The 144,179-nt window shown below is 44.2% G+C and overlaps 1 protein-coding gene and 1 pseudogene across 1 annotated transcript; one reads left to right on the forward strand and one right to left on the reverse strand.

Annotated features, from left to right (window-relative positions):
* Window positions 1–54,484: 54,484 nt before the first annotated feature.
* On the forward strand, window positions 54,485–113,337 carry LOC126456226 (prostaglandin reductase 1-like). The gene is made up of 3 exons (XM_050091982.1): window positions 54,485–54,688; window positions 79,645–79,998; window positions 110,508–113,337. Exons 1-3 carry the CDS (start codon window positions 54,485–54,487, stop codon window positions 110,958–110,960), a joined length of 1,011 nt encoding a protein of 336 aa, XP_049947939.1. The 3' UTR covers window positions 110,961–113,337.
* LOC126428041 (5S ribosomal RNA) lies at window positions 111,701–111,818 on the reverse strand (annotated as a pseudogene).
* Window positions 113,338–144,179: the final 30,842 nt, after the last annotated feature.

The raw sequence follows: 144,179 nt of genomic DNA on the forward strand, positions 1-144,179 counted from the left end.
TCTTTCCTTAAATAACGTAACTATCCGGTGAACGGTCCGGACTCTTGGATGATGTCGTCCAGGATATCGAGCAGCATACATAGCACACGCCCGTTGGGCATTTTGATCACAACAGCCATACATCAACACGATATCGACCTTTTCCGCAATTGGTAAACGGTCCATTTTAACACGGGTGATGTATCACGAAGCAAATACCGTCCGCACTGACGGAATGTTACGTAACATCACGTACTTATACGTTTGCGATTATTACAGCACCATCCATCACAAAGCGAAAAAAGTGGTCCAACTAAAACATTCATATTTCATTACGTACTACACGAATATATAATAAAAAATGGGGGTTCCTATTTAAAAAACGAAGTTGATATCCGTTGACCTATGGCAGCGCCATCTAGCGGCCCAACCATAGCGCTATCTGGTTTCGCCCTTCAAGCTAGAGGAGTTTCGTTTTTTGTAGTCTTTTCGTTTGATGCTTATTTCGTGATATATTTGGCCTGGTCACTATAAATGGACAACCCTGTGTATACCGGGTGATCAAAAAGTCAGTATAAATTTGAAACTGAATAAATCACGGAATAATGTAGATAGAGAGGTAGAAATTGACACACATGCTTGGAGTGACATGGGGTTTTTTTAGAACCAAAAAAATACAAACGTTCAAAAAATATCCGACAGATGGCGCTTATCTGATCAGAATAGCAATAATTAGCATAACAAAGTAGGACAAAGCAAAGATGATGTTCTTTACAGGAAATGCTCAATATGTCCACCATCATTCCTCAACAATAGCTGTAGTCGAGGAATAATATTGTGAACAGCACTGTAAAGCATGTCCAGAGTTACGGTGAGGCAATGGCGTAGGATGTTGTCTTTCAACGTTCCTAGAAATGTCGGTCGATCACGATACACTTGCGACTTCAGGAAACCCCAAAGCCAATAATCGCACGGACTGAGGTCTGGGGACCTGGCAGGCCAAGCATGACGAAAGTGGCGTCTGAGCACACGATCGTCACCAAACGACGCGTGCAAGAGATGTTTCACGCGTCTAGCAAATACTTTTTTTTGGATCTAATAAAACCCCATGTCATTCGAAGCATGTGTGTCAATTTTTACCTCTCTATCTGCATTATTCCGTGTTTTATTACGTCTTCAAATTTATACTGACTTTTTGATCACCCGGTATATTAGTGTTTGTGACATGTTAATTAGAAGCCTTCCCATGTCCAACTTTAGTTCTGTACTTCCTGCAGTAACGTCTCAGTACTGAGTCAAGTATTGATCTTGATTGTAGTTGTTATTGGTATGAGTTTGGTACATTTTTGCTTTCTATGATTACTGGTTTGTGCATTATTGGTAACTACTGCTACCCATAGCTCAGAGTGCCCTGTGTCCGTTTGCATCCTGTGTGCTATTCAAAGGGAATACTAATGAAAGTAACTTCAACAACTGCTATTCAATTTTCTTAAACTTATATTTCCACTTTAATGTGCCTAATTAGGCTGGCGACCGTCCGTTTGTTTCATTCACATATGAATTTTACTACTTTCACTAACCTCCAAAGTTAAAGTCAGTTTAGTCTTTCTGTAAATTGCACCATATTCAAAATTATAGACCGATACATTCATCCATTAGACACGCGCACGGTCAAAATTCAAAATTACAGATCCTCTCAGAGGGTAACATTAGCTTGTATGACGGCAAATTAGTGTTATACAGGGTGATTCAAAAAGAATACCACAACTTTAAAAATGTGTATTTAATGAAAGAAACATAATATAACCTTCTGTTATACATCATTACAAAGAGTATTTAAAAAGGTTTTTTTTCACTCAAAAACAAGTTCAGAGATGTTCAATATGGCCCCCTCCAGACACACGAGCAATATCAACCCGATACTCCAACTCGTTCCACACTCTCTGTAGCATATCAGGCGTAACAGTTTGGATAGCTGCTGTTATTTCTCGTTTCAAATCATCAATGGTGGCTGGGAGAGGTGGCCGAAACACCATATCGTTAACATTCCCCCATAAGAAAAAATCGCAGGGGGTAAGATCAGGGCTTCTTGGAGGCCAGTGATGAAGTGCTCTGTCACGGGCTGCCTGGCGGCCGCTCCATCGCCTCGGGTAGTTGACGTTCAGGTTTCATAACTAACCTTTTTCGTAGGACTCTCCATACAGTTGATTGTGGAATTTGCAGCTCTCTGCTAGCTCTGCGAGTCGATTTTCCTGGGCTGCGAACAAATGCTTGCTGGATGCGTGCTACATTTTCATCACTCGTTCTCGGCCGTCCAGAACTTTTCCCTTTGCACAAACACCCATTCTCTGTAAACTGTTTATACCAACGTTTAATACACCACCTATCAGGAGGTTTAACACCATACTTCGTTCGAAACGCACGCTGAACAACTGTCGTCGATTCACTTCTGCCGTACTCAATAACACAAAAAGCTTTCTGTTGAGCGGTCGCCATCTTAGCATCAACTGACGCTGACGCCTAGTCAACAGCGCCTCAAGCGAACAAATGTACAACTAAATGAAACTTTATAGCTCCCGTAATTCGCCTACAGATAGTGCTTAGCTCTGCCTTTTGTCGTTGCAGAGTTTTAAATTCCTAAAGTTGTGGTATTCTTTTTGAATCACCCTGTAGATTCCCTAGGTATCCCTTTCATAGGTTATCGCGAAGACAAAATTAGAATAACTGCAGCACGCACAGATCCGTTTAGAAAATCGTTCATCCCATGCTCCACACGCGAATGCAACGGGAAAAACCCTAATAACTGGCACAATGAAAAGTACCCTCTGCCACGTACTTCAAAGGGTTTTACAGAGATCGAAGTAGATGTACTGATGACGACGGAGCGTATTTCGAGGTGAAAAGATTCCTGAACAGCCAGCTTCTACAACCGAGATCTGCTCCATGTCATCTGACCTGGGAAAAATGAGTCTCAGTGAAGGGTGGATACGTAGAGGGGTACTGAATCCAAGTTTGACACTCACAGTACTAATTTTTTTGGTGTCGCGATTTGTTCACTTAATGGCAGTCTTTCGTGCCGTGGGACAGTTTTTCTAAAACAGCTGTCAATGTTCAATACATCCTTCAACGGCTTCCACAACACTTCCAGCAGGAGTTACCTCGACAGATCCTGCTGCGCGAGACTGCAGTGAGGGTGGGGGAGCTTTTTCTGCTGGCCAGTATCGAGCAGGGTAGGTCGGCCGGCGGTAGCACGTGCACATTATCTTTTACGGGACCCCATAAAAGGCGCCCCATAGACTACAATGTCCGGCGACACGGCGGCCTATAGCGCCGGGTGGCACTTCGACAAGCCCATCCTTCCCTGTGTTACGGCCGCACTGTATTCATCTAAGGCCAGACTCGCCAGGGAGGTGGCTCTGTTCCGAAACGCTACCCGATACATAAAGTAATCGACGTTCGGCATGCAATAAAATGCTAGTGGAACGCTTACTCACATGGCATTACCAACACGTGACAGTTTACGTGACTGCAGCTGTCCTGCTCCCCAAAAGCAAGAAACCCAGTGCGGCGGCGCGGTTCTTTCCGTCCCTTTACGACGGACCTGCACCTACCTGTGAACATTGTCTCAGCAGATCAGTAGGAAAGCCGAGTGAAACCTACTGTACTTCGACGTGAACCAGGCTGCAATTTAAGTCACTAATCTACGTTTCGGGAGAAAGTTTTCACACAAATGAAAGTTTGGAAATTTTGTCCTCAATTAATATATTCTGAAACTTAGGTGAACAAGTATCACTGCCAAGCCCGTGCTAGTCTTAGCACAGTCACTCATAATCCCTTTCACCCACGTTAGCAAGTTTATGGTGTCGCATTTCCCGAAAACGTAATAACTACAAAAATACTGATTGTTTTTTATTGATAATGCTCGCCAAATATTAAGTCTGTCGATACCAAACGCAGTCACAGTTTTTAGCCACCGACTTGCTCAATACGCCACGCGGAATATATGTCTTTCCTCGTCACAAAATTCACTTAAAAATTCCGAAATTTCCACACGCCAATCGGATGCCGTCACTTTACCGCACTCTTGAAGTATGAGACACTGCTAGATCCGGCAACTTATCGTTTCCATCGGAACTACTACCACACACGTCCGACTGTTTCATGGATAGGCTTCGACCCTTCTCTAGAATACTCTCAGTCTTCTCTACCAGCAGAGAAAGGCGCGGGTGCTTCACCATTGGTCAGTTTACTCAACAGCCAACAGCAAAACAACACTTTCCCGCGTCAATCCGCGCTTTTCATCAATAACCAATCGCAAAACAGTAAACCTATATGTATGTTCATGTGTGTGTGAAATCTTATGGGACGTAACTGCTAAGGTCATCAGTCCCTAATCTTACACACTACTTAACCTAAATTTATCCTAAGGACAAACATACACACCCATGCCCGAGGGAGGTCTCGAACCTCCGCCGGGACCAGCCTCACAGTCCATGACTGCAGCGCCTGAGACCGCTCGGCTAATCCCGCGCGGCACAGTAAACCTAACGACTGCATTTTTTACCGACGTAATTATCTAATATGCTGAAGTTTTGCTTATGCATAAAGTTATTTACTATTGTTATTTATACCAGAATTAACTTTCCCTTACCATAAAATTACTTTACAAATCTATTCTACAAAAATCCCCTTTGTCCATATCCATACTTCTTCGAAATGTTCCCACGCTAAAACCTACTACATAACTCGTTAAACAATTATCTTCATATTAACCTTAAACCACACTCACGCATCATTTATACTGCTAAAATACATTTATAACATTTTACATACACAAAAAGACATAATAACACTGTATGAAAATACTAGAACAGTTTATGAAAAACATTCTATTACTTTAGGGCACTCTAGAAGGCACAATCGAAACTAAAATCACAGTTCCCCTATCCAACATTGTCCTCTATCGGCTGATACATAAACTATGTGCGCGTCCAGTCTCGCGTCACCATCTGTCACTATCCAGCTCTGACAAGGGAACCTCCCCATCGCACCCCCCTCAGATTTAGTTATAAGTTGGCACAGTGGATAGGCCTTGAAAAACTGAACACAGATCAATTGAGAAAACAGGAAGGAGTTGTGTGGAACCGTGAAAAAATAAGCAAAATATACAAACTGAGTAGTTTATGGGAAGATAGGCAACATCAAGGACTATAACAACTCTAGAGTGCCGTGGTCTTGTGGTAACGTGAGCAGCTGCGGAACGAGAGGTCCAGGGTTCAAATCTTCCATCGAGTGAAACGTTCAATTTTTTTATTTTCAGTTTATGTGACAAACTCTTGTGTTTTCATCACTTTTTTGGGAGTGATTATCACATCCACAAGAAAACCTAAATCGGGCAAGGTAGAAGAATCTTTTTACCCATTCGCCAAGTGTACAAGTTAGGTGGATCGACAACATATTCCTATCATGTGACGCACATGCCGTCACCAGTGTCGTATAGAATATATCAGATGTGTTTTCCTGTGGAGGAATCGGTTGACCTATGACCTTGCGATCAAATGTTTTCGGTTCCCATTGGAGAGGCACGTCCTTTCGTCTACTAATCGCACGGTTTTGCGATGCGGTCGCAAAACTCAGACACTAAACTTATTACAGTGAACAGGGACGTCAATGAACGAACGGACAGATAACTATGCAAAAATAAAGAAAGTAAAATTGTCACTAGAGGGAAGACTTGAACCAAGGACCTCTCGTTCTGCAGCTGCTCACGCTACCACGAGACCACGGCGCTCTTGAGCTCACATTGTCCATGATGTTGCCTATGTGGCCCATGGACTACTCAGTTCGTATATTTTGCTTATTTTTTCACAGTTCCACACAACTTCTTCCTGTTTTCTCGATTGATGTGTGTTCCGTTTTTCAAGGCCTATCCAGTGTGCCAACTTATAACTAAATCTGAGGGGGTTGCGATGGGGAGGTTCCCTTGTGAGACACATCTCCCACTTAACCGCCTCCAAGGTAGGATCGCCACGCCTCACCAGGTTAAAGTTCCGGTCTTTGCACAAAGTTTCACTTGTCATTTCACATACGATATGGAGGGTGTCCGCAAAGTAGGGACGAATATTAACGTAGCACAGAACATACAAAATTTAATAAAAATGTTATTTTTTTTACAAACACATTCAGTAATTTCTCCCAATTATGTATGAACAATTACATCCTCCACGGGGCTGCGCGGCAGTGAGCAATGCGTTCACTGAAGTTCTCGAAGACGCGTTCACAAACATCTGGTGGGGCGCCGTTAATAACCCTTCTAATTTCGTCCTTCAATTGGTGTACTGTTTCAGGTTTGTTCACGTACACTTCTGATTTTACAAATCCCCGCAAAAAAGGTCACAAGGCGTCAGATCGCATGACTGCCAGTCCATTACTGGTTGCTAAGCAAAGAGATTTTTTGCGGAAACTTTTTATTCAGCAGAGCAATCGCTTCGCGGGACGTGAAACATGTCGCATCATCTTGTTGAAATCAAAAATCGTCATTTTCATCAATAAGAGGGAGAAACCAATCAGAAAGCGTGTTTCGAATACGGTCGCAATTCACTGTGAAGGCAGCTCCCTCACCATTTTCGAAAACGTACGGGCCGATCCCTCCTCCTCTTGCCCACAATCCACAGTCGTGCCTTTGTGCTTCTCATCTTCCACAGTCAAAAATGGTTCAAATGGCTCAGAGCACTATGGGACTTAACATCTGAGGTCATCAGTCCCCTAGACTTAGAGCTACTTAAACCTAAATAACCTAAGGACAGCACACACATCCATGCCCGGGGCAAGATTCGAACCTGCGACCATAGCAGCAGCGCCGTTCCGGACTGAAGCGCCTAGTACCACAACGGCCGGCTTTCCGCAGTCACTCGCGGATTATCGTTACCCCAAATTCTGCAGTTCTGCTTAATGACGTACTCACTGAGGTGGAAGTGCGCTTCATATGTGACAACTATTCTTTTTGTGAAATTCTCGTTCTCCGCTTGTCGAACCAAGACCTTCGCTTGTCGAGCCAAGACCCGTCGAGCAAATAGATGTCTTTTTCATGATCTACAGGCTTCAACTTTTGTGTAAGTTGAATCTTGTACGCATACTTTTCAGATATTTTGAAAGGATTTCATGCGCTGAACTTAGTGGTATATACAATTGTTGAGCTCGTCAGCGAATCGATTTTCTGGGGCTTACGGGCACACTGTCACGTACGACAGCAATGTTTTCTTGTGTTCGAACAGAACGCGGTCGTCCTCTTTTCTTAACGTTTGAAACAGAGCCCGTGGTCTCAAATTTCCGGATCATCTTCCGAACTGATGATCCGGTTGGAGCAGCATTACATCCGAGTGCCACATGCAATTCACGAACGGTTGCCGTGGGACTGTCATTGTTTTTGTAATAACTTTTTATCACTTGGATACGTTGCTCAGTTGTTACCTGCTCCATGACAAAAATAAACATCAAACAATAATGCTCACCACACAAAGCGATTAGGCTAATAATGGGAAGGATCGCAGATAAACATAAAAAAGCACGGCTGCAACAGTCACATGACTAAATGGTACGAAATTCAAATTCGTCCCTACTTCCCGGGCACGCGTTATGACAGAGCGCAATTAAATCTTTGATATGGTGTACAATATACAGGGTCTTCTAAATAATGTGACTAAACTACGTAATTTGAACCAATCTCAGCCACTCATATTTAAATTAAGTAATTAAGTAAATGATATGAGAGATCACAGGGTGAAAGGAGCGAGATTAATATAATAAAACATATGATACATTTTTATTTCTCTCTGGTTCGTCTTATGGTTGAATCGGTATTCGGTCCTTTTATTACGGCAAATTTAAGACCTTGCAATTTCGAGAGAGTTTTCAAAGATTAAATTTTACTAAGGGACGAACCTACTCAGTGAATGGGGTAGAGATGTCTTCGGATTGGTGCCACCACTTTATGCCAGATACGGAAAATAATTTAAATCAGTTCCGAAAGAAAGGATATATTCATATCAGCGCCCATTCCGCTGCACAGTGAAAATCTCATTCTGGAAACATCCCCCAGGCTTTGGCTAAGCCATGTCTCCGCAGTATCCTTTCTTTCAGGAGTGCTAGTTCTGCAAGGTTCGCAGGAGAGCTTCTGTAAAGTTTGAAAGGTAGGAGACGAGGTACTGGCAGAAGTAAGACTGTGAGGACGGGGCGTGAGTCGTGCTTGGGTAGCTCAGATGGTACAGCAAAAAAATGGCTCTGATCACTATGCGACTTAACTTATGAGGTCATCAGTCGCCTAGAACTTAGAACTACTTAAACCTAACTAACCTATGGACATCACACACATCCATGCCCGAGGCAGGATTCGAACCTGCGACCGTAACGGACGCTCGGTTCCAGACTGTAGCGCCCAGAACCGCACGGCCACTCTGGCCGGCCGATGGTACAGCACTTGCCCGCAAAGGGCAAATGTCCCGAGTTCGAGTCGCGGTCCGCCACACAGTTTTAATTTGCCAGGAAGTTTCAGCAAAATTATGAATTTCAAAGTTGGCTTTGTTTACTCTATGACAACATCGAATATGGTGTTGAATTTGCTTACGCCAAATTTTTTCTGTATGTACCAGCCTTAAGTGTGTTGTATTAAGTACCACGAATGCAAATCTGCAATTCCGTTTCATTAACCAAACGTTCAGCTTTTAAAGTACACTTTAATCTGCTAACTGAATACTGAATCTGTGGGGTGAACAGAAAAAGTAATCGTTAGTGTTTCTCCAGATGAGGGAATGAAGGACCACCTGGCACTGTTCTCAATTAACAATTGAGGAGATCATGCTGTGATTAAAGTGTATGCAAACTTAAGCATCCAAGTAGACAATATTCATCTAAAATTAGTTGTTTCGAAGACTAACGTTATGTTGGTGCTTTTCTTAAAAAAATCGAGGCGGATTAAACACGTTTATTTTAACAGATCAAGAGTCACTTTTTAGTCAAGCTCTCCGTTACTTCTAGCGGTACCTACAACTAGTAGATTCGAAGCCAAGGTTATTTTTAAGATACTGTCAGTGACTTACAGTTTTAACAAAGAAACTAAATTTATTAATTTAATTTTGCAATAATGTAATTAGAGGTATAACAATATGTAATTCGAAAACAAAATAGAAAAAATCGCAATTTATTCAATATTCTTAGTTCTGTACTGAATAAAACTTGTTTTGATCCCGATAACGTTTGTTTCTTACTCTCCCAAGACCGAAACAGATTCCAACATGTCCCTCTTCACCCAAAGAACCCCTATCAACGGGGTGAACAGAAACAGCAAGTTTTTATTTTTTACGCTATAAAATTATGAGATAGCTCCCAAAACTAATTATAAGAATAAACTTCGGCACAAGACCCACAATCCCATATAATTTTCTTTTTAAAATTATCATTTTTTTCTTTTAAAATTGAAAACTGTTTCTATTCACCCATTTTGCAGTAGATATAATCTAGTGTTTCGGTACCAAAAAGGACGAAATTGAAGTAACTGCCAGTGTTTTCTGCGTGGTAAATGGATTCTTCTGAAAGACTGTCTTTCAAGTGGTAAAATGACAAATATGGCACAGGCCCTCACGTCCAGGTCCATGGATAAAGACGTGAGAGAAAGAAGATTATACAAATTCTGTAAGCGTCGCTCTTACGAAACGCGATTCGAGTTTTGCCACAAGTGAACCCAGAAAGCCATGGATCAAGGCAATCAGGTGGATACAGTTTCTCTTGACTTAGTAAGCTCCACCCATGGACTAGATAACCGCCTGTATTAGTTAGGAAGTGAGTCCACAAGGTTGTGCACGTACACCGCATCCTGGTTACGCCACTTGCTGGGAATTTGCACGCAATTCCACCAAATTTCAGGGATGCTGATTAAGGCGTTTTACCGGCCTTTCGCAAGAAGTCCCACAGATTTTCTAAGGGGCTCAAGCCAACTTATTCTGCAGGTCAGTCGAGATGAAACAGGGCGGGGGAGTGTTTGGAAAACCAGCCATATGTTTTTCCAGACCGATGAATTTTGCTGTTGGCGTCTTTATGGCCTCTTGCGAGGTGACAAGACTCCAAATGTTCATTACATGTAAGTACCGTCGCAATTTACGCTCACTGATAGGATAGGATGGACTCCATTCACAGCTTGCACCGATTCATGTCGGTTGTGGAAGCGATTTTTATTAACAAGCCAAGAAAAGCGCGACTCCAGTCCCCCTGTCAGGATTTTTCTTCCTACCATAGTTCTGACGTCGTGTTTCGTGCCACGTGTGTTACACGACTGCTTGCACCACATTTACCTATGTTTATGCACCATGTCCGTTTCAAACACTAGTGTGTCACATAGTTGCTGCCTTACGCTCACGAAGAGGCAGTGCGCGCGAGGTTGACCTCGTGACTCGATCGCTGCGCCATCTGTAAACACAACGATTCGTCAGTGCTTGCGGACTGGGGTCACGAATTTTTTGTGCGGTGAGCTTATTACATCAATGTTTATCAACGAAACTACGATCTCAAGGGTTATCAAACGACATTTGCTGCTGAATTGAACTGAGGATTTCTTATTAGGAAGGACACAGTATCTTGGATGGAGACTCGTCGACATATTGAAATCAATTTCAGATACGCTCCATAAAAGTGTGTTGGACTGTTGCTGTTCGTGTTGTGTATCGCTGGTAGACAATATTAATGACACGAGTGGACTTCCGAAAGAACGTTAAACTTTACACTGAGTTGACAAAGTCTTGGGATAGCGATATGCACATAGAGACTGCGGTAATTTCGCGTACTCGAGGTATACAAGCACAGTGGCTTGGAGGAGCTGTTCTTTGTACCCAGGCGATTAATGTGGAAAGGTTTCCGACGTGATTATGGCCGCACGACGGGAACTGACAAACTTTGAACACGGAATGGTAGTTGCAGCCAGACGCATGGGACATTCCATTTCGGAAATCGTTATGGAATCCAGTATTCCGATATCCACAGTGTCAAGAGATTGCCGAGAATTCCGAATTTCAGGCATTAACTCTCACCACGGACAACACAGTGGCTGACGATCTTAATGAACGAGAGGAGCGGCGTTTGAGTGGAGTTGTCAGTGCTAACAGACAAGCAACACTGCGTGAAAAAAAACACAGAAATCAATGTGGGACGTGAAACTAACGTATCTGTTAGGACAATGTGGCGAAATTTGGCGTTAATGGACTATGGCAGCAGACGAGTGGCGCAAGTACCCTTGCTAACAGCACGTCTTCGGCTGCAGCACCTCGCCTGGGCTCGTGAGCATATCGGTTGGACCCTAGACTGGAAAATCTTCGCCTGGTCAGATGAGTACCGACTTCAGTTTGTAAGAGCTGATGGCATGGTTGGAGTTTAGCCTCAGCTTCATCTTTCTGGTTCAAAATGGTTCAAATGGCTCTGAGCACTACGGGACTTAACTTCTGAGGTCATCAGTCCCCAGAACTGAGAACTACTTAAACCTAACTCTCCTAAGGACATCACACACATCCATGCCGGAGACAGGATCCGAACCTGCGACTGTAGCGGTCGCGCGGTTCCAGACTGTAGCGCCTAGAACCGCTCGGCCACCCCAGCAGGCCATATTTCTGGGAATGAGTATTGAAAGAAGCAATTCAGATTCGGTTGGTGACTAATTTAACTAACAGAGATAACGGCTTCTGCTTGGACAAGTCTTGGGATCCGGCATTTTCTGCAATAAACTCACAAAGACGTCGCAACGGTGCAGCTCGCAGCGATACATCGATATCACTATGTAAGTTGACGAAGCAGCCATATATGTAATTTAGTGCATGTGGTACCTCTTTGCTGCCGATCAACGTGTCTCGTGCCTAGTGTATATATGGTCGCATGCACAGTGATGTGGTCCATGGGTTTAAACGTATGGAGCAAGTGGTGGAGTGGCCAGGCAATCATTATAGGATGTTCCACTCCCTACTTCCGGCTCCATGATTTGTCCCTCACCGTCTATGACCTCCCTACCCAACTTACCCCCACCTTCAACTACCTTCGTCTCACCCTTGACCATCACCTCACCTGGACTCCCCATCTCCTTACCATCCAACGCAAAGCCCACAGTAGACTCTGCCTCCTGAAACTTCTGTGCGGCTGGACATGGGAACTGCACGCTTCCACAATCTGTCATAGCTACAAGTGCTTCATCCATCCCATCCTTTGTTATGGCAACGTTGCCTGGATCTCTGCCCCTCCCAAACTCTACAAAGCCCCCCAAATCCTTGAACACCATGCACTCCATCTCGCTTTCCTTATCCATCTCCCGTACCCCACGAGGATCCACAATGATCCTATCCTCTTCCTGCATCTCCTCCTTTTCCTTGAACACATCTGTACCCTCTACACCAACCGCCACCTCGATCCCCCTCACCCCCAGGTGTCTCCACTCCCTGCCTGCTGCCACGCCTTTACCAATGTGTCCCTCCCTCTCTCCATCCCCACAGCATCAACCTCCTCTCCCAAAGGAACTTCCACTGTCTCCCCATCCCAGATGATGTGCTTTGCTCTGATATTTATCCTTCCTTCCAACTCTGACCCTCCTCTTCCCCTCTCTTCCTCCCTTGGGATTCCTCTCCTTCTCCTCCCCCCTCTGTTTCCTCCCTCCTTCCCCCCTGTCCTTCTCACTTCTCCTTTCCAAGTCTCTGTGCTCCCTCCACATCTCCTGACCCTTGGTGTGCTGCCGACTCCACCCCTTCCCCCCCCCCCTTCCTCTGTCAACCTCCATCTCTCTTTCCTCTCCCCCTCCTGTCTCCCTCCTCTCGTTCCTCCCCTCCTCTGGCAGGCCCTCCAAATTTTCATGTAGTTACTTTGTTTGTTTTTGTGCTCGCCATGTAGATAACATCAGTGCAATGTGTGTTCAGTGTCGTCGTCCCATACTGTGAACGCCGTTTTTTAATTGTGCTATTCGTGCCACCAGTGTCTATGTGCTATGTCTTCATCGAGTGCCATTTTAACTGAATATGGCTTTTATATAAACGATCCTCGCCAAACTACCCCTTTTTTGTGTATATTAACTCCAATTATTTCCCCTCCCCATCTCTAAATTTCATCTTTTATCCCCGTATTTTATATATGTACTGTTCTCCTGTGATATCTTGCGCAACCCCTTGGCTGAAGAGCGGCGAATTGTGCCACTGCCAGCCCACCCCTGGCCCCATGGGGCAATGCAATGAAATGACAATAAAGGGAAAAAACTGGAGAGTCGGTCACCCGGCTCACTCTGAAAATGGCTGGACGGTATACAGCCGAAATATGAGAAGAAGAAGTGAAATTTATGCAGCTGCGCGTCCGAAATTTTATGGAACTGTTTTAAGCGAGGGAAAAATCTAGCAGCCCGCGTTTCTCAGGCGCTCGGAGCTAATTCTATCCCGTCTGGAGAGTTCAGAAGTGTAAGTAACTGACAGTTATGAAGACCTGTTAAATGTAACTGGTATTATCAGAAAATCAGTGAACCGTGTGGCCCCGCCATCGCCGTGCTGTACGGTACAGCGCACGCAGCCTTGCACCCTGCGGGCGAGCCCCAGCTTAATTTTGTGAGCACCGGGAGGGCGGCCCAGCGACCCCTCCCTCCCCCATCCCCTCACCCTCCACCCTCCCCCCCTCCCTGGGTGATAGTGGCTGGTCCGTGTCGCGAGCCGCCGGTCGCCGTGGGACCCTGCGTCAATCCCGCGCAGGAAATTGCGCGGAAGGCGTCATTTCCGGAGGCCGGTACACAAGAAGGCCCGCGGAACGTGCCCCACCTGGATCCACGCCCCGCTGCAGCGCTTCCACAGCGGATCTCTTTACTAAAGGCCTCGGAACACAGCGGTGTTACTTACAGCAATCTATCCGTACTCTACTGTGCAACTCAAACACCCACTCGGACCACGCTGCACGTTCCTCTGGCTAACTGCTTATAGAAGCAGCAAAAATTGAAGACGTGCGCGGAAAAATGGGCCAACCCTCAAATGTAAAAGCTTAGAGAGAAGTGTTGTGATCTGTCGCTGTTTACGGGAACTATCAATATTGGAATATTCAGGGGTGAGACCTTCGACCATAGATACTAGTAGACTGGCCTTGCTGTGCAGAAGCTATACGGCTGGTGTGGCTCCAACATAAACCACGTGACTGTTGGCAAAACGTGGCGGGATTTTAAATCAGCGGTCTGCCATCCTATGTTTGTATCGTACTTTCTCCACGTTTCTCAACTGACTGCCAAACGCTTCCAACAAAAATTACTTTTTTATTTGTGAAAAATTAAGCCAGAACTACATTTGACCTGGATTTGTTCACAGTACCATTTACAAAATCTAACAAATACATCGAACGCCACTCTGGTGGGCAGCGGGACGAAATTACTATAAACTATCAATTAAAGTAAAATGTCGTTAAAATTCTTTTAACAGTAAGAGTGGGCTCGTGTCAAAACTTTAAACATTGGATTCGCCGCGTTTTGAGCTCTAGTGGCTTATAAAAGAAAATGGGATATGGGAATTATGTCAACTATAGGTGCCAAAAATGTCGACTTCAGGAGCAGGTCCATTTTAGAGTGTCAATTTTAGGTGCACCTCAAAGGTTCAGTTCCCACTATTTTTACAAAAGTTTAAACTATCAGTTTAAAAAAAAAATGATATTTTAGATGAAAGGTGAGACTTTGAAGTTTTTCCGTTTCAGGGCCTGTATCCAAAGCTGCCTTCGGTTTTTTTCATCCTTAGGGAACCTATGAGTAGGAACGAGAAACAGTTATACTTACTTCTGTAACCGAATTATCACAGATACTTTCCAAAATGTAATATGAGTCTGACTTTACAGGCATCACTTTCAACACTTTAATTTACGTGATATTCTATTTCAAGTGTAAAAAAACACATAAAAGTAACTTCAGCAGATTTCAATAAACACATCTGCACTATCATAGAAACTCTTACACCTGAAATGTAATGCCATTTCCCCCGACAAAACGCTGAGTACAGCCATAAGCGCAACACGAAACAACCATGCTTTGCCAACATTCACATGACTTCAGCCCAGAGATGTTGGAGCCACGAAAATGACGTCAAGACCAGTCTATTATATTTATGGTCGAAGGGTGAGACCAATGTCAATTTTGATAGTTCCCGTACCCAGCAACAGATGGCAACACTTGTCTAAGTTTTTACATTTGAGGGTTGGCCCCTTTTCTCGCACGCGTCTTCAATTTGATCTTCAGTATTTCGTATAATTATTGATCCAATTTAAAAATTGGAAATTCCGTCTTAATCTTCTGGTTAAGAGCTATAATATTGTGTCAAAGCCTTTAACACAATAGGACAAATATTACATTTCGAAGCTGTGTATACAGTGTGATTCCAGCACCTTTTCCTTAACTCCTCCATCAAGAAGTTGGCCACCAAGGGCTGCAAAGGACTATGCATGACGACAGCGTCAGTCAGTTCATAAAATTCATTATTGAGTAAAAAATATATCGAAGTCAAGACATGTTTAAACAAAGCTCAAATCTCTGTATCAAAGGTTTTGCCGATGAGACATAATGATTCTGAAAGACGAACATTTGTGAACAATGACTCTACATCGACACTGACTAATATACCAGAAATGTTCAGTTTGAGTGATTTTAGTTTGTCAATGAAGTCTGCAGAGTTTCCGTACGTGATGAGCGCATTTTTCCACAAGAAACCTTAATAACTACGCTAAATGTATGGCACAGTGATAGGTTGGAGAGCCAAAAAAAAATGGTTCAAATGCCTCTGAGCACTATGGGACTTAACTTCTGAGGTGATCAGTCCCCTACAACATAGAACACCTTAAACTAACCTAAGGACATCACACACATCCATGCCCGAGGCAGGATTCGAACCTGCGACCGGAGCAGCAGCGCGGTTCCGGACTGAAGCGCCTAGAACCGCTCGGCCACAGCGGCCGGCTACAGTTAGTTAGAATACACATAACCGGCATAACATCACGTATGTGAAGTGTCGAAATTCAGGGGAGTCTTACGACCACAATGAATTCTGAATCGTCATCTGATGATGAGCGGAATGTTTGAAACGCCCAGAATCGTTATAAAGAGCACTGAAATGGACATAGTGTGCATTAACTTGTTTTTCAGTTGAGGCAGAAACTTTAAAAACGTAATTATCTAATACAGGACGCCCGCACTGAGGTTTGACCCTCACTCATCCCGAATACTCGTCCTGAGTACTCTCAAAGATTTTCCCACGATGTTGGATTGTTTGTAACAGAAGCGGTCGCGCGGTTCCAGACTGAAGCGCCTAGAACCGCTCCGCCACACCGGCCGGCGGTTGGAGAGCCAATTTTACTCACTATCGGACGCAGAGGAACATCTTTCTTATGGATTTGTGAAGTACGTAGAGCCTCGGAGGATCCGCACCACTTGGCTTCAATCTTCGCACTACTTCTAACGGAAAGGGGGAGGCGTTCAGAAGCGAACCAGTCTTCCTGCTTGGTGGGGTCTTTGCTGATCTTCCGGTACGTACTGTCGCTGAGTAAACCATTTTATCATGATACTCGTGACGAGACATTAAAACAGTGACAATACCTTTGTCATATTCTCGGTACCCTGGCGAAGCTTGCTTAGTGCAGCCCGCTTCGCCACAGAAATGTTACTCCTTTGTGGGCGAGCCTTCATAACTGCTCGACAAATTTCGTGTCTTATTTCCTCCGCTGAATCGGTGAAAAGAGGTCAAACAGCTTCTTCTATGGCACTGATGATCGCAGGCATTGGTAGGACCTTCGGCGCCGCCTACTAATGCCTCTGGCGCCTTCTGTACGTTAGCAGGTTTAAAAAACGACGGAGAAAGTGCTGGAGCGTCAGTCAACCGGCTCACTCTGAAGATGGCTGGACAGTATACAGCCGAAACATAAGAAGAAGAAGTGAAATTCATGCAGCTGCACGCTCGAAATTTTATGTTAAAATCACTGCGCCGCGAAAACATGAAGACGAACTTGATTTCTTTCCAGTGTATTTCTTACGGTCGAGACGTTGACTTTTCTCGCTTAATCTCTAGACAGAGTTGAATCCGGGCTCATGATTTCCAGACGGTAGTTCCTTGTCCTGCGCCAGCCTAGTTGTATGTAGGCATTGCGGCTATTGTTGAAACAACCTGTTTTTTCGGTTACGCTGACCTTTGTCATTTCCAGTTTAACCTGCCTGTTAAAACCGCCAAATAATCGGTTTCTGAAATAAACAATTTTCGGTTTTTTATTTCTGTTATTTCCAACAACAAATGAAGACATCGTACAAAGGTTGAAAAATTCTACGACTCCCTCAGACTTTTGCATTATACGTTTCAACATACATAGAGTCAAAATATGACATACAACAGATAAACAAAAGATAACTTAGTGTGGTCACCGTTCGCTGTTTTTCTCGAAAACTAATAAATGGCTGAATGCCAAAAAAAAAAAAAAAAAAAAAAAAAAAAAAAAAAAAAAAAAAAAAAATTCGCCAGTATTCTCTTACTGTTTCTAATTTTTAAATCTCTTCTAAAAATCTTCTTAATGGGTGTCCATCCTCTGGACGCTATTATCAGTTGACCTAAGGAAGGGAAGTCAAGTGTGCCGTCTGTCTGCAAATTGCGTGAACTTTGTTCTGCGTGTTATCGTAAAAAAACTATTCAAATGTCTGATTACGTTACAAATGAGTTGATGTATTAAACATGTGATGTTAAGCATGTAAAACATGTACGCTACAGATGCAAAACACTTATGTTGGTTCTATTAGTTCCGGATTATTCACCCTAAGATTAATCAAAAAGCTACAATAAACAATGACTGTCTTCTATACTACGTTTAACGTAAGGTTATACCTGTTAATGAGCAGACGATGACAGCATTGTAATCCTTTTTATACGGTCAACAATGATACACTGATGTGCAAAACGTATGGGCGGAAGTAACTTTCGCATGATGTGTCGCCGCTAAGCAACATACATCGATGAAACCTGGACCTTACATAGCAAGAGCTGCTACACTATAGTACAGAAGGTAACTAAAAGAAATAAGCTATGAGACGAACAGGAATGATACTTGTTCTGAGTCATCAGTCTTGCGATTCGTTTGGTAACAGACGTTCTATCATCGTGTCCCTTCTTGTCAGTATTTTCCACATATTCCCTTTCTCTCCGATTCTGCGCACAATCCCCTCATTCCTTAGCTTACCAGTCCAACTAATTTTCAACATTCGTCTGTAACACCACATCTCACATCCTTCCATTCTCTTCTGTTCCGGTTTTCCCACAGTCCTAGTTTCACTAACATACAGTGCTGTAGTTCAGACGCACATTCTCAGAAATTTCTTCCTCAAATTAAGGCCAATGTTTGATACTAGTACTCTGGTCCAGGAATTCCCTTTTTGCCAGTGCTAGTCTGCTTCTTATGTCCTCCTTCCTCCGTCCGTTCAAAAATGGTTCAAATGGCTCTGAGCACTATGGGACTTAACTACTGAGGTCATCAGTCCCCCAGAACTTAGAACTACTTAAACCTAACTAACCTAAAGACATCACACACATCCATGCCCGAGGCAGGATTCGAACCTGCGACCGTAGCGGTCACGCGGTTCCAAACTGACGCGCTTCGAACCGCACGGCCACACCGGCCGGCCCTCCGTCCGTCAATGGATATTTTGCTGCCTAGGTAGCGGTATTCCTTAACCTCATCTACTTCGTGACCATCAATCCTGGTGTTAAGCTCTCATTTCTGCTACTTCTCATTACTTACGTCTTTATTCTATTTACACTCAATCCATTTTCCGAACTCATTAGACTGTTCATTGTATTCAACATATCCTGTAATTCTTCTTCACTTTCCTCAGGACAACGATATCATCAGCGAATGTTATCACTTATACTCTTCCACCTTGAATTTTAATATCACTCTTGAACCTTTCTTTTATTTCCATCATTGCTTCTTCCATGTATTGATTGAATAGTAGGGACAGAAGCCTGCATCCCTGTCTTACACCCTGTTTAATTAGTGCACCTCGTTCTTGGTCTTCCACTCATATTTCCTCTTGGCTCTTGTACAAGTTATATATTACCCGTTTCCTTGCATAACGAGATGACTGGAAGCTGCTTTGAATGCCAACAGGTTACCTACGCCGTATTAGGCATGATAATGTGTCGTGTTTTTGATGGTTGCCTATTTTTATCCACCCTGTGTACTTGTTCATATGGTATAAAACAAAAACAAAACAAAAAAAAACACTGGTGTGACTGTTTGAAGACAGTACAGAAGCTTAGTACGATGCCGTGTTCGTTGATTTCCAGAAAGCATTCAGTTGAGTTTTAGACGGAAGCCTAAAAAAGAAAAATCGTGTTTCCAGCATATCACAGCAGGTGTGCGACTCGGCAGAAGACTTACTAGAAATCAGTATGCCCACCTTAATTAGTGCACTCACACTGCGCGCCGCGCCGAGCCGGGTCGGCGAAATGGGGGAAAATCCACTTTTCCGATTTTCATGTTCTAAAAATTCTTAGCGGTATATAAGACTGCGCCACATCGTTTTATGAACTCATTTTTTCCTTAAAAGCGTTATTTATGTCGTGAAAAAAGAAAAAGTCTACTTTTCGTTTCGCGTGATTTCTTAGTTTCGCAACGCTTCCCAACCGATTTTGAAGAAAGTATGCAGCTAAAGAATCTGATTTTTGTACACGTGGTAGTGCAACATCTTAGCTTCGTATTGAATCATTTATCTTTTCATATTTCTTAACAGTCATTGTGAAATGATGCTATTTGTCAACGTTGTGCACTTTATTTACAAATCTTGTAGTGAAAAAGTTATGTAGCGGGTAGCTTACTGTTAGATCCGTTTTAGACCATACATTGTTGCGAATGAAATGTAGCTAAAAGTACCAAAAAGTTTTTGAAATGATAATGACACTGATACTGTCTCTGGTCACAAGTAATGCGAGATATTCAGTGGCGTCAGTGCCGCGTCCGCAAGCCACGGAGTTCGAGCGGTTACAGCTTGGTTTAATGTAGTCATATAATGCAGGACAGAAAAAAACTAATTACAAGTGATCAGTGGTGTAAAACTAATCACAAAAACAAACTGGAGATTTGTGATACGTTTACTGCAGAAACTGAAGCGCAATTCTGTAGTCTCGTTGTCTACTTTGACAGAAAAAATAATGGAGAGTTAATGAAACTACTGTACATCGACACAGATGTGCGTTTCATTGTTCTTCATTGTTTTTTTTATTTTCTTCCTTGGCGGGCTGCGCTGCACTGTCAAGGTAATCCCCACTCTTTGGCTAAATGGATGTCAGCTGCCGGAGGCCAAATAAATAAATTTTAAAAAATCCCCACCCTTCGACAGCTAACAAGCAAGTCTGTAGAAAACGCAGCTGCAGTCAACAGTTGCTCGCCTTTAGCTAGTCTGTGCTGTCGTGTAGAACAATGTCTTCACTCTTTTATTCGTATTGTTTTGAATCTGCTGTAACTCGTCGAGTTTTGAAGTACAGAAGAACTAGGAGGTTATGGATTCATCCCATAAATAGCGACAGACATTTAGGAGGTTTTTTTTCTTTACATGAAGAACTTAAAAACCATCCTGAAAAATTTTATTCATATTACAGAATGAATCATAATACATTTTAGTATGTGCTGCAGAACATTCAAGACAAAATTTCGAAACAGAACACAAATTTAATTCTAAATACGGTAGATTAAATAAATGAAATAAAAGTAATTTCTCATGTATCATTATAATAAACGTAATTTTTCCTCTCTGATTGTGAAATGTGAGGTAACATCTTAAAATAAAAGACGTGTGCAGTCACACTTGTGATGAAAGCAGAAGGGAGACGTGTGATGCGTATTCTGCAGAAGCAGTAGTGCTGCTCCACAGGCTCGCGCCTGCGGTCGGCTCGCGCCGGCAATATTAAACATTCGAGATGTCGCCGGCTCGGCTCCGGGAGGCTTACGCCGTGTCGGCGCGGCCCGGCCGCCAGTCTGAACACCGCAATTCAAAACCATGTGTTTGATATCAAAGCGGACGGCGGCCCGGCCAGGCTCGGCTCCGCCCGGCCGGCAGTGTGAACGCAGCCTAACGGGAATGCAGCGTCAGAAGCGATGGTAGCATATGGCGTACCTCAGGGTAGTGGCGTTTGAATAGGGCTGCTGCTGTTTACGACATGCGCTGCTGTTCGTGGAAATTGCAGCTGGCAGAAAGAATGGCGTGAATCACCCCAAAATCGGTGCGTGTGTAGAACAACGCAACCGTAAGAAGTGATTAATATTGCAGAGAGGTGGTGTGCACGTACGTAGAGCCTTCTTCCGTGTGACGCGATAGTCCAGTGTTACATCACGCTCAGTCGGTGCAGGGCAGTGAAACAAAGCACAAACGTGCAAGCGACTGTCGGTGTGTCTCGCCGATATGTCAAACACCGCCCTGTTAGCATGTAATTCAGTTTTAACGGGGCAGAATGATTGGTTTCCGGGACACGGGTTTGTCGTACCTTCACAAAGCAGCTCGTACGGGGCACGCTGCTACGATAGCGATGCGAGAGTGGAACCAGTGGACAGAACGAGGGTCGTACCCACGAATGGCGGGTCCTAGACCACGGACTGTCATGACAGCCTTGCATAGCCGCCGTCTTGTGCACTCAGCCGTAACCGACAGAACAGCTTCGTCCACAGCGTTGGTTCGCCGTTTGAGCACTGGAACGGTTGTAGACATTTCTGCGTCGACGATTCGACGACGTCTGCTGAGTGCTGGACTGGTTGCACGCCTGCCTTTTCGCCGGCTTCGACGGATCAGAAACACTGCAGTGAATGTGCACGTGAACGTGCCCACCAGCGTGCTGAGTGGCAAAATGTAGTGTTTTAGGACGAGTCCCCCTTCAGCTTGTCCTACAGTGATAGCCGCATGCGTGTTACACGCTACTGTGTTGAAGGCATTCGGCAGACTGTCCTGTTGAGTGACACAGTGGTTTAAAAACTAAGGATGCTACATTCTCTTTTCACTGTGAGATACTGGATGGATTAAACAAAAGGTTTCTAACGCCAGACATCTTTTCTGATTTAACTAAGGCGTTTGATTATGTTGATCACAAAATATTGCTCCAGAAGAGGGACAATTATTGAATAGATTAGAATTATATTAATACCTTCAGCTGCTGACGGGCGCTGATATACATCATTGGGGACAGGTGAAAATGTGTGCCCCGACCGGGACTCGAACCCGGGATCTCCTGCTTACATGGCAGACGCTCTATCCATCTGAGAACTATATACTTATATCGATATGGTTCTTACAGGACTTGGTAAGAATGTCTTCCACAAGTAATGAATGTGTTGGGGTGGGGCACTACGAATGTAGTGTGTGGACATACGAGGTGAGAATGTGAGTCTCGCGGGAGGCGTGCGCGAGAAAGTCCCTGCAGTCGCACTATCCTCTGTGTCCTCGGTGGCTCAGATGGATAGAGCGTCTGCCATTTAAGCAGGAGATCCCGGGTTCGAGTCCCTGTCGGGGCACACATTTTCACCTGTCCCCGTCGATGTATATCAACGCCCGTCAGCAGCTGAATGTATTAATATAATTCTAATTTCGTTCTAGACAGCTGCAGGTCATCAAATTATTGAATATGTGGAGCTCACAATTCGTTCACCTCTTTCTGTAAGGAAAGACATCAAAAGATCATCCCCCACAATATTGAGAATCGCTACGATGTGGAGTCTGAGTGGGGTACAGTCGAACTGGAGGTGCCTCAGGGATCAGTGCTGTGGCCACTCCTTTTCCTTATTTATATAAATGATATGGCTTCTAGTATTACAGATGATTCTAAAATACACTCCTGGAAATTGAAATAAGAACACCGTGAATTCATTGTCCCAGGAAGGGGAAACTTTATTGACACATTCCTGGGGTCAGATACATCACATGATCACACTGACAGACCCACAGGCACATAGACACAGGCAACAGAGCATGCACAATGTCGGCACTAGTACAGTGTATATCCACCTTTCGCAGCAATGCAGGCTGCTATTCTCACATGGAGACGATCGTAGAGACGCTGGATGTAGTCCTGTGGAACGGCTTGCCATGCCATTTCCACCTGGCGCCTCAGTTGGACCAGCGTTCGTGCTGGACGTGCAGACCGCGTGAGACGATGCTTCATCCAGTCCCAAACATGCTCAATGGGGGACAGATCCGGAGATCTTGCTGGCCAGGGTAGTTGACTTACACCTTCTAGAGCACGTTGGGTGGCACGGGATACATGCGGACGTGCATTGTCCTGTTGGAACAGCAAGTTCCCTTGCCGGTCTAGGAATGGTAGAACGATGGATTCGATGACGGTTTGGATGTACCGTGCACTATTCAGTGTCCCCTCGACGATCATCAGTGGTGTACGGCCAGTGTAGGAGATCGCTCCCCACACCATGATGCCGGGTGTTGGCCCTGTGTGCCTCGGTCGTATGCAGTCCTGATTGTGGCGCTCACCTGCACGGCGCCAAACACGCATACGACCATCATTGGCACCAAGGCAGAAGCGACTCTCATCGCTGAAGACGACACGTCTCCATTCGTCCCTCCATTCACGCCTGTCGCGACACCACTGGAGGCGGGCTGCACGATGTTGGGGCGTGAGCGGAAGACGGCCTAGCGGTGTGCGGGACCGTAGCCCAGCTTCATGGAGACGGTTGCGAATGGTCCTCGCCGATACCCCAGGAGCAACAGTGTCCCTAATTTGCTGGGAAGTGGCGGTGCGGTCCCCTACGGCACTGCGTAGGATCCTATGGTCTTGGCGTGCATCCGTGCGTCGCTGCGGTCCGGTCCCAGGTCGACGGGCACGTGCACCTTCCGCCGACCACTGGCGACAACATCGATGTACTGTGGAGACCTCACGCCCCACGTGTTGAGCAATTCGGCGGTACGTCCACCCGGCCTCCCGCATGCCCACTATACGCCCTCGCTCAAAGTCCGTCAACTGCACATACGGTTCACGTCCACGCTGTCGCGGCATGCTACCAGTGTTAAAGACTGCGATGGAGCTCCGTATGTCACAGCAAACTGGCTGACACTGACGGCGGCGGTGCACAAATGCTGCGCAGCTAGCGCCATTCGACGGCCAACACCGCGGTTCCTGGTGTGTCCGCTGTGCCGTGCGTGTGATCATTGCTTGTACAGCCCTCTCGCAGTGTCCGGAACAAGTATGGTGGGTCTGACACACCGGTGTCAATGTGTTCTTTTTTCCATTTCCAGGAGTGTATTTCTGTTTGCTGATGACACTAGCTTGGTAGTAAAGGATGTTGTCTGCAACGTTAGCACTGTTTCAAATAGTGCAGTTCAAGACATAAGTTTATGACGTGTAGAAAATAAAATAACACTAAATCATAATACGACTCGGTTTTTAAACTTTCTAGCTGGCCGAAGTGGCCGTGCGGTTAAAGGCGCTGCAGCCTGGAACCGCAGGACCGCTACGGTCGCAGGTTCGAATCCTGCCTCGGACATGGATGTTTGTGATGTCCTTAGGTTAGTTAGGTTTAACTAGTTCTAAGTTCTAGGGGACTAATGACCACAGCAGTTGAGTCCCATAGTGCTCAGAGCCAAACTTTCTAACAACACACTTCAACAAAACCTGACGTAATAATTACACAGGATGGGTGTAAGATTAGTGAGAGTGAGAGTGAACCGTTCAAATTTCTGCGTGTTCAGGTAGATAGGAAACTATTGTGGAAAGCCGATGTTTAGGATCTTGTTCAAAGACTTAATGCTGCCTTGTTTGCTATTAGAACTGTGTCTGAAGTAAATGATAGTTGGACACGAAAAGTTTTCTACGTTGCTTATTTTCATTCGGTTATGACGTATGGTATTATACTTTGGGGTAACTCTTCCCATTCTCAAACGGTGTTTTTGGCTCAGAAATGGGCGGTTCAGGCAATAAGTGGTGTAAGTTCGCAAACCTTTTTTTTTTAGTCTGGCTATTCTGACGTTGGCCTCTCTCTCTTTTCTCTCTCTCTCTCTCTCCTGTCGTTTCTTGGTTTCTTGTTAGCAACATCAGCTTATTCCCAAGAATTAACAGCTTTCACTCAGTTGATACTAGACAGAAATCCAATCTGCATTGGGATCGCACTCTCTAGAGGCTTGTGCAGAAAGGCGTACAGTATTCTGTTACATCCATTTTCATTAAGCTACCACAAGAATTCAAACATCGTAGCAGTAATCCAAGCGCTTTCAAATATAAACTGAAGACTTTCCTCACGAGTCGCTACTCCTATTCTGTCGAGGATTTCCTTGAAAAATTAAATCGATTTCTGTCTTATATTGTTGATTGCGTTTACATAAACTTATAGCTTGACTTCTTTTTAGGATTCAGAAACATTTTATTTTATCTGTTATTACTTTTCTGTTGTAATTTGATGTACTGACACGTTCCATGAGATTCGCTCTTCAATTTGATCATACGGAAGTAGGAGTGCAAAATAAAAGCAAGACAGACGGCAAGGGCGATGTTTTGGGGGCGCCGTAGGTTGCAATATGCGATCTTGCTTCCTGCACGTTGAGGGCCATCTGAACAGCAATCGGTACATCAGAGATGTTATAGATGGTTCAAATGGCTCTGAGCACTATGGGACTCAACTTCTGAGGTCATTAGTCCCCTAGAACTTAGAACTACTTAAACCTAACTAACCTAAGGACATCACACACATCCATGCCCGAGGCAGGATTCGAACCTGCGACCGTAGCGGTCTCGCGGTTCCAGACTGCAGCGCCCAGAACCGCGCGGCCACTTCGGCCGGCAGATGTTATAGACTCAAAGGAACATCCCCCTATGTAGGCAGCCCCACGTGCCATATTTCAGCAGGACAATGCGTGGTCACATATGGCCAGGAATGTGCAAATCTGCTTCGAAAAACGACGAGTGCCACTCCTTTCATGCCTAGGACGTCCTTCTAAATGTCGCCCAACAAACATGTGGATATGGTCGGTCGTCAGCTAGTTCGTTCTGGCAGGTCGTCCTTGATTCCAAACCACGATGTCCAGAGGCGCTGAGTGTACCACGTGGCGGCCTCCCACAGTGCTTTATACTCACGGTCAGAGTGTAAGTACAGTTCTGTAATTCTAATCATGTATACATTGTCGTGTGGCTAATATGTGGAATAAATTCCATAGTAATCATATACCTCCACCTTGTTGTTGAAATTTTCACAAATATTACTGATACAACTACATTTTAGTTGCGTTACAAGAATTAAACACAATGTATGTATCTTCGAAGGAAGAATTAAGCATGTCTTGCACATTTTGCGCACTACGCATTGTAGAAATTGTAAATATCTCGTATTACTAATTACCGTAGTTATTTGACTAAATCGCATACGCTAAAAGGCTTTACATGTAAGGCAAGTCACATTACAGTGATATGAAAAATCGCAGAGACGTGAAATAGTACTGTATTATACGAGGGCGTGTTAAAAAGTAATGACTCGGAATTTCTGATGTGAAAACTCTCAAAACTTTTAAATAAAACCAACTCATGCTGAAACATGCTTCACGCGTGGACGAACTCCTCAATCTCGTGCTTTCAGAAGCTCGATTACAGCAAGTCACGGCTCTCGAGATCTTGATATTCCTTGACTATTTCGTAGTGGTTAGTCTTCCTTAATGTTGTATTCTTTCTGATCTCAGGGAGTGGTATTGTTAATTTTCTTTGCGAAAAGACGCCACAAATTAATGTCTTTAAAATATGTGGTAAAACAGGACTCGTAGTAGAAATGGATATTTCGTAGTATCTTTTCTCTTTTACTTTGATGGATTAACCAATGAACAAAGACAATAATCTTTAAGCAAGCGCTGTCCAAATTAATTTTAGACTCTTGCAAGTAAGTTAAATTCGCGTGGAAAATCATTATTGCGATTTAGTATAAATTCATTGACCATTAATGCTGGCAGTCAAAGATCCTATACCTTTTTTAATTTTTCCTTCGATTTTATTGAAAAATAGACGATCGCTGCGCTGGGCTGCGTAATGTAGCGATCAAAAATAATTAAAGTTTTCACAGTTTAAACTTTGAATTAATTTCTGTCCATTGAAACATCTCAATTCGCTGAATTCTTTTAAAAATTGATTATCATTTCTTTTTAATAATAAAACTTTGCCCATTCTCGATGATAATTACTTTTAGAGAAGGTGGAAGTTACTTCCAAAATTAAAGTTTTGAATGCTTTCACAGTACATATTTTCGTAATTAACAGTCACGAACTAACACAATATATACAACGCGACACAATATGAGCTAAAATGTAAACTTTCACGGCCGGAAATATCATGTCCATTATAATTATCCGGGCTGTTATGCCGTGGTCGGTTGATGAATTCTGTGGTGATTCCCAACGTTTCGTCTCCGACTGCGGGAGACATCTTCAAGGGGGTCCGTAGCATGATGGAAGGTCCAACACACACACTGTCAGTAGCGAGCCAGTGTGTGTGTTGGAACTTCCATCAAGCCACGGACCCCCTTGAAGATGTCTCCCGCAGTCGAAGACGAAACGTTGGAAATCACCACAGAATTCATCAACCGACCACGGCATAACAGCCCGGATAATTATAATGGACACAATATGAGCTGAGATCATTGAGCTGAAACTTGCACTGAGCATCTGGAAGGGAAGAAAACACCGGTCCATACAAGAAATACAGCACAACGTTGCCAGACCGACTTCAGTACTGTCAGTCTCGTTACTTCTCGCATACAACTTATATGGCATAATACTGCCCCCACAGGCCTGCATCACTGGCGCAGTTCATATTTCTGGAAGTCGTTCGCCAGGATGACAGCACGATCAAACACAAAGAAGAAAATGTCGGATTCATCCCACCATGCGATACGTTTCAGTTGAACCACAGTCCAATCTTGAAAATCCCATGCCCACGGTAGTAGTAACTGACGACATCGTTGGGTCAACATAGAATCACGCAGGTCGTCTGAGCAGACGCTCATGTTCAACAACGTGCTCTGAATGGTGTGTTCCATAACACGTGTGCCTACAAAAGCAATGTATGCTGTTGTCAAATCTGCGACAGATCCTCATTTCCTTTGCCAAAGTCGCTTATGTCAGGTGAATTTCTCCATTTGTGGCTCATATTCCCACTGGAATAATTACCCATTCGTCTCTGCTCCTCTTACACATTTTCCATATCACGTCAAGTGCTTGCAAGGCACTGAGGTGGCATTTAGCCCATGTTGGGCAGTAGTCATCACGCTGTTGGCCATTTGTATATGTTTAGAGGACTTTGCTGTCTAGTTTTTACCAATACTACCTCCTGTTAGAATTTAGGACACCTGCTGAAGAAGTCTTGTGCAGCGGTCGATACTGAAGCCTTGCTCAGTGATCGATATTGTAACAGCCCAATGATTCAAGATAGCGAAATATAGTGTATAGTGTTGAAGGCCAGTTGGCGCTCTGTGCGCTCATGAAACAGCATTAGGAAGACAGATTTATTCAAGTTCAGCGATACAACAAAATCATTATCTCTGCCCCAAACACCATCAATTCACCTCTCAGCAGGCCAGAAGTAAAGTCCTGAAAACTTCACATCACTGTATGGCATTGTACAGTGACCACATCTGGTAATCAGGAATGCAGAATTCTCAAAATAGAAGCCATCTGGCGAATGGACGCTAGTATATCACAGGGTCAGCACTGTAGCTGCTAACTGAATGAGATGGGCTTGGAAGCCTGTGTATTTATTGGGGCAAGTGTTAGGCAGTGAGGATGACTGCACGTGCCCTGAATCCTTGATTTTGAGGTTGGTCATTGTTCTTTGCCACACTTCGGAGTCTCAACGGTGGTTTGCCGTGCTGAGCTTGGTGCTTTTCCTCCATGTCAGTGTTCTTGTGGATCATGTACTCGATCTTGCGGCATCATACTCCGCTGTCAGAACGACCTTATAATTCTCCCTCTGTCAGGTCTTGTTGCAGAATTAACGATTCAGACTTCTCGCTCGATCAAGGTACAGCAATAGCTTCCGCACTGTGCCATATTATTTGCAGCCTCTGTCCTCTGCCTGTTTGTCATTCTGATACACAGCGCCTTGTCTTGCCTCAGTGCTGGCTGGAGAAAACGGTGGCTGGAAAAAGCTTTAAGAAGAATTTGACTTCGCCTATGATATCTTTCTGCAGCGCCACAATGTCCAGGCATATGTACACTACTGGCCATTAAAATTGCTGCACCACGAAGATGACATGCTACAGACGCGAAATTTAACCGACAGGAAGAGGTTGCTGTGATACGCAAATGATTAGCTTTTCAGAGCATTCACACAAGGATGGCGCCGGTGGCGACACCTACAACGTGCTGACATGGGAAAAGTTTCCAACTCATTACTCATACACAAACAGCAGTTGACCGGCGTTGCCTTGTGAAACGTTGTTGTGATGCCTCGTGTAAGGAGGAGAAATGCGTACCATCACGTTTCCGACTTTGATAAAGGTCGGATTGTAGCCAATCGCGATTGCGGTTTATCGTATCGCGACATTGCTTCTCGCGTTGGTCGAGATCCAATGATTGTAAGCAGAAATGGAATCGGTGGGTTCAGGAGGGTAATACGGAACGCCGTGCTGGATCCCAACGGCCTCGTATCACTAGCAGTCGAGATGACAGGCATCTTATCCGCATGGCTGTAACGGATCGTGCAGCCACGTCTCGGTCCCGGAGTCAACAGATGGGGACGTTTGCAAGACAACAACCATCTGCACGAACAGTTCGACGACGTTTGCAGCAGAACAGACCGCACATTGGAAGCGTGTATTCGTCATCGCCATACTGGATTATCACCTGGTGTGATGGTTTAGGGTGCCATTGGTTACACGTCTCTGTCACCTCTTGTTCGCATTGACGGCACTTTGAACAGTAGACGTTACATTTCAGATGTGTTACGACCCGTGGCTCTACCCTTAATTCGATCCTTGCGAAACCCTACATTTCAGCAGGATAATGCACGACCGCATGTTGCAGGTCTTGTACGAGCCTTTCTGGATACAGAAAATGTCCGACTGCTGCCCTGGCCAGCACATTCTCCAGATCTCTCACCAAATGAAAACGTCTGGTCAATGGAGGCCGATCAACTGGCTCGTCACAATACGCCAGTCACTACTCTTGATGAACTGTGGTATCGTGGTGAAGCTGCATGGACAGCTCTACCTGTACACGCCATCCAAGCTCTGTTTGACTCAATGCCCAGGCGTATCAAGGACGTTATGACGTGCAGAGGTGGTTGCTGTGGGTACTGACTTCTCAGGATCTATGCACCCAAATTGCGTGAAAATGTAATCACATGTCATTTGTAGTATAATATATTTGTCCAATGAATGCCCGTTTATCATCTGCATTTCTTCTTGGTGTAGCAATTTTAATGGCCAGTAGTGTAACATACTTAAAGCAAGATAACCGGACAGGAATATGAGAACCGATCCACACTTACACAAAGCCAGCGTTTTATGGCTGTACCAGTTCATTCGTTTCCTTCTCTGATTGCGCAATTATTGTGCAAGATGAATGCCACAACTTGACTACAGGGCACTGATATTTGTTCAACAATAAAAGCGCCGTTCACCTCTAACAAGCATTAAATGCTCTAAGAGGTAGTTCAGTAGTCTAAGTGACAACTCACTCTTTCTCTGTGGAAGTGTCGGGTACGCTGAGCCTTTGCAGATTTTCTTGTTATGTCTCTTCACAGCTTAAAATAAAGCGTATATTAAAATTTGGTGCGGTGTTTGTTTTTCCGAGAAAGAAAAAGGCCTGCGGCCCTTTGTAAGGAGCTAAACTTGTTTCGAGTTTGCGCGGCAGAGATTATTAACAATGTTACTGGCGAGTGCGGCCGACTTGTTAAAGTAATTCCGCGGCTGCGGGATTAAATTTCCTAGCGGAGACACGGCAGGGACGGGCCGGATCCCAGCGGCACTCAGGGACGCCGCAACTCCTCAGCGTTCCGGGTCAGGGCGGCGGGGAGCCGAGCTAAGCCGCGCCCAGGCCAGGCAGGCGAAGCCGGAGAGGAGTAAAAGGTTCCGCCACAGCTCCCGGCGGCGCTGACCCGGCAAAGCGCTGGTGCTCGTACAGAGGGCAACTCGAAAGATGCGAAACACACACAGTGGCTCTAAAATCTCATGACATCGCGAAGTGAACACTAGAACTGGGGATGAGAGCACCATGCATGTACACTGCTGATAATTCACAAATCGCAAGTACTTAACAATGGCTTTCTAAACATAGCAGCAAGTATAGGGTTAAGGAGTTCATTTGAAGAAGCAATAAAATATACAGTGAAGCGCCAAAGAAACTGCTATAGGTATAAGTATTCAAATGCAGAGATATGTAAACAGGCAGAATATAGAGCTGCGGACGGCAACGCCGATATAAGACAACAAGTGTTCAAATAAGTTACGGGTTTGCTGCCGGGTAACGTCGTCGACCACCGGCGATACTTCGACAGGAGCACACCCTGCCATTCTCAAGGCACAACTGCAAGGAGGAAGCAATGTGCAAGGGAATTTAATACCTCTGTTCACAGAGGAGAAACAAGGAAGATGCCACACACAGAACAGGTAACTTTAGAGTCAACACACAACCAAAGATAACCAACATAAGAAATATCGATAGTGACTTTTAATCAACAGGTGAGGTAGCACTAATTCTGTCCCTCTGTTTTTTTTATATGAGACAAAGCCGGATTCCAAGCAGCATTTAAACAAAATCCACCATCTCTGTTTATAAGGTTGCTTGACAGTTTGATGTCAACAGCTTCCTTGGATTTGTTCGGTTGTTGTAAGCGTGTGTGACGCTTATGTTCAATACACCGGTCTTCCACAGTCCTGATTGTCTGACCAATATATGACATGCCACAACTGCAAAGACTACGATAGACACCAGCCTTACGCAAACCAAGGTCATCTTTTACGGACGCCAACAGGGCCTTAATCTTAGAAGGTGGTCGAAAAACACATTTCACATCATATTTCCGCAAAATACGGCCAATCCTGTTGGAAATGCTTCCTGGGTAAGGCAAAAAGGCCGTAGATTTAGGTGCCAATTTGTTTATGGAGGACTTTGAGGAACGTGCATTGGAGTCAGCGACCTTGAAACCTGCGTGTTTTTTCCAGATATGTAGACGATATTTTTGTTGTTTGGCCTCATGGCAGTGAGAATTTAAACCGGTTTTTGGAACATCTGAATTAAATCCACCGAATATTCAGTTCACCACGGAGGTGGAAAAGAATGGGTGCCTTCCATTCCTTGATGTACTGGACAGAAGGAAGACTGATGCTACGTTGGGACATTCTGCTTATAGTTAGCCTGCTCACACTGACTTGTATCTGCGAGCTGATAGTTGTCACCGTCCAGCTCAGCGTGAAGGAGTACTTCGTACCTTGGTTCACAGGGCCCACATTATCTCAGACCCTGAAAGTTTGGCAGCTGAGCTATCACATCTCGAAGTCACCTTTCGTCAGAATGGTTATAGTGAGAGGAAGATCAAACGTGCGTTGCGCTATCAGCCTTCTGTGCAACGGGTGAGTGACGATAGCAACGAAGTGGCACCTAAGTCTACGACCTTTTTGCCTTACGCAGGAAGCATTTCCAACAGGATTGGCTGTATTTTGCGGAAATATGATGTGAAATGTGTTTTTCGACCACCTTCTAGATTAAGGCCCGGTCGGCGTCCGTAAAAGATGATCTTCGTTTGCGTAAGGCTGGTGTCTATCTTATTCCTTGCAGTTGTGGCATGTCATATATTGGTCAGACAATCAGGACTGTGGAAGACCGGTGTATTGAACGTAAGCGTCACACACTCTTAGAACAGCCGAGCAAATCCGCTATTGTAGAACATTGCCTTGACACCGGTCATCCCATGGAATACAACAGGGAGATTCTGGCTTGCACGTCAAGCTATTGAACTAGTGTTATTAAGGAAGCTGTTGAAATCAAACATTCAAGCAACCTTGTAAATAGAGATGGCTGATTTTGTTCAAATGCTGATTGGAATCCGGCTCTGTCTCTCATCAAAAAACAGAGGGACAGAATTAGTGCTACCTCACCTGTTGATTAAAAGTCACTATGGATATTTCTTATGTTGGTTATCTTTGGTTGTGTGTTGACTCTACTGTTAGTTGTTCTGTGTGTGGTATCTTCCTTGTTTCTCCTCTGTGAACAGAGGTATTAAATTCCCTTGCACATTGCTTCCTCCTTGCAGTTGTGCCTTGAGAATGGCAGGGTGTCCCCCTGTCGAAATATCGCCGGTGGTCGACGACGTTATCCGGCAGCAAACCCGTAAGTTGTTTGAACATTCAATTAGCCGGGAACAGTTAAGGTCTCACAAGACAACAAGTGCTGGCACAGTTGTTAGATCGGTTACTGCTGCTACAATGACAGGTTATCAAGATTCAAGTGAGTTTGAACGTGGTGTTATAGTCACCGCACGAGCGATGGGACACAGCATCGACGAAGCAGCGACGAATTGGCGATTTTCTCGTACGACCATTTGCCGTGTGTACGTGAATATCAGCAATCCGATAAAACATCAAATCTCCCACATTGATGCGGCCGGAAGAAGGTCCTGCAAGAAAAGTACCAAGACGACTGAAGAGAATCGTTCATCGTGACACAGGTGCAACCCTTCCGCAAACTGCTGCGAATTTCAATGCTGGGCCATCAACAAGTGTCAGCTTGCGAGCCATTCAACGGAACATCATCGATATGGGCTTTTAGAGCTGAAGACCTCCTCGTGTACCCTTGATGACTGCAAAACACAAAACTTAACGCGTCGCTTGGGACCTTCAACACAGACATTAGACTCTTGATGACTGGAAACATATTGCCTGGTCGGACGAATCTCGTTTCAAATTCTATTGAGCGCATGGGCGTGTAAGGGTATGGAGACAAACTCATGAATCCATAGACCCTGCATGTCAGCAGGGGATTGTTCAAGTTGATCACCTGCATCCATTTATGTACATTGTGTATTACGACGGACTTGGTCAATTCCAGCAGGTCAATGCGACACCCCGCACGTCCAGAATTGCTAAAGAGTGGCTCCCGGAACACACTTCTGAGTTCGAACACTTCCGCTGGCCACCATGCTCTCCAGACAAGAACATCATTTGGCGTATCAGGAATGCCTTGCAATGTGTTGTTCAGAAAAGATCTCCACCCCTCTTACTCTTACGGATTTATGGACAGCTCTGCAGGATTCATGGTGTCAGTTCCCTCCAACACTACTTCAGACGTTAGTCAAATCCATGCCACGTCGTGTTGCGGCACTACCGCGTGCTCGCGGGGGTCCCACACTATATTAGGCAGGTGAACCAGTTTCTTTGGCTCTTCAGTGTATATTAAAAATGTGACTCCACAAACCTTTAAACAACTGTAAGTAGCAGCAACGTCCTCCACTGGAATTAACACAATTACAAAAATTCTACAAAAAACAAAAGCTCTTGTGGAGTTGATAGAATTTCAGGCAGAATTCTGAAAATCTTTTCCAGCTTAATAAGTAATGTCCTTTGTGATATATACAATGCATCACTGGCACAGGGAATTTTTCCAGACAAGTTAAAATATGCAATCATTATTAAACCACTTCATAATAAAGGTGACCAGACAGACTTTAACAACTATTGTTCAATTTTCTTACTGACATCCTTTTCCAAAATATTCGAAAAAGTAAATTACGAGCAGTCGTGCACTTAAGTGGAAACAGTCGAGCAACCCTTCGGGAATCCAAACTGACGATGGTTTCTACACATTCACTCATCAAACAGTACAAGCCTTACATCATAGTATGTCATCACTTGGTATTTTTGTGATGTTTCCAAGGCCCTTGATTGTGTAGATCATGATAATCTCTTGGAAAAACTCAACTGATGGTCTCATACACAGCTGATTTGAATCATACGTGACAAACACAATGCAAAAGGTTGTGCTGAATAATTCAGGCAGTGTCGGAAATGTATAAAATTATAGTGAGTGAAGAAAAATACAAAGGGAGTCCCACAGCGTTCAATTGTGGGTCCACTCCTATTCCTTACACATGTGAATGACCATCCAAAGTTGGTACTTTTGGCAGACGATATTTTTGTTAAAGTAAAAGCAATTACAGCCCTCGGTCACAAAATTTGTTGTTTTTGCTGTGGTATTCAGTCCAGAGACTGGTTTGATGCAGCTCCCCATGCTACTCTACCCAGTGCAAGCATCTTCATCTCCAAGTACCTACTGCAACATACAACCTTTTGAATCTGATTAGTATATTCATCTCTTGGTCTCCCTCTAGGATTTTTACCCTCCACGCTGCCCTCCAATACTAAATTTGTTATCCCTTGATGCCTCAGAACATGTCCTACCAACCGATCACTTCTTCTTGTCAAGTTGTGCCACAAACTCCTCTACTCCCCAATTCTATTCAGTACCTCATCATTAGTTACGTGATCTACCCATCTCTTCTTCAGCATTCTTCTGTAGCATCACATCCCGAAAGCTTCTATTCTCTTCTTGTCTAAACTATTTATCGTCCATGTTTCACTTCCATACATGGCTACACTCTATACACATACTTTCAGAAAGACTTCCTCACACTTAAATCTACACTCAGTGTTAACAAATTTCTCTTCTTCAAAAACGCTTTCCTTGACATTGCCAGTCTGCATTTTATATCCTCTCTACTTCGACCATCATCAGTTATTTTCCTCCCCAAATATCAAACTCATCTCCTTCTTTAAGCGTCTCATTTCCTAATCTAATTCCCGCAGCATCACCCGATTTAATTCGACTACATTCCATTATCCTCGTTTTGCTTTTGTTGATGTTCATCTTATATCCTCCTTTCAAGATACTGTCCACTCCGTTCAACTGCTCTTAAAGGTCCTCTGCTGTCTATGACAGAATTACAAAGTTATCAGCAAACCTCGAAGTTTTTATTTCTTCTCCATGGATTTTAATACTTACTCCGAATTTTTCTTTTGTTTGCTTTACTGTTTGCTCAGTGTACAGATTGAATAACATCGGGGATAAGCTACAACCCTACCTTTCATACCCCTCGACTCTTACCTGTGTAACTTCCATCTGGTTTCTGTACAAATTGTAAATAGCCTTTCGCTCACTGTATTTGACCCCTGCCACCTTCAGGATTGAAAGAGAGTATTCCAGTCAACATTGTCAAAAGCTTTCTCTAAGTCTACAAATGCTAGAAACGTAGGTTTACCTTTTCTTAATCTGTCTTCTAAGATGAGTCGTAGGGTCAGAATTGCCTCACATGTTCCAACATTTCTACGGAATCCAAACTGATCTTCCCCGAGGTCGGCTTCTACCAGTTTTTCCATTCGTCTGCAAAGAATTCGTGTTAGTATTTTGCATCCGTGACTTATTAAACTGATAGTTCGGTAATTTTCACACTTGTCAACACCTGCTTTCTTTGGGATCGGAATTATTATATTCTTTTGAAGTCTGAAGATGTTTAGCGTGTCTCACACATCTCGCTCACCAGATGGTAAAGTTTTGCCAGGGAAGGCTCTCCCAAGGCTATCAGTATTTCTAATGGAATGTTGTCTACTCCCGAGCCTTTTTTGACTTAGGTCTTTCAGTGCTCTGTCAAACTCTTCACGCAGTATCATATCTCCCATATCATCTTCATCTACGTCCCCTTCCATTTCCATAATATTGCCCTCAAGTACATCGCCCTTGTACAGACCCTCTGTATACTCCTTCCACCTTTCTGCCTTCCCTTCTTTGTTTAGAACTGGGTTTCCATCTGAGCTCTTCATGTACATACAGGTGGTCCTCTTTCTCTAAAGGTCTCTTTCATTTTTCTGTAGGCAGTATCTATCTTACCCCTACTGATACCTGCCTCTAGATTCTTACATTTGTCCTCTAGCCATCCCTGCTTAGTCATTTTGCACTTCCTGTCGATCTCATTTTTGAGACATTTGTATTCCTTTTTGCCGACTTCATTTTCTGCATTTTTATATTTTCTCCTTTCATCAATTAAATTCAATATTTCTTCTGTTACCCAAGGGTTCTTACTAGCCCTCGACTTTTTACGTATTTGATCCTCTGCTGCCTTCACTATTTCATTCCTCAAAGCTACCCATTCTTCTTCTACTGCATTTCTTTCCCTCATTCCTGTCAATTGTTCCCCTATGCTCTCCCTGAAACTCTCTACAACCTCTGGTTCTTTCAGTTCATCCAGGTCCCATCTCCTTAAATTCACACCCTTTTGCAGTTTCTTCAGTTTTAATCTACAGTTCATAACCAACAGATTGTGATCAGAGTCCAAATCTACCCCTGGAAGTGTCTTACAATTTAAAACCTGGTTCCTAAATCTCTGTCTTACGATAATAATCTATCAGAAACCTTCCAGTGTCTCCATGCCTCTTCCACGTATACAACCTTCTTTCACGATTCTTAAACAAAGTGTTAGTAATGATTAAGTTATCTTCTAAGCAAAATTCTGCCAGGCGACTTCCTGTTTCATTCCGTACTCCTATGCATATTCACCTACTACTTTTCCGTCTCTTCCTTTTCCTACTATCGAATTCCAGTCCCCCATGACAAAAATGGCTCTGAGGACTATGGGACTCAACTGCTGTGGTTATCAGTCCCCTAGAACTTAGAACTACTTAAACCTAACTAACCGAAGGACATCACACACATCCATGCCCGAGGCAGGATTCGAACCTGCGACCGTAGCAGTCGCACGGTTCCGGACTGCGCACCTAGAACCGCGAGACCACCGCGGCCGGCAGTCCCCCATGACTATTAAATTTTTGTCTCCCTTCACTACTGAATAATTTCTTTTATATCATTATACATTTCTTCGAGCTCTTCGACATCTGCGGAGCTAATTGTCATATAAACTTGAACTGCTGTGGTAGGCGTGGGCTTCGTGTCTACGTTGGCTGCAATAATGCGTTCACTGTGCTGTTCGCAGTATCTTACCTGCGCTTCTATTTTTTTATTCATTATTGAACCTACTCCTGCATTACCCATATTTGATATTGTTTTTATGACACTGTATTCGCCTGGCCACAAGTCCTGCTCCTCCTGCCACCGAACTTCACTAATTCCGACTATATCCAACTATAACCTATCCATTTCTCTTTTTAAAGTTTATAACCTACCTGCGCGATTAATGGAACTGACATTCCATGCTCAAATCCGTAGAACGCCAGTTTTCTTTCTTCTGTAACGACTTCCTCCTGAGTAGTCCCCGCCCGGAAATCCGAAGGGGGAACTGTTTTATCACCGGAATATTTTACCCAAGAGGACGGCGTCATCATTTAACCATACAGTACAGCTGCATGCCCTCGGGAATTCGGCTCTAGTTTCCCTTGCTTTCAGCTGTTCGCAGTACGAACACAGAAAGGCCGTTTTGGTTGATGTTACAAGACCAGATCAGTCAACCATCCAAACTGTTGCCTCTGCAATTTCTGAAAAGGCTGCTCTCCCTCTACAGGAACCACACGTTTGTCTGGCCTCTCAACAGATACACTTCCGTTGTGGTTGCACCTACGGTACGGCCATCTGTATCGCTGAGGCACGCAAGCCGCTATACCAACGGCAAGGTCCATGGTTCATGGGGAGCAGACGATATTAGGGTTATAATAAATCACGTTAGACAAAAGCAGCAGAAGAGTTAGTAAACAATATTCTCCAAATAATTATGAAGGGTTCTCTGAAGATGGACTCTTTTTAAATTTTGAAAAAACACACTATATTCAGGTATGAAGTAGGATAAATAGAGTCTTACCAACAACTGAGTAGCGCATGAGCAGAAGTCAGTAAGTAGAGTACAATGCTCCAAATTTATGGGTGTGCATAATGATGAAAATTTGAACTAGATGAAACATATTACTGAGCTTCTCAGACAAATAAGTTCAGTTACTTTTGTTGTTGCTATCATTGCTAATCATTGAAATAAACCTATAACTCTCCTGACGTATTTTGCATACTTAGTCTTGATAATGTCGTACAGAATAATTTTCTGGGGTAAATCGTCACTTAGAAAGAAAGTACTCATTGTACAAAAACGAGCAGTAAGGAGCTAGGCATTTTAAGTGCAGCTATTGAAGTTCGTCTTAATTAAACCGTCACAATATGAGAAGAATATACTTCTATATACCTACAACACTAGAGCCAAAAATGACCTTTATACCCATTGTTAAAGCTGTCACGGCACAGGAGTTCAGTATGGAGCAACAAAAATTTTTGATCATTTGCCGATCATCATAAAATGTCTGACAGGTAGCGAAGCAACTTTTAAATCTAATTTAAAATCATTTCCTCTGGACAACTCCTTCAATTTAACACTAATTATGTGTACATATCCTGTAAACTGACTCATCCACGTCATTTCGATAAAAGAATCGTCGAAACGATCTATGGAACATATAACTAACTAACTAACTAACTAAATTTTCACACCAGCAAGGGTAGTAAACAATGGAATTTTCCTTATTGTGCGCGTGCATTATAGTAGGAAGAATAAGCAGGGTGGGCAGAAACAGTTTAAAAAGCCTGTATGGGTATTGCAGGATTGGTTGTGCTATGAAATACTTGTTAAGAAAAAATTCGGTAAGTTATGCTGTTTTCGAGTTAAGTATCGTTGTACTTAACCAATCTGAGCACAAATTCAAGCGGCTCGTCAGATACAATTAGTGCCAGTAGTTCCAAAGCGTAGCTGATACCGCAGGAGACAGCTCAGCCTTTTTTAACTCTGGTTCAATATACTATCGTCACATGTTCAATTTTTGTATCGCTCTCTTTTTCGGTTTCAGAAAACCAAACGAAGAATACATTTGGCGACACCATCTCTGGCGTGCCGTTTGAATTTGCTCACACAGCGCCCTGATTCAATCCCAGTTAACTCGGAATCGGCGCAACGTCTCTAATTTTTTTTCTTAACAATTATTTCTCAGCACAAACTACTCTGCAACAGGCTTACAAGCTTTCCACAACGTTTCTAATCACACTGTATATACGTAAGACTGTCGCAGGAGTGGTAAGTATTTAGATATTGATATGAACAATCATTCGAAGCCATAAAGTCTAGTAAACATGCGTTATAAAATGCACGTCTAAAGAGCTGTGAGTACTACTTCACCTTCGATACTGTCCGCAGCTTGTGGTCTAGCGGCCAACGTTGCTGCCTCTGGATCACGGGGCCCCCGGTTCGATTCGCGGCCGGTTTGGGGATTTTCTCCGCCCGAGGACCGGGTGTTTGTGTTATCATTTTATCATCATTCGTGAAGGTGGCGAGATTGGACTGTGTAAAGATTGGGAATTTGTACGGGGGCTGATAACCGCCTGGTTGAGCGCCCCACAAACCAGACATCAAACATCACCTTCGATACTGTGAAACAAATCTATTCTGCTGCAAGCTCTTTGCTTTCCGTATTTAGAAAGGTGCTAATATGGACAAAACAAGAAAGAAAGTCCAGTAAACTTGGGCTCTAAGGTCCATACCTTAGGAACTATGCGGAGTTGTTCGTATTCGCTACTAAACGAAGGTTCCTAGGTCTTCAGATATGCATTTTAGAGTCCATGTTTACTGGGCTTCTCTGCTTCGAATGATCGTTCCTGTCATATCCCTGAATATTGAACCATTCCTCCTGGGACACCGTATGTGTACATATGCTGTATACATGCGAGTTGTTTAGAGCTGTTATGCCTGTTTCTCTCAAAGTCGTATCCAGCCAGGTCTCTCTACCCTTGTGTAAGTGTTCTTTCACATTTCTTCATTGTATTTCATACTCTACTTAATTTTTCCATCCTGCACAGTGTGCTCCTCCTGCAATATGGAGGCTGACAAAAAGTACTTTTTTCGGCCATAGCTCATTCCCTAATCTCGTCATATGTCACCGCCCTTTTAAATCCATTTTTCCACCTGTTCGGTGTGCACTTGGGAGTTTTCATACGCTTCCTGATTCCCTTTCTTCTGCTCTCGCTTTGAAACTCTACAACTTCTCAAAAAAAATCTATTGGCACGGCTTCAAGTACTCTATTTCGTTCTATCATTTCCCAGTATTACGTTCCATAATTATAAACAAATGCTTTGTAGTGCTGATTCATACAATCTTTCTCTTGTCTTTTCTTAATTTTGTCTGACCAAAGGATGGAATCAAGGTTATTGATTGCTTGTTTGTTTGGCTAGTGTTGCCCTATGCCTTATTTCTTATTTGCTCGAACCCTGATCTGACATTATAACGCCCAGGTATTTGTACTTTTGAAAGGTCTCCATAGTATTTCTCTCAATAGTGGTATGATTTTTTTCTTCCTATAGAGAGGTATTTTGTTTTAGAATGTGTTTATTGCTAGTTTGACCTTTTTATTTCTACTATTTTATTCGTTATGTACTCTGTATCACAGTCATCTGCAGCCATTATAATGACCATCGGGGAATAGTAAACTCGATACGTAATACCATTCTTTAAGAACTTCGTTCAGATAAAACTTAACCAGAGTAGGTATTATGCAGCACCCTCGTTTCAAGCCTTTGGTTTGTCGTATTACTTCCTATTTTAATTCTTGTCTCTAACCCCCCTCCCCGTAAACTTTTTTAACTGCCGCATCATACATTTTATTTATTGTGCTCTCGTCGAGACACAGATTTTTAGTGGGACGGTGTTTTCTGTAAAACTATGACAATGATATCTGCGTCTCTTCCCCTATCTCTTCTCTTTTCAACTGTCTCTTTTGTAGTAAATGTAGGATAATCTTGTGGTAAAGCCAGCCTGCAGGAAAGCCACTCTGTTCTCCTATTCTACAGACTATATACATATACCTCATACACACACACACACACACACACACACACACACACACTTATGTGATAATCTTAATGGTGCTATAGTTGTTGCAAACTTTTTTCAATCCTTTATTATGTAATGGTGTCCAGTACACTTTTTTCCATTTGTAACCGCCCCTCAAATTAATCGATTATTGCGATAATCCGATTGTGATCCCGTATGCCTAATAATTTGAATTTCTCCGAAGAAATTTTGGACCGGTTACTAGAGAGAGGTGTATAACAAATTATTCTGAGAGATTGTTCTGTTACAGCACTTCCTACTTATATAGATTTGCCTGAATATTTAAAACAGTGCCATCATTCACATAAAATACGGAACGAAAAGGGATATCACAAGACTGAAAGCGTCCAGAACAAATCTAATGGAAATAATACACGAAAATAATAAATACGGTCGCCAGCACAGCTGGGCACTGTCTGTCCAATATCGTCTGATCAATAATGCGGACGGCAATACACGTACCCGTTCGGCTGTACGTGTAGCAACAGAAGGTCTGACGTTTCTGACACCACAAGACGTACAAAACAACATTATTATAATAGACACATATATGAAGTACGTGAAATTTATTTATTCTTTTCTTTGAATCGAAATTTCGAGATTTAGTTTAAGTCTTTTTACATTACTTTGTGTTAAATGAATTAGCAAGAATGACATTGCCGCTGAATATTATGGAACAACATTATTAACACAATGACGCTTCATTATTAAATTCTTTCAGTTATTTTTTTAGCAAATAAAGAAGCACTCCGTCATCAGGCAACAAGTGGCCCATCGGGACCATCCGACCGCCGTGTCATCCTCAGACGAGGATGCTGATAGGAGGGGCGTGTGGTCAGCACACCGCACTCTCGGTCGTTAACGATGGTTTTCTGTGACCGGAGCCGCTACTATTTGGTCGAGTAGCTCCTCTGTTGGCATCACGAGGCTGAGTGCACCACGAAAAATGGCAACAGCGCATGGCGGCCCGGATGGTCACCTATCCAAGTGCCGGTCACACCGACAGCGCTTAACTTCGGTGGTCTGAGGGGAACTGCGGCAAGGCCATTGCCAGCAAATAAAGAGAACTAGCAATAATAGTATTTTATTACGATCGTTTTAACTTGTTAAAGAACAACACTCGGGTATTCAATAACTAAGTAAATCACAATGACTGAGGATAATGACAAGATTAGGTACCTATAATTTGTGAGTACAACACTAATTATTGCAATGAAATTCACTGGGTAATACCTCATATAGTTTTTGACGCGAACGAAAATAAAACCTTACAGTTCGTTGCAGATTTTAAATCTTCGTCTTCGTTGTCGTCTAAAATGCTTTCATTACTCCATGCAGTATTGCGGGCACACCTTTATTCGCATAGACCAGCTACGGGGCAGGATCTTAAAGTTATTGGAGTCTCTTACATCTGCCCACACTCGTCACGCTCCTGGTGCATCGCTACTGACACCTGTGCCTCATACAGGCCACACAATGCACACGACTTGCGTGTTTCCATTCTTACGTCGCACAACCAAGGAAGTTTTCTGCGAGGTCTGCTCTGACGTCACACTCCCGTTCAGAGCAAGCGTCCTAAACAAGTCTTTAATCACTCCCAACGATTTTGCTTTACCTAACTTTCCCTAACGGTATTAACCCAGAACAAATACATCACAATTCAAAATAATTTATACAGGTTAGAGCAATATTCCGTTAGAACTACTGATATCCTTGGGAGAGCCAGCCATGACAAAGCTCTTCCATATGGTAAGCAAGATGGATAAGACAGGAGAAATACCCTCAGGCTTCAAGAATAGTGTAGTAATTCCAGTTCCTAAGAAAGCAGGTGCTGACAGGTGTGGAAATACCAAACTATCAATTTGATAATTCACGGTTAGTAATTATTAATACATATTATTTACAGAATAAGAATGGAAAAACTAATAGAAGCAGTTCTTGGGGAAGATGATTTGGATTTCGGAAAACTGAAGGAACACCGGAGGCAATATTGCCGCTACGATTTATGTTTAGAACATAGGTTAAGGAAAGGCAAACCTGCGTATAGAGCATTTGTAGACTTAGAGAAAGCTTTTGACAATGTTGACTGGAATTCTTACTCTGAAATTGTGAAGATAGCAGGTTTAAAATACGGGGAGCGAAAGGCTGTTTACAATTTTTACAGAAACGAGGCCAGTTATGAGAGTCGAAGGCCATGAAAGAGAAGCGGTGGTTGAGAAGGAAGTGGGACAGGGTTGTAGCCTATCCCCGATTTTATTCAATCTGTATTTTGAGCAGGCAGAAAAGGAAACAAAAGAAAAATTTGTAGTATTAATTTAAGTCCAAGGATAGTAAATAAAAAGTTTGAGTTTTGCCGATGACATTGTAATTATGTCAGAGACAGCAAAGGACCTGGAAGAGCAGTTGAACGGAATGGGCAGTGTCTTGAAAGGAGGATATAAGATGAACATCAACAAAAGCAAAACGACTGTAATCGAATTAAATCGGGTGATGCTGAGGGAATTAGATTAGGAAATGAGACACTTAAAGTAGCAGATGAGTCTTATTTTTAGGCAAGCAAAATAACTGATGATGAGCGAAGTAGAGAGGATATATAATGTAGACTGGCAATGGCAAGAAAGCTTTTCTGAAGAACAGAAATTTCTTAACAACCATTACCGATTTCAGCGTCAGGAACTCTTTTATGAAAGTGTTTGTATGGATGTAGCTGGATCTAGCCATGTATGGAAGTGAAAAGTGGATGGTAAACAGCTTTGAGGAGAAGAGAACAGAAGCTTCTGAAATGTGGTGCTACAGAAGAATGCTGAATATTAGATGGGTAGATCATGTAACTAATGAGGAGGTACTGAAGAGAATCGGGGAGAAGATAAATTTGTGGCATAATCTGACTAGAAGAAGGGATCGGTTGGTAGGACACATTCTCATTCATCAAGGAAGCACTAGCTTAGTACTAGAGGTTCAAATGGTTCAAATGGCTCTGAGCGCTATGGGGCTTAACTTCTGAGATCATCAGTCCCCTAGAACTTATAACTACTTAAACATAACTAACCTAAGGACATCACACACATCCACGCCTGAGGCAGGATTCGAACCTGCGGCCGTAGCGGTCGCTCGGTTCCAGACTGTAACGCCTAGAACTGCTGGCCACACCGGCCGGCCCGTAAAATTAAAACCTTAAAAATATGTTTAATTTTTTTATTGAAGACAAGTAGAATACAAGTGTATCATTTTTCGATTACTCTCCCTATAGTTCAACACATTTCTTCCTGTGCGTAGGAAATGCGCGTATTCCAGCCGCTCGTGCACCGCCCACTGCATCTCTTTAATGGAACGAAACTTCTTTCGTCCCATCGCCTTTTTAAGTGTTCCAAAGATGTGGTAATAACTGGGTGCGAGGTCTGATGATTACGGTGGATGTGAAAGAGTATCAAGGTGCAGGTCATCGATGGTTGCAAGAGTTGCACGGTCGAGCTTTGTCGTCTTGCAAAATGACACCTGCAGTCAGAAGTCCACGTCGCTTTGATACTACTGTAGGCCGAAGCTGATTTTTTAACCTATTGGAATATGACTCACTGGAGACGGTGTTTCTCCTAGTCTTGTAGTGTTCAAAGTCAATGCCTCGTTCATACCAAAAGTGTGTCTGCAAACTTTCCCTGCAGGTGGCTGCGTCCGGAATTTCTTGGGTTTGGTTGGTAAGGAGTGGCGCCATTCCTTTCTTGCTCTCTTTCTTTCGGGTCGGTGGCAGTGTAGACGTGTTCCACCTCCCGCAACGATTCTCGCGAAAATCCCATCACCACCTGCTTCAAAGCGCCGCAAAAGTTCTTCACAGATGTGGCAGCGTCGCTCTTCCAGTTCTGGAGATAGTTGTGGTGACACACATCTTACAGACACTCTTGCAAAACATAAGCACTTCGTGAATGCCTAGTTGACCTGCGTGAATAACGTGCATTATATCCTGACCAGTCACCGATAGGTAATACAGTAATGGATAAATAAATAAATGTAAGTATTTATAAATAAAAGGTGTTATATTGCGAACAGCAATAACAAATATTAGTCTCCTCGTAAAAAATAGATATCATTGTATACAAATGTTAGCTGCAAAACATATAAAAAGCAGATATCTTTCTCAGATTAATTTTATTTTTTAAAATTTCTTTATTTTATAAAACTTCTTCGGAAGCTTGTTAGCATTTATGATGTGATTATCGTTTACTTTTCGGCTACATGTGTCTTCAGCGCAAACTTAAATATCACTGAATTTGCGAGCTTGTCGAAAAAACCACTTATAAATGACCATGTGAAAAAAACACGATCTGGTATATACAGTCCTGCCCTATGCAGCGTCTGACATTCTGCTTTGTTAATGGACATAGTGAAGGCTACTTTTGTTGGTAACTGTTTCATTAGCACTTTGAAAGGCATGTTGGATCGGGAAGGGCAAGATTAATGCGAGCAGTTTTATCGGAAACAATTAATTTAGCAATGGCCTAAGTAAGCTACCTCTAATATTGAACCATTAATTAATCCATGATTAACGTCAAGAATTCTAATTAAAATAGCAGCATTTTTCTTTGAAAGCATTGTATCAGTCTTTTCGGTGATTGCGCTGAGCTTCTGTATCTTGCCATATTCGAAGTTATCGTTCTTCGTCACTTGATCTGGCATTTCTTCATCTGCCGTCTGTAATACGTTCCAATCTTGTGGAACGCCCTCTGGTTGGAGGTCTGGCTCTCAGTCTGCATGTTGTACCTCGCAGCATCTTCATACCAAACGATGACGTACACTATGTGATCAAAAGTATCCGGACACCCCCAAAAGGATACTTTTTCATATTAGGTACATTGTGCTGCCACCTACTGCCAGGTACTCCATATCAGCGACCTCAGTAGTCATTAGACATTGTGAAAAAGCAGAATGGAGCGCTCCGCGGAACTCACGGACTTCGGACGCGGTCAGGTGTCAGTCGTATCATACGTCTGTATTCCTAAACATCCCTAGGTCCACGGTTTCCGATGTGATAGTAAAGTGGAAACGTTAAGGGACACGTACAGCACAAAAGCGTACAGGCCGACCTCGTCTGTTGACTGACAGAGACCGCTGACTGTTGAAGAGGGTCGCAGTGTGTAACAGGCAGACATCTATCCAGACCATCAGACAGGAATTCCAAACTGCATCAGGATCCACTGAAAGTACTATGACAGTTAGGCGGGAGGTGAGAAAACTTGGATTTCATCGTCGAGTGGGTGCTCATAAGCCACTCATCACGCCGGTAAATGCCAAACGACGCCTCTCTTGGTGTAAGGAGTGGAAGAACGTTGCGTGGAGTGACGAATCACGGTACACAATGTGGCGATCCGACGGCAGGATGTGGGTATGACGAATGCCCGGTGAACCTCATCTGCTAGCGTGTGTAGTGCACACAGTAAAATTCGGAGGCTGTGGTGTTATGGTGTGGTCGTGTATTTCATGCAGGGGGTTTGCACCCCTTGTTGTTTTGCGTGGCACTATCGCAGCACAGGCCTACATTGATGTTTTAAGCACCTTCTGACTTCCCACTGGTTTTTGGGAGGCGGGTAGTAGCAGTCTAAAGATTATTACTGCTACTTTCTGGCGTTTCTATGCCAGTATGGTGCTGACTGTTGTTGTATGAAGTGGTTTGCACATGTGGTGTTTGTGTTTCCACTTATCACTGCCTTAGGTGTTCAGCTTGCCTTATTCTAGGCTTCATATTTGTTTTTCAAACATTGCTGAATGGCAGTCATTGAGGGTCAGTTGACGTGTGTGTCTTCGGAACTTCAAATAAATACAGCAGAATAGTGTGTTTGTTATCTTGTTGTTCAAGAATCATCTCGAGTGTGTAACAGGACGTTTCTCCCTCAATTTCATACATTCGTAAAAACTTTTCTGGTTATTGCGGTAACTGAGTACAGCGCCTCCTGCGTTATTTTCGAGACAGCTTGTAACGCTGCGCTAAGGCGCACGATACTCTTTAAAGCCTGTACTATGGTAAGTTGACGGGCTTCACCTTAAGAGAAAGGATTTTTGTATATATTTTGACCGCGTGTACCTGAATGGAGGCAAATCAGACTTACACCCACTCAGTAATAACAATGATACGTCAAGCAATTCCGGAGTGCAACCACACGTTAGGACGGACAAGAAACAACACAGCAGATGCTAACAAATTGTTAATAATACGGTCGCCAGCCTAATTAGGCATTAACTGAGTTTCTTCCCTGTACAAATTGATGTCCGTTCATACAAAACAACACGTAATAACACTGCATAATATGGTAAATTTTAGAACCAGAAAATCTACTGAACTAATAATTTCACTTTCTGTACTAACATGGACAAGCCATAAATACACAACAAAACACTATAATGTTTACTACACACTTCGTACTGTCTATTGATCTGATTAAAATCGGGCATAGGTTACCCTAGAAATAGCACTTTCGAAACACACATACAATGTCAATTTTGAAAAAGGTAAAACACTGATAAATTTTGGTTTTATATTGACTTTAACTTTGCTGGTCAAATCAGTTCAGTACATTTCAGAATTCAAATGAATAGAAAAGAAAAAGGGGGGGGCGGGGAACCCTGAAACTGTTATGATCACTGTATTGAAATTTTGATTATTGAAATCATTAAGCACTCAAGATTTCCAATATATGAGTTACTACTCTTTTTGTCTTATTTCCTGCTCATTTAACTACCATTATTTTTGTCTCAAATTAATTAAACTTCATTACTAAACCAATTTCAACATTATCTTCCAACTTTGTCAGACCTTTGTTATTTACCTATATATTCATTAACAACAAAGTTCTTTAAACATCATTCTAACCTAGATAGGTCTGCAGGTAATTATTATTAACATAAACTTTAAATCTTCATTTCGGGACACTCGGATTGCACAACATGTGGAAAGGACCCTGCCTAGGTTAGTTGTGAGGATAATTAAATGATAGTACAGTTCTGGTAAAATCTAAGTTGTTATTGAACAGTATGGAACAAAAATAACACTGGTCCACACGAAGTTTCAACCTGTTCGTATCGATGTGGCTGTTGGCGGGCGGCGAGATGGCGAGGCACAGAGCACACATACAATCACAGCAATGGCTCTTGATGTATCGGCACTTCGTTTCTTCTTAGCGTCGCAATACTTTTCCGTTTAGTACCTATGGAATATTGCCATGCTGTATAGGCGTCGGAAACGGCACATCCGAGGCTCAACGGAATCACGTTTTCCAGGAGAGCCTCCTCGATCCAGAACGTGTTTCTCAGACCGATGCCCAACTCCGACTACTACTGCTGAGCCCGTTATGCCGTGGCGCGCCCGCGTGCATTTTCCCGCGCTCGCCTGCCATCCACCTTTTACCGCTCCCCTACAGACAGGGTATTCATCCGAGGTTTTGCATTCTACATATCCTAATACATTGCCTACGTATGGACCAGACGCACAATTACTACTTTAACATCTTACAACAGATTCAATGTTTCTTACATTTCAATTCTGTTACAATATTGTTTGACATTTGACATAAATATTAACATTCACATCGAAAGTTGTTTATAGTTTCTTTAACACAATGGCAAGAAAAGAAAATGAAATGAAATCATAACATCGATTACACTAATTTATCAAAAATCAGAAGAAAAAAATTATATGTACAATAGTACAGCGTTGTTGTTGTTACAAGCTATAGTTCCCTCAGATGGGTTCGGCGTCTTTTAATAGAAAAAGCCGCAGTGCAGCACTCGTCTCCAAGCACAGAGACCTCGTGGTGTCCATCCCACTCTAGCAGCTTAAAATCCAACCCAATTCACACACACAACAGATTCTATTCTACATCTACATTTATAATCCGCAAGCCACCCAACGGTGTGTGGTAGAGGGCACTTTACGTGCCACTGTCATTACCTCCCTTTCCTGTTCCAGTCGCGTATGGTTCGCGGGAAGAACGACTGTCGCAAAGCCTCCGTGCGCGCTCGAATCTCTCTAATTTTACATTCGTGATCTCCTCGGGAAGTATAAGTAGGAGGAAGCAATATATCCGATACTTCATCCAGAAACGCACCCTCTCGAAACGTGGACAACAAGCTACACCGCGATGCAGAGCGCCTCTTTTGCAGAGGCTGCCACTTTGTTAATCATCTCCGTAACGCTATCACGCTTGCCTAATAACTCTGTGACGAAACGCGCCGGTCTTCTTTGGATCTTCGCTATCTGCTCTGTCAACCCGACCTGGTACGGATCCCACACTGATGAGCAATACTCAAGTATAGGTCGAACGAGTGTTTTGTAAGCCACCTCCTTTGTTGATGGACTACATTTTCTAAGGACTCTCCCAATGAATCTCAACCTGGCACCCGCCTTACCAACAATTGATTTTATATGATCATTCCACTTCAAATCGTTCCGTCCGCATACTCCCAGATATTTTACAGAAGTAACTGCTCCCAGTGTTTGTTCCGCTATCATGTTGTTGTTGTTGTTGTTGTTGTGGTCTTCAGTCCTGAGACTGGTTTGATGCAGCTCTCCATGCTACTCTATCCCGTGCAAGCTTCTTAATCTCCCAGTACCTACTGCAGCCTACATCCTTCTGAATCTGGTTAGTGTATTGGTTCAAATGGCTCTGAGCACTATGCAACTTAACTTTTGAGGTCATCAGTCGCCTAGAACTTAGAACTAATTAAACCTAACTAACCTAAGGACAGCACACACATCCATGCCCGAGGCAGGATTCGAACCTGCGACCGTAGCGGTCGCTCGGCTCCAGACTGTAGCGCCCGGAACCGCCCGGTCACTCCGGCCAGCGGTTAGTGTATTCATCTCTTGGTCTCCCTCTACGATTTTTACCCTCCACACCGCCCTCCAATACTAAATTGGTATCCCTCGATGCCTCAGAACATGTCCTACCAACCGATCCCTTCTTCTAGTCAAGTTGTGCCACAAACTCTTCTTCTCCCCATTTCTATTCAATACCTCCTCATTAGTTATGTGATCTACCCATCTAATCTTCAGCATTCTTCTGTAGCACCACGTTTCTAAAGCTTCTATTCTCTTCTTGTCTAAACTATTTATCGTCCGTGTTTCACTTCCATACATGGCTACACTCCATACAAATACTTTCAGAAACGACTTCCTGACACTTAAATCTATACTCGATGTTAACAAATTTCTCTTCTTCAGAAACGCTATCCTTGCCATTGCCTATCATACAATCATACAATAAAGGATCCTTCTTTCTATGTATTCGCAATACATTACATTTGTCTATGTTAAGGGTCAGTTGCCACTCCCTGCACCAAGTGCCTATCCGTTGCAGATTTTCCTGCATTTCGCTAACCTAACCTCCGTGACCCACCAAAAGAAAAACTGACGAAGGGGATGGGACGTACTGTAACCACGCTGTCGGCCGGTGCTACCGGACGACCTCTGGCGACGGCGTCTGGCAACTGATATCGGTGCCACTGCGAATGGAGCCTAAAAACGGAAACAGTTACTCGACAGAACAGCCTGAAGCACGCCACTTGTAACCTCCCCCTCTCTTATCGACCTTAATGACAGTAAAAAATTAAACCGCGTGGTCCGCAGCTCGTGGTCGCGCGGTAGCGTTCTCGCTTCCCGCGCCCGGGTTCCCGGGTTCGATTCCCGGCGGGGTCAGGGATTTTTCTCTGCCTCGTGATGACTGTGTGTTGTGTGATGTCCTTAGGTTAGTTAGGTTTAAGTTCTGGGGGACTGATGACCATAGATGTTAAGTCCCATAGTGCTCAGAGCCATAAACCGCGTGTACCTAATGGAAATTTGGGTTTGCAATCGTCACCGAAGTTAATCTGTCGGTGAAGAGAGAGGAAAGGGTTACATCTAAATGAAAGGAAAAATGCAAATGAAACTGGTGGAAATTAATTCTGAAAAGGGGTAAAGTTAATAAATAAAGTAAATGTGCGGTCGTTACGTTAACAATTAACTGGCGTTAATTAGATATTTGAGATTTGGGGAAAATTACGGTCGCCAGTCCTACGGACAACTACTATAATAACTGAAAATAAAAGATTAATGCACATATAATTAGCACTAAAAACGTGGCAACTGAAGGTTGACACGTGCTATGTGAAAACTGAATGTTTGTCAGAAGTAATAAATTTCGCTACACTCTGACTTAATATAGCAAAAGAATTAATAAAACCGGAAAATTGGAAGTTAATTTAGTGACTGAAATTAATAGTGAACTTTGTTTCTGAAGCACTACGAAACTCAATAAAATAAGGTTAGTCTTGGGCTACCTCAACAATCATTTCAAAAGCTACTTGAATCTACGCAATTTAGAAATAAGAGATTTAACTTTGAACTTGAATTAAATGATTCTGAACAATTAACAATAGTAAAATTTAGTACGTACCAAGCTGAGCTGCAGTCACAGGTAAGCTAAAATATGGTAACAAAACTCGCAGTCTTAATTTGTGCTTGTGTAATCTAAATATTGTAGCCAGCTATGAATACTTTAACTGAACTTTGAAATTAAAGCAGTGAAATCGAATGATGCTAGCGTTTGAATTTCAACGACACTCGGGTTCATTCCGGAAAAGGAAGGGACCCTGCTTGGTAATGCAATTGGGACAATGAGCAACAAAGGTTCATGCTAAATTGCTGTAATTTGGTGATGCAACAATTTGAAAAGCTGAGGTCTGCCATACAGTTCTAAAACTTTACGTGCTCCCAGTCTTCCTTGTTGGTTGATTGAAGGTTTGCAATCGTCGATCGGGGAGGTGGCGACAGTCACTCATTTGTCGGCAGTCGCTGTTGCAGAAGCTGGACGTTGGCGGGCCTTCTTCTCGACACGGTCATCAGGTGAAACGGGTTCTCGATGTGCGCCAGCTAATGCTTCCCGTCCGCGACACCGTGTCAGAAACTATCATAGCAAGTCGAGCGCAATTACATGCTGCCAAACCCCGAAAGCGCGGCAACTCGCGGGAGCGTCACACAACACACCTGCTCCACTGCACTACTCCAGCCAGACTCCCCTCTGGCCGCGCTCCACGCGACAGACTTATCACTACCAAAGATCCTAAACACTTTGGTTCTCCACACGACCTGTCGATGTAATCGTTCGATATCATAGTTTTGCCTAGGCCAGACTCAGCGTAAAAATACAAATAATATTTACAAAACAAACCAATTATGCATCGACATAAATGCATAAATATATACACACACAGTAGAACAATTACAATATATAAAGACACAGAAATGTCATATCTTCAGGTAACAAAATAAGGAAAAAAATGTATAGTACAATAGATGGAAATAGTGTATTTTATTTATTTAGCGTATGGCTAATACAGACATATCATGAAATTACATATACATATATACATATTGACACACAAGAAACTTAAGTTTGTCTTTACAACTGAATATCCAGTCCTTCAATCCAGCGCACTGCATCTGGAGTTGCTAGCAGGAAGTCCTCTTTGGCGCCGTGATAGGCTCGAATCCTGCATTCACTGACAATGTGGTGAACAGTCTGGTATGGAGCCCCGCAGTCACAGGCTGGATCAGGCAGCTTCTTCCACTTAGCATCCCTGCATCGGCCATGGCTGGTACGGATTCTGTTGAGAGTAGACCACGTCTTGCGTGGTAAGTCGAATCCACTTGGAAGTTTAGCACCTGAGAAGATGTTATGTAGGTGCACATCTGTCACTGCTTCCCACCGACCTTTCCATTCTTCAAGAGGTTTGAAATTCTTAGCAACCATGTCAGCAGCATCGCACATAGTTGGATGACGTGATTTCAGTCTCTTGCGATTTAAAAGTGGCAGGTCGCTATGCACGAGTGGGTTAGAATTTCTGGAGATCTTGTGGAATTCTCTCATAAGGGCAGTACATCTGCGTAGATCAGGAGGCATTATACCGGTTAACAGTGGAAGCCAATAAACTGGAGTAGATCTGATTGTGCCAGATATTATGCGCATTGTCGTATTCAGCTGGGTATCAACAAGCCTTGTATGATGACTATTCATCCAAAGAGGTGCACAATACTCAGCACTTGAGTATACCAAGCCCAGAGCTGAAGTTCGCAGGGTGGTTGCTGAAGATCCCCAGGTAGTTCCGCATAGCTTATGGAGGATGTTGTTTCGAGTCCTCAGCTTTTGAGCTAAGTTAAGAAGATGTTGTTTGAAGCATAGTGTACGATCCAGGATGACACCAAGATATTTTGGGTTCCAGTTGTGACGAAGAATTCTGCCTCTGAAACTTACCTCCAGTTTTACGTTCGCCAACTGGTTATTTAGATGGAAGCAACACACTTCTGTTTTACTCACACTGGGTTGGAGTCTCCAGATTTTGAAGTAATTGTCGAATGCAGACAGGTCATTGGCTAAAATCTCTTCTGTTTTCTTCATTTCCTGGAAATAGTAGGATATGCATTTCCGGCGTAAGGCTGGAGATGACAACGCCAGTACAGATTCGTTCATCTGGATCACGGTGACGCGCGACACGTGAATAGCGGCGCGCGTCGCAGACGCTGTGGCGTGCCCGCGTCGGCGCCTCTCGCTGACGTAACGTGCAGAGCGATACACGGCAGAAGCTGGCAGCGCTCAGTCAGCCGCGGGCCGCGATGGCGGGAGCGCGCAAGCTGGTGATCGCGCGCCCATTCGGCGCCGAGCCGCTGCCCGAAGACTTCTGCCTGCAGGAGGAGCAGGAGCTGCCGCCGCTGCGCGACGGGCAAATCCTGGTCGAGGCGCTCTACATCAGCCTCGACCCGTTCGAGTGGGCCTTCAAGCACCTGCACAAGGTCGGCGCCACTATGATCGGCTCGCAGGTACCGCACTCGATTCGGCCGTTCGCTTCCAAAGCAAAAACAGTCAACTTACGAAATAATAAATACTTTAGTAATATTTACTACCGCGTTTCGGCAGTGTGCCGCTATCGTCAGAGGTATTAAAGTTACATGTGCATTACATTAATTTGAAGTATGACGAGGACCGAGTGATTGGTTCAAATGGCTCTGAGCACTATGGGACTCAACTGCTGTGGTCATCAGTCCCCTAGAACTTAGAACTACTTAAACCTAACTAACCTAAGGACATCACACACATCCATGCCCGAGGCAGGATTCGAACCTGCGACCGTAGCAGTCGCACGGTTCCGGACTGCCGCGCCTAGAACCGCGAGACCACCGCGGCCGGCTAACCGAGTGAGGTTATTTATTTATTTATTTATTTATTGTTCCGTGGGACCGAATTAAGCAGAAGTCTCCATGGTCATGGAACGAGTCAATACATGAAATCATAACACGATATTAGAAACACATGAAATATAAAAAACATATTCAGGTGACAAGTCTTAAGTTTAAATAAAGAAAATCAACAATGTAACACTGGAATTTGCTTAATTGTTTAGCTCTTCCAGGAGTTCCTCGACAGAGCTATGAGGAAACTCTTCAGATTAGACTTAAAGGAGTTTGGGCTACTGCTAAGATTTGAGTCCTTGTGGTAGCTTATTGAAAATGGATGCACCAGAATACTGCACTCCCTTCTGCACAAGAGTCAAGGAAGTGCATTCCACATGCAGATTGGATTTCTGCCTAGTATTAACTGAGTGAAAGCTGCTAACTCTTGGGAATGGGCTAATATTGCTAACAACAAACGACATTAAAGAAAATATATACTGTGAGGGCAATGTCAGAATTCCCAGACTACTGAATAGGGGTCGACAAGAGGTTCTCGAACTTACACCACATATAGCTCGAACAGCCCGTTTTTGAGCCAAAAATACCCTTTTTGAATCAGAAGAATTACCCCAAAAAATAATACCATACGACATAAGCGTATGAAAATATGCGAAGTAGACTACTTTTCGTGTTGAAGTGTCATTTATTTCAGATACTGTTCGAATGGTAAATAAAGCAGCATTTAGTTTCTGAACAAGATCCTGGACATGGGCTTTCCACAACAGCTTACTATCAATCCGAACGCCTAGGAACTTGAACTGTTCCGTCTCGCTTATAATATGCCCATTCTGTCTGATCAAAATTTCGGTTCTTGTTGAATGGTGAGTTAGAAACTGTAAAAACTGAGTCTTACTGTGATTTAGCATCAAATTATTTTCCACAAGCCACGAACTTATATCATGAACTACATTATTTGATAATGTTTCAATATTACACACAAGATCCTTCACTACCAAGGTGGTGTCATCAGCAAACAGAAGTATTTTTGGAACATCTGTAATACTAGAAGGCATATCATTTATATAAATAAGAAACAGCAGTGGGATGGTTCCTTTGAAATGGCACGGCCGATTTCCTTTCCCATCCTTCCCTAATCCAATGGGACCAGCGACCTCGCTATTTGGCGCCCTCTCCCCCACACCAACCAACCGAGTATGAGGAGGGATGAGGTGAAGCAGTGGTTAGCACACTGGGCTCACATTCGGGAGGACAACGTGAAACGTCACCTTAGAAAAATTCATGACTGATGGTGCTGATAAACCTCTTACGTTATTTGATTTTCAAACAGCCGAGCAGAACTGAACGTACTCAGACATTTCTATCTTTACTTATTCTGATCAACACTAAACTGACACACAATACTTTTAGCGCAACGCAATCTGACTTTCAAAAATCCCTACAAAAGAATGGCCCTGACTAACAATAACCTATGCCTTTCATGAATCACTTACCTCACAAAAATCTTAGTTTCTCGAACTACTGCAATACGGCGAGCGCCAATACTGCCGGCTAAATAAAATATTCTAACTACTGAACGCACTAACTACTGATAGGTATAGTTAGCAAATGAAAGATTTTGATAGAGAACAAACAATGTATTTACCTTAATAGTGTTCAAAATTTATAATATATATATCAGTTCATGAAATCCAGTCTTACAAATTTACTCTTTCTGATGGACACACGTCCAGATCATCCGCTCTCAAAATTCCGCCATCTCACTCCCCACATCCACCACTGCTGGCGGCTCACCTCCAACTGCGCAACGCTACGCGCTGTTTCTTTTTTCTTTTCTTTTATTTTGCCTTTGAGTGTGTACTCAATTTAGCCATCGACAACACATAGTGACAATGTACACATAATTGAATAAACAAATACAGAAATGCATATTTACAAGAATAAAAAGCTTAACTGTTACAGTTTTGTACATAATGTTTTAAAAATTGAATTGAATTGAATTGGAAAATAATTAAAAGTGTCTTGGCTTACAATTCACACCAATTCTGAAATATCTTCATCAGGAAGACATATTTGGAAGACATATTTATAATTGATGTACACCATTAAACCCTACAGATTGTAACCAGTACTCATGATGAAGTTAACTATCACATTATATAGACGAACGTCTGTAGTACACAAAAGAGAAGAAGCTGATTGAGGAAGATGGTAGCCCATACTCAGCAATGTCTTCAGAAAGACCATCCGTTCACGGTCAAATTTGGGGCACATAAATAAGATGTGGTTGACATCAGCTTCCGACTCAGGATCACACTCACATGCTGGTGAACCGTAAACGTTGATCCGATGTAGATGTTGTGGGAAAGAGGCATGATTGAAGCGGAGTCTTATGATGGTAGAAATCGTAGATCGGTCCAGATGTGTCCTCATGAACCACGGCTGTGAAGGAATCCGAGGTTGGAGCACTGCGTTATTACCGCCTTTTGTCTGTTGAGAAACGTTCCACATTTCCTGCCATTGTTGTCTTGCGTGATCCTTGACTTCACGCAAGTAGTCTGTATAAGGAAGGTGCAGATCCAGGACGGTGCCTAACGTTGCCGCTTGTTTGGCTAATGCATCAACTTCGTCATTATAGAGGATACCAGAGTGGGAAGGTACCCACAACAAATGGATCGTCCGGCCCGTGGGTGTACAGCGAATATATTCAGATATCACATGCAAGATATAATTGTTGGTTGTTTTGTTCCATCGACTGTACTGAATGTTTTTAAGAACGCTTTGCGAGTCAGATACTATTAATATCTTGGGGAAGGAAGTGCTCTACCCGCTGTTAACAGCCAACTGCCCAACACTACAATAGCAAATTCCAAAAATGCAAACCAGCCACAGACTGCACACAGCACAGTCAGTGATTTTCATACCGAGCGCTACATGACGTTACCAACATAGAAACCTAAACAGCCTACTTACAAACGTTTCAAAACCTGATTTAGGTTCCCGTGATTTCCCTAAATCGCTTCAGGCAAATACTGGGATGGTGCCGTTGAAAGGGCACGGCAGATTTCTTTCCCCATCCTTCCATAATCCAATGGGACCAGTGGCCTCGCTACTTGGTTCAAAAATGGTTCAAATGCCTCTGAGCACTATGGTACTTAACATCTATGGTCATCAGTCCCCTAGAACTTAGAACTACTTAAACCTAACTAACCTAAGGACAGCACACAACACCCAGTCATCACGAGGCAGAGAACACCCCTGACCCCGCCGGGAATCGAACCCGGGAACCCGGGCGCGGGAAGCGAGAACGCTACCACACGACCACGAGCTGCGGACTTCTGCTATTTGGTGCCCTCCCCCAAACCAACCAACCGATTATGATGAGGGATGAAGGAACCCACCCCGTTGTCCTTAGAATCCAGTATGCTGTCCTCAGTGGAGTGTGCAGGGACAACGGTGTCGTCAGGAGCGCGCTGGGGATCAGTGACAGGACCGCTCTCATTCTCTATATGGCTTGTCTCTCTTAAAGAGTCGCCGGGCGCTTTTTCTCTGGTGTTTCAGCAGATACCTCCAATTTCTCCTTTGCGTTGCGTAGCTGGAGTCAACCCAAATACTGCTCATTAGGTCTTCGATGTTTCGCCCAGTGTCGACGGAAAGCGTCAGTTTGTCTCCCGTTCCAAATAAAATTATTTTTAAAGCGCAATTTTGTTTGCCCACTCGATAGAGCAGTCCCAATTTAGTCTAGTGCGCCATTCATTTTATCGACATGTATTCATAGGACAATAAAAGTCGAAGAATAACCAGAACTCCATAGCGAATGCACCGCCCCGGCCCGCGCTCACTGCTGCTCCCAGCCATGCAGCGTCACTGAATCGCTGCTGGAGTACTGTTTATTCTTAAGCCCGCCCGGCTAGCCGCGCGGTCTAACGCGCTGCTTCCCGAATAGGAAGGCGTGCCGGTCCCTGGCACGAATCTGCTCAGCGGATTTGTGTCGAGGTCCGGTGTGCTGGACAGCTTGTGGATGGTTTTTAAGGTGGTTTTCCATCTGCCTCGGAGAATGCGGGCTGGTTCCCCTTATTCTACCTCAGTTACACTATGTCGGCAATTGCTGTCTCCACATACTCTACCACGGAATTATTTGGGGTTACAGTCGTCTGGTATGAGGCGTTCCCGAAGGAAGGGAGGGAGGGAGGGGTGGGTGGGTGTATCCACTGGGGGCCGAACCACACAATAAGCCTAAGTTCGGTGTGGGGCGGCGGTGTGCTGGGTGGCCTGCTTTTCCTGTTGTGGGGTTATAAACCACTGAGGGCTACAGCAGGACGAAGCTTCTCCATCGTTTCTAGGTCCCCGGTTTCACTACACAATACACACACAATACACTGTTTATTCTTACAAGGGAACCTCCACATCGCAACAATTTTTAAACCGGGATTTTAGGTGCCCATTCGACAGAGCGCTCGCAAATTAGCCTAGCCTGATGTTAGTTTTATCAATATGTATTAACGGGGACAGTGAAAACACTAACAAGGGAACCTCCCCATCGTACCCCCCTCAGATTTAGTTATAAGTTGGCACAGTGGGTAGGCCTTGAAAAACTGAACATAGATCGATCGATAAAACAGGAAGAAGTTGTGTGGAACTCTGTAAAAAAATAAGCAAAATATACAAACTGAGTAGTCTATGCGAAAGATAGACAACATCAAGGAGAGGGTGAGCTCAGGAGCGCCGTGGTTAGCGTGAGCAGCTGTGGAACGAGAGGTCCTTGCTTCAAGTCTTCCGTCGAGTGGAAAGTTTAATTTTTTATTTTCAGACAATTATCAAAGATCAGGCACTCACACATAATCAACTTCGCGCTCCAAAATTCCAGGACATGTTCAGATTTGCTTGGACATATGCAGGATTTGACGGTCTACACATGGAAAAATTTGAAAACGTTAAAACCATACGTTTTGGCAGAGCACAGGGAAAACTGTGCGACTGTGAAACTGTTGCATTCATTTGTTGAGGTCAGATATCCTTGATGTTGCCTAATTGCGCATGGACTACTCAGTTTATATATTTTGCTTATTTTTTTCATAGTTCCACACAACTTCTTTCTGTTTTCTCGATTGATCTGTGTTCAGTTTTTCAAGGCCTATCCACTGTGCCAACTTATAACTAAATCTGATGGGGGTACGATGGGGAGGTTCCCTTGTTAGTGTTTTCACTGTCCCCGTTAATACATATTGATAAAACTAACATCAGGCTAGGCTAATTTGCGAGCGCTCTGTCGAATGGGCACCTAAAATCCCGGTTTAAAAATTATTTAATTTGTAACCAAAAACAAACCAACGCTTTCTGTTATCTGATTTGATCCATTAAAAATGGTTTTTGAAAGCCTGCGACTGTAGATACAATAGGTTTGTTTATCAATAAATAAATCTTCTGCTACCAGTCACGATTTTCTTTATTTTACTATTCGCACGACGCGTTTCGAAACTGTGCATCTTGGGGGAGCTTTCTGGTTCTTAGTTCTTTGGCTAGAATCATGCTGTTTTTTATGTAATATGTTGTTTCATATGTATAATTTTTCACCAGTATGTTATTCAGTTTTTGAGACAGTTTGTATGCTGGGCTGTTTATAGAGTTGACCACGGGACGTATTTATATCACTTGACATCACCAACCTTTATTCAAACATACCCATACAAGAAGCTCTAACAGTAATACAAAAGAACCTTTTGCAACACAAGAAACTTTCATACACAGAGATTGTCGAATTTATGGAACTCCTTCAGCTAACCCTAAGTTACAAGTACTTTACCTTTAATGACAACATTTATAAGCAACCAGATGGCCTAGCAATGGGATCATGTATATCCGGTACCATAGCTGACATATACATAAATCACTTAGAACAAAAATTATATGACAGCCAAGAACCTTGCGTAAGGAAAATAGAATTTTATAGGAGATATGTAGATGACACACTACTGTTAGTGAAAGGAGATACCAAAGACATCACAGACATTCTTAATCATTTCAATAATCTAAATGAGAAAATCAAATTTACAGTGGAACATGAGCAAAATAAAAGTATCAACTTTCTGGACCTAAATATTACAAGACACAACAACACATGCACATTCAAAATTTATAGGAAAAACACAATGACTGACACCACAATCCCTGCAACCTCATGTCACCCAAATATTCATAAACAGGCAGCTTACAGGTCAATGCTGCATAGGGCAACAAAAATACCATTGAACCAAGAAAGTATGCAACAAGAAATAAACACAGTGAAAAATATTGCAGTTGCCAATGGTTACAATGCTTCCATGGTTGACACAATCTTAGACAAAGTGAAGAGAAACCCAGGTACAAACTGCACCACAGAAGAAAAAGAGAAAAACAAATATATATCTAGCATTCCATACATAGGCAATATACCACAGAAGATTGCAAATATTTTCAAAAATCACAGAGTAAAAATTGGGTTTTCTACATCCAATAAACTACACCAAAAACTAATACATAATATAAAATGTAATCATGATCCATATTCAGACTCTGGAATATACAAGGTAACATGCCAGGAATGCTCCAAGTTCTACATAGGACAAGCAGGCCGAAATATCAACGCCAGGTACACAGAGCACATTAGAGCATACACACACAACAAACACACTACATCAGCAATAGCAACACACATACATAATACAGAACACCCATTTGGAAAAATAGAGCAAAATGTCAAAGTACTCCACCGACTAAATGAAGGACATAAAATGGATTTGCTTGAAGAACTGGAGATATATTCACATTACAGAAAATATGAAGATAAAATATTAAATGAAAAACTTGAAAGTGAATCAGTGAATTTCTTCAGATGTTTCGATAACATACTTAAATAAAAATAGTAAAACATAGAAATAAGCACAATTGTAAAATCAGTATAAGTAATTCATGAGCCAAATTGCAAAGATAAATTAACCTCTGTACAAAAACGTATCATAATCTGTGGAAGACCTATAATGTTATCTCTCTGAACTACCTATAAGAAGATCTTTGTAACTGTTTTGTTTATATAAGATATTTTCGATGTGTAAAATGTACAAGTTGTGTGTGATGTTAAGTGTGTGTGACTTTCTACACAAATGGACCATTAGAAAACTGTAAGTACAAATTGTTCTCAAACTTTAGCCACTAACCTCACAGAAAGAATTGATACCCAACTAAAAATCGCGTTTCTTATGTATTACAGTAAAAGTCAACAAAATGAAGCAGACACACACACACACTGACAACATCAAAAGAAATGGCTTAACACACATAAAAAAAAACGCACTTGAAAATGGGAATTATTTCTCGAAACGCGTCGTGCGAATAGTAAAATAAAGAAAATCGTGACTGGTAGCAGAAGATTTATTTATTTATAAACAAACCTATTGCTTTCTGTTATCGCTGGCCACCGCATGAGAGAGATGATGAGGAGGCATTATTTGGGCTCACTGCAACTACACAATTCAAAATAAATGGAAGTTTGCAACAACATGGAGAAACTAAGAACGAAACTAGTTAGCGTCGAAAGCTCACTGCAGCTGACGACCCACCAATACAAATCAGAAAAGCACAGTGGAATAGACAGCATTTTCAGCGTCCACTGTCGATATAACATTTTGTTCTCTGGAATTAGCGACACCACGTTGATGTTGTAGTATGCAGTCCGAAGAGTGGTATGATACAGCTCTCTGTCTGTGTGATGTAGAGTGTTTCGATCCCACACGAATGCTTACAAAACAATCGTTCTGTCCGTGAACCACTTGCGACTGGAATAGGAAAGGGGAAACAGAGTGGTAAAGAATTGGGTGGATTGCGGATTATGTGGATTGTACATGATGCTAACGATGCGGCTGTTATGCAGGAATGATGAGTGTAGCTGCCTAATTCCACAACTTGACAACTGCATCAATCCTGCGCTGTTAGTGTCGGTGACCGAAACAATAACAGCGGTCCATATTAAGACCCATGTAGCATTTGACAACGAAAAACAAATATGGTGCGTAAATTGTCACATAATTCCATCCTGTTCTTAAACATCAAAAATGGCTCTGAGCACTATGGGACTTAACTGCTGTGGTCACCAGTCCCCTAGAACTTAGAACTACTTAAACCTAACTAACCTAAGAACATCACGCACACCCATGCCCGAGGCAGAATTCGAATCTGTGACCGTAGCAGCAGCGCGGCTCCGGACTGGAGCGCCTAGAACCGCACGACCACCTCGGCCGGCTCTTAAACATCTTTTGCTGTCATTTGTAAAAAGAAAAAGGTCTTCCCTCCAATTCATGTTATACGATTGTTAAATTAGTACCCGTGAATATACATATGTTCGGTTTTCTTTAAACTTTCCACTTATATAATGTCAGCAATACTGAACAGTTAATTTGCCTCTCCTGACCCAACTGCTATAACGCCATGGCGAGGCGACAAAAATACAGACCCACAGTTTCACCGACGAATGTTTATTGTTTTTTAAAATTACAGACCTCATAAAATAACCCCTACATCGATAATCGTGATCACCAAATCGCGTGATTCTGGGCGTTCTACACACTAGTGTGCTCTCTACGGATAAGTTATCTGCTATCCACAGGGAGGGAAGAAATTCCCTGAAACTTCAGGCAAGCGTACTTCGAAATCACGGCCTTCTCCGGCTAACACGCTTTGTCATTTCCGTTCTCATTGTTCTTTAGCTACTAACACCAACGTCTCTCTCGCAAGCTCTGCCAAGCAAACAGAAAAATAGAAATTAAATTCCTCTGCGCTGTGATGACACACAAGAAACATTAAGATTCTGTAGCACTGGTCGTCTATAATTACAAATGTCATCACGAAGTCCACTCAGGATCTCTTGAGTTATCTCCTCTCAGTACTCGCAGATAAGAGGTCCGCCTACTGCTTCCACACAATCTTATCGCACAGGCAGCAGTCTTGCATATTAATCACGGCGTCGTTGTCTTTCCAACTTCTGTTTCAGATGTAAAGTCAGAATTTCGCATTTTTAATTCTCTTGCTAGCAATTCTTTATCACATGTTTGGAACACGTAGCTCTGCAAACAAAGCAAAACGTAACACTCACGTGTACAACAAAATTTTGTAGGCATGTCATTCCATTAATGATACACATTAGGTTTAAACGGCCAAACCATCCACAGTCTGGTGTTTCCATAAGAACTGGAAATTTTTTCCTGTTGTTGCCATTTAAGTAATGCAGTCATCAATCCGTGTGTTTATAGGAAGAACACCGTGTTTTACTAACAAGGGAACCTCCCCATCGCACCCCCCTCATTATTAGAACCGAAAAAAAACAGTTCACAAAATGTTTGACAGATGGCGCTGGACAGCAAAACGTCAGTGACTGCGCATGACAATCGTGTATAAAAGGAGCTGTATTGAGAGAGAATCAGATGCGCCAGCAGTCGCAGCATGTTGACGTCACCTGAAAGGCGCTTTTAGTGAAGCTGTGTTATCAGAATGGGGAATGTGCTAGTTCAGCGTTACGATCTTATTTGCCATAGGAAGGGGATTCGAACGGGTAAAGGTCCGTTGACAAATGCAGCTGTGGTGAGAATGATTTCGAAGTTCCAAGCCACGGTTTGTTTAGGCGATAGACCCCGTAGTGGCCGACCGAGCACAAGGCGTAATGTTGCTGAGACAGTTCAGGAAGAAATGGAGACTGTAGCGGTTTCGTCTATGCACGGGGAAGTCAGCGCTCGTGCAGTCGCACGTCGCACCGGCATTCCATACGCTACTGTTTGGTTGGCACTTAGGCGTACTTTCCGATGCTATCCGTACAAAATCCATCGGCATCATGAACTGTTACCTGGTGATTTAGTGAAGCGGAGGGCATTTGCGGTGTGGGCGTTTCAAAAGATGGCGGAAGATGACGATTGGTTGAGTAACGTGTTGTGGACCGACGAAGCTCATTTCACGCTCCGAGGGTCTGTCAACGCCCACAACTGCAGAATTTGGGCTACCGAAAATCCTAGAACTGTCGTAGAAACTCCATTGCACGACGAGAAAGTCACGTTATGGGTTGGATTTACCACATCTACCGTTATCGGGCCTTTTTTCTTCGAGGAAATGCGTGATTCTGGTTTTGTAACTGCTACCGTGACGGGTGAGGGGTACGCCGATATGTTACAGAATCTCATCATCCCCAGCCTGGCTGATAGACACCTGCTGGAACGTACGATGTTTATTCAGGATGGCGCTCCACCCCATATTGCTAGACGCGTGAAAGATCTCTTGCGCGCGTCGTTTGGTGATGATCGTGTGCTCAGCCGCCACTTTCGTCACGCTTGGCCCCCCAGGTCCCCCAGACCTCAGTCCGTGCGATTATTGGCTTTGGGGTTACCTGAAGTCGCAAGTGTATCGTGATCGACCGACATCTCTAGGGATGCTGAAAGACAACATCCGACGCCAATGCCTCACCATAACTCCGGACATGCTTTACAGTGCTGTTCACAACATTATTCCTCGACTACAGCTGTTGTTGAGGAATGATTGTGGACATATTGAGCATTTCCTGTAAAGAACATCATCTTTGGTTTGGCTTACTTTTTTATACTAATTATTGCAGTTCTTATCAGATGAGGCGCCATCTGTCGGACATTTTTTGAACTTTTGTATTTTTTTGGCTCTAATAAAACCCCATGTCATTCGAAGCATGTGCGTCAATTTGTACCTCTCTATCTACATTATTCCGTGATTTATTCAGTTTTCAAATTTATACTGACTTTTTGATCACCCGGTATACAAAGCGTGTCAGAGGGGCGCGGAGAACAGTGCAGTCGCTGTAGTAATGCGGACACGGAGCGTCCAAAGGGCGTGATCGTCGGCTTTCGGCACAAGGGTGGAAGCATTTCCGAAACGGCTAAGTTTGTGAACTTCCAAGATGGTACTCCAGGCGGGTGTAAAATACATGTGCGCAACAGAAAATAATAAACGCTAAAATGAAGATTTGGCCCTGTCTGGCTACCCCCTGAAGCAGATCTTAGGATCTCTTAATGGACTTTAACATATGAATTATAACCTAAACATAAATGAATGATTAAGGCAACTAATACTACTAAATGATAAACGTTGTTCCTGCTTATATATTTATTGTAGATTTTAAAAAAATTATATTACAAAGTTTACATTTCCTAGGTAAAATTACTAATCAATTGCCCAATTCTGCCTCTTATTTTGACTGCACGATCTAATTTCAATAACGTGAAATGACTGACATCATCTACGTACCAAACACTATGCGACACTGCTTTCAAAGATGATCTACGGTGGTGTGGAACCTCAGTGGAAAGAAGCTAACGTGATCACAACTGTTTAGCTTCTACAGCCCTAATAAGCCGAAGCAATTTGCGATATCAGCGTATGTACTGCGTCCGGTGCGTCCATGGTTCTCCTACTCGTCTGCGACGATGGAAGAACTCCATCCACAAATAAACTCTTTCAAACACTAGGACGGCAGAAGGCGGTCCTCTGACTAATATACAGGGTGATTCAAAAAGAATACCACAACTTTAAAAATGTGTATTTAATGAAAGAAACATAATATAACCTTCTGTTATACATCATTACAAAGAGTATTTAAAAAGGTTTTTTTTAATCAAAAACAAGTTCAGAGATGTTCAGTATGGCCCCCTCCAGACACACGAGCAATATGAACCCGATACTCCAACTCGTTCCACACTCTCTGTAGCATATCAGGCGTAACAGTTTGGATAGCAGCTGTTATTTCTCGTCTCAAATCATCAATGGTGGCTGGGAGAGGTGGCCGAAACACCATATCCTTAACATACCCCCATAAGAAAAAATCGCAGGGGGTAAGATCAGGGCTTCTTGGAGGCCAGTGATGAAGTGCTCTGTCACGGGCTGCCTGGCGGCCGATCCATCGCCTCGGGTAGTTGACGTTCAGGTTTCATAACCAACCTTTTTCGTAGGACTCTCCATACAGTTGATTGTGGAATTTGCAGCTCTCTGCTAGCTCTGCGAGTCGATTTTCCTGGGCTGCGACCAAATGCTTGCTGGATGCGTGCTACATTTTCATCACTCGTTCTCGGCCGTCCAGAACTTTTCCCTTTGCACAAACACCCATTCTCTGTAAACTGTTTATACCAACGTTTAATACACCACCTATCAGGAGGTTTAACACCATACTTCGTTCGAAATGCACGCTGAACAACTGTCGTCGATTCACTTCTGCCGTACTCAATAACACAAAAGCTTTCTGTTGAGCGGTCGCCATCTTAGCATCAACTGACGCTGACGCCTAGTCAACAGCGCCTCAAGCGAACAAGTGTACAACTAAATGAAACTTTATAGCTCCCTTAATTCGCCGACAGATAGTGCTTAGCTCTGCCTTTTGTCGTTGCAGAGTTTTAAATTCTTAAAGTTGTGGTATTCTTTTTGAATCACCCTGTACTCTAATACTGTCTTCTCCTCTCTGTGTTCTACAGACGAGAAAAGCGAACTCCTAGCCACAAGGACGGAGTTCACATAACGTCTCAAAGAAGTATAGGCAGAGGAAGTGCTCTCAATTAGTGAACGCTACGTACTCAACGACGACTCCCAACCCAGAGGTGAGGTCCAGAATCGAATAGGTTCGCAACAGTACAGTACCTAACTGTACTAACTATAAACTCTCCTGAGATCAAAGACAGCAAGTCCGTTTGTATCAACAAAGCTGATATCAACCGACCGTCACACACGGGCTCTCAAAACGGAAGACCTCTTCTCTCCACCGTTGGCTTCCCAGCAAAGCTCAGCTCCCCTCCCTCGTAACTCAGAAGGCGAATCATATTCTCCCCTCCACAGATTCTTCCGAACGCTGACCAACCACATTTTAGTCTTTTGTTGTCCAGCGCGGAGTGTTTGCGAGTAAAAAACTATACTCGTACAAAGGTGCGCTTCTGAGTAAAAATTCTTGGAAATAACCCAGCCTGCGTGGTTTCCGAGGTGCCGCTTCTTCGTTCCTGTCATCTGCGTCAAGATTTGCAAAGTTCGGAAGTATTATCCAGTTATCCTTCTGGCCCCTACTACAATAGCGGTTGCCCGTCACCCTAATGTGCTCCTGAGCTCAGATGCCACGACGTCCGTCTAGCGCACTTCCTGTGTTTAAGCAGGACCAACACCTGTGCGGGCCTTCCACCCAGAGCTTGAGTTCTGCCTGCCGTTTCACCTCCACTGGCGTTCCAACCTCTACTAGTACAGGCAATCATTCATTACGCCGTTCTGTTAATAAAGACACTCCGTCAAATGGTTCAAATGGCTCTGAGCACTATGGGACTTAACATCTATGGTCACCAGTCCCCTAGAACTTAGAAGTACTTAAACCTAACTAACCTAAGTACAGCACACAACACCCAGTCATCACGAGGCAGAGAAAATCCCTGACCCCGCCGGGAATCGAACCCGGGAACCCGGGCGTGGGAAGCGAGAACGCTACCGCACGACCACGAGCTGCGGACGACACTCCGTCACCTTTCATGCAATAAGCGTTAACAATTATTTACAAAGCGTACGTGACAATGTGAGTCTCCTTTAAATATTCATATATACGATGTACAACTTATCAAATGATATCTAATTTGGTTGTAGCTCACTGCAAAGTATTTGGATGAGTGCTTGTAAGGTGCGAAATTATTGCCACCATACAAACTATGGGAGTGCCGTCGTGGTTAAAGCATACCGTGCGTGGCAAAAGGGCGCTATCCAAAACCGGCACCGAAGCAACTGTGGTGCACAACGGGCGATAGATTAAAGGGGTCAACGACGGCTGCGGAGATGTGTACGGGAGAATAGACATGCAACTTCTGAACATCTGACCGCCCAGATGAACCAAGGGCTATCAACAGTATCTCCTCAACCACCGTTCAGCGAACGTTTCTGCACTGGACCTCCAGATCATGCACCCATGGTGATTGCTGTTCGGTGGCGACGAAGGCTGGGAATTGCACGCCAGTACCGCAACTGGCGATAGGTGGTCTTCTGAGAAGAATCACGTTTTATGCTCCACCGGACAGATGGCTGTTGGCGAGTACAGCGTGAAACGTTTGAAAGCAAACACACTGCCACAATCGTCGGAAGGGTCCAGGCCGGAGGAGGGAGCGTTGTGCGATGGGGAATGTTTTCCTGTCACTACCTGACTGATATCTTCACGAAGGCACAATGGATCAACACAAGTATGCGGCTATCCTTGGTGACCATGTCCACCCCTGTACGCAGTTTGTTTTTCCTCGGCACGAGGGCATCTACCAGCGGGATAATCCAACGTGTCACACAGCTTGCACTGTTTGTGTGTGGTTCAAAGACATCAGGACCAGGTCACCGTACTCCCCTGGCCACCAAATTCCCCAGACTTATACCCAACCGAGAATTTGTGGGACGACCTCTATCGCGCTGTTCGCGCCATGGATGATCAAATTGTTCAAATGGCTCTGAGCGCTATGCGACTTAACATCTGAGGTCATCAGTCCCCTAGAACTTAGAACTACTCAAACCTAACTAACCTAACGACATCACACACACCCATGCCCGAGGCAGGATTCGAACCTGCGACCGTAGCGGTCGCACGGTTCCAGACTGTAGCGCCTAGAACCGCTCGGCCACCCCGGCCGGCCATGGATGATCCTCAACCGAGAAACCTAGCGCATTTGGCCACGGCATTGGGGCCGGCATTACTCCCATCCCTGTCGGTACTATTCCTGCGCGTCTCGCAGTGGTCTACGCTGTAAAAGGTGATAATCCATCCTTTTGGCAGGTGATCACTGTAATGTGACTGGACAGTGCATCGGTACAGCCACACCCTGTGCAGCTGGTGATCGTGGGACAAGGCGTTCAAGAGCTGCCGAGGAGTCCTTTCAAGTTTCAAAGAAACGTGTTCTGGAAATCCTAATGTCTTACCAAATAACTAATCAAGACGACAACTCATGAGGGACAATCGGATCTGTAACACGGACGGGCAGGTCTTACGGAATTGTTGTCCAAGATAGTCCAGCACCAGTCTCCTCAACGTTTCCTTTTAAACATCTCCAATCCCTTCCATTTTTGTGTTCTGCAATCCCTTACCTTCGTCTTAGTTATTTTCTACTTATTATATTATACTACGTATTCTTCAAAAAATGGTTCAAATGGCTCTGAGCACTATGGGACTTAACTTATGAGGTCATCAGTCCCCTAGAACTTAGAACTAGTTAAACCTAACTAACCTAAGAACATCACACACATCCATGCCCGAGGCAGGATTCGAACCTGCGACCGTAGCGGTCACGCGGTTCCAGACTGAAGCGCCTAGAACCGCACGGCCACACCAGCCGGCACGTATTCTTCCACGCGTGCTGAAACCTCATTGGATTTCGTTTCAGTGGGGCAGAAGCCAAGCTGTCTCTGTTACATAAGTCAAGTACGATAATAAAGAATATTGTTTACGCTGTACGTTACACGCACAACGACTCAGCGATGATAAGGGGCAACAGCTTTACCGGAGCATTAAATTTGGACAGCACTGGCCAGCCAGCTAGTCCAGCTACCCTGCAGTGATACGATATTTTTGAACGCAATGAAATAAGATACGGCAAAACTCTGGCAATACGTTTCTTAGGTGACCAGACGGAAAACGTAAAACACTATCGTTCTTAGCTAAAATAGTATTATAGAAACAAGAGTGATAAAAATTCCTAGCTTAAACAAAGAGCAATTTTTCTGCGTGAGCTGTGAGTGACGTAAAAGTGAACAGCAGGGACTTCACCATATAGCTGAATACTGAAACCACTGAAGGTACTATTTACAATCAGTCGTATCGTAGTCTCTGAAATCCTTCCACATCCGCATCCGAGGAATACATTTCAATACTGGAATTGTCATTGCTACGTTGATAACGTGGCGATCAACAACAGAATGCAGCAAGCTACCCAAAAGACCGCGTTTTCTCTTCTTCTTTCAAGACGTGCTATTGCGTTCGCATTTCGCCAATGTTCGGCAGTGACGTGTGACAGAGCTTCGCGTATCAGTTCCGGTACTTCTGGAACCTTAAATGATTTGTTATTTGTCGCGACAAATCCCTTAACTTGGCTCCAGATCAGTTCTAATCGGTTAAGATTGCAGTGGTACGGCGGCAATTGCTGAAATGCAGTGCAATGTGCAGTTTGTTCGATGCTGTGAAAATTGTTTGTCGTGTTTCCACGACGCTTATAACTGTGGCTCGTGTGAGACCACATATATGGTATAAAATAATAGCACAAATAAAAAGTATTTTATTTCCCATATTCCGTCCAAAAATTTGTGTAATGTTTTCTTAACTTAAACAATCTCTGTTAACATTCTTTCATAAACCACTCATATTTAACAATTAATATTTGCAATGAAAACCGAAATTTTCGTGAGGTCTGTGATTAGAAACAAAAAGACAGGGAATTTTCATAAAATAATTATAATCAAGTATGTGTTATTTATCATACAGTTGCTGAATTTCATATTTAAATGATGTAGGTTTTCGAAGTGAACGATAAAGGTCATAGCAGCATTCGAAACAGCGACCCACATAATTCACGATTACCGGACTCCAATGTCCAGATTAACCCACGCATATGCAGAAGCCTTATATTTAGTAAACACAGTTTCTCTAAAACCTTTAAACCCAATTTTCTCTGTAATCTTGCGGAAAACATAAAGAACGACCCGTTTCTCGCCCCTTTTTAACTGTGTCCCGCGCGCATGTTTCACTACGAAGCAGAAAGCAGCGTTAGGCATTTTCACTTTACGTCTCAACATCGCGACAAACACAGCACAACTAGTCTTTGCACAGGCTACCATCGCACACGATTTTTAAATAAAAACTATGTAGCTAAACTATGATTAACAAAAACTTTGATGGCTCTTAATACATTAGTATACGAGGGGCATTCAGTAAGTAATAAAACACTTTTTTCCCCAAAAACAGATTAGTATTATTCAGGATTCCAATACACCATATTATTCCCCCACTCTTTTGGCTACAAAACACTATTTTTCAAATTATCTCTGTTCAATGCGACAGCCTTACGCCACCTTACTGGGAGGGGCTGTAGGCCCGCATGGTACAGCTCTACTGGTCGACGTCGGAGCCAAAGTCTTCCTCCATCAATAACCTCCCTATCATCCACGTAATGCTTCTGACGGAACGAATCGTACACTGGCCCAAACAGATGGAAGTCGGAAGGTGCGAGATCCGCGCTTTGAGGCTCGTGATGAAAATAATCCAATGAAGTTTTCCGAGCTCCTCTCGGGAGTGCAGACTTGTGCGAGGCCTTGCGATGTCTTGGAGAAGTTCCTTTGCATTTCTGTGACGACGAAGACGCTGAAGTTGTTTCTTAAGTGTCCTGAGAGTAGCACGACACCCTTCAGAGCTAATCGTTGCACCACGAGGGAGGACACAAAACAGAACAACCCGTTCAGATTACCAGAAGACCGTCGTCATGACGTTACCGGCTGAGGGAGCGGCTTTGAACCTTTTCTGCAAAGGAGAGGTGAAGTGGCGCCACAGCATGGATTTCCGTTTTGTTTCCGGGTCGAAGTGATGAATCCATGTGTCATCGCCCGTGATGATGTACGACAAAAAGATTGTTACGATCACCTTCGTAGCGCGCAAGAGCCGCAAGGCGTAGCCGTGCGGCCTCAAGCGCCTTGTTACGGATTGTGCGACTGCCCCCGTCTGAGGTTCGAGTTCTCCCTCGGGCATGGGTCTGTGTGTTGTCTTTAGCGTAAGGTAGATTAATTTGTGTGTAAGCTTAGGGACCGATGACCTCAGCAGTATGGTCAAAAAGGCTCTTACCACCAATTTCCAATTTTAACGCGCAAGCAATTCCGCACACATGGTCCCTCATTGTTCTGTATGGTCTTCTATTGGGCGGAAAAAAACCCAGCGGGCACTCACTACTGGTGGACGAGTGTGTCAGTACTACTAACAGAGATGTCGAGGTGAGAAATGAGGTGTTTGTTTGCGATCCGTCGATCATCGCGAATAATAGTGTCCGCATGTTCCAACATTGCAGGAGTCACAGCTGCGTGGGGCCGGTCGGCACGAGAGAAATCGGACATGTTTACGTGACCTTGTTGCGATGATGCAGACCCCCCCCCCCACCCAACGACTCGCCGTGCTTTTGTTCACTGCCAGATCTCCATGGACATCATGCAAGCGCCAATTAATATCTGCGATGCTCTGATTTTCCGGCAAAAAATACTGAATGACAGCTCGCTGCTTGCAACGCTTTGCATTACAGGCACCGTTTTGAAGATCACGTTTAGCACTGAACTTCTGAACTTCCTGAAACTACAGGAGCGCAAGAGGAAATATTCCAAGATGTCCCGCAACAAATTCCGCATTTTTTCAGTCGAAATTTGGCGAGAAAAAATTTGTTGCACTACTTACTGAACGCCCCCTCTCATCTAAATTCCATTTACAGTACTATACACTGAAGAGCCAAATGAACTGGTACACCTGGTTAATATCGTGTACGGTCCCCGCGGGCATGCAGAAGTGCCGCAACATGACGTGGCATGGACTCGGCTGATGTCTCGAGTAGTGCTGGAGAGAATTTACACCATGAATCCCGCAGTGCTGTCCATAAATCTGAATGAGTACAAGGGAGTGGAGATCTCTTCTGAACAGCACGTCGCAAGACATCACAGATATGCTCAATAATTTCATCACTGGGGGTTTGACGGCCAGTGGAAGTGTTTATTCAGAAGAGTATTCCTGAAGCCACTTTCTTGCAGTTCTGGATATATGGGGTGCCGTACTGTCCTGCTGAAACTGCCCAAGTCCGTGGGAATGCAAAACGCACATGAATGGATGCAGGTGATCAGAGAGATGCTTGCGTACGTGTCATCTGTCAGAATTGTATTTAGACGTATCAGAGGTCCCACATCCCTCCAACTACACAGGCCCCACAACATTACAGAGGGTCCAACAGCTTGAACAATCCCCTGCTGACATGAATGGTCTATGGATTCGTGAGATTGTCTCCATACCCGTACACGTCCATCCGCTCGATTCTATTTTAAAACGAGACTCGTCCGCCTAGGCAACATGTTTCCAGTCAGCAGTCCAATATCGGTGTTGACGGGCCCAGTCGAGGCGTAAAGCTTTGTGCAATGCAGTCAAGGGTACACGAGTGGGCCTTCGGCTCCCAAAGCCCATACAGATGTTTCGTTGAATGGTTCGCACGCTGACAGTTGTTGATGGCCCAGCAATGAAATCTGCAGCAGTATGCGGAAGGGCTGAACTTCTGTCTGGTTGAACGATTATCTTCAGTCGTCCTTGGTCCCATTCTTGCACGCTCTTCTTCCGGCCGCAACGACGTCGGAGATTTGGTGTTTTACTGGATTCCTGATACTCACGGTACTCTCGTGAAACGGTCATACGGGAAAATCCCACTTCATCGCTACCTCGGAGATGCTGTGTCCCATCGCTCGTGCGCCGACTATTAGACTGCATTCAAACTCACATGAATCTTGATAACCTGCCATTGTAGCAGCAGTAACTGACCTAGTAACTGCGCCAGACAAATGTTGTCTTATACAGGGTGGTCCATCGATAGTGACCAGGCCAAATATCTCACGAAATAAGCATCAAACGCAACAACTGCAAAGAACGAAACTCGTCTAGCTAGAAGGGGGAAACCAGATGGCGCTATGGTTGACCCGCTAGATGGCGCTGCCATAGTTCAAACGGATGTCGACTGCGTTTTTCTAAATAGGAACCCCCTATTTTTTATTACATATTCGTGTAGTACGTAAAGAAATATGAACGTTTTAGCTGGGCCACTTTTTCGCTTTGTGGTAGATGGCGCTGTAATAGTCACAAACGTGTAAGTACGTAGTATCACGTAACATTCCGCCAGTGCGGACGGTATTTGCTTCGTGATACATCACCCGAGTTAAAATGGACCGTTTACCAATTGCGGAAAAGTTCGATATCGTGTTGATGTATGGCTATTGTGATCAAAATGTCCAATGGGCGTGTGCTATGTATGCTGCTCGGTATCCTGGACAACATCCAAGTGCCCGGACCGTTCGCCTGATAGTTATGTTATTTAAGGAAACAGGAAGTGTTCAGCCACATGTGAAACGTCAATCACGACCTGCAACAAATGATGATGCCCAAGTAGGTGTTTTAGCTGCTGTCGTGGCTAATCCGCACATCAGTAGCAGACAAATTGCGCGAGAATCGGGAATCTCAAAAACGTCGGTGTTGAGAATGCTATATCAACATCGATTGCACCCGTACCATATTTCTATGCACCGGGAATTGCATGGCGACGACCTTGAACGTCGTGTACAGTTCTGCCACTGGGCACAAGAGAAATTACGAGACGATGACAGATTTTTTGCACGCGTTCTATTTAGCGACGAAGCGTCATCCACCAACAGCGGTAACGTAAACCGGCATAATATGGACTATTGGGCAACGAGAAATCCACGATGGCTGCGACAAGTGGAACATCAGCGACTTTGGCGGGTTAATGTATGGTGTGGCATTATGGGAGGAAGGATAATTGGCCCCCATTTTATCGATGGCAATCTAAATGGTGCAATGTGTGCTGATTTCCTACGTAATGTTCTACCGCTGTTACTAAAAGATGTTTCACTACATGACAGAATGGCGATGTACTTCCAACATGATGGATGTCCGGCACATAGCTCGCGTGTGGTTGAAGCGGTATTGAATAGCATATTTCATGACAGGTGGATTGGTCTTCACCGGATCTGACGTCTCCGGATTTCTTTCTGTGGGGAAAGATGAAGGATATTTGCTATTGTGATCCACCGTCAACGCCTGACAACATGCGCCAGCGCATTGTCAATGCATGTGCGAACATTACGGAAGGCGAATTACTCGCTGTTGAGAGGAATGTCGTTACACGACTGCCAAATGCATTGAGGTTGATGGACATCATTTTGAGATTTATTGCATTAATGTGGTATTTACAGGTAATCACGCCGTAACAGCATGCGTTCTGAGAAATGATAAGTTCACAAAGATACATATATCACATTGGAACAACCGAAATAAAATGTTCAAACGTACCTACGTTCTGCATTTTTATTTTAAAAAACCTACCTGTTACCAACTGTTCGTCTAAATTGTATGCCACATGTTTGTGACTATTACAGCGCCACTATCACAAAGCGAAAAAAGTGGTCCAACTAAAACATTCGTATTTCTATAGGTACTACACGAATATGTAGTAAAAATGGGGTTCCTATTTTTAAAAAACGCAGTTGATATGCGTTTTTTGTTATTTATTTATTTATTAACATTACATCATTATAACGTAACATCTTTAGAACAATACATGAACAGAAATTTAATTATGAGTAGCAGGTCAATATTATACAGAATCGAAATCTTTTAAAGAAAACAGAGTGAAAACAAAAACAATTGAAATGTGTTACAAGTTTTTCACAGAGTGCTTTTGATAACAATAGTAATACAAATGTGTATGAGTTGTGAAATTTAAACAAACTGAAATAATTGTATCATGTAATTAGGTAAAAGAAAATGGAAAATTTTTTGAAAAATAGGAAATAAATGGATACTTCTAGCAAAGATATCACTGTAACTACTGAAACATCCTATGAAAACCATACAATAACGCAACTGATAAATTATTTACGAAATGAAACTTCCTGGCAGATTAAAACTATGTGCCGGACCGAGACTCGAACTCGGCATAGGTCCCGAGTTCCAGTCTCGGTCCGGCACACAGTTTTAATCTGCCAGGAAGTTTCATATCAGCGCACACTCCGCTGTAGAGTGAAAATTTCATTCCATTTACAAAATGTTCGTTGTACTTCGGTGAATGGTTCAGTCGTTGATGACCCTTCCCATAGGTAGGCCATGTACTGCACGGCGTCACTCTGTTGTAGCTCAAAAATAGTGTAGCCAGGCCACAGCGTTGCTCTTCGTTCTTGGGTGGAGTTTAAAGTCAGGAAAGAGAATCCACGTTCGTGTCACACAGGAAGGTGCAGTTTGGTTGATAAGCCCCACCATCAATCGGCATAACTCCCATACTCTCCACACGTAGCGACACTATACGGTGGTCTCTGGTGTCAGCATCTCCACACTGGGTGCATTCGTTCGTCTGACAAAAGTGAATGTCTGCTAGTCGCTGCTTAGTCGGAAAGGAGTCATTGACTACTCTGTACCACAGCAAAATGATGTCCGATGGCAGGAATGGGTTGTTGATATTAGCCCATACCTGCTTCCAGGCGACCGTTGGTATCTGTATTTCCACTTTGTGCGCTGGTGGACAGCCTAGGAGAGCTTCATAGATCCGTCGAACCGACGTATTCCGGTCTGTAGCCTGCGTGCGAGGTAAAAATTCCCTGACGTAGGATATCTTAAAAGGGACGCCCGCTATTGAAATTGGAGCGCGCTGTGACTGAGGCCGGTATCGATCCAATATGGCTGCTGTTGTCCCATTCGGATCGTCGGTTTGTAGCTTTGCTGTTCGGTGCTGTGCACTTCCGTCGGAAGTCGATCAATCTCAGTCCTCCAAGTGATCTATCAAGGACGCAGGTGGTGTTTCACACTTTGAAGATGGAGTGTCCACAGCATCCAGTACACTGCTTTCATAATCGAATCACCCAGAAGTTTCGGGGCAGTCAACAACTGGGCGACATACCACGCCTTGGCGACATATGGCAGCGCCATCTAGCGGGCTAACCACAGCGCCATCTGGTTTCCCCATTCAAGCTTCGTTCTTTGTAGTTTTTTCGTTTGACGCTTATTTCGTGAGATATTTGTCCCAGTCACGATCAATGGACCACCCTGTATAGGCGTTCCCAACTGCAGCGCCGTATTCTGCCTGTTTACATATTTCTGTATTTGAATACAGTGTAGTAATAAGATACCTAATAGCTAAGTTGGACTTACTTCCAAAAGCGTAAAATCCGTATTCTATGACGAAGGAAGTATGTGTGGCATTCTGGTCTCCTCTTCAAGCTCCAAACCTTTTCCCTTCCTATTAACTACGTCCGTCTGATCGGGTCCTTTCTTTCCCAACGTCCTTCCTATGTCACCATCCATAACACGGATTCCTACACCTTCTTCCCCTCCGCCGGTGTGCCCCAAGGTTCCGTCCTTTCCCCTCTTATGTATCTTTTGTATACGGCAGACATGCGGCCGCCTTCACCCCCCCCCCCCCCCTCCCCAATCCACCTTCTCCAGTACGCCGATGTCCCCGCCTTCCTTGCCCTCGCCCCCACCCTGCAGTGCTCCCAACACCTTCTCCAGTCCCATCGTGACTGATTCACCACTTGGTGCAACCAGTGGTTGCTTAAGGTCAATCCTTCCAAAACCCAGGCGATCATAGTAGGCAAAACCACCCCTTCCTTCCGCCTCCTCGATTTCTATGTCACTGTCTATGGCCGTCCTACCACCCTTACCCCAACCCCTAAATACCTTGGCATCACCTGTCTCCTCAAGCTCCTTTCTGGCCGTACATGGGGTCTGGATCCCTTCACCATCCTCCATACCTATAAATCCCTTATTCGCCCTATCCTTTACTACGTCCACCCTGCCTGGATCTCCGCTCCCCCTACCTTTTACAAATGCCTTCAGAACCTAGAACGCCATGCTCTTCGCCGCGCCTATCGCATCCGTCTCCCCTCCCCCACGCGGATCCTGTACGACCTTATTCCGTTCGCCCACCTCCTCCTTTTCCTCGAACGGATACGAATCCTCTACACCTCCTGTAAACTCGATCCACCTCACCCGCTCGTCTCTCCCATCATCTCCTGCCCCTGTCCACTGCCGCACCTGTACTTCCACGTCCCACCTGCTCTCCATCTCTCCACTCTCCATACCCTCTCGCAAGGTGGCTTCCGCCAGCTCCCCCTCCCTGATGATGCCTTCCTCCCCTCCATCTACCCCTCCTACCAACTTTGATCCTCCCTCCCCTTTCCTGTGTTTGTTCCTAAGGGCACCCTCTCTCCCTTCTCTCCCCCTTCCCTCCCTCCTCCCTTTCTTCCCACTCCTCCCCCGGTCTTCCCCTTCCCCCATACTTTCATTCCTCCTACCATCTCCTCTGCCATTGGCATCTTTGCACTCCCCTCTCCCTCCCCCACCCCCTTCTTCCTCTCTCGGCAGGTCCCCGGACTCACACACGTTAAGTGGACATTCGCGCGCCGGAGATCATCGCCGTCAGTTTTTCGTGTGTGTGCCATCGTGTTTGTGGTTTAGTGTTTCTCGCCGTCACGCTCCTTTGTTCACCAGTACCGTCTCAGCCGTCAGTGTTTGTGCGCAGTGCGGACAGTTTTTAGTGTTTTTTCGTCGAGTGTGAACGGCTTCGTGTTATTTGTTTCTGTGTCTACTGTTTTTTGACCCCCACTTCGTTCTGTATCTTCTGTGTCTCCATTGTATTTTCTTTGTCAAATTGTGGCTGAAGAGCAGCGTAGTACGCTGCTGCCAGCCCACCTTATGTAAGGTGTTTAAATAACAACAAAGGAAAAAAAACGAAGGCAGTGCAGCTGGAACGGCTCTGGCCTTCCCGCAGCTGGCGCGCATCGTGGAGAGCCGGTCGGCGGCCTTCCCGGCGGGCCGGCTGGTGGTGGGCTGCTTCGGCTGGCGCGACCGCACCGTGGCGGACGTGGGCCCGCGGGCGCACCACCCGCTGTGGCCGCCGGCGCTGCTGCCGCGCGACCTGGGCGGGCTGCCGCCGTCGCTGGCGCTGGGCGCGCTCGGCATGCCCGGCTACGCCGCCTACTTCGGGCTGCTCGACGTGTGCGACCCCCAGCCGGGTGACGTGGTCGTTGTCAGCGGCGCCGGCGGGGCCGTGGGGTCGCTCGCCGGACAGATCGCCCGCATCCACGGCTGCACCGCCGTCGGGCTCGTCCGCTCCGACGAGAAGGTGAGGCGCCGGGGGGGGCCGTGCGCGACTCGTGTGGCGAGCCACTGACTGAGCGACGGCTCCTGGCCCCGTGTCGTGTCTGAGATTACTGCTACTTGCAACAACTCCCCCACTGGTACTAAACCTCCAGAAATGTCTCGGTTTTGCCGGTAAGCAGGGGGACATCGAAATAAGTGTCCAAGGAATAGAAAAGCAAGTGAAATCACTCAACAAAGTCCACTCGACCTGACAGGATACCAATTCGAGTCTACACAGAGTACGCGAAAGAACTTGCCCCCCTTCTAACAGCCCTGTACCGCAAGTCTCTAGAGGAACGGAAGGTTCCAAATCATTGCAAAAGAGGACAGGTAGTCCCAGTTTTCAAGAAGGGTCGTCGAGCAGATGTGCAAAACTATATGCCTATATCTCTATCTCTTGTAGAATTTTAGAACATGTCTTTTGCTCGCGTATCGTGTCATTTCTGGAAACCCAGAATCTACTCTGTACGAATCAACATGGATTCCGGAAACAGCGATCGTGTGAGGCCCAACTCGCTTTATTTGTTCATGAGCCGACCGCGGTGGCCGTGCGGTTCTAGGCGCTGCAGTCCGGAACCACAGGACTGCTACGGTCGCCGGTTCGAATCCTGCCTCGGGCATGGATGTCTGTGATGTCCTTAGGTTAGTTAGGTTTAAGTACTTCTAAGTTCTAGGGGACTGATGACCTAAGATGTTAAGTCCCGTAGTGCTCAGAGCCATTTGAATAATTTGTTCATGAGACCCAGAAAATATTAGATACAGCCTCCCAGGAAGATGCCATTTTCCTTGACTTCCGGAAGGCGTTCGATACAGTTCCCCACCGTCGCCTGATAAACAAAGTAAGAGCCTACGGAATATCAGACCAGCTCTGAGGCTGGATTGAAGAGTTTTTAGCAAACATAACGCAGCATGTTGTTCTCAATGGAGATACGTATACAGACGTTAAAGTAACCTCTGGCGTGCCACAGGGGAGTGTTATGGGACCATTGCTTTTCACAATATATATAAATGACTTAGTAGATAGTGTCGGAAGTTCCATGCGGCTTTTCGCGGATGATGCTGTAGTATACAGAGAAGTTGCAGCATTAGAAAATTGCAGCGAAATGCAGGAAGATCTGCAGCGGATAGGCACTTGGTGCAGGGAGTGGCAACTGACCCTTAACATAGACAAATGTAATGTTGTTGTAACCGCAGGAACAAGCCAAGTCTAATTACAATCGTTCCAGGCAGTACGCCGAGAACAGTACGTAGGAAGAAGTTAAAATTGTAGTGCTGGACGCCTGGCGTGGCCGAAGGGTCAGCCGAGGGGGAAGTCAAACGGTTGGGCATCGGCGCTTGATAAGAAAGCAAACAGCCAGCAGATACAAACGAAGCTCTGTGTAGGGACTCATGATAAGCAATCAATTAAGAGTATCAACAGAAAGCATTACTGGCTAGAGAGAGGTCTGGGAGTGGAGAGAGAAAGAAAGAGGGTCCTTGGTGGAGACAGCGCTACGTCATGAGGAGCCAATGAAGGGCTCAGGACGCAGTGCGTGACCATATAGGGAGAGGCGCCTCTGCCCCTCCACTCAGCCTCTGAAGAACAATAGCAACAACAATGCCTTAACGATACCAAATAAGGACAAGTTGCCCTCGACGCTACGTCATGCCAAGCGCTGGCGGGGTCGAAGGGGAAACGCTAACAAAACTCGAGGGCACGCTGCTCTGGGTCTTGTCGGGAGGTTGTCGAGTAGTTAGCGTGATAACAGCAGCCGACTTGGGCTGAGGAACGGGCTGTAGGCAGGCAGCCGGAGATGGTCGCTGCAGAGCGTTAGGGCGTAGCCGCAGGACTAACGTAGGGTGCTAGGAAATATTGCAGAGCTTCTAGTAGGCAGTCGGAACGATGGAGTAAGTCACCGTCTCCGTGTTAGACTTGGCCTTCCTGTGAATGCAATCACCACGCAGTTAGGGTGAGCTGTAACTATTCGAAATAAACTGCAATTATTAAAGTTAGCAAGACTAATTCTACCCGCTTCCTAGCCTTGTACCTTCACACCGGGGATTTCTACATCTTAGCCAGATCAAAAAGTCTCCCTCTCAATTAGGTCAACCGGCTAAATCCCTTTCACGAACCGTGTCGCTCAATCCCTCGCAATACCCACGCTTGGGACGCGACAATGTATTGCGAATACATAGAAAGAATGATCCTTTATTGTATGATTATATGATAGTGGAACAAACACTGGTAGCAGTTTCTTCCGTAAAATATCTGGGAGTATGCGTGCGGAACGATTTGAAGTGGAATGATCATATAAAATTAATTGTTGGTAAGGCGGGTGCCAGGTTGAGATTCATTGGGAGAGTCCTTAGAAAATGTAGTCCATCAACAAAGGAAGTGGCTTACAAAACGCTCTTTCGACCTATACTTGAGTATTGCTCATCAGTGTGGGATCCGTACCAGGTCGGCTTGACGGAGGAGATAGAGAAGATCCAAAGAAGAGCGTCGCGTTTCGTCACAGGGTTATTTGGTAACCGTGATAGCGTTACGGAGATGTTTAGCAAACTCAAGTGGCAGACTCTGCAAGAGAGGGCTCTGCATCGCGGTGTAGCTTGCTGTCCAGGTTTCGAGAGGGTGCGTTTCTGGATGAAGTATCGAATATATTGCTTCCCCCTACTTATACCTCCCGAGGAGATCACGAATGTAAAATTAGAGAGATTCGAGCGCGCACGGAGGCTTTCCGGCAGTCGTTCTTCCCGCGAGCCATACGCGACTGGAAGAGGAAACTGAGGTAATGACAGTGGCACGTAAAGTGCCCTCCGCCACACAGCGTTGGGTGGCTTGCGGAGTATAAATGTAGATGTAGATGGCCGTATAAGGGGCGCACAGTAAAACTGGCCGCGCTTTCCCACCCCAGTTTTGCGATAGTTAAGTCATTCCGTCCTTGAACTGACAGTGTGCCGACGAGTAGAAATTCTTCCTTCCTGTTATGTGGCGATGCGTTCTAGTTTTATGACCACTTCCAGAGCAGTAACAGTGCCGCCGTATTCTGAAAGTGCTATTCTACTATGTTTTACGTAATGAAGTGGGAAGAAGTATTTTTGTGCAAATAATTTTTACACGAGATGCCATTACGGTGCATTTTTAGATTTGCGGAAAGCAATTGACATTGGTGCCCAATTGCAGACTGTTAACGAAGGTACGAGCATATGGAATAAGGTCACAGGTAAGTGAGCCACTCGAAGACTTCTTAAGTAGTGGAACCCAGTATGTTGCCCTCGACGGCGAGTGTTCATCAGGGACTAGGGTATCATCAGGAGTGCCCCAGGGAAGTGTGACGGGACCACCATTGTTCTCTATATACATAACTGATTTGGCGGACAGGGTGGGCAGCAATATGCGGTTGCTTGCTGATGATGCCGTGCTTTACAATAAGGTGTAGAAGTTGAGTGGCTGTAGGAAGATACAAGACGACTTAGAAAAAAATTTTTGTTGGTGTGATGAATGGAAGCTAGTCCTAAATGTGGAAAAATGTAACTTAACGCGGAAGACTAGGAAAAACGAATCTATAATGTTCGGATAAGCGTTAGTTATGTGCTGGTTGACACAGTCAAGTCATTTAAATACTTGGGCGTAACTTTGCAAAGCGATATGAGGTAGAACGAGTGTGTGAGTTCTGTGGTAGGGAAGACGAATAGCCGACTTCGGTTTATTGGAAGAATTTCACGAAAGAGTGGTTCACTTGTAAAGGAAACCGCATGTAGGACGCTGCTGCCACCTATTCAGTACTGCTCGACATGTACATCCACATGGTTGCTCTGCAATTCACACTTAAGTGCCTGGCAGAGAGTTCATCGAACCCTTTTCATACTACTATTCTACCATTCCACTCTCGAATGGCGCATGGGAAAAAAGGAACACCTAAATCTTTCCCTTCGAGCTCTGGTTTCTCTTATTTTATTATGATGATCATTTCTCCCTAAGTAGCTGGTGTGTCAACAAAATATTTTCGCATTCGGAAGAGAAAGTTGCTGACTGAAATTTCGTAAATAGATGTCGCGGCAAAAAAACCGCCTTTGTTTCAGTGACTGCAACCCCAACTCACGTATCATATCAGTGACACTCTCACCCCTAGTGCGCGATAACAGGAAACGAGCTGCCCTTCTTTGCAACTTTTGTGTTGTCCTCCGTCAATCCTACCTGGTAAGGATCCCACACCGCGCAGCAAAATTCCAGCAGAGGACGGACAAGTGTAATGTAGGCTATCTCTTTAGTGGGTTTGTCGCATCTTCTAAGTGTTCTGCCAACAAAGCGCAGCCTTTGTTTCGCCATACCCACAATATTATCTATGTGGCCTTTCCAATTTAAGTTGCTAGTAATTGTAATTCCTAGGTATTTAGTCGAATTGACAACCCTTAGATTTGTGCGATTTATCGTATACCCAAAATTTATCGTATTTCTTTTAGTACCCATGTGGATGACCTCGCACTTTTCTTTGTTTAGTGCCAATTGCCACTTTTCGCACCATACAGAAATTCTCTCTAGATAATTTTGTAATTGGAACTGATCGCCTGATGATTTTACTAGACGGAAAATTATAGCGTCATCTGCAAACAATCTAAGGGGGCTGCTCAGATTATCACCTAGATCATTTATGTAAACCGGGAACAACAGAGGGCCTATGACACTACCTTGCGGATTCGCACCACTTCGGCCTGAAGGAAGACTTCGTAGGCCGGTTTGCTAGATTTGTTACCGGTACGTTTGAATAATACGTGTTACAGAGATACTTTAGTAACTCAAATGGGAATCCCTGGAGGGAACGTGACGTTCTTTTCGAGAAAGACAGTCGCGAAAATTTAGAGAATATATTTGAAGCTGACTGCCGAACGATTCTACTGCCGCCAACACACAATGCACTTAAGGACCTCTAAGATAAGACACGAGAAATTAGGGCTCATACGGAGACATACATACAGTCGTTTGTCTCTCGCTCCATTTGCGATTGGAACAGGAAAATAAATGACAAGTAGTGGTACAGGGTACCCTCCGCCATGCACCGTTCGGTAGTTTGCAGAGTATCTATGTAGACGTGGATGAAGATGTAGATGTTTATTTAAGAAACACCGCAAAATGAACTCGTTCATGCTGATTACAAGCCAACTATTAGCTGTACAAGAAAATGGTCTATCACATCACTAGATCGAAAGGCATCCTATCGACGACTGCCGTACAATCGGCAAAGTTCTTATTTATTTATTCATTAGTATCAACGTTTCCTGGAATTGTAAAATTACTGAAAGATAGTAATTTTTTTAAAAAAATCTTTATTCACAACTTTATAATTATACAATCTTAACCCACTTCCTTATGTCATTAGAGGGTCCTAAATTTTATACAAAACATTGATTGTAGCTAATTACAATTTTATTAACTGAGCTACAGCCAGAACTAAATTAACAATGGGCAACTGACTTATTATTAATATTTTCTTTGTAACACCTACGCATAACTAATCTCTACTGCCTGCAGCGTCACGGGTGTGTCAGCAGTATACAAACCTACTTATGGCGCCTTGCTCATCGAGCTAATCCCGATGAGTGTGCCCCTGATACTGGGCAGGCCAAGGATGTTAATCGCTGCTGTTTCCTAACTAAATTTCCTAATTCAAAGTCCTACTAACTAATTCTATTTTATGTCATATCCGGTGCTTGTCCTATATCGGTGGTGATGTACCCCACTCCCCCCTAGTCCTCTGCGTGGCGGATTCCAGGATGTGAAGAAAGTCGGCCTGTCCACACACAGGCGGTGTGCGAATCGGGCACTGGAATCAGCTGGTATTAGATTTGTGTGAGGTTGTTAATTAATCAATGTCCCTCAGGTATTCTTTCAACACTTTTCGTGACACCTCGTTCGCCAATTTATTCACAGTTTGGAAAGTGTCTTCTCGTCTAAATAAGTGGTAGGTGTCATGGTCGGGTAGTTGGTCACGTAATGTAGGTGCTACATCATTGAAAAGGGGTCACTCGTAAACCACACGGTCGGGAGTACCCTCTGATACGCCACTTTCTCACACGGGCGTAGCCCTCTTCCCAAACCGACATAGATATGTCGGGTAGGGCGCATGACCAGTGAGAAAGTGGAACAATCCCCGAGTTGGTTCAAAGTACTTCATACCCAGTCGTTCCCTAACAATCGGTAGAAATTCAAATGTTCTACGACCTGTTTCTTTTGCTTCCCACGATTCCTGCCACATCTGCTCGCCCCGTCGCCTTATCTCACCCTTATCCTCAACCCTAATGCCCAATATCTCCTCTATTTTCGCGGTATTCCCTTTTTTGGCCCGGAACCACGTAGCCTATTCTCTGATTTTGATGTCCAGGGGGCAGAGCCCCATTATGACTAATAGGGCTCCCCCTGGAGATCTCCTGTAGGCCCCCACAGATCTCAATATCATATTTCTCTGAACTCACTGTCATGGCAGGCACTACCCTCGTGAGCCTGTGCGCCAAGACTCCCGAGCCGTAAACCACTATTGATGTTTGGATACTATTAGGATATAATTTTATGATGTGAGGGAGAAGATGAAATCTTATGTCCAATGGAGATGAGATTGTTTAGTGCTTGGAGGGCTCTCTGGGTTACGATGTCAATGCGTTTCCTAAAGTTCCACCTTTCGTCAATGATGATTCCCAGGTACCGCGTCTCACGTCGCCGAAGAACTGGTGAGCCCACAATTCTCACATTTGGATTTCTCACCAGCTGTTGTTTTAGCATAAGGTGTGTTGATTTACTTGGTGATATTTTCATCTTTGTGTTTTTCCACCATAGTTTCAGTTTAGCCCTTTCTATTTTGGGCTATGTCCTCACGGCTATGGCCGCCAGCCAACAGGAGGAGGTCATCTGCGTAGGCTATCACCTCTAGCACTTCTTCACTTTGTTGTAAGTTATCAAGTAACAGCTCCATGTGTATATTCCAGAACAGGGCACCTAAGACGGAACCATGGGGGCATCCCTTTGTTACCGATTTTCCCACTCTCCCGCTAGGGGATGATAGCCAGACCTCCCGATCCTCGCAATAGCTCCTCAGGCAACCATATAGCGGCCATGGACACTCTTTCTCCCGCAAGCAGGAGAAGAGCGAAGGCCACCACAGTTTGTCGAAGGCGCCACTGATATCCACCATGATGCCAACTACGTACTTGTGCGGGGTAGAGCCACAGAAATCAGCCGCCAGGGGGATTGTATCAGATGCCCATCGCCCAGGCCTAAAGCCGAACTGCCTGTTGCTCATCCCGCACAACAGTTGGTGTGCAGCCAGTCTGTCAGCCAGTAATTTCTCTAATATCATCCCAAGTAGGTCCAACAGACATATAGATAATATTTACGACCTCGCAGACTCCTCCTAACGTCTGAGTGGCAAAAGGCAACTTTTGTTGGCAACTATTTACTAATAACAATTCCTTGATTCGCGCCAGAATGAATATACTTTCGCTTCGTATATCTTTGCTGACGTAAGAGCGATTTCTGGATCGGCGCCTTATCCCACTGGCTCTGAAAGCACCAGATGGCCAACCGTCTCTGTTAGCCAGCCTGGGAGCCTACAGCCTGCTCCTTAATCCACACGTACTGCAACACTAATACATTCACATCACGTATGTGAAATAGTAAAACTGGAAATAATGTAACATGCGCTCCTATCTGCAAATAAGGGATATCTTAGATACTCTACTTTTCCAAACTTTCTTGGGTACAATAAGGTGGCAGTTTAAGGGGGGCGGGGAGAGGTCTGATCGACGGATATTGAAGTTAACGGTGCAGATCGCGCCTGTGCCACCACTTTTGCAGTACTGCCAACCATCACCGAATGTCCCGTGTATTCTCCGCTTTATTTTGCTCCGTGTTGTGTTGCGCAGAGCTTGGTGCTCGAGTCTCATACTGAATTTTGAAATGACAAGACGGAATTCCAGTTCCATCAAGGGGTTCAAATTAAACTCCTGTGACCCTTAAAAGAAAAGGGATTTTCGAAAGTAAAATGGTGCATAATGTGCTGGAGGGCATCGAGGTGTCAAAGGGACACAAAAACCCGCTACATCCCGTTACCCTGGCCTATAAGAGGGGCGCCACTTACACCAGCAAAAGTGTGCGAACTCTTGACAGGATTAGAAAGTTTGCAACCTTTCATCCAGGCAAATCGCCTGGCACTCTCAGAAAGGAAAGATCAATTTTAGTTGTAATTTGTACTGTACTCGTGTAAGGTTCATATTCGACAATGCTTCCAACTACGCTGCTGTTAGGTTGGAATTACTTTATTTTTAATTTGTTTCACTTCTGAAGAGACGCAGTGATATTTAAGAAGAAGTCGACGACTTCGGAAAATTAATTACATTTGAGAGTTAAGGCTCAAATGGCTCTGAGCACTATGGGACTTAATATCTGAGGTCACCAGTCCCCCAGAACTTAGAACTACTTAAATCTAACTAACATAAGAACATTACACGCATCCATGCCCGAGGCGGGATTAGAACCTGCGACCGTAGCAGTCGCGCAGTTCCCGACTGAAGCGCCTAAACTGCTCGGCCACCGCGGCCGGCTGAGAGTTCTACACACAACAGAAAGTAGTTCCTAGCGTGGCAAAACTGCTTCCAGTTCTGCGTGAGAAGATAAACTGGAGATGGGGCATTATCTCATTAAAAACTTTACCCAAGCACATGGGATTCATGTGGAAATCCGTACTGAACGAAAGACATTCTCGTTAGAACGTGGTGTCATTGTTTCTTGGTGGCCACGTATCCTTGCAGCACACGAGGACCATTACGGAAGCTGAACAAAACAATTATCTTGACGATTCGTGCAATGACAGAACCTAAGACGCGGAAAATTCCGGCAGAGACCACAAGATGTGCCTCCAGAAGAATGACAGTGGTACGTGTTGGCTCGAAAAACGAAGCAGGTAGAACTAAAGTTCTGCGCGAAATCGACGCAAGCAGTTTGTCATGGCCAAATGAACTCTGAAAATTTTGAAATTTGGTTTTCTGAGATGGTACTCTCAAATCTTCCGCTCATCACTGTAGGCAGGTGGACAAAACACCAGCAGTATACTACCCAAAGGCGGGGATGATAGAACGGTTGCGAAAGACGAACGTTAAATGCAATAACAGCATGACCAATGCAGAGCTGTATTTTCTACTTCTGGAAAATAAGCCAAATGAAAAGACGTATGTAGTAGAACAACTCGCTATGAGTGTAGGACACACCGTGGCTCGCCTGCCCCTTAGAATTGCGACCTGAACGCAACTGAACTTGCATGGGCGAAAAGGAAACGTTATGTAAGGAAGCACAACGTCCCAGGCGACATGTCTGCAGCAAATCCCAAGAAACTGACAGACAGTGTCTTCAATTCTGTCACTCCAGACGACAGGGAAGAGTACTGCAAAAACCTCAGCAACAAGTGGAACATGGTCATAGGAGGCGCGGTGGCGCCATGGAAATAGCAACCAACGATATTATAATACGTGCTAATGTCTCTAGTGACGACTCGTCTCGCACGGACACAGCTGATAACGAATCTTAACGTAACACGGCCGAAGTGACTAATATAAATTGTCAACCTTCTCCATCCAGTATGCAAACGTTGTGCACATTTAATTACATTGATCTTCCATCAAACATTCTGTTTATCTACAATTCCATATTTTTTCTGACAACTGTTACGCACTAAGTAGTAAGATATGTTTTCATTGGATTCGGCAATTACTACCAACATGCTTCACATCTACTATCGCTGAAGGGCAGAACACAGGTGGTAGGCTGGTTGCCCCCCCCCCCCCCCCCCCCCCCACACCAGCGCGAAGTGGCTTCGAGTTAGGGTCAGGTTATAATACTTGTTAGTGAAACACGTAGCTTAATAAAAATAGAATTACAGAAATTTTTCAGGATTCTAATAATTATACACACCCAGTCCATGTATGAGTAGCTTCAGCTCTCTGGTTCCGACGGAGTCTGAGAAAAATGAAAATGAATAAACTAGCACAAAAGCATAAAACAGGTATAATTAAGGCGAGAACGACCAATAGATCACTTCAGTACCGATGTACGCCACGCTCGAACTCTTACAGAAACCAGGGAAATGCCGCGAATAATGACAATAGTGGTCAAAGGAACACTACATCTCTAGTGTGTCGATAGGTTGAGAAAAATTGGAAATTTGTGCATAGTTCCTATGGGAGCAAACTGCTGATATCTGGCGTCATCGGAAAAGGACAATCCAAACGAGGCAATAGAACCAAAATTATGAAATTTGTTAATGTACCTACTTTTTGATGCAACGTGTTGTTAAAGGAAGTATGAAGGAGTGCCTGGAAAAAAGCATTTTCTTGAATTGGAAAAAAGTATTGATTCTCCGCAGAGTGTGAAATGTACTTTCTACGCCAGGAAGCGACACCACAATCTGATACCAATCAGCGATCATTCTGAACAGTGGCTCACGATAGCATGCATCGCTGCTCCGTCTAGACGTCAGCCTTATCTGGTGGCCGTTGTCAGCAATTCACAACCGTAGGCTCGCACCAGAGCAGGTGAAGGTTGTTTTTGCTAGCGGTTAGCCTTATCAAGCGACGCAACAGCTGTAGGCACTCATCTTCGTTCGATACCGTTTGTTTTTTCTTGATTACTCTTATCTACTACCAAGCAGAAGCACTCAGATACTCGCTTTTAATTCTGAAACATTATACTAGCTTCCAAAAATTAAGGAGACGTACAATCGTAGTATCAAAATATAAAACAACAAGCTGATATGCCCAGCATTGCTCGTATTCATTTCGCCACTGTTCTATTAAAGACAAAAACGAAAAAATATACAAATGTTTTTATTCCAGTCTTTGATCACAATATCAATTCTTTTGACGATGACCAGTTTCAATCAGTAATGACCATCCTCAGATTTACAATATAAAAATATATACACCTAGTGAGCAGTGTGTCTTTCAACACAATACAGCATTATGTATCACAATATACTATCATACAACCACGGAAATGTACAGATAAATTACGGTAAGACGTACCTTTTCTACACCATGTCCTGAAGTGATAAGGCCATAATGACATCGTTAAAACGTATAAATATACTGAGCACAGCATCGTCACATAGAATAGGCCACATCGTCCACACAGCCATTTTTGCAACTGGCTATTGAAGAACGGTAGCTACCAGGAATATGTTTGCCTACATCCTACATAGATGTCGCTACTGTGGGCTTGGATGTAGTCATCAATTACGTAAGAAACATAATCTGATAAAAACACATTAGGTCAAAGACATGCAGCAGACTTTTAAATATTGATATCTATTATAGAAACCAATTGTGATATAGTAAAAGACGAGTACAGTTACCCATATAAAATTGTTAAAAGGAAATAAATAAAGATAATAGGTCTGACACTTATGGTGAATTTACGGTCAAAAGATAATATACGCAATAAACTGCCTGTAGCAACCTATAAATTACCTATGAAAGATAAAATGTCTATATGACAGCTCAAGAAAAGACAGAGCAATGATCTGACAAACCGGTCATCGTCAAAAGAATTGATATTGTGATCAAAGACTGGAATAGAAAACATTTGACAGTATTGGATCACTGTTCATATACGCGACTATGTCGCAGCTGGTGAAAAAATATATTTTGTTTGTAGCGAAGTGTGGAAAAAATTTCATTTCCATGTATTCCTGAAAACAGCTTTGAAATTATGGAACAGTCGTACAGAGAAACATGCATAAAGTGCAAATGTATAAGTATGGTATCCAGATTAAGACACAAGATCCCGCACGCTTTTTGTAGGCTGGGCGCAGGTGTTTCCCGCATCTACAAGGCTATTTTGTAAACGTCTCTATGGTAACGCCTTTTCATAGCTCTATAAAAGACTATTGTTTTCGCCTACAGACGTTTTCGCATCGCAGCTGAAAGCTGTCGAAAGTTCTGCCAAGTGTCAGGGTTTCCTTAACTTCACTCGCTTGGAGGAGTGTCTTAATAGTAAAGAATAAACGTATTAAAACTTCATGGATGATGCGACATTTTCTCACGTATATCAGTGTTTATGACGTCTCTTCAGCTAAGTTACGTGCAACAATGTATTCTGGGGCATATTCCAGACAGTCTACGAGTACTGTGCAGGGAGGTGGCGGACTGGAGGACCAGACTCTATACGATATTGAGACGAACAGTAGTACAAGCTCCAGGCAAGTGGCCCGCCGACATGGTGTACGTCAAAGTACGGTCATGTTGTAACACGCCCGGGAGTACGAATGGGTGGTGTGGGGGGGGGGGGGGGGGGGGGGGGGTACCTTATACTGACTTCTCGTTTCGTGACCGTGCGCCCTGTCCACACCACGTACCTGGTAATCCCGCGGCGGTCGTATTGTTCTGCTCCACAGCTGGCTGTTGGCTTGCCTGAAATTATCTATCGAAAAAATGCAAGCGGGTTTAGGGGAGCCACTCAACGTTTAAACACAACACTGTCCTACGTCTGGTTTGAACATCTATATTCTGTCCCGCGTCCGGCCATCCTGATTTAGGTTTTCCGTGATTTCCCTAAATCGCTCCAGGCAAATGCCGGGATGGTTCCTTTGAAAGGGCACGGCCGACTTCCTTCCCTGTCCTTCCCTAATCCGATGAGACCGATGACCTCGCTGTCTGGTCTCCTCCCCGAAACAACCCAACCCCTCTTTATTCTGAGACGATGTGGAAACCACAGGTTGCACTGTTTACACTCTAAATCGTAAATGTTTATCCCAACTTAACAATCTTGATGATTAACAGTCCAAAATATAATTCAGACGAGCGTACGCGTAACCGACACGACGCGGGTGATTTTTGATGATGCGGAAGCGAACGAAAGTTCTTACGTCCGTCATACATACAGATACCTGGTAATAGTCCTCCTTGTCACTAGTAATGATATAACACTGTTCGTAAAGTTAATTTTTCAGTTCTCAGTTCTCACTTGTACCAGCGTGCGCGTAACCGTCGCGGCGCGGCTGATTGTTGCTAATGCGGAACGCGATGATCGAACGCACGTTCTCACGCTCGCTACAAATCACTGGCACTTGATTGCACTCTTTTGTGGTAAATAGTATTACTGATTCACATTTGTTCATTCTTGGAGACCGAACACAGCGCGGATGATCGATGCTATGCGACACGCAACGAGAGGATACATAAATACGTTATTAACGCCACTGCTCATTTTCAATTACTTCTTGACCACTTTCCTCTGAACCATTTCCATAAGTCATCATTTTACTATAATAGCACTTGTAGCAACACTTCAACATGAATACTAACAATGCTTCTTACATGCAGAGCTACACACTACACAACGTAACAGTTCCGTGTCCCGCGCTCGACTCACTACAGACGCGGCTGCCCGCAAAGATACTCCACAACTAAGCCAGCGATATGACAATACGCTTACGATGTGTATCCTGAATGGCAACGTTACCATTCCGATCACCTGCAACGAGTGGAAGGATTCTCTCTACGGTAGGATTTTGTCGATTTTTGCACCAGACCATCATAATTATGAGATTTCTGCGATCAGTCCTCTTTACCGCCGAAGAACCCTTCACCAGAACTGGCATCATCAATCTGGATGATCGTCATCTGTGGGATACAGACAATCCTCGGGGAATGGTTGAGGCGTTTCATCAGCATCGGTTCAAAGTCAGTGTGTGGTCAGTGATTCTTAACGACCACATACTTGCACCGGTTATTATTCCACAACGCCTCATCAAAGGAACTTTCCTGGACTTACGCGGAATGCTCTTCCGGAGCTGCTTGCCGTTAGCAATACGACAGGGTACGTAATTTCTGCATGAGTGAGCACCACCCCACTTCCACACTACAGTTCGCCGACGCCTCAAGAACTTCACGGACACTGGACATGACGCGGAGGCCCTGTAGCATGACCTGCTGGATCACGAGACTTAAATGTCCTGGATTTTTACCTCTGGAGGCATCTGAAAAGCGTTGTGTATGCTGAACCAGTTCCTGACGTCAACAGCGTGTTGACGACGCCTGTGACGTCTATTCGAAGAGAGACCGGAACGTGTAAAAACGAGCGACAATCAACGATGCGACGAGTGAACGCGATCACTGCATCTCTTGGAGGCCACCTTAAGACCTGCTGTCACGTCGATGAGATGCAGCTCTGTACTGAGTTCCACGACGATTTGTTGTTGTTGCAAGCACGCTGTCCATTTCCGGTCACATGTTCATAGGACTTTTTTTGCTCCATTTCCAGCCAGGAATCCGTCGCTGCAGTTTTGTTAATGTTCGCCCTGTATGTTGTGTATCACACATTAAAGGAATAGCAACGTAAAATCACGCCGTTATCAGAATGCAACGTTGCATCAAAATTTCAAAGCAGTTGGCCAAGAACTTTCGCAGATTAACGATTTTTAACAATCAACAATCTACACTTTTATGAATATCATATCCTGGCGATAATTTTGAACAAGAGGATAATGATGGCGGTAATGTTAGACGTTTTATGTTATGCGGTATATTGAAAGTTGAGTAGCATAGATGCAAAGCCCACTAACTGCATGGTAAGTGACACTGAGATAATCACGAAACACTCGTCCCATACAAACGAAGATGCAATTGCAGCGAGAATGTTATTGTTGCGTACGAATTTGTTACAGCGCAGCCAACCTAAAGCTCAGTAAAAAAAATATCTATTCTACTCGTAACAGATTGAAATGTAGCTTTGAATGTCCAGATTGGTAAATCTGATGTCTACGCACGTGCTTTCCATCCGGACATGGCAGGGCTACAGCCATGCCTATTGGGCATCTAGCGGGCTTAGCATGCAGTTAGCTGCTTTTGAAACCGAACACGATTTTCGACAGCTATTTTCGACGGTTTATAGCCGGTTTTCCAATATGAGACATATTCTATCATGTAGGCGCTGAAAAAATCTATACGGCCGTGTGCCCACCTCAAAATCGACAAAAAATGAATTTTTCAACGTAAATAAACTTCACAATAGCCGTATACTTTAAGATATTTTATTTTATTCTGAAAGCAACCAGTTTCGGCAATAAATTTTGCCGTCATCAGGCCCCATATGCTTTTACCCTTCTCTCTCTCTCTCTCTCTCTCTCTCTCTCTCTCTCTCGTTCCTTTAGCTGTTTGTGTCGCCCTTTTTGTAAACTTCCTTCAATAGGTTAAATAAAATGCCTTTACAGAGAGTAGGAGTGTAGTGTTTTCATTTAAAATTTGTTTGCCTTCTTCTGTTGCCTTCTGTATGTGAAAGTTCTCTTCTTTACAGTTTGTGGTGTGGGCTGTGGTTGGATTTTTGTATTTTTAAATTTTTTGCTATTGTAGTTGGGTTGTGGTTCTGGGCTATTAGGGGGTCAGCAAATGTCCTCAGAGTGCTGTTACTTTTTACTCTCAGGTGGTTTTTCTTCACAATCGACGTATAGTCTACCAAAATATGCCAGTCGTCTGCTGTCTTTGCATATAATGCAGTTGAAAAAAAAATTGTTTACGGTAATGACTGAATACTTTTTCAACAGACACCAATATGCATTTAGGGGCCGGCCGGTTTGACCGAACGGTTCTAGGATCTACAGGATGTGTGTGATGTCCTTAGGTTAGTTAGGTTTAAGTAGTTATAAGTTCTAGGGGACTGATGACCTCAGATGTTAAGTCCCATAGTGCTGAGAGCCATTTTGCATTTAGGGCGGAATGGTCAACTGGTATACTCTGTTTCTCCCGAGCCGCCTTTTATTTTTCATTTGACGAATTGTAGTGCATTGTTTCCCTTTCTCATTTGCAGTTTGTACGTCATTATGTACGGAAAACTGAGAGACACAATTGGTCTACGTGAAATATGGAACAAGCCGTTGAATCGGTAATTGATAAAATGATGACCCACGAAAAAGCATCTAAACTGTCCATCGTGCCTTGACTACTTCAAAACAATACGTAAAAATGAATAAGGACAGTCCTCTTTCAACAACTGACGAAATCTCCGGAAAAGATCAGCGTGTTTTCAATGAGGAGCAAGAATTAGAACCAGTCTAATATTTTAAGGATCCGCAAAACCGATGTTCTTGTATGACTATGGAACAACTGCGGAACTGGTGTATCAATTCGCGGAACGAAACGGATGCCCGCATGCATTCTTCAACTAAACTAAAAGACTGGGGAAATTGGGACCTCGGATTTCTGGCTCGCCATCCCGACTTAAGTTTCAGGAAGCAGTGGGCTCACAACTCGTGTGATGAAGCCAAGCTTACTTGCAAGATGTGACATCGAAGAAAGAAAGAAGAAGAATTTTTAAAAAACGGAGTCCATGCTGCTCCGTGCACGAGGCGGAACGGACTTAAATAGTTTAGTTGATTGATATAACAAACTAAATTAGAAATGTCTGAATAAACGGTTCCTAATTTTTCTACATTTTTTTCATCACAGAGACCTCCAGAATTTTCACCAAACGTTAACAGGCCATTTCGCCCCGGCCTCCCCTATAATGTACCCACGGTTAGCTTTCGGGACTGTTTTCTTATTAAGCACAAATCCAGGATTTGGTTCGGTGGGGTAGGGGAGGGTAAAGAGGGTTCTCAGTTTGTTACTTGCTCTCCGTCCCTGCACCCCCACCCCCAACATTCCTAAATATAACTTGGCGTACACCACTTCTAATGTGCCACAGGTGTCTACGATTTCAATAATAGTAATAAAAATATGTAATTACACTAGTTCTAATATGATAATTATTATACGTTCACATCGGTGCTTAGTACACAGCTTTAGCTTAAGTTTTAAAAAATTGACTTTCAGAGAGACAACGTTTGAAAAACATTTGTCCGAAAATTTGAGAAGTACGTGTGACATGCAACTGATTTAAAATGGGTAATTCCAACAAAATATTATAACTTTGAAACTTCCTGGCAGATTAAAACTGTGTGCCGGGCCGAGACTCGAACTCGGGACCTTTGCCTTTCGCGGACAAATTCTCTACCACCTGAGCTACCGAAGCACGACTCACGGCCTTTCTCACAGTCTCGGCCCGGCACACAGTTTTAATCTGCCAGGAAGTTTCATATCAGCGCACACCCCGCTGCAGAGTGAAAATTTCATTATGGTATCATAACTTTGCCTATGCCGTAATTTACACGACACAAAATCGAATGTGTACCCACTATTATTACTATTTCACTTAGTACAAAGATTCTTAACAGCGTCCAAATGAGGCGAATACAGTTGTTTCCGCCTACATTCGAGGAATTGTTTATCTGATATTTTGTATTAGTAGAGATGCCTTCTCCCTTTCTGCTTCCCGTGGTTTTCCGGTCCAGGATGTGGACTCAGCAACCGTATTGTTGGCAGCAGCTACCGTCAGACCGTGAATGGACGTCTGTATTTGGCTGGAATGTCACCCGTCAGGCTGCAAGCTCATACATGTCTTAACTGCAGCTTGTAATTTTTAGAATTCCTTCCCATTTCCGAGACTCAGGTTCCATGCTACTTCATTCTCTGAAAGTTAGCTGAGAAATCTGGAAACTGATGTACATAAAAATACGAACGCTTTTACTGAAAAATTTTTTTTGGGTGAGGAAGATCACGACCCTTCAAAACACTCACCCTCCCTTGAATCATCGACTCTGTCGGCTTAGTCACACATTTCTGTAATCAATGCTAAGCAGCGGTTTAGGTGGTGGAAAAGCGACGCCACAGCACTGCGGACATCTACATCTACATGGATACTCTGCAAATCACATTTAAGTGCCTGGTAGAGGGTTCATCGAACCACCTTCAAAATTCTCTATTATTCCAATCTCGTATAGCGCGCGGGAAGAATGAACACCTATATCTTTCCGTACGAGCCCTGATTTCCCTTGTTTTATCGTGGTGATCGTTCCTCCCTATGTAGGTCGGAGTCAACAAAATATTTTCGCATGCGGACGACAAAGTTGGTGATTAGAATTTCGTGAGAAGATTCCGTCGCAACGAAAAACGCCTTTCATTTAATGATGTCCATCCCAAATCCTGTATCATTTCTGTGACACTCTCTCCCATATTTCGCGATAATACAAAACGTGCTGCCTTTCTTTGAACTTTTTCGATGTACTCAGTCAGTCCTATCTGGTAAGGTCCCACACCGCGCAACAGTATTCTAAAAGAGGACGGACAAGCGTAGTGTAGGCAGTCTCCTTAGTAGGTCTGTTCCATTTTCTAAGTGTCCCGCCAATGAAACGCAGTCTATGGTTAGCCTTCCCCACAACATTTTCTATGTTTTCCTTCCAATTTAAATTGTTCGTAATTGTAATTCAATGGAAGGAATACCTGGAGAACGTTACCTGCCATCATCTGTTCTGCCAGCAGAGCGGCATCAGGAAGGTGGTGATACAGCATAGGGGTGCTTTTTCACGGCTATTCCCTTATTTCTCTTAAGAAAACGCTAAATGATTGTTTGCATCAGCATAAAGCAATAACTGTGAGGCAATGATTTTTGGATATATTTCTCGAAATGGACTGGCCTGCCTAGTGTTCCGCTCTATAACTGCCCACGTCGTGTTGTGCCAACTCCACTGTAGCTTGTATGGATTTTTAAGTTTGTTTTATATGCCCAACTTCTAATTTCACCACACAAGTCTCTAGGATTGAGCAGTTATTGCCCGATGACGACACGCAATACAGTTTGTTAAAGCGGAGTTTGCCGTTATTAATTATGTTTTTAGATTTAATTTTATTACTCGTACAGAGACTCAACGTTCCTTTAACAGCGAGTCGTCAAAATAAGTATGATATGCTAATGTCTTTGCAATACATAATGTCGACTATTGAGTTAAAGTTCGTACCTATTTTGCTATTTTAGAGAAGAGAAATCTTAAGCGCTTCTGCTTCTATAGTCTCAGTATCAAATGTTCACTAATTTCAATTTACTTCCTACCTCAGTTCAGTATTTAACACAAATTATAAAAATGGTTCAAATGGCTCTGAGCACTATGGGACTCAACTGCTGTGGTCATTAGTCCCCTAGAACTTAGAACTACTTAAACCTAACTAACCTAAGGACATCACACACATCCATGCCCGAGGCAGGATTCGAACCTGCGACCGTAGCAGTCGCACGGTTCCGGACTGCGCGCCTAGAACCGCGAGACCAGCGCGGCCGGCCACAAATTATATATCAATGTCATTTCAGAGATATTACGTCGGTTCCACACTAACGGAATAACACGTAATTGTCACTGAATATCATTTTTATTAATAATCCTTTTTATTATGACGTAAATGTTAATGAATGATCACTATCTAGGAGGAAAGAGGGATTCATCCTAATCATGAGATAATAGCTTTTAATGAGCCCGCAATCGTTAATTAAATAAAAAGTCACGTTCAAGGATGATATGCGAACAACTTACGTTACGCCCGTTTTCACGTATCTGTCAAAACTAATCCTGTCGCTCACAATTCAAATTAACACTGACGTTAACCCCTTTTGTCGGAACATCGAATCGTAACTATTATGTGAAAGTTTTTTATAGTCCTCGAATTAATTCCTTTGAGATACGCGCACGACTGAACAGCACAACGGAACACAAACGACTTGTTTTAACAACCGAACAATGCAATGACGTTACATTACGACAATGTTCGCCCAATGAACATCTTTGACTATCTTTTCTACTCTGCTTAATTAAATTATTCCTAATTACAATTTATTCAGCTATTTAACGAAAACATCTAACAAAAAATAAAAAATTTATCCCAACGTAAAAGATCCGTTATAGCTCCGAAGTTAAACCCGATGTAACAGCTTTGGGAAGAATCAAAACTTCGCTCCAAAAATGGAATGAAGATTAGGGTTTAAGAACCCATCTACGTCGATATCGTTAATTGAGTAGCACAATCTCACATTGTTGCAAAGATGTGGAAGGAAGTCGGTCGTGCCCTTTAAAAGGAGCAATTTTGGGGAATCGCGACTTCGTTCCAGACCTCAGCGTCCAGCATCAGTACCTCCTCTCCTTTAGGCTCTTGAGCAAGAATGGGCTGCCATTTGTCCACAGACATTGTCACCTCACTGTCAATTTCATCAGGAGTGCTAAAGCCTTTACAAAGGCCAAGGGTGGAAATGTCCCATATTAACGTTCACTAACCGGTTTCTGGGTACTTTTGACCAGATAGCGTTACCTGTAAGGCACGAAGCACTCAAGTTACTGGTCACTGACACGGAGCAGTCATATCCCTTCAGATTTAGTCAGGTTATTATGAGCATTAGTGCACTAACAGTGGTGTTAGACGTCGTTACCCTGAGGTGACAAAAGCCATGGAATACCTTCTAAAATCGAACTGGACTTCCACCTGCCTGGTGTAATGCGGCAACCCGACGTAGAATGGACTCGAAATATCATTGGAAGACTCCTGCAGAAATATTGATCCGTGATGCCTCTATAGCCATCCATAATTGCGAAATTGTTTCCGTTGCTGACCTCTAGATCATGTCTCATAAATAAAGCGTTCGGCAATGTGAAACGGTGCAAGATGTTCAAAATTCTGAGAAAAACAGAGGTAAGCTTGTAAGGTGGCTATAATTTCGCACCTTATAAGAACTCATCCACATACTTTGCCGTGACCTAGAACCACAATTAGGTATCATTTCATAGGTTGTACATCGTATATATGAATATTTAAAGAAGACTGACATTGTCACGTACGCCTTGTAAATAATTGTTAAAGCTTATCACATGAAAGGAGACGGAGTGTCTTTATTAACAGAACGGCGTAATGAATTATTGCCTATACTACACTCCTGGAAATGGAAAAAAGAACACATTGACACCGGTGTGTCAGACTCACCATACTTGCTCCGGACACTGCGAGAGGGCTGTACAAGCAATGATCACACGCACGGCACAGCGGACACACCAGGAACCGCGGTGTTGGCCGTCGAATGGCGCTAGCTGCGCAGCATTTGTGCACCGCCGCCGTCAGTGTCAGCCAGTTTGCCGTGGCATACGGAGCTCCATCGCAGTCTTTAACACTGGTAGCATGCCGCGACAGCGTGGATGTGAACCGTATGTGCAGTTGACGGACTTTGAGCGAGGGCGTATAGTGGGCATGCGGGAGGCCGGGTGGACGTACCGCCGAATTGCTCAACATGTGGGGCGTGAGGTCTCCACAGTACATCGATGTTGTCGCCAGTGGTCGGCGGAAGGTGCACGTGCCCGTCGACCTGGGACCGGACCGCAGCGACGCACGGATGCACGCCAAGACCGTAGGATCCTACGCAGTGCCGTAGGGGACCGCGCCGCCACTTCCCAGCAAATTAGGGACACTGTTGCTCCTGGGGTATCGGCGAGGACCATTCGCAACCGTCTCCATGAAGCTGGGCTACGGTCCCGCACACCGTTAGGCCGTCTTCCGCTCACGCCCCAATATCGTGCAGCCCGCCTCCAGTGGTGTCGCGACAGGCGTGAATGGAGGAACGAATGGAGACGTGTCGTCTTCAGCGATGAGAGTCGCTTCTGCCTTGGTGCCAATGATGGTCGTATGCGTGTTTGGCGCCGTGCAGGTGAGCGCCACAATCAGGACTGCATACGACCGAGGCACACAGGGCCAACACCCGGCATCATGGTGTGGGGAGCGATCTGCTACACTGGCCGTACACCACTGGTGATCGTCGAGGGGACACTGAATAGTGCACGGTACATCCAAACCGTCATCGAACCCATCGTTCTACCATTCCTAGACCGGCAAGGGAACTTGCTGTTCCAACAGGACAATGCACGTCCGCATGTATCCCGTGCCACCCAACGTGCTCTAGAAGGTGTAAGTCAACTACCCTGGCCAGCAAGATCTCCGGATCTGTCCCCCATTGAGCATGTTTGGGACTGGATGAAGCGTCGTCTCACGCGGTCTGCACGTCTAGCACGAACGCTGGTCCAACTGAGGCGCCAGCTGGAAATGGCATGGCAAGCCGTTCCACAGGACTACATCCAGCATCTCTACGATCGTCTCCATGGGAGAATAGCAGCCTGCATTGCTGCGAAAGGTGGATATACACCGTACTAGTGCCGACATTGTGCGTGCTCTGTTGCCTGTGTCTATGTGCCTGTGGTTCTGTCAGTGTGATCATGTGATGTATCTGACCCCAGGAATGTGTCAATAAAGTTTCCCCTTCCTGGGACAATGAATTCACGGTGTTCTTATTTCAATTTCCAGGAGTGTAGTTGAGGTTGGAACGCCAGTGGAGGTGAAACGGCAGGCAGAAGTAATGCTCTGGGTAGAAGGTCCACACACACGTGTTGCTCCCGCTTAAAAACAGGAAGTAGGTAGACGGACGTCGTGGCACCTGAGCTCTGGAGCACAATAAGGTGACGGCCGGCCGCTATTGTAGCAGGACTGGAAGGATAAGTGGGAACTCTGCAAATCTTGGATGCAGGTGAGAGGAACGAAGAAGCGGCACCTCGGACACCACGCAGGCTGGGTTATTTCCACGGATTGTACGAGTATAGGCTTTTCCTCGCAAACTTTCCGCGCTGGACGACAAAAGACTAAAATATGGTTGGTCGGCGTTCGGAAGAATCTGTAGAGAGAGAGAATAGTCCGCGGTTTCGGGAGTATGATTCGTTTTCGGAATTACGAGGGTGGGGGGCCGAGCCTTGCTGGCAAGACAAAAGTGGAGAGACGAGGTCTTCCGTGGTGACGGTCGTTCGCTATCTGCTTTGTTGGTATAGATGGGACTTGCTATCTTTGCACTCAGGAGAGTTTATAGTTAGACCTGTTAGGCACTGTACTGTTGCGAACCTATACGTTTCTGGACTTCACCTCTGGGTTGGAAGTCGTCGTTGAGTCCGCAGCGTTCAGTAACTGAGAGCATTTCTTCTGCCTATACTTACGTTGAGACGTTATCTGAACTCCGTCAGAGGACCGCCTTCTGCCGTCCTAGTGTTTGAAACAGTTTATTTCTGGCTGGAGTTCTTCCATCGTCGCAGACGAGTACGAGAACCACCACTTCGACACACCGGACGCAGTACAGGCGGTGATATCGCAAATTGCTTCGGCTTATTATGACTATAAAGCTAAACAGCTGTGATCACGTAACTTTTGTTTCCACTGACGTTGCACATCACTGTAGATCATCTTTGAAAGTAGTGTCTTCTAGCGTTTGGTACGCAGATGTCAGTCATTTCGCGGTATTGATATTAGACCGCGCAGTCATAATAAGGGGTAGAGTTGGCCAATTGATTAATAATTTTAGTTAGGAAATATAGACATATTTACTTGAAGCGTTGATTTTAATCTATAATCCATATTGAACATCAACGTTTATCACTTAGTAGTATTCGTTGCCATCATCATTCATTTATGTTTAGATTGTAGTTTATATGCAAAAAAAGAGCATTAAGAGATCCTAAGATCTGGTTCAGGGGTTAGTCAGACAGGCCAAATCATTATTTTAGCGTTTATTATTATCCGTTGCGCAAATTCATTTTTACACCCGCCTTGGAAGCTATAGGGAGAGACGGGTAGTAATACAATACCTACAAGAGCCAAGACGGGATAATAAGAGTGGACGGCCAAGGACTAAATGCTCAGATTAAAAAGGATGTAAGATAGGGACGTCGTCTTTCCCCCCTATTGTTCAATCTGCACATCGAAGAAGCAATGATGGAAATAAAAGAAAGGTTCAGGAGTGGAATCAAAATTCAAAGTGAAAGGATATAAGTAGTACGATTCGCTGATGACATCGCGATTCTGAGTGAAAGTGAAGAAGAACTACATGATATGCTGAATGCAATGAACTATCTATTGAGTAAGTGGCAGAAATGTGAACAGCGAGGAAATTAACATCAGGATTGATGGTCACGAAGTAGATGAAGTTAAGGAATTGTGCTACCTAAGCAGTAAAATAACCAATGATGGACGGAGAAAGGAGTACATCAAAAGAAAACTAGCACTGACAGGAAGGGCATTCCCGGCCCAGAGAAGTCTACTAGTATCAAACATAGGCCTTAATTTGAGGAAGAAATTTCTGAGAATGTACGTCTGGAGCACAGCATTGTATTGTAGGGAAGCAGCCTACTCACGCTGTAGTAAATTCACATCAGTTTCCATTGTGTGCCAGCCAGTCTGCTGTAACTAGCTCTGACGTCATAAATGTTGCGCAATACCTTAAAAATCAAGCAAATGACCTAAAACTTTTCTAGCATGTCAGCAATAATACTAAATTAATGTGTGTTAAATATCAGCTCGATAACTTCAGCCATTTTCGAAATTTGGACGTTTTTCTGGAAAAATCATTGGCGCAACAGAAAAGAGCTAGAGACTTCAAAATTTATATTTAGATTCATCTTTCATAATGATTTAATAAAAACAGTACTTTGGATTTCACAAATTAAGACTTTAGTGGAAATTCATGAGTTTCTGGTTTTCGTCTCAAAACTGAAGGAAGCAAGATAGATTAAGTAGGCTAGTAAATAAGGCTAGGATGTTTAGATTTAAATAGATTGGAGGTCCGCTATGATTATGAAGATGTGTAAAGTTTCTTTCTAATACCTATAAAATTATAGCGATAGCGGATCTCAAAAGGGACAGTTCAGAGCTCATCTGCTGCGTGCAGGGTAATTAGATTAATTCTCTCGCCCAAAGTATTTAACTTAGCCACGTCAAAATTTTATTATCAATACTTACCTGCGTGCTGAATGCACGTTTAAATTAAGAGCTTCTTCGGCCATCAGCCAAAGAAGCTATAAATTATTATGTAACTTGAAGTGGTGCGTTACTAGCCCAGCGGCTAGTCGGGAGAGCGGATTTAATCAGGCGTTCCCTCAGCCGTCCGCACCGCGGCTTTATATATAAGAACACTGCGCGAGGAAGCAAGGCCCCAGTTCTCTCCAGACGCTGAATGACACGCCATCTGTGTCGGTAGTCGCGTCGCATCAGTGTATCTGCTACAAACAGCCTCGGGTGCCGTATTAAGTTACTAGAGATACGCGGAACCATGAAAACATTTCATGTGAAGTGTTAATTCTGGGATGATTTTCATTATCTAGCTTCAGTTTGCGTATTGTCGTATTTTCACGTGCCGTCGCGGGACAGTCATTCTACCAAATATTTAGCGTGGCGTTTGATGAAATATTTTCATCAAATTATGGCGAGCATTCTTTTTAACATTTGATTCGGACATTTATAGTGCATCAGCGCATTAGACTCTGAACTGTTCTGTTAGTTAGGTTGTAGGGATACTTGTGGTTTTTATTAGTGAATTTCAGAATATACTCAACTATTTTGGAAAACCGTTTTTGATTAGAAATCCCAGACAATCTCCTAATTCCTCAGAGCTATAAGCTGCAGCTATAAGAACATTCTCAGGTAAAGTGGGCACTAGGATATCTATTTACTGGCTCCAAGTTTTATTAAATCACTTTCTGGGGGTCACGGAGTAAATAGAGAGCCAGTGTTGAGAACGGCAAAAGACAGCAATAACAACATACAAAAAGCTAGAAACTGATTCAACACGCAAGCGTTTATACAACAGTAGATAATTTATTCTTATACAAACTTATACATCCGCCGCCCCACATATGGTGCATCGGCCGGGAAATGTTTCTACAGTCTACAAATACTTTTTACAAACTTATACATCCGCCGCCCCACAGTATGATAGTGAAACATAGACTGTGGGAAACCAGAAAAGGAGAGAATCGAAGCATTTGAGATTTGGTGTTACAGGTGAATGTTGAAAATTACGTGGACTCATAACGCAAGGAATGAGGAGGTGCTGCACAGAATCTGAGAGGAAAGGAATATGTGGAAAACACTGAGAAGGAGATGGGATAGGATCATAGGACATATGTTAAGACATCAGGGGATGACTTCCGTGGTACTAGAGAGAGTTGTAGAGGACAAAATCTATAGAGGAAGACAGAGATCCGAGTACATCCAGCAAATAACTGAGAACATAGGTTGCAAGTGCTATTCTGAGATAAAGAAGTTGGCACAGGAGCAGAATTTGTGGCGGGCCGCATGAAACCAGTCTGAAGACTGATGACCCAAAAAAATGGGAAAAAGAAGAAAATGTTCGATGGGATTCGTGTCGGGCGATCTGGCTGGCCAAATCTTGTATAGAATATTCTTCAAGCCAACCGCAAAAACAGTTGTGGCCCGGTCATAGTGCATTGCCACCCGTAAAAGTTCCATCGTTGTTCCTATACACGTCCATGAATGACTACAAATGGTCTCCAAGTAGCCGAACATAACCATTTGCTGTCAGTGACCGGTTCAGTTGGAACAGAGGCCACAGTCAGTCACAAGTAAACACAGCCCACACTATTATGGAGCCACCACCAGCTTCCACAGTGCCTTGTGGACAACTTGGGCCCATGATATTGTGGGCTCTGCGCCAGAGTCGAGTTCTATCGTCAGATCTTAACAAATGGAATCTGGACTTAACCCACCAGGTCACACTTTTCCAATCGTGTAGGGTCCAGCCGAGATGGTCACGATCCCTGGATAGCCGCTCCAGGGGATACCGTACCGTTAGGAAAGGGACACGCGTCAGTCGTCTTCTGCCATAGCCCATTAACGCCATTTTTTGGTTTATTGTCCTAACTGATACGTTCGTTGTACGTCTCACATTGCAGTGCTGTTTGTCTGTTAGCACTGACAACTCTACGCAAACAACGCTGCTCTCGGTCGTTAAGTGAAGGCTGTTAGCCACTGTGTTGTACATGGTAAGAGGTAATGCCTGACATTTGGTATTCTGAGCACACTCTTGACACTGTATCTCGGATTATACAGGGTGGTCCATTGATAGTGACCGGCCCAAATATCTCACGAAATAAGCATCAAACGAAAAAACTACAAAGAACGAAACTCGTCTAGCTCGAAGGGGAAAACCAGACGGCGCTATGGTTGGCCCGATGGATGGCGCTTCCATGGGTCAAACGGATATCAACTGGGGTAGTAGGGGATCCTCGTTTTTATTACATATTCGTGTAGTACGTAAATAAATATTAATGTTTTAGTTTGATCACTTTTTTCGCTTTGTGACAGATGGTGCTGTTTAAGCACAAACATATGGCTCACAATTTTAGACGAACAGTTGGTAACAGGTAGGTTTTTTAAATTAAACTACAGAACGCAGGCAGCACGTAACATTCCGCCAGTACGGACGGTATTTGCTTCGTGATACATTACCCGTGTTAAAATGGACCGTTTACCAATTGCGGGAAAGGTCGATATGGTGTTGATGTATGGCTATTGTGATCAAAATGCCCCACGGGCGTGTGTTATGTATGCTGCTCGGTATCCTGGACGACATCATCCAAGTGTCCGGACAGTTCGCCGGATAGTTACGTTATTTAAGGAAACAGGAAATGTTCAGCCACATGTGAAACGTCAACCACGACCTACAACAAATGATGCCCAAGTAGGTGTTTTAGCTGCTGTCGCGGCTAATCCGCACATCAGTAGCAGAGAAACTGGGCGAGAATCGGCAATCTCAAAAACGTCGGTGTTGAGAATGCTACATCAACATTGATTGCAGCCGTACCATATTTCTATGCACCAGGAATTGCATGGCGACGACTTTGAACGTGGTGTACAGTTCTGCCACTGGCCACAAGAGAAATTACGGGACGATGACAGATTTTTGCACGCGTTCTGTTTAGCGACGAAGCGTCATCACCAAGAACGGTAACGTAAAGCGGCATAATATACACTATTGGGCAACGGAAAATCCACGATGCCTGCGACAAATGGAACATCAGCGACCTTGGCGGGTTAATGTATGGTGCGGCATTATGGGAGGAAGGATAATTGGCCCCCATTTTATCGATGGCAGTCTAAATGGTGCAACTGATGCTGATTTACTACGTAATGTTATACCGATGTTACTAAAAGATGTTACACTACATGACAGAATGGCGATGTACTTCCAACATGATGGATGTCCGGCAGATAGTTCGCGTGCAGTTGGAGCGGTAGTGAATAGGTGTATTGGTCTTCGAAGCACCATACCATGGCCCGCACGTTCACCGGATCTGACGTCTCCGGATTTCTTTCTGTGGGGAAAGATGAAGGATATTTGCTATCGTGATCCACCGACAACGCCTGACAACATGCGTCAGCGCATTGTCAATGGATGTGTGAACATTACGGAAGGCGAATTACTCGCTGTTGAGAGGAATGTCGTTACACGTATTGCCAAATGCATTGAGGTTGACGGACATCATTATGAGCATTTATTCCATTACTGTGGTATTTACAGGTAATCACGCTGTAACAGCATGCGAAAATGACAAGTTTACAAAGGTACGTGTATCAGATTGGAAGGACCGAAATAAAGTGTTCAAACGTACCTACGTTCTGTATTTTAATTTAAAAAACCTACCTGTTACCAACTGTTCGTCTAAAATGTGAGCCATATGTTTGTGACTATTACAGCGCCATCTAACACAAAGCGAAAAAAGTGGTCCAACTAAAACATTCATATTTCTTTGCGCACTACACGAATATGTAATAAAAAATGGGGGTTCATATTTCAAAGAACGCAGTTCAAATCCGTTTGACCTATGGCAGCGCCATCTTGCGGGCCAATCATGGCGCCATCTGGTTTGCCCCTTTAAGGCAGACGAGTTTCGTTCTTTGTAGTTTTTTCGTTTGATGCTCGTTCCGTGAGATATTTGGTCCGGTCACGATCAATGGACCACCCTGTATAATTCACTAACAATTTCCGAAATCGAATTTCCAATGCGTTTAGCATCATCTACCATTCCGCATTCAACGCCTGTTAATTCCCGTCGTGCGGCCTTAATGATGTCGGAAACTTGAGTTCAAATGACAGCTCCAGCTATGCAGTGCTCTTGTAAACCTCGTGTACGCGATGCTACCGCCATCTGTACATGTGCATATCGCTATCCATGACTCAGTATGTATGAGAACCGCCAAATCTCCAAAGTCCACAGTATATATAAATGACCTAGTAGATAGTGTCGGAAGTTCCATGCGGCTTTTCGCGGATGATGCAGTAGTATACAGAGAAGTTGCAGCATTAGAAAACTGCAGCGAAATGCTGGAAGACATGCAGCGGATAGGCACTTGTTGTTGTTGTTGTTGTCTTCAGTCCTGAGCTCTCCATGCCAGTCTACATTTTATATCCTCTCTACTTCGACCATCATCAGTTATATTGCTCCCCAAATAGCAAAACTCCTTTACTACTTTAAGTGCCTCATTTCCTAATCTAATTCCCTCAGCATCACCCGATTTAATTCGACTACATTCCATTATCCTCGTTTTGTTTTTGTTGATGTTCATCTTATATCCTCCTTTCAAGACACTGTCCATTCTGTTCAACTGCTCTTCCAAGTCCTTTGCTGACTATGATAGAATTACAATGTCATCGGCGAACCTCAAAGTTTTTATTTTTTCTCCATGGATTTTAATACCTACTCCGAATTTTTCTTTTGTTTCCTTTACTGCTTGCTCAATATACAGATTGAATAACAATGGGGAGAGGCTATAACTCTGTCTCACTCCCTTCCCAACCACTGCTTCCCTTTGATACCCCTCGTCTCTTACAACTGCCATCTGGTTTCTGTACAAATTGTAAATAGCCTTTCGCTTCCTGTATTTCACCCCTGCCACCTTTAGAACTTGAAATAGAATATTCCAGTCAACATTGTCAAAAGCTTTCTCTAAGTCTAGAAATGCTAGAAACGTAGGTTTGCCTTTCCTTAATCTTTCTTCTAACACTTCTGATACTTAACATAGACAAATGTAATGTATTGCGAATACATAGAAAGAAGGATCCTTTATTGTATGATTATATGATAGCGGAACAAACACTGGTAGCCCTTACTTCTGTAGAATATTTGGGAGTATGCGTACGGAACGAGTTGAAGTGGAATGATCATATAAAATTAATTGTTGGTAAGGCGGGTGCCAGGATGAGATTCATTGGGAGAGTCCTTAGAAAATGTAGTCCATCAAAGGAGGTGGCTTACAAAACACTTGTTCGACCTATCCTTGAGGGATCCGTACCAGGTCGGGTTGACAGAGGAGATAGAGAAGATCCAAAGAAGAGCGGCCCGTTGCGTCACAGGGTTATTTGGTAAGCGTGATAGCGTTACGGACATGTTAAGCAAACTCAAGTGGCAGACTCTGCAAGAGAGACGCTCTGCATCGCGGTGTAGCTTGCTGTCCAGGTTTCTAGAGGGTGCGTTCCTGGATGAGGTATCGAATATATTGCTTCCCCCTACTTATATCTCCCGAGGAGATTACGAATGTAAAATTAGAGAGATTCGAGCGCGCACGGAGGCTTTCCGGCAGTTGTTCTTCCCGCGAACCATACGCGACTGGGACAGGAAAAGGAGGTAATGACTGTGGCACGTAAAGTGCCCTCCGCCACACACCGTCGGGTGGCTTGCGGAGTATGAATGTAGATGTAGATAGCTTGCCTCAATATACGCCACTTGTGCTCCCGCGCCTTTGCAGGTGAGGTGGCTGACGGAAGAGCTGGGCTTCGAGCACGCCTTCAACTACCAGACGAGCGACGTGGGCGCGGCGCTGCGGCGGGTGGCGCCCGGCGGGGTCGACGTCTACTACGACACGGTGGGCGGCGACCTGAGCTCGGCGGTGGCCGACTGCATGCGCCAGAGGGGCCGCATCGCCGTGTGCGGCTGCGTGTCCACGTACCGCGACCCGCGCCCGCCCAAGATGCTGCTCATCCCGCCCGCCGTCGTCCGCAAGCGGCTGCGCATGGACGGCTTCATGTTCACCCAGTGGCGCGACCGCTGGCCGGAGGCCGACGAGCGGATGGCGCTCTGGATCAGGCAGGGCCGGCTCAAGTGGCGGGAGACCATCACCGACGGCTTCCTCAACACGCCGCGCGCGTTCGCCGCCATGCTCAGGGGCGACGCCATCGGCAAGGCTCTCGTCAAAGTCTGACCACAAACTCCAGTGCTCGAATGTACACGCGGCTGACTGACTGTGGACCTCTCACTTTTCCCACCGAGCAGATTCCCGAATGTGAAAGTGACTTGAGCGTAGACTATCGCAGCCATAGGCATCTCGATCTGAGAGAGTGGCGTCGTGCATAAGGAATGTACTCGAACGTGGGGGTACGGCAGGTGGCCTTCAAGGAGAAACTGCAAAGTGATGATCTAATGGCAGTACACCGGTGTATATGAGGGGCGTTCGCTAACTAACGCAACACATTTTTTTCTGATAGTTGGCTTCATTCAGGTTCCAGTACACGAGGCCGGCCGGGGTGGCCGAGCGGTTCTAGGCGCCACATTCCGGAACCGCGCGGCTGCTATGGTCACAGTTTCGAATCCTGCCTCGGGCATGGATGTGTGTGATGTCCTTAGGTTCGTTAGGTTTAAGTAGTTCTAAGTTCTAGCAAACTGATGACCTCAGAAGTTAAGTCCCACAGTGCTCAGAGCCATCTGAACCAGTACACGATATTATTCCCCACTCTTTTAAAAAGCACTCCGTCTTCAGGCCACGAGTGGCCTTCCGGGACCATCCAACCGCCGTGTCATCGTCGGCGGAGGATGCGGATAGGTGGGCCGTTGTGTCAGCACACCGCTCTCCCGGTCCTAAGATGGTATTCTTGACCGAAGTCGCTACTGTTCGGTCGAGTAGCTCCTCAATTGGCATCACGAGGCTGAGTCGACCCCGAAAAATGGCAACAGCGCATGGCGGCCCGGATGGTCACCCATCCAAGTGCCGACCACGCCCGACAGCGCTCAACTTCGGTGATCTCACGGGAACCGGTGTATCCACTGCGGCAAGGCCGTTGCCATTCCCCACTCTTTTGGCTACAGAAATCTGTTTTTCAACACAATCTGAGTTCAATGCGACGGCCTACGCCACATCACTCGGAGGGCACGGTACCACTCTACATCGGAACCAATACCCTTCACCATCAGTATCCTCCTCTCAACCATGTACTGTTTCCCGTGGAGTGCATCCTTCACTGGCCCAAAGAGATGGAAGTCAGAAGGTGCGAGATCCGTTTCGCAGTGATGAGCCTATGTTCATCACCTGTGACCGTGATCCACAGAAAATTGTCACCATCAGTCTCGTAACGGGCAACCAGTTACGCACAATTGGCCTTTCGTTGCCCTTTATGGTCCTCTGCTAGGTGGCGAGGAATCCAGTAGGCACACAGAAGTACCCCAACTGGTGCACGAGTACGTCAGCACTACCAACAGAGACGTACAGCTGAGCAGCGAGGTGTTTCATTGCGATCCGTAGATCACCTCTAATGAGAGTGTCCGCACGTTTCAACATTGCAGGAGTGGCAGCGTCGTGCGCGGCCAGCTGACACGTGGGAGATCAGACGAGTTTCTGCGATCTTGTGTCGATGATGACAGTTGCCTCGCCGAATGACTCGCTGTGCTTTTGGTAACTGCCAGACCTCCGTAGACATTGCGCAAACACCTGTGAATATCTGTGATGATCTGGCTTTCCACCAAGAGAAACTCAGTGACATCTGTCTGCTTGCAATGCACCTCCGTTACAGACGCCGTTTTGAGGGCTACACATAACGCTGAGCCGGCCGCTGTGGCCGAGCGGTTCTAGGCGTTTCAGTCTGGAATCGCGCGACCTCTACGGTCGCAGGTTCGAATCTTGCCTCGGGCATGAACGATTGTGATGTCCTTAGGTTAATTAGGTTTAAGTAGTTCTAAGTTCTAGTGGACTGATGACCTCAGATGTTAAGTCCCATAGTGCTCAGAGCCATTTGAACCATAACGCTGCCACATGCTGGAACTTTACGAGACTGCAGGGGCTGCGGCAGAAATATTCCATGATGTCCCACAACAAATTCCGCATTTATTCAGCCAAAATTGGCGGACAAAAAAGTGCTGCATTACTAATTGAACGCCCCTCATAACGTGACTGAAGTGGAAAGTGTTACCTCGTGAAACACTAGTCCGTTATCTATTAAACATTGAGAATATGGTCTTGAAACAACAGGTGTTAAATGATTAAATTTTCGTTCAGCCTGGAACAGACAGCCAGCACCAGTGTCAGTACGAGGTTTCGTCCCCATGGTGACGAATACTCCCTCGTTGTTGTTGTTGTGGTCTTCATTCCTGAGACGTAATTGTTATGATGTGGAAGCAAAAACGAGCAATTTCTTGCCTAGTGTGAACCACATGCTGATAATGTAGAAGCGTTGGCAAAGGTGAATGTACCTTGTTGGTGATTTTACTGGACATAAATTTCAAGTCATTGTTTATTGATGAACAGGCAGTCAGCATATTATACATCACGATAAGAACAGTTACACAACTGTTGATTATAACGATGGTTAATGTCAGCTTGGACTTCATAATATTTGTTATAAAAGAAAAAAATCTTTCGTCTTGCAAGTCAGTAAAAAAATTTACAAGTTAGACCTTGATTTATTTTAAACCCACTCTTCGACACACAACTTTATAAACATACGTAACAAACATATCAATTGACTTCACATGTATTAAAACCCTCATGCAACCTTAGCGTCACTAGCGCACTAAAGTTTAACACAGTTAAATGGTGACAACCTCGCATTGATAGCTCTCATACATTTGATCACTTGTCGCTCAGTCCCGGAGCTAACAGCGCAGTAAATATTTAAGAGCAACCAAATGGTGGCACCCTTCATAAACTAAACTTTCAATGGAACATGAGAGTGCTTTCAATTACTTAACAGACACACAGGTACAATATATGTAACAACTACAAGCCTAACTTAATACTAATCTTACAAAGGGAAGAATGAGGAACAATCTTGGCAACCAAAACAAAGCCCTCATTTGTGTTAGCGACAAATAAACTAACATATGCAGTTTAATAAGACACAGGCTCATGCTAGCAGGCAACACTAAAGTGACGCAACGCATGATACTAACATGGCGCAAAAGCCGCAACAAAAAGGAAGTCGCCATAATAAACCACAACAACAAATCCATGTCGCTCATACGCCGATCAGCCGTACTGTCTGCCACACAGTGTCACTCAGAAACTAATCAACAACAATCACTGCAAAGCTAACACTAACGATCAACACTATGTCCACGTCACACTGCTGCAGTAGCACACAGCAATAAAGAGGAAAGCAGACTAAATAGAACTTATCAGAACAGAATGCCACCGAGCGAGGTGGCGCAGTGGTTAGCACACTGGACTCGCATTCGGGAGCACGACGGTTCAATCCCGCGTCCGGCCATCCAGATTTAGGTTTTCCGTGATTCCCCTAAATCGCTCCAGGCAAATGCCGGGATGGTTCCTTTGAAAGGGCACGGCCGACTACCTTCCCCGTCCTTCCCTAATTCGATGAGACCGATGACCTCGCTGTTTGGTCTCTTCCCCCAAACAACCCCAACCCAACAGAATGCACGATGATCCACAACAAGCAGACAACAACGACACTCCAGCGATTATGGCTTGGTGGCTATCTATCCCCTAGCAATCATAGGTGAACAGCATGCTGACATGGCCCTGTCACTTTCATGTCCACATTCACCGGAATGCGACAGGCATATCATCTGTCCGGGCGCCGTACTCCATACATGGCAGCAAGAAGATGGCAGTCAAACAGCCTCCACTCGTCGCCTGTAACTGCACGGCTTCGACTCAGGTGATGTATTCCATACACGACAGCAAAATGTGAAACACAGATTCTGCACGCTTTGCCAGCAGTTCGCTACAACCGTTGTCGCCCAGCGATCGCACCTCCATGACATCAATACAGAGACTGGTTGTCCGCAGCTCGTGGTCTTGCGGTAGCGTTCTCGCTTCCCGAGAACGGGTTCCCGGGTTCGATTCCCGGCGGGGTCAGGGATTTTCTCTGCCTCGTGATGACTGGGTGTTGTGTGTCATTCATCATCATTGACTCGCAAGTCGCCGAAGTGGCGTCAACTAAAAAGGACTTGCAATACGGCGGCCGAACTTCCCCGCATGGGGCCTCCCGGCCAACAATGCCATATCATTTCATTTTATTTCATTACAGACTGGTTGCTCCCCAACGCACTACGGCCGACAGTGCGTCCATTTCCTCGTCCTCAGGCAGACTCGGCGAGACTCAAATTGGTTCAAATGGCTCTGAGCACTATGGGACTTAACATCTATGGTCATCAGTCCCCTAGAACTTAGAACTACTTACACCTAACTAACATAAGGACATCACACAACACCCAGCCATCACGAGGCAGAGAAAATCCCTGACCCCGCCGGGAATCGAACCCGGGAACCCGGGCGTGGGAAGCGAGAACGCTACCGCACGACCACGAGATGCGGGCTCGGCGAGACTCCATAGCTGCCGAAAGCGCTCAGGCTTCCTCCATAGCCACAGAGAACACCAGTCACACTGCACTCAGAGCAAAGCTCTCTGACAACGACAGGCAGAGATGTTCCTGGAATGGGTCAAATGCTGTCATTGTTCATGAAGAGTGCTGTTTAGAGGTTCGTATATACATCTGCCCACCACACCCCAGAAATCATCAGCAGTGCCAAATCTGCGGATTCGCAAGCCCAGCCAAAGTCCCACACATTCCTCAAGACATGTTTGGTGTAAACTGCAGTGCAGGCTGTTGCATTATCTGGTGGAATATGCCATTTGGTACCTGGGCACGGATGGGATGACAACAGCGTTTACCTTCCTTGCCACATACTGGCAAGCATTCAGCCGCACTTCAGAAATTATCGGAAGTCTTGTCATATCCAGTGGCTCCCCACACCGTTATTTCAGTAGTTGGAAAGATCTGGGTCTCGAGAATCGCCGCCTCCTATGATCTTTCACCATGTCACCCACATAATTGTTAGCATCAATCTGATTGGCACAGGCAGCAGCGAGCCTCATAGCTGTACAGCGTAGAATGCCACTCAGTTTGACTCTGGCTCTATAATGCTCTATTATCTGTGTTACGGTGTCAAATACTAAATGTCACATGAGAACCTAACATGTCAATCTAGGTCCCTCATAACCTCTTTCCATGTTCAAATGTGTGTGAAATCTTATGGGACTCAACTGCTAAGGTCATCAGTCCGTAAGCTTAAACACTACTTAACCTAAATTATCCTAAGGACAAACCTGTGCCGAGGGAGGACTCGAACCTCCGCCGGTACCAGCCGCACTGTCCATGACTGCAGCGCCTTAGACCGCTCGGCTAATCCCGCACGGCGCTCTTTACATGTTTCAGCTATGCCTGTTCGCCATAGCGAGCCGAACAAACACATGACCTTCTTGTGGTGTAGTTGTTCTATAATGGATAATGCCTTATCTTCTAACCATTCTGCTCTCCCAACGGTAGTTCGTCTCCAATTGATGATTCGACCGTTTTCAAAATCGGAAAGATGTCGGTGAGCTGCACATGCACGTTCTCTGCATTTGCTGCGTGGCGATCCCTGCCTGCAAACTCCCAGCAACACCGGACACTTTCAGTAGCCATCATGAGCTCACACCATACTTCATCTGCAGGAATGGCTTTTTTCCGTACTGAAAAATAATTTCGCATAAGGATGAAAGTTTGATCGACTTATCCCACTGAAATTGAAATACTGAAGTATCAGTCCTCTACTGTCCTGTTACTGTTTTCCTGGTGTAATACTTCGCATTTCCGTCAGCGTGTTCTTCTTCCTCCTTGCCCCATGGGCGTCACGGAACTGGATGACTGTGACAGGATGAGGGGTCGAACTGCTTTATTTATGATAACTTTAGTTGTATTTGAAAGACTATTACCACTGCAGTCTCTGAAGCTTCTTCGCACTGTTCCATTTGTTAATGAGACTATCATCACTTCTCGCTGTCGCAGTTAATATTTGCCTTTACTTATGGTAAACTGAGATTTAAAAACATTTCAGTTTGCACCATAATTTTCCAGCTGAAATAAGAATTTTCATTGTACTTTGTTGTATTTATCACACAGTTTGTCACAGTTTATGTAATAGTGCAAAACATCACAGAGTTCTGTACACTTCTGCACATTAAATAGCAGTTATTTTCGTTTTAGAATATGATGAATACTTTTATTTTTAAGTACCCTTAAAACCAACAACAAAAATACGAAAGTGTGCTGAAAAGTAATGCCTCCGGTCTCGTCATTCTGTTCTCAATATCAGTTGACTGTGTCAGTGTGAGAGATTCAGCGTGTTGTAATCGAGTGTCGAATTGGAACAGTTTGTCCACTCACGGAGCACCCTCCCTTCAGCATCACAGTGCCACACCAGAGAAGAGTGCTGCGACATCCAGAACACTCGGACGCCTTGGATTCTGCGTCATCGATCATCCTTCGTACTATCCCGACTTGGCCCCACGCGATTTTCTTATGTTTCCGAAACATAAACAACACCATTGGGGACTTCACTTGATAGTGGTGAAGCGGTGCACCCAGAATGGGGTTGCGGCTCCGAGAACAAAGTCGTACATTCCACAGTGTCGGTATCAGCAAAGTCGCCTCTCTCGTTGGAACAAATGTGTTCGTAACAGGTTACTACTTCGAGAAACAAATAAGCAGACCTGAAAAAAAAGGATGTATAATGGAATAAAGTCTGTTTTATTTAAAAAGCTTTCAGAATTTACACACACAAAAATCGAAGGCATTACTTTTCGGCGCATCCATGTAGTTGCATGTGCCCATGTGTACCACGAGGCCGTCCGACTGTGGTAGCGTGTTGTCTTCTACTAGGTTCTACCCACGGAGCGAGATGAAGCACTGATTAAGACGCCTAGCTTACATTCTGAGTGACTGGATACAAGACCTCTCTCCAGCCATCACCATTTCCCTACATCACTCAAAACAAATGCCCGGAAATTACTGCAACAACTCATGATGACACCCGTCTCAAACTCTGTCAGAGGTTGACAACGCTGTCTGACATTACTAAAATACACTACTGGCCATTAAATTTGCTACACCAAGAAGAAATGCAGAAGATAAACGGGTATTCATTGGACATATATATTATACTAGAACTGACATGTGATTACATTTTAACTGAATTTGGGTGCATAGATCCTGAGAACTCAGTACCCAGAACAATCACCTATGGCCGTAATAACGGCCTTGATACGACTGGGCATTGAGTTAAACAGAGCTTGGATGGCGTGTACAGGTACAGCTGCACATGCAGCTTCAACACGATACCACAGTTCATCGAGAGTAGTCACTGTCGTATTGTAACGAGACAGTTGCTCGGCCACCATTGACCAGACGTTTCCAATTGGTAAGAGATCTGGAGAATGTGCTGGCCAGGGCAGCAGTCGAACATTTTCTGTATCCAGAAAGGCCCGTACAGGACCTGCAACATGCGGTCGTGCATTATCCTGCTGAAATGTAGTGTTTCGCAGGGATCGAATGAAGGGTAGAGCCACGGGTCGTAACACATCTGAAATGTAACGTCCACTGTTCAAAGTGCCGTCAGTGCGTACAAGAGGTGACCGAGACGTGTAACCGATGGCGCCCCATATCATCACGCCGGGTGATACGCCAGTATGGCGATGACGAATACACGCTGCCAATGTGCGTTCACCGCGATCTCGCCAAACACGGATGAGACCATCATGATGCTGTAAACAGAACCTGGATTCATCCGAAAAAATGACGTTTTGCCATTCGTGCATCCAGGTTCGTCGTTGAGTACACTATCGCAGGTGCTCCTGTCTGTGGTTCAGCGTCAAGGGTAACCGCAGCCATGGTCTCCGAGCTGATAGTCCATGCTGCTGCAAGCGTTGTCGAACTGCTCGTGCAGATGGTTGTTGTCTTGCAAACGTCGCCATCTGTTGACTCACGGATCGAGACGTGGCTCCACGATCCGTTACAGCCATACGGATAAGATACCTGTCATCTCGACTGCTAGTGATACGAGGCAGTTGGGTTCCAGCACGGCGTTCCGTATTACCCTCCTGAACCCACCGATACGATATTGTGCTAACAGTCATCGGATCTCGACCAACGCGAGCAGCAATGTCGCGATACGATAAACCGCAATCGCGATTGGCTACAATCCGACCTTTATCAAAGTCGGAAACGTGATGGTACGCATTTCTCCTCCTTACACGAGGCATCACAACAACCCTTCACCAGGCAACGCCTGTCAACTGCTGTTTGTGTATGAGAAATCGGTTGGAAACTTTCCTCATGTCAGCACGTTGTAGGTGTCGCGACCGGCGCCAACCTTGTGTGAATGCTCTGAAAAGCTAATCATTTAATCATTTACATATCACAGCATCTTCTTCAAATCGGTTAAATTTCGCGTCTGTAGCACGCCATCTTCGTGGTGTAGCAATTTTAATGGCCAGTAGTGTAAAATCAAGGCTTCCGGTCCAGATTGTATATCAGTCAAGTTCCTCTCGAAGTATGCTGATAAAATAGCTCCATATTTAGCAACTATATACAACCGCTCGCTCGCAGAAAGCTCCGTACCTAAAGACTGGAAAACTGCTCAAGTCACACCAATACCCAAAAAGGGAAGTAGGAATAATCCATTGTATAGCACGCCCATATCACTAACGTCGATTTGCAGTAGGGTTTTGGAACATATACTGTATTCGAACATTATGAAGTACCTCGAAGAAAACGATTTATTGACACGTAGTCAGCACGGATTCCGAAAACATCATTCTTGTTAAACACAACTAGCTCCTTATACCCATGATATGATGACTGTTATCGACAGAGGATGGCAAATTGATTCCATATTTTTAGATTTCCAGAAGCCTCTCGACACCGTTCCTCACAAGCGTCTTCTAACTACTTGCCTGTGGAATACCACCTTAGTTGTGCGACTGGATTCGTGATTTCCTATCAGAAAGGTCACAGTTCGTAGTAATAGACGGAAAGCCATCGAGTAAAATAGAAATAATATCCGGCGTTCCCAGGGAAGTGTTATAGGCCTTCTGTTGTTCCTGATCTATATTAACGACATTTGAGACAATCTCAGCAGCCGTCTTAGATTGTTTGCAGATGATGCTGTCATTTACCGTCTTGTAAAGTCATCAGATGCTTAAAAGGAATTGCAAAATGACTTACATAAGATATCTGTGTGGTGCGAAAAGTGGCAGTTGACCATGAATAAAGGAAATCGTGAAGTTCTTCACATGAGTACTAAAAGAAATCCGCTAAATTTCGATTACGCGATGTTGTTGTGGTCTTCAGTCCTGAGACTGGTTTGATGCAGCTCTCCATGCTACTCTACCCTGTGCAAGCTTCTTCATCTCCCAGTACCTACTGCAGCCTACATTCTTCTGAATCTGCTTAGTGTATTCACCTCTTGGTCTCCCTCTACGATTTTTACTCTCTACGCTGCCTTCCAGTACTAAATTGGTGACCGAGCGAGGTGGCGCAGTGGTTAGACACAGGACTCGCATTCGGGAGGACGACGGTTCAATCCCGCGTCCGGCCATCCTGATTTAGGTTTTCCGTGATTTCCCTAAATCAGTCCAGGCAAATGCCGGGATGGTTCCTCTGAAAGGGCACGGCCGACTTCCTTCCCCGTCCTTCCCTAATCCGATGAGACCGATGACCGCGCTGTCTGGTCTCCTTCCCCAAACCAACCAACCAACCTACTAAATTGGTGATCCCTCGATGCCTCAGAACATGTCCTACCAACCGATCCCTTCTTCTGGTCAAGTTGTGCCACAAACTCCTCTTCTCCCCAATTCTATTCAATACCTCCTCATTAGTTATGTGATCTACCCATCTAATCTTCAGCATTCTTCTGTAGCACCACATTTCGAAAGCTTCTATTCTGTTCTTGTCCAAACTATTTATCGTCCATGTTTCACTTCCATACATGGCTACATTCCATACAAATACTTTCAGAAACGACTTCCTGACATTTAAATTTATACTCGATGTTAAATTTCTCTTCTTCAGAAACGCTTTCCTTGCCATTGCCAGTCTACATTTTATATCCTCTCTACTTCGACCATCATCAGTTATTTTGCTCCCCAAATAGCAAAACTCATTTACTACTTTAAGTGTCTCATTTCCTAATCTAATTCCCTCAGCATCACCCGACTTAATTCGACTACATTCCATTACCCTCGTTTTGCTTTTGTTGATGTTCATCTTATACCCTCCTTTCAAACAATGTCCATTCCGTTCAACTGTTCTTACAAGTCCTTTTCTGTCTCTGACAGAATTACAATTTCATCGGCGAACCTCAAAGTTTTTATTTTTTCTCCATGGATTTTAATACCTATTCCGAACTTTTCTTTTGTTTCCTTTACTGCTTGCTCAATATACAGATTGAATAACATCGGGGAGAGGCTACAACCCTGTCTCACACCCTTCTCAACTAGTACTTCCCTTTCGTGCCACTCGACTCTTACAGCTGCCATCTGGTTTCTGTACAAATTATAAATAGCCTTTCGCTCCCTGTATTTTACTCCTGCCACCTTCAGAATTTGAAAGAGCATTCCAGTCAACATCGTCAAAAGCTTTCTCAAAGTCTACAAATGCTAGAAACGTAGGTTTGCCTTTCCTTAATCTATTTTCTAAGATAAGGTGTAGCGTCAGCATTGCCTCACGTGTTCCATCATTTCTACGGAATCCAAACTGATCTTCCCCGAGGTCGGCTTCTACCAGTTTTTTTTTCGATTCGTCTGTAAAGGATTCGAGTTAGTATTTTGCAGCTGTGACTTATTAAACTGATAGTTCGGTAATTTTCACATCTGTTAACACCCGCTTTCTTTGGGATTGGAATTATTATATTCTTCTTGAAGTCTGAGGGTATTTCGCCTGTCTCATACATCTTGCTCACCAGATGGTAGAGTTTTGTCAGGACTGGCTCTGCCAAGGCTGTCAGTAGTTCTAATGGAATGTTGTCTACTCCCGGGGCCTTGTTTCGACTCAGGTCTTTCAGTGCTGTGTCAAACTCTACACGCAGTATCATATCTCCCATTTCATCTTCATCTACATCATCTTCCATTTCCATAATATTGTCCTCAAGCACATCGCCATTATATAGACCCTCTATATACTCCTTCCACCTTTTTGCTTTCCCTCCTTTGCTTAGAGCTGGGTTTCCATCTGAGCTCTTGGTATTCATACAAGTGGCTCTCTTCTCTCCAAAGGTCTCTTTAATTTTCCTGTAGGCAGTATCTATTTTACCCCTAGTGAGATAAGCCTCTAGTCATCCCTGCTTAGCCATTTTGCACTTCCTGTCGATCTCATTTTTGAGACGTTTGTATTCTTTTTTGCCTGCTTCATTTACTGCATTTTTGTATTTTCTCCTTTCATCAATTAAATTCATTATCTCTTCTGTTGCCCAAGGATTTCTACTAGCCCTCGTCTTTTTACGTACTTGATCTTCTGCTGCCTTCACTACTTCATCCCTCAAAGCTACCCATTCTTCTTCTACTGTATTTCTTTCCCCCATTCCTGTCAATTGTTCCCTTATGCTCTCCCTGAAATTCTGTACAACTTCTGGTTCTTTCAGTTTATCCAGGTCCCATCTCCTTAAATTCTCACCTTTTTGCAGTTTCTTCCGTTTTAATCTACAGTTCATAACTAATAGATTGTGGTCAGATTCCACATCTGCGATAATTCACACAAATATGAAGGCTGTAAATTCAACTAAATATCAGTACTTAGGGATTACAATTGCAAACAAGCTAAATTGGAACGATCACATAGATAACGTTGTGAGAAGAGAAAATGAAAGACCGATTCACTGGCAGGGTGCAACAGATCTACGGAAGAGACTGCTTACACCACACTCTTCCACCCTATTCTGGAGTATTGCTGTGCGGTATGGGATCGCATCAGGTGGGACTGACAGATGACATCGAAAAAGTTCAAAGAAGGGTGGCTCGTTTTGTATTATCGAGAAACAGGGGAGATAGTGCACGACATGATACGTGAATTGGAGTGGCAATCATTAAAACAAAGGCGTATTTCGTTGCGACGGGATCTTCTCATGAACTTTCAATCACCAGTTTTCTCCTCCGATTGCGAAAACATTCTGTTGGCACCCACCTACATATGGAGAAATGATCATCACGATAAAATGAGAGAAATCAGGGCTCGCACAGAAAAATTTAAGTGCTCGTTTTTTCCTGCGTGCCGTTCGAGAGTGGAACGGTAGAGAGACAGCTGGAAGGTGGTCCATTGAACCCTCTGCCAGGCACTTTATTGCAAATATCAGAGTAATCACGCAGATGTAGATACAGACATTAGTATGCGGCATCTACAAATCGTTCACAGTGATCACTCAATATCTGACTCTGCTTAGGCCCCTGATATATCCTACCAAAGCTGGTAACAACACTAAACATGAACACTAGTGCAGTTGTACCTGGCATTGAGAAGAGTATCTCTAATCATTTACACACTCGTCGATGGTGTGTATGATACGAAGTTACACTGACATCACACCATGTCTTCTGGGTGCTTCACTTTTTTTCCAGACAGTGTAATTGCAGGGAGATGACAAAAGTCATGGGACAACTAATATCGTGTCGGATCTGCTTTTGCAGTGCATAGTATAGCAACTCGACGTGGAATGGACTCAAGTCGTTGCGAGGCCCCTGCAGAAACACTCAGCCATGCTGCCTATACAGCCGTAAATAACTGTCAAAGAGTTGCCGGTGCAAGATTTTGTGCACGAACTGACCTCTCGATTAAGACCCGTAAATGTTCGATGGGGTTAATGTCGGGCGATCTGGGTGACCAAATCGTTCACTCGAATTGTCCAGAACTGTCTTCAAACCTATCGCGAACAATTGTGGCCTGGTAACACGTACAAAATGTAATTCAAGAATGGCGGCAAACGGTCTCCAAGTAGCCGAACATAACCATTTCCAGCGAGTGATCGGTTGGACCAGAGGATCCTGTCCGTTCTACGTAAACACAGCCCACACCATTATGGAGCCACCACTAACTTGCTCAGTGCCTTGTTGACAATTTGCGTCTATGGGTTCGCGCGTTCTGCGCCACTCTCTAAACCTACTATCAGCTCTTACTACATCTACATCTACATCCATACTCCGCAAGCCACCTGACGGTGTGTGGCGGAGGGTACCTTGAGTACCTCTATCGGTTCTCCCTTCTATTCCAGTCTCGTATTGTTCGTGGAAAGAAGGATTGTCGGTATGCCTCTGTGTGGGCTCTAATCTCTCTGATTTTATCCTCATGGTCTCTTCGCGAGATATACGTAGGAGGGAGCAATATACTGCTTGACTCTTCGGTGAAGGTATGTTCTCGAAACTTTGACAAAAGCCCGTACCGAGCTACTGAGCGTCTCTCCTGCAGAGTCTTCCACTGGAGTTTATCTATCATCTCCGCAACGCTTTCGCGATTACTAAATGATCCTGTAACGAAGCGCGCTGCTCTCCGTTGGATCTTCTCTATATCTTCTATCAACCCTATCTGGTACGGATCCCACACTGCTGAGCAGTATTCAAGCAGTGGGCGAACAACCTACTTCCTTTGTTTTCGGATTGCATTTCCTTAGGATTCTTCCAATGAATCTCAGTCTGGCATCTGCTTTACCAACGATCAACATTATATGATCATTCCATTTTAAATCACTCCTAATGCGTACTCCCAGATAATTTATGGTATTAACTGCTTCCAGTTGCTGACCTGCTATTTTGTAGCTAAATGATAAAGGATCTATCTTTCTGTGTATTTGCAGCACATTACACTTGTCTACATTGAGATTCAATTGCCATTCCCTGCACCATGCGTCAATTCGCTGCAGATCCTCCTGCATTTCAGTACAATTTTCCATTGTTACAACCTCTTGATACACCACAGCATCATCCGCAAAAAGCCTCAGTGAACTTCCGATGTCATCCACAAGGTCATTTATGTATATTGTGAATAGCAACGGTCCTATGACACTCCCCTGCGGCACACCTGAAATCACTCTTACTTCGGAAGACTTCTCTCCATTGAGAATGACATGCTGCGTCCTGTTATCTAGGAACTCCTCAATCCAATCACACAATTGGTCTGATAGTCCATGTGCTCTTTGTTCATTAAACGACTGTGGGGAACTGTATCGAACGCCATGCGGAAGTCAAGAAACACGGCATCTACCTGTGAACCCGTGTCTATGGCCCTCTGAGTCTCGTGGACGAATAGCGCGAGCTGGGTTTCGCATGACCGTCTTTTTCGAAACCTATGCTGATTCCTACAGAGTAGATTTCTAGTCTCCAGAAAAGTCATTATACTCGAACGCAATACGTGTTCCAAAATTCTACAACTGATCGACGTTAGAGATATAGGTCTAACTGAAATCTGGATTCATATGACCAGCTCACGATTTTCCAGTCGTCTGTTGTCCAACCAGTACGGTCACGGGCGCAGGAGAGGCGCTGCAGGCGATGTCGTGCTGTTTGCAACTGCACTCGCGTCGGTTGCCTGCTGCTGTAGCCCATTAAAGCCCAATATCGCCACACGATCCAAACGGAAACGTTTGACGTACGTCCCGCATTGGTTTCTGCGGTTGTTTCACGCAATGTTGCTTGTCTGTTAGCATGACAGCTCTACGAAAAGGCCGATGCTCTCGGTCGTTAAGTGAAAGCCATCGGCCACTGCGTTGTCCGTGGTGAGAGGTTGTAACCTCCCAACAGTTTATTTCCCTAACCTCGCTATAAAAATGTGACTAACCTCTCAATAAAATTGTGGCTCACATATAACCTTTCAATAATTATCTGACTGTGAATTTAAACTGGTAAATTTTGGACGTCAGCAGTGCTGCGTCATGGCCCTGAAAGATCATTCTGAATAAATTGAAAATTCTTACCTCAGTGAAGTCGCCGGATAACACGTATATATCTGCTTCTATAAGAAATTTTTATGGCACAGCCCAGTGCAACGCTGGCCACTAGATCTTGTTATACAGGGTGTCCCGGCTATCCTGTCCACCCGAAATATCTCTGGAACAATAACAGCTATTGGAAAACGACTTTCACCGATATCAATGTAGGGCTGGGGCCCATTAATGTACATATTTGGAAACATTCTAAAACGAAAGCATATGTGTTTTTTAACACAAACTTATGTTTTTTTTTTAAATGGACCTCCTATATTTTTTCTTCAGCAACCCATAGCGTGACAAAGCACATACACAATGGCGTTGATTGCATCGCAATATTCCCATTACACCCCGAGATATTGAGACGCGAAGTTGACGCTTGAAACACCCGACATGCGCTGCTAGCGCACGTCCTCAGGCTCAGGCGTGAACCCCATGGTGCCCGTAATCGCGATGTGATTGACATGCGTAATCACACTTCCGTACTTATCAAGAGGTCCGAAACGAATAATACGGTCTGCTGCCATCCTGCATTAACGTCGTACATTCCAGCAGGTATTTATCCCATAGGCTAGAGGTGATGCGGTTCTGTAACATATCTGTGTACCGCTTTCGTTTTAGAATGTTTCCAAATATGTACATTAATGGGCCCCAGCCCTACATTGATACCGGTGAAAGTCATTTTCCAATAGCTGTTATTGTTCCAGAGATATTTCGGGTGGACAAGATAGCTGGGACACCCTGTATAGCCGGCCGAAGTGGCCGTGCGGTTCTGGGTGCTGCAGTTTGGAACCGCGAGACCGCTACGGTCGCAGGTTCGAATCCTGCCTCGGGCATGGATGTGTGTGATGTCCTTAGGTTAGTTGGGTTTAACTAGTTCTAAGTTCTAGGGGACTAATGATCTCAGTAGTTGAGTCCCATAGTGCTCAGAGCCATTTGAACCATTTGAACATCCTGTATATGAAAAACAACTGATATTATTTACGATGATTGGCATGACTATAGATAGGAGAAATTAATAAAAAAGCTTTAAATTCAGATGAATTACTATCAAAAGTTATCTTTATAAGAAAGATTATTATTGAAAAATTATTTACATGTGACTTTGATATAACAATAGTACAAAATGAGTTGTTGCAAATTACATGCGCGCGTGGCAATAAATAATAATAATTTTTGCTTTTACCGTATACTACATCGCTCAGGCACCGCCATCGTTCTCCACGACCGGCCTTGATAATTCCATACAGGACACAAGTGCTCTCTGTGAGCTATACAACTAGACAACTGCTCTCTTAGAGCAACCTGACCCAATCGTCCGACTGCGACCTACTACTACTGCTGCTGCCGACACTGCTGTCTAGTCTGAGATTCTATTGTAGCTTACATATCGCAGGCAGCGCGTGAGCAATCCATCGAAACTACGACTGCTCGAGTGCGCTAGCAATAAATTCCTTAGTCATGGACCTCTTACAAGGTAATACCAGAAACCTGCTATTCCCAGCACACTCTTGATACTGCAGACTCGGAATATTGAATTGCCTATCGATTTCGGAAATGGAATGTCCCATGTGTCTAGCTCCAACTACTAGTCCGCGTTCCATGTCCGTTAATTCCCTTCATGTTGCCAAAATCATGTGGGAAACCTTTTTACACGTATCACCTGTGTACAAATGACATATCCGCCAACGGACTTCCCTTTTATAGCTTGTGTACGCGGTACTACCGCCATCTGTATATGTGCGTGAAGCTATCCCACGACTTTTGTCACCTCAGTATATTTTACTCCTCGAAACATCTTAGGCCTGTTTCAAACGCAACGAATTTCGTCGTGTGGGGATTACGCTGTACCATGTCCACAGCTGACTTCTCACGTATGCTGGATGTGTACCTGATCTAGCAGTTAGAAACTGGTTTATCCGATTTTGTTGCCATAAATCATTCACAGATAAATTAGAGTGTCCGCTGCTCGTGGTCTCGCGGTAGCGTTCGCGCTTCCCGGGTTCGATTCCCGGCGGGGTCAGCGATTTTCCCCTGCCCCGAGGTGACTGGGTGTTGTGTCGTCTTCATGATCATCATCCATCCCCACCACAATCAGACGAAGGCAACGGCAAACCACCTCCATTAGGATCTTCCCCAGTACGGAGGCGCGGGTCTCCCGCATCGTTCCCCTACGCTCTGTCAAGAAGCATGGGACTTCATTTCCATATATTAGAGTATATAAAATCTGTTAGCAGAGCTTCCTTTTTAATAAAATCAATTACTTTTCAGATGGAAAAAAAGATTCTTTTATTTCACACGATTGTTCAAGCCAAATTTCTCACTCGATTGTGAAATTATTATTTCCCAAAAATATGTGTTTTTTTAATGCCATTTGGAAACATTGCAGATTCATAATGAAAGCCTTTAAAATCTCTCGATTAGTTGAGAGCGTGCGCTTGATTCACAAATATATTCAAAAAATGTGACAGCGTGTGGCTTGGTGCTCAGTGCTTTTTAGTCTATACATAACAGCGTACAAACTGTAACTGAAGATTCGTAAATTGTAATTCGTAATTGTAATTCGTAATTGTATGACACCTGTAAAATGATTTTCCACTTATACAAGTGGTGATTAAGTCCCGCATAAAGTTGCTCCGATGCAAGATGCTCTCTTCAGTAAGTGAACCGAGCCGTAAAAGTTATCATTACCCGATCTGACAGCCCTTCACGTATGATTCGATACAGACACACAACAGATCTTGTTTGACTTCTGACATTATGTACTATTTGTAACTGAACAAATTTTTCCACTGAATCTATCCTTGGATTTCGTAGACATCCTCTAGGTTACGCCTAGTAGGAAAGACAAGTTCCAGAATTGTGGATTCAGTTATGGGTTACAACCATGTACTATTAGTGTCCAATAATACAACGTTCCCACAAAACAACAGCTGCTGGTAAATATTCTTTAATCAAATTAAGCTTCTGGAACCTCAAAACTATTGAAAAACTAACAGAACTTTTTTCTGTCTCTACAACTCCTATGACGGGAGACGTGACTTTCATCGAACTGATTCACAGCATAATTTCTCTTATTATTCCTGTGGCAACCAATAGTGCCATGCCTCATGGTTATTCACTGCCACCATCATGAAAAGCATGTTCTGTTTAATAAAAATGATGCAGGAATGAAATGTAAAGAAAGATATGTGGTTCTCTTTTGAGTTGTGATCACTGAATCCCAAATAATACAGATGTGTAACAAAGTAAAATTAGATTAGTCTTACATAAATCAACTATATACATGCCCTGCTCTTCAGGGTAGCCGTGAAATGCAGCAAGTGCAAGAAATCTTTCGTGAATGAAATACCGACTAGCTAAACTCTAATACGAATCAAATACAGCATGAAACAAGACTGGACACTGCCCCCACATTAGTAGTAACCACGAGTATCGCTAAGCTATTCGTTTTGCTTTCGTGTCCATGGAATGTTACTTTTCAGATTGGCTTTCCGAATTCGTAAATATACAAACATTACCTTATCTTACAGAGTAACCGAATAGCCAAATTTTGTGCACTGTTCTCTGTATAGCTTCGTGAATACAGACCCCGGGCTGTAACTTCGTGAACACAAACCCCGGGCTGCTTTCACACAGTGCTGCGTATTTTACCCAGGGTAATTCGGTGCAGCCACGGTTATCAGCACACCATGCAGCACACGAGCAACGGCACACCTTCACTCCTGAACAGAATAGCACCGAAGAAGGGAGGTTTGTTCCACTTCAAACTGGTAAGGTTCGCTGCCCCTAGCAGCGCCATCAATCCTTATTTGTTGACCCCGCTCTTGCCTCAAGGATCTTAGCCAAGACAAACGAGACTAGCAGAAGAAATCTCTTTCTCTCTTATATACATACTTCTTGACTGGCTGATTGATTGACTGATTGATTGACCGCCGAGCCCAAACCGCTAAGGGCAGAACAGAGGGTGTTGATCTTATACTGTAGACGTACTGTCGGTAGGGGTTGAAATAGGGGATGAAAGGTTTTTTCCTTCAAATTTGTAGTTATTAACGCAATTTTGGAGCTAGAACTACGAAAACTATATTTCGTTTACCAGCCAGAAATTTTAAAAAAAATACGTGTTTCAGCATTTTTTCAAAAATTCAGCTCATAAGGGGCAGAAATAGACAGTGCATGCTTCTTTGAAAATAAACCATTAATAAAGAACTGCTAAAGTATTTTTAAGGCTACGTCTATGAAAACTGGTATTTGACTTCTCAATTAGAAACAAAAAAATACGTGTTTCAATGGTTTTCAATATTCAACACCCTAGGAGGTGAAACAGCCGCTGAAAAGAATTATGAAAAAATTTCGTTATAAAAGCATTTTTAAAGTAATGTTTATGACAATTTGTATTTTGAAATAAATTCGTGTTTCAGTATTTTAGGAAATTCAATCTCTGAGGGGGTGGAATTGGTGATTAAAGCAATTTTAAAGTTACAAGTGCGGAAATGAGGATATGCAGCCCTAAGGAGGGAAGTAGTGGTTCAAAGTTTTTTTTAAAATAAATTATTACAGAATTTCTAAACCATTTTTGCAGTTAACGTCTATGAAAATTGGTATTTAGGTTATTGATCAGAAATGAAAAAAACACGTGCTTCAGCATTTCTGGAAATTCAACACATAGGGTGGTGAAACAGTCTGCGATTTTTTTAAAATAAATCAATATTAAAGAACTACTAAAGCGTTTTTAAAGATGCTTCTATGTAAATTGGTATTTGACTTCTCTGTTACAACGAAAAAAAAAAAAAACGTGTTTCAGTGTTCTTGGAAATTCAACCCCCAGTGGTAGGGAAATAGGGGTGACAATATTTTGTTACATTACAATGTTTTTAAAACTAAATCTATAAGAATTGGTATTTGACTTCTCTATTACAAATAAAGAAATGTGTGTCAGAGGACGAAAGTTTCCATGCAAGTATCACAACAAGTACTCAAAAGGCGGGATTGACAAAAACCTCCGGCTCCAGCCACCAGAATCGCTTTTGGTCAGGAGTACAATCTTCTATGGCCTTAATCGACGTGAAAAGTTTAGAAGGTGTTACAATTGGCGAACTACATCAAAGAAAGCTAGCAGTGTGTGTTGTTATAGGTTATCTGTCTTGAGCTGACTGCAATGTAATTAAAAAGAATTACACCAGACGCGTTTCGTTTTTATTTACAAAGCATCTTTGTGGTATTGGTGTTTCCTCTTTTGCTAGCAGTGGTTGGTGTCGACAGGCTTCATTTCACATCTGCAGTTTTTGGCATTGACTTTCTTAACTGTTTTTCATTCATCACTGCGTGAGGCCAGTGATGAATGAAAAACAGTTAAGAAAAGTCAGTTATAAATAGTGCAGTGCAGGAAATAACGCAAAATGCCAAAAACTGCAGATGTGAAATGAAGCCTGTCGACACCAACCACTGCTAACAAGAGGGGAAACACCAATACCACAAAAGATGCTTTGTAAATAAAAGCGAAACTCGTCTGGTGTAATTCTTTTTATTTACATTTTAGTCAGATCAAGACAGATAACCTATAATAACGGATGTTAACAGCTGCTGCGGAAGATGGCCACACAAACAAACGTATTAAAGCTACCAGTATTTATGGCAAATCGGCTATCTCAGAATTGCATATAAAAAGTAACTGATTTTTAATACACTAAATTTTCGATAAACCTCATACGTTTGTAAAATTATTTCTGTTGTACGTACTACGCAAGCGCGAGCGAAGCAGCAGGTAGCCGACACATAAAGCATGATTTTTGGAAGTTGGCAAATCTTAGACAACTTTCAGTATTAGATGCCTGCCGTTATCTATCTGCCTCCGTGAGTAATCCGATGTTAACTAAAGACATCAGCAATGCGCGCTTTCGCAGGTCGATCGCTGTAGCGGCAGCTGGAGAACACCTGTTGGATGTTTGTTACGACCACAGTTGCCGTAATAACGCGGCAGTCGCAACTGTGGGCGCTGGCAAAAGAGATGACCTGCTCGCCCCACCGTACCATATAGAAGCTTACCAGTAAACACCCATCTCTTTAACGAACCAAATTACCATGCATGAAACGGCTGACCACAAAAGAGTTAATGTGTTAAATATTTGACATTAAGCATATAAGCGAGAAGTACTTCAAAAAAGGTTTCGGATGACAGTTTGTTGGAAGTAGCTAAGTGCTCTCTGCATGAAACACTGGATGAATATAGTCCGCATGATTTGCGCTCCATTTGAAGCAAATGCTAGTTTTTCACGCATCTCAATGTCTATGACGGCATATCTCCTGAAATGTGCGTCGGACAATGATATAATTTTCCAGCTACATTCAGTGATATAAGCGGATACTGTCTGCAAACTGAGTTGCTAACAGAGTCGGTAGTAAAGCAATAAAATGTCAGGTCTGAGTGGCCGTTTTACTGCATGAACGGCAAAAATGTAGTAAGCAGTGAACTTCTTTCTTTTCATTGTTTTGTGGGGGGTGTCTGCGACAAAAAGTTTCGTAAAATTTTGAAATCACCTGTAAAGTTTGTTGGAAGTCGACAAGTGCTCTTATTCTCAAATACTGGATGAAAAAACTCCGGATACTTGTGCACCGTCAATTGCCTTGACACAGTTTCTGACTTTTATCTTTGTCTTATTGTGTTAAACTTCTAACGTAAGATCTAACCTCCTAATCAGTAGATTGTGGCAGCTTTTTAAATTTTTAAATTCGGTCAATGATTATGTGAAATATTGAAAAGAAAATTTTTATTGCCCCTGGAAGCCATTAGATGGGCAACGTGCAACTGGTATTGGGTTCAGGTTTGGAGATCGTCACTTGTTAGTAATATAAAAAGGTACGTCGCACACAATTTAAACTCTTACACAATTGTTAATATAATCAAGATTTTTTCATGTTATGATATATAATAATAATTATTATTATTATTATTAACTTACTGATTATCTAAATAAATTTCCGCATCCATAGCTGAGTGGTCACCGCTGCAGAATGCCGTTCAAATGGTTCAAATGGCTCTGAGCACTGTGGGACTTAACTTCTGAGGCCATCAGTCCCCTAGAACTGAGAACTACTTAAACCTAACTAACCTAAGGACATCACACACACCCATGCCCTAGGCAGGATTCGAAGCTGCGGCCGTAGCGGTCGCGCGGTTCCAGACTGTAGCGCCTAGAACCGCTCGGCCACCCCGGCCGGCCAGAATGCCGTGTGAAGGGACCGGGTTACCGGGTTCGACTCCCGGCCGGGTCGGAGAATTTCTCCGCTCTAAAACGTCTTGCACCAGGCGACCGGTCTACCTACGGAACACTTTGCAACGAGACTTGTCCAACCAGGCAACATGTTTCCAGTCATTAACAACCAATGTCGGTGTTGAAGGGCACAGGCGAGGCTTAAGATTTGTGTCGTGCAGTCATCAAGGGCACACGAATGGGCCTTCGACTCCGAAAAGCCATATCGATGATGTTTCGTTGATTGGTTCGCACGCTGACACTTGTTGATGGCCCAGCATTGAAATATGCAGCAATTTGCGGAAGGGTTGCACTTTTGTCACGTTGAATGATTCTCTTCAGTCATCGTGGGTCTCGTTCTAGCAGGATCATTTATGGCAGCAGCGATTACTGACTTTTGTTTTACCGGATTTCTGATATTCACAGTTCATCGCTACCTCGGAGATGCTGTGTCCCATCGCTCGTGCGCCGAAAACCTATCTAACAACTCCGCCGTGCGCTTGTCGTCTTCTATAGGCGATGCTGGGCGCAGCCCCGTATTCCGCCTGTTTACATACCTCTGTCTTTGAATACGCATGCCTATACCAGTTTTTTGGCGCTTCAGTGTAGGTTGACACTTTTGCTGGCTTCTCATTACAACGGAGGAGAAAATTTACAAGTAGAACATTAATTACTGACGACCAACGTAACTTGAAAAAAGACTAGCCTTAACACACAGTTTATTAGCACCCGCAGACAACTACGATAGTGATTTTTTCGCATTTCGGTAGCTGCTATACATAAAGTATTTTCTGATGTCTGCGGTGGCATATACGAAGTAATTCAAGGGTTTTAATAATGTAACATATGTCAGGAAGATAATGTCACCAAAATATGATCAATGAAATGTGAAAGAGACATACGATCTGTTTCACGGGTAACTTCATAAAATCTCATATGCACACGCACAGCAAAAATCGTTTTGCATAACCTTGATTCAAAGAGTTACGGAAGCTGTACAGGAAATTGGAGTAGATATCAACATAAACATCATTTTCGCCCTTTTTATTGCTCATCAAAACCACACATTGTGTGTTGTACTACCATACAGCGAGACCTTCATAGGTGGTGGTCCAGATTGCTTTACACACCGGTACCTCTAATACCCAGTAGCACGTCCTCTTGCAATGATGCATGCCTGTATTCGTCGTGGCGTACTATCCACAAGTTCACCAAGGCACAGCCGCCCCAGATTGTCCCACTTCTTAACGGCGATTCGGCGTAGATCCCTCACAGTGGTTGGTAGGTAACGTCGTCCATAAACAGCCCTTTTCAGTCTATCCCAGGCATGTACGATAGGGTTCACGTCTGGAGAACATGCTGCCAACTCTAGTCGAGCGATGTGCACGATGGGGGCGCGAATTGTCGTCCATGCTGCCGATATGGATGCACTCTCGGTCGGAGGATGGCAATCACGTATCGTACAGCCGTTACGGCGCCTTGTATGACTACCAGCGACGTATGTCGGCCCCACATAATGCCACCTCAAAACAGTACCGAACCTCCACCTTGCTACACTCGCTGGACAGTGTGTCTAAGTCGTTCAGGCGAACCGGGTTGCCTCTAAACAGGTCTCCGGCCATTGTCTGGTTGAATTCATATGCGACACCCACCAGTGAAGAGAACGTGATGCTAATCGGGAGCGGTCCATTCGGCATGTTGTTGGGCCCCTCTGTCATGGTGTCATGGTTGCAAAGTTGGACCTCGCCATGGACGTCGGGAACGAAGTTACCCACAGTTTGAGACACGACGTCCTGTGCCTGCACGAAAATCATTATTCAAATGGCGGCGTTGCTGTCAGGGTTCCTCCGAGCCGTAATCCGTAGGTAGCGGTCATCCGCTGCAGTAGTAGCCCTTGGGCGGCCTGAGCGAGGCATGTCATCGACAGTTACTGTGTCTCTGTATCTGCTCCATGTCCAAACAACATCGCTTTGGTTCACTCCGAGACGCCTAGACGCTTGTTGAGAGCCCTTCCTGGCACAAAGTAACAATGCGGACGCGATCGAACCGCGGTATTGACCTTCTAGGCGTGGCTGAACTATAGACAACACGAGCCGTGTACCTCCTTCCTCGTGGAATGATTGGAACTGATCAGCTGTCGGATCCCCTCTCGTCAGGCGCTGCTCATGCTTGGTTGTTTACATCTTTGGGCGGGTTTAGCGACATGTCTGAACAGTCAAAGGGACTGCGTCTGTGATACAATATCCACAATCAACATATATCTTCAGGAGTTCTGGGAATCGGAGTGATGCAACACTTTGACGCGTGGGTTTGTTGCAAACCATATAGTATGAGCCTAGGTAAACCATTTTTATTTATCATAAAATATTTTTAACATAACAGAGGTACATCATTCATGTAATTACAGACAGAATGAACGTACGCTACGAGAATGCTAAGGTGTTTCGTATGTATTTAATTTTAATCAGTATAAGAGACACTTGTTCGCACTAGCCTACTATCACGGAAATTTTTTGTGCTTACGTCCCCAGTTAGACCAAATTTCTGCGAGTGAAATATTTGGCTGTTGTTTCTGCGATGTTTGAGGAACCACTAACTCACGGAACAAGCTGGAGACAGTGTCACGCTCGGCTTACTTGAAACGCAGTGTTAGACACGTATACGTCATTTTGACGTCACTTCCGGGTCTCTGGAGCCGCGCTGGCTCTAAGCTCATGTCACTGTGCTCTCTCCCCCTTACAGCCTCGCCTATAGCTTTGTATGTGCGCATGTGCTCAACAGCCAAACACGCCTCTGGAACTGTGAAGCTCACAGTTACACGAAAAAAATTTGCAGGGATGTCTACTGACATTAAGCTTAAGGATTATGTATTGTGCAAGTATAAAGACAGAATTTAAAAAAAGGACTCATTATATTAAATGTTGTGCATAATATCAAGTGGAAATGCAGTTCCACAGTACCTATGAGCAAGCTGCCACTGCCCTCAACATAAACATAAGTAAGTAGTTGCTCATAAACGAGCAGGAAAAGTAATTACTGTGTGGTTACACATCTGCAGAACAGTATTGTATTCAATCAAAAACGCAATGACAGCACAACAGGTGGGCTGCTGAGCAGTGGCAGGGCTACGGAGCCCACGAGATATACGGGTCCTGCAACCATCTTGTGACGTCACACTAGTAGGCCTGACTGCGACACTTCCAGAACGCTCAGCTCCGTGCTGGTCCCAGTGGAAATCAATATTTAATTGAATAGCTACACACTCAAGGTCTTAATTTTGTCGTGTGGTATCGTGAATTTGCATGCATTTAAACGAGTAGTCAAGAATTATTAACTCTTCAGAGACTATGCACTTGGAGAAATATTGGGCCTAGGAAACCGACCATTTCTGCCGCTACTTAAAGCGTTGCTGGCACACATGTAATTGATGGGTCTTAAAGAGTAATACATACTAAAAAGGAGATTTATTTTTCATATTTACTTTAGTTCTTCGATAGATGACAAATTTTAAAATAATGACAGAAAGTATAATTATTCTCCCTCCCCCCCCCCCCCCAAAAAAAAAAGAATATGCAAGGCGAGCTACTGAGCAAATTTCTTCCTCTTGAGATTCTAAAATTACTTGCTCACTCATCAAATGTGACGTACTTGTAGCAGAATTACAGAGTATTGCGGAACCTATCGATTACACACAAAACATCACATCAGTGATCATATTGGCTCAGACATTAACGACAGTAGCTATTACGTTCACTGTTTCTTTCGAAATAATTCTAGAAATGAACAAAACAAGGCAGCACCAGTCAACAGGCCGGTTGCGAGACTTTTGTACATTTATTTATTTATTCATTCAGCGTATGGCATCTACAGAGTAAAATTGCACACATACTATTAATTAATATAATATAATAAACGTATTACAACAATGGTATTAAATGATTGATTGCAAACAACAATATGCGATAGATTAGGGAGACAGACACTGCAGCTATAAGTCCACATCTAAGGAGGTCACCCACTGAACAGCACGTGGAGTAGCATTCATGGTACCCCTCGATTTTCCTTCAAACCTCCTCGCAGGACATTCGGAGATCAGGTAAGGGATTGTTTGTTCTTCTGCACCACAGTCGCATCGTGGGTCATCAGTGAGTTTCTATTTGTGGAGAATGGCCTTACACCTGCTGTGGTTAGTCCTCACACGGTTAAGTCTGCGCCAAGTTTTTCTGGGCATTTGCATTCCTTCCACCGGTATCGAAGGATCAAAATCAATGATGAGAGGATGCTGATCATTCAGCGATCAGTATTGCCTCCATTCCCTTGCTATGTCGTACCTTGCTGGGAATTTGAAGACTTCGTCTTCCCATATAGGTTTCCTGGATTTTAGACGGTTAGTTGGTAGATGGTCCAATATTTTTCGGATAGGTATATCTTCAGAGACAGAGGGATCATTAATTTTCTTCCATTCTCGGATAACTGCTTGTTGCCTTCTGAGGGGCCCAGGTGTCTGATGAATTCAGGGAATATTCCGTCTGGACCGGCGGCTTTCCTCAGTTTAATAGATTTTATCGCGTTATTCATTTCCAAATCTGTGAACGGAATAGAGAAATCCGTATTTTCTTCGAGTTAGGTGTCGATAGTTTTAATCTCTGCTTTAATCTCTTTCTCGGCGATATCATCTACTGGGACATTTTCCGCCCGTCGTTTTATCTATAGTGCTACTTGTGTAGGAGATATTTTAGGGTTGTTATTGATTAGGGCTGTTGCTGTTCCCAACTGGCGTAAGAGAGACCATGCCTTCCTGCTAGATCGGGTGAAGTCCAGGTTTTTTGTTGTATGTTCCCATCTTTCCCTTCTGCCTTCATTTATAGCGTTTAGTATTTGGTTTCCCATGTCAGGATATCCAGTTCTTTGGAATTCGTTATAAAGCATTTCAGATTCTCGATTCCAACAAGGGATGTACTCTTTGCTATAGCCACGAGGGAAGTTACGTTTTGCTGCTGCAGTAAGGACACCCACAAACCGTGTGTAGTTCTCTGCAGAAGGTGGGACCAATTGTTGTTATATGAAATGAGTCCAGTTTTAAAGCGACTGGTGGCTCGCGCATCAATAAAATCGTGGCCCGACCTGTACTCGGACGCAGTCTTTGTAACACAGTCGCAGCCCGAGCTGTGTTCGGGCTCGGTCTCCAAAGTGTTAAACTCGGCTGAAACGGTTACTCGCTCCCTGCCAGAGACTGCTGCTGGCACTCTCGAGACCTGCAGTGTGACGTGCTCTGACGTACGCGCCGTCGCCTGTCTTTCTCGTAGGCCTCGCACGGTTGGCTGTGACGTCAGCGACGCAGATTGTCACTGCGCACAAAACTCGCGATCGCTACCAGCGTACTATTTTTCCGGTGGATGCGACTGTCCTGGCTGACCGTTCAGCGAAGACAGATGACAAGTGTCTACTTGCTTTGTGCATTGTTTTCAGCATTATCGACGACAAAGCCATTGAATTCATCCATTTAATGAAAAAATAGACTCGTCCAATGAGGAAGAATTTACAAGTACAATGTTCTAAGATAACGAGATGCATTCAGCCTACTGAAATGCCGGAATCAGAATAAGGTGAGTAATAATATCAATAAAGTTGTTGCAGTATTGAGAGAATGTCAACTTTCAATTAGAAGTTATACGAGGGTGAGTCAAATGAAAACCTTAAATATTTTTTAAAATATTATTTATTCTGCAGAAGTGGTACAAACCTGTATCACTTTTCAACATAATCTCCCACACGCTCAATGCAAGTCCTCTAGCGCTTACAAAGCGCATAAATTCCTAGAGAAAAAAATTCTTTTTGTTGTGACTTGGCGAGACAGCCAAGCCACTATGAGGTAGCCGAAAGGCACGCGTTTAAGCTCACGCAGGCTGGCTTGGGGTCTGGAACAGTTAAAGGAGTTGAGTCTAGTAAAAAAAATACGTAGCCTCTGGAATACTTAACTTTAATCCATAATTGGTGAACATCCGTCTGACGGTACATGCATCACAAGATAAATAGCAAATGATAATGGCGCATCGCTTGGTCGTAGCAAATAACGTAGGTGAAGGCTATGCTAACTATCGTCTTGGCAAATGAGAGCGTAATTTGTCAGTGAACCATCGCTAGCAAAGTCGGCTGTACAACTGGGGCGAGTGCTAGGAAGTCTCTCTAGACCTGCCGTGTGGCGGCGCTCGGTCTGCAATCACTGATAGTGGCGACACGCGGGTCCGACGTATACTAACGGACCGCGGCCGATTTAAAGGCTACCACCTAGCAAGTGTGGTGTCTGGCGGTGACACCACACTTTTGGTAGTCTGTGCAGCCACTCATGCACTGCGTGGCGTACCTCTTCATCAGAATGGAACTTCTTTCCTCCCATTGCGTCTTTGAGTGGTCCAAACATATGGAAATCTCTTGGGGCAAGGTCTGGTGGGTATGGTGGATGAGGAAGACACTCAAAATGCTGGTCTGTGACTGTTGCAACTGTTGTACGGGCAGCGTGGGGCCTTGCATTGTCATGTTGCAAAAGCACACCTGCTGACAGCAATCCAAGTCGCTTTGATTTGATTGCAGGCCGCAGATGATTTTCTAGGAGATTTGTGTATGATGCATTGGTGACAGTGGTCCCTCTAGCCATGTAATGCTCCAAAATGACGCCTTTTTCCTCCCAAAAGAGAGTCAGCATAACCTTCCCTGCTGATGGTTCTGTTCGAAACGTCTTTGGTTTTGGTGATGAGGAATGGCGCCATTCCTTGCTCGCTCTCTTCGTTTCTGGTTGGTGGAAGTGACCCAGGTTTCGTCCCCAGTAACGATTCTTGCAAGGAAGCCATCACCTTCTCGTTCAAAGCACCGAAGAAGTTCTTCGCAAGCATCAACATGTCGTTCTCTCATTTCAGGAGTCAGCTACAGTGGCACCCATCTTGCAGACACTTTGTGAAACTGGAGCACATCATGCACAATGTGGTGTGCTGACCCACGACTAATCTGCAAACATGCTGCAATGTCATTCAGTGTCACTCGGCGGTTTTCCTTCACTACGGCTTCAACTGATGCAATGTTCTGTGTAGTCACAACTCGTTGTGCCTGACCTGGACGAGGAGCATCTTCCACTGAAGTCACACCATTTGCGAGCTTCCTACTCCATTCGTAGACTTGCTACTGTGACAAACATGCATCACCGTACTGAACCTTCATTCGTCGATGAATTTCGATAGGTGTCACACTTTCACTACGCAAAAACCGAATAACAGAACGCTGTTCTTCCCTGGTGCAAGCCGCAAATGGGGCGGCCATCTTTATACTGATACTGCGACGGTATGTGTGCATCTGCACTATGCTGCCACCTACAGGCCATTCTGCACGCTGTTTGTAGCACGCTTACCAACTTACAGGATAACGGCACGAAATTTCGATTTGTTATTTCGAATTTAAGGTTTTCATTTGTTTCACCCTCGTAAATTTGCAAACAACTACCACTTGCCAAATCTGTAGCCAAAAGTACTGTAAGCTGTCGCAGGAGAAACAGGTGCAAAAGCTGTAGTGTCAGTGGAAAGGTGTGTGTAGCAGGTGAAAACCCTGTACATACATTATGTAGCCTACGGAAAAGACGATTTGCAATTTGGCGGAATCTGTAGAGTGTGAAACAGTCCTTAAGTTCATCCTACAGTTATATCGCAGGATTTCTCATGTTGAGAACTGCTCGGTCATACACAGAACAATACACTCATCTTCAGTATCATAAATGTGACTTAAGATACAACAGTCCACATGGCAGCTAGTAACCGATTATGTATTCCTTGTAACTGGACACCTGGTCCCCTGCCGTTACGAATAGTATGGGTCTAACAGCTTTGGACATCAAGGAGCAGACAGCATCGGGTACCGGTCTGCAGAGGCCAATGTTTACATAAATACTCAAACGGCTTCAAGGACCCGTAGTGTCCTCGCTGATAGCGTGTCACCGTGACTAGCAGCTTTCCCCCTATTCTCAGTTATCAAGAGAGCCAAGTCATCAAAATCTTGGTAGCTACAGGGTTTGTGCTGCCTAAGAACTCTCAGAATAACACAGTATGAACTCAAGAAATAATAAGCACACAAACATACGATTGTGTAATGTAAATCAGTAAACAAATTACAGGATCTTCCAACTTCAAAGTCTACTGATATAATTTCGTTTCTATGTTTGCCTCTCTAACTGCCAACGAGTAAACTAGCAAAATAATTAACGAAATAGGATCTACCTTTACCAGTGTTAACTGTTTTGTTGGTAATCAGAGACAATGTAAGACCATTCGTTTACTATAGCGAAATTCGTAAGCCGGCCGTGGTGGCCGTGCGGTTCTAGGCGCTGCAGTCAGGAACCGCGGGACTGCTACGGTCGCAGGTTCGAATCCTGCCTCCGGCATGGATGTGTGTGATGTCCTTAGGTTAGTTAGGTTTAAGTAGTTCTAAGTTCTAGGGGACTGATGACCTAAGATGTTAAGTCCCATAGTGCTCAGAGCCATTTGAACCATTTTTTTTAAAATTCGTAAGTTTTACTTCAAGACACTTTCAACTTCAGAACACACGAATCTAATTGTGAAGATTTATTATATTCTAAATGTGGACTTCTGCAACACATATCTTTGGAGGATAACGACATAATCATTACCACGATAATTTCCGAGTAAAGTGAGGGATAGCAAACAACATAATTTGGAAACCATGAAAATGTTCCGTCATTTTCCCTATCTACAAGCGACACCGAATGTTTTCTTTTTATTTATGGTTTATTTTACCGAACATAAATCATAATGACAGGGACATAGAAAAAGCTAATGTTATATTAAAATGGTTCAAATGTCTCTGAGCACTATGGGACTTAACATCTGAGGTCATCAGTCCCCTAGAAGTTAGAACTACTTAAACCTAACTAACCTAAGGACAGCACACACATCCATGCCCGAGGCAGGATTCGAACCTGCGACCGCAACGGTAGCGCGGTTCCAGACTGAAGCGCCAGAACTGTTCGGCCACTGCGGCGGCCTAATGTTATATTAGAATATACTGAAAAGAGGTTCTGTTATTTATACAGTGATAGATAAAAATCGTAACACTAAAAAATAATTACTGTAGAGTAATGAAATTTCAGAAATACGTTTGTTTAGGTAAAGTATTTAAATGATTAACACTGCAAGATCACAGGTTAAAGCAACCGCAGGACACGCCAGTGCAAAGGTGAAATGCTGGAACATTAATCGGTGTTACTGCCAGACTGTTGAATGCAAGGATGCAGACATGCACCCATTGTGTTGTACAGAGGCCGGATTTCAGTTTGTAGGATGGAATTCCATGCCTGTTACACTTGGTCAGACAATATAGGCACGACTAATGCAGGTTGTAGATGACGCTGGAGTTTGGAAAACACTCCCTAAAATTCTCTTTTATGAATGACAGCACAAGAAGTTGAATCACCAGACTGACGTACGAATTTGCAGTCAGGATGCACAGGGTAACCTTGAGAGTGCTCCTACTGCCATACGAAATCGCACCCCAGACCATTAGCTCTAGATATAGGTCTAGTGTTTCTAGCATGCACACAGATTGACTTCAGGCTCTCAACTGGCCCCTCCTAATTAACACTTGACCACCATTGGCACCGAGGCAGAACCAGCCTTCAGCAGAAACAACAGCAGACGTCCACCCTGCCCTCCAATAAGTTCTCGATCGATACCACTAAAGTCGCAAATGGCGGTGGTTGGGGTCACTGTGTAACCTCCCCCTTCCTTATCGACCTATTGGACTGCGATACTAGAGATGGGCGAACTGAAACACGTAACTGTTTCGAAACAAATGAAACAGTACAATGTAATGTTTCGATACGCTGTTTCGAAACAGTGAAACAGTTTGTGTTTAGTAATCCAATAAACCTACATATTTTATCATCTTGAATGTCTACTATGTAAGTATGTCCATATAAACACAAATATTGCAGAAAGTATGAAACTATCACTTAGGCGTATAGGCATTTCGTATTTCCTGCAGCAAATGCACTGCTTTCGCGTCGTGTGACTTTCATACTTTTCAATTGGCTGAGGACAGAAATAGCTGAAGACAGAAGAACCACCACGAACGGAACTGGAGGTGGGAGCAAACTGCAGAAACTACGGTCGTGCTACTAGGATTCCCACATTCCGTTAGTACGGGTAATATACCCATCCTGCTAATTTCCATGCACACAAAGGGAATCATTGTGGATAATAGGCACATTGACTATTGACTCACAGATAATTCGAATAAATAACAAAATATAACAAAAAAAATTTTGTCTTTCAAAGTGTTTCGAACCGTTACTATAAATTCACCATGCTCTCCAGCCCTTCCCGTTCACCATTACACTATAAGTGATATGTCAAACAGATTGCTTGCAATTATACCTACATCAAATTTATGTATGTGTCTAATAACTGTCACTCTACGCCTTCTTTATTCAAAATGTTGTAGGCTTACTTGTGTTTCTTAATATGATTACTGTACATGAACAGAGAAGCGTATGTTATAAAAAAAGCATAATTTAACTGAATGATTTTCACTTATTTATTATTTTGAATGTGAATAGTATGCGTTGTTTTATTGTTTGGTTAGTGTTTATAAAGCAGATGTTACGCCATTTCGGAATAGGACAGTCAGCTATAAACGAAGCTTTATTTTCGGATATCTTAAGCTTCATGCTATTGCCTGTCAAAAAGATTTCGACACTCTTGAAAGTGTTTCATGAAGTGGTATGTTGTGTTTCAGTACCTGTGCCGGCCCGAATCTCGTCCGACACAGAGCGGAATGAAACATCACTGTTTCGATACAATTAGTCCGTTCCAAGCACAGGTGGACTGAAACAACCTTATTTTGAAACAATGATACAGTTTCTGTGTCTGGCTCGAGATCGAATCTGGTTCGGTTGTCCGAGACAGGGGCCGAATGAAACACCACTGTTTCGAAACAGTGACCCACAGCCGTTCCGAAACACTGAAACAGTTCCACGTTTCGATACACTGTATCGAAACATAGAAACAGTGGCCAAGTCTATGCGATACAAATGACCGTGATGGCGTGTGCCTAGTGAAATTTTACAACGAGTAAGGATATCGGTACCGAAGGAATA

Source organism: Schistocerca serialis, chromosome 1 (genome assembly GCF_023864345.2).
Source record: "Schistocerca serialis cubense isolate TAMUIC-IGC-003099 chromosome 1, iqSchSeri2.2, whole genome shotgun sequence".
Taxonomy (NCBI): domain Eukaryota; kingdom Metazoa; phylum Arthropoda; class Insecta; order Orthoptera; family Acrididae; genus Schistocerca; species Schistocerca serialis.

Coding starts and splice junctions, on each gene's coding strand:
- LOC126456226 (XM_050091982.1), top strand. CDS start 54,485: ATGGCGGGAGCGCGCAAGCTGGTGATCGCGCGCCCATTCGGCGCCGAG. Junction 54,689..79,644: donor CCACTATGATCGGCTCGCAG/GTACCGCACTCG, acceptor GCCTTCCCGCAG/CTGGCGCGCATCGTGGAGAG. Junction 79,999..110,507: donor TCGTCCGCTCCGACGAGAAG/GTGAGGCGCCGG, acceptor GCGCCTTTGCAG/GTGAGGTGGCTGACGGAAGA.